Source organism: Pristiophorus japonicus, chromosome 12 (assembly GCF_044704955.1).
Source record: "Pristiophorus japonicus isolate sPriJap1 chromosome 12, sPriJap1.hap1, whole genome shotgun sequence".
Classification (NCBI taxonomy): Eukaryota; Metazoa; Chordata; class Chondrichthyes; family Pristiophoridae; genus Pristiophorus; species Pristiophorus japonicus.
The window spans coordinates 164,411,311-164,555,489 of NC_091988.1; the positions used below are offsets into that span (position 1 = coordinate 164,411,311).

At 43.0% G+C, this 144,179-nt stretch overlaps 1 protein-coding gene across 2 annotated transcripts; it reads right to left on the reverse strand.

The window, feature by feature from the left end:
• Window positions 1-17,698: 17,698 nt before the first annotated feature.
• hnf4a (hepatocyte nuclear factor 4, alpha) lies at window positions 17,699-110,527 on the reverse strand. Of its 2 annotated transcripts, XM_070895038.1 has the most exons (11): window positions 110,413-110,527; window positions 78,941-79,115; window positions 62,624-62,718; window positions 40,705-40,811; window positions 36,263-36,418; window positions 27,924-28,011; window positions 27,652-27,804; window positions 21,105-21,341; window positions 19,307-19,440; window positions 18,387-18,402; window positions 17,699-17,844 (listed from the first exon to the last, which is right to left on the reverse strand). In XM_070895038.1, the coding sequence occupies exons 1-11, from the start codon at window positions 110,525-110,527 to the stop codon at window positions 17,699-17,701; spliced, it is 1,422 nt and encodes a 473-aa protein (XP_070751139.1). The 2 variants fall into 2 exon arrangements, with proteins under 2 accessions (XP_070751139.1, XP_070751140.1); XM_070895039.1 differs by lacking the exon at window positions 18,387-18,402 and having other exon boundaries at window positions 17,699-17,841; window positions 19,318-19,440.
• Between the last annotated feature and the right edge of the window lie 33,652 nt (window positions 110,528-144,179).

Below are 144,179 nucleotides of genomic sequence, written 5' to 3' on the forward strand. Positions count from 1 at the left end.
AATTCTACCAGTTTAGTCCCTTCTATTAAATTCATAAAATAAGACAAATATTTGGTCTGGATTTTCAGCTTTTTGCATTTTCGCCCATTTCTGAGCGCAATTCGCGGCAGATTCAAAAATTTACTACCGGGATAACGTTAGCGCCAGAGCGAGCAACTTTCACCAAAAGATCATTAAACTTCTTTCGGCACTGTTTCAATGATCACAATGTCCGAAGCAGGGACCTCCTCAGCGATTTCCCTCCAAATCCGCTTAAAAATCGATGGCAGTGGTCCAGATCCACCCTGAAGATGAAACTCCTGCCATCTTCTCTCCACAGCCCCCACTCGGGCTTCATTAGCTTCGTGGAGCATTAGCATTAACTCCGGCGTTGCATCATAGAATTTGTGCGCCGGAGCCGAAAGTTCCAGCGTTAAAAAAATCGTCCGTTCTGTGCATGCGCAAATTTTTTTTCTTCCCGCTCTTCTGGTCTGCTGTCCGGTCACAAACGTTAATGCAGAACGCGGGCGCACAAATGTGCAGTACACCCGGGGCTGAATCAGCCATTTTACATTAGGATTTTCATGATGGAAGATGACAAACCTAGACAGCATGCCAGGCGATTCAGCCACGAGGCTAATGAAGCTCTAGTGGGGGCAGTGGAGAGAAGATGGCAGGAGTTTCATCTTCAGGGTGGATCTAGACCACTGCCATCGATTTTTAAGCGGATTTGGAGGGAAATCGATGAGGAGGTCTCTGTCTCGGACACTGTGAGCAGGACTGGCACACAGTGTCGAAAGAAGTTTAATGATCTTTCAAGGGTCGTTAGAGTGAGTACAATTTTAATTCATGCACTCCTTCATTACTTCAATTATAAATCTGACACACGTGTTTTTGGTGCCTCTCAGTACTCTGTGGGTGTTCTCATGCTGTTGGTGTCTCTCAGCACTCTGTGGTTGCCTCCTAAAATGCATGACATATAGGTAGGCTTAGTTTGGCACCCTGTTTGCCATGAATGATCTTTACACATTATTAAGACTGCTTTCTGAGATCTCGTAAGATGGCTCTGCACTTCGATGTCCTCCTGATGTGCCAGGTGCAGCTTCCAAGGCCATTAAACAGAGGGCTGTATTACATTCAGACAGTATGGTATAAGTGCTTTGGTGGCTATCTGTGCCACAAGAGCGGATGGATCCTCTTGTAACCATTCCCATTTTCATCTTTGCAGGCCAGGAAGTCACACAATCGTCAGGAGCAGATGCGGACAGGTGACGATTTGCCTCAGACACTGCCACTCATCGACATTGGCATCTCAGGTCGGGAAGCTGCCAGTGGGGGCACTGACCCCCGCTCGGATACTGAGGGTATGTCCTGCACACTCCCTGGGCTGGGTTGGGGCAATGTCATGCAGTGTCTGTGGACTAGGATTGGGCCAATGTCCTGCACACTCCCTGGGCTGAGTTGGAGCAATGCCCTGCAGTGTCTCTGAACTATATATAATGGAGTAACGGCGGTCCTTCAAATGAGCCTGTGATATACGACCTTCCTCATGTCACTCTGCCCCCACCCCTGCTGCTAACCACTCGTCTGTTGCTTTCTACTTCCAGATGACCAGATGACCAGTCACAGGCATCACATCTCTCGAGGGAACACTCCATGTCAGGCCATCGTCTGGAGGAGGAGGAAGAGGAGGATACCGATGAGCCGACTCTGGTGCAGCATGAATCCACCCGTTTTATCACCAGCACTTACCTTGTCTGAGGACGATGTGACGTTCTCGGGGTTTGATGACTCCGCAGCTCCTGGGACCAGTGGCGTACAGCAATGCAGTTCTGGGGTCGAGTCGTGTATGCCATCTCTCCAGAGGGTGAGTCGGCAAAGTCGGTCTGCTGACAGACAGGCAGACATGGAACTGGACATGGTGGGAATATCCAGGGAGAGCATCCAGGTCAGCTGTCAGCTCCTTGATGTCTTGGGTAGGATTCCCGTGAGCATCGACAGTCCCAAAGCGACCATTACGGAGCTAGGGTCGCAGATTGTCGGTGCAAGCCGTGATACCTGCGAGGCCATACTTGCCCACACGAGGCTGGTGGCCTCCAGCAGTGACAGTGGAGTCCCGGAGAGTGTGGCGTGAACCCTTGCAGAATATGGCGCATCACAGGCACAAACTCTGCTTCAGCTTGGGCAGGTGATGCAGTTCATAAATACTCCCGCCATACTCTCTGCATTCCCCACTGTCACAGACAAACCAAAACCACCTGTGACTGGCGATGCTGATGAAGAGGTTCACCAATCAGAAGCCGGGCCTTCCATGTCACAAGCTGCTCCAATGCATCCCGATGCGCTGTCTCCATTGTCTTTCCCACCAACACAGCAGCACTCTGACAACCTTGCTGCACCCCATCTTGGTGCCACTTTGGTTAGGAGCAGCAAGTAAGGGAGGGTTGTAAGGGGAAGGGGGTGGTAAAAGCCGATGGTAAAAAATAGTGGTGCAGGGGTTGCTGCATTTTGTTGTTGATGCTGGATGCATCGTATGTTTAATGTCACACTGTTACTATGTTCTGGATTTTGTTGTTGATAATGTTGTTGAATGATCACACTGCTCGATACAGCTAATTATTTTATGTTATTTTATTAAAGTTTCACAATGAAGGTTACATTACAAAGTTTACAATGTTACAATGCTTAATAAATTCTTTTGTTCACCTTAACCATTCCTGTATTGTGTCTCATTTGCAGAATAAAAGGGAATAGTCAACATGATGTTCACTTTTCAAGCAAAGCGTTCAATTATGAGCTGCCGACATAAGGCTTTAGCAGCGGCAAAATCTACAAGATACCTCCCATGTGGTTGTGGTGGTGGTGGTGGCATGGGTTACTCGCCAGGCTCCTCTTCCTTGTCTTCCTCCTCCTCCCCCGCCCCCTCTCTCCTGAGTTGGTCCTGCAATCCCCATTGGTAGTTCCTGTCCCCTCATGATGGCTAAGTTGTAACACACCACAGTGAACTCAGAGACCTGCTGAGGAGAGTATTGTCGGCAGCCTCCAGAGTGGTCCAGGCATCGGAAGCGCTGCTTGAGCACTCCAATTGTCTGTTCGACGATGTTGCGTGTGGCTGCATGGCTCTCATTATAGCGATCTTCTCTTCTTAGGCAGTCCCTCGGAGTTGAGGATGACTTGCTTCCTCACTAAAAATGAGTTCTCAGGTGACTGATGAGTCCAATGCGGGACCTACAGTCTCTGTCACAGGTGGGGCAGACAGTGGTTGAAGGAACGGGTGGTTGGGGTGCTTGGGATGCCGTGCACTCCTTCCGATGTTTACGCTTGGCTTCAGCTTGTTCCCGGCGTAGAGACTCAAGGTGTTCAACGCCTTCCCGGATGCTTCTCCTCCACTTTGCGCGGTTCTCGGCCAGGGAATCCCAGGTGTCGGTGGGGATGTTGCACTTTTTCAAGGAGGCTTTGAGGGTGTCCTTGAAGCATTTCCTCTGCCCATCTGGGGCTCGCTTGCTGTGTTGGAGTTCCGAGTAGAACGCGTGTTTTGGGAGTCTAGTATCGGGCATGCGGACGATGTGGCCCGTCCATCGGAGCTGATCAAGCGTGGTCAACGCTTCTATGCTGGGGATGTTGGCCTGAGCGAGAACGCTGACGTTGGTGCGCCTAGTCTGCCAATGGATTTGCAGGATCTTGCGGAGGCAGTATTGGTGGTACTTCTCAAGTGCTTTGAGGTGCTGCTGTACATTGTCCATGTCTCTGAAGCATATAGGAGAGCGGGTATCACTACTGCTCTATAGATCATGAGCTTTGTGCCGGGTTTGAGGCCCTGGTCTTCAAACACTTTCTTCCTCAGGCGACCGAAGGCTGCACTGGCACACTGAAGGTGGTGTTGGACTTCATCCTTGACGTCTGCCCTTGTTGACAGTAGGCTTGTGAAGTATGGAAAATGGTCTATGTTGTCCAAGACCTCCCCTTGGCAAGATGCCTCCCCTGTGGTGGATTTTGATAATTGGGGAGCAGTGCTGCATGGTGGGGCAGGTTGGTAGAGGACCTTTGTCTTATGGATGTTTAGTGTAAGGCCCAGGCTCGGTAAAGATGTTGATGATGGCTTGGAGTTCGGCCTCCAAGTGTGTGCAGATGCAAGCATCGTCTGCGTACTGTAATTCAATGACAGTACGCAGAGGATGGGACGAACTTGGATCTGGTCTGGAGGTGGCGGAGGTTGACCAGTTTCCCATTTGTTCTGTAGATTAGCTCCACTCCAGAGGGGAGCTTTCTGAGGGTTAGATGGAGCATTGCAGCAAGGAAGATGCTCGACTTCTGTCTGAGTGTTCTGGAGGGGGTCATGAGTCAGGTGGCAAGGCTCGGGGACCTTTGTCCCCCAGCATCCAGTTCTGGCCTTGTGGTTGACTCCGTGAAAGCATCACGGATGCTCCCTGGATATTGGGCATTGACTGCCATGATGCACTGAGTATGGTCACAGATGATCTGTACATTCATGGAGTGGAATCCCTTTCAGTTTTGGTAAACCTCTGGATTCTGTAAAGGTGCTCGCAGGGCAGGGTGCGTACAGTCAAGGGCACCCTGAACCTTGGGGAAGCCAGCAAGTCATCCAAAACCTACAGCCCTCTCATTTTGGGTCTCCTTGGTCATTGGGAAGATAATGAAGTCCATTCTGTGCGCGTAAAGTGCATTAGTCACCTGGCAAATGCAGCAATGTGTAGCATGCTGCGAGATGGAGCATATGTCCCTGCTGATGCCTGAAAGGAGCCAGAGGTTCAGAAAGTAAGTGCCGCAGTCACCTTCACCTCAACGGGCAGTGCAGTCCTGTTGTCGCTGGTAGGCTGTAGGTCTGCCTGTATGAGCTGTCATATCTCTGTGACCACCTCTTTTCAGAAGCGCAGCCTTCTAACACACTGTGCCTCAGAGAGCTGCAGTTATGAGCGATGTTCCCTGTAACCTCGTGGGGGGGTAAGGCCTCCTCCCCATATGTCTGCGACCTCTTCGATTATGTTGCAAATGATGATCAATAAGCCTTCTTCCAGCTCGAAGCCATATGAATATAGCAGCCAGGATTACCGACTCCCGACCTAGCATGGCCCCCATCTTTTAAAATGTCCTTAAATGTCCTTTAAAACAAACTAGAAACTCACATAAACTTCACAATGAAAAGTACACAGTAACGCTGCGTTCTTCTCCTAATCCTTTAATCACTCACAACTGCAACTTTCTCTTCCATTTTCAAGATGGCGCCGTTAGTGTCTGGTGCATCCTGGGTCCGACTGGTTTTTCTTGGCAGGTTCTCGGGCGGACACTAAATCGGGCAAAATGCTTGAAAATTCTGCCTGGGGTGCTAGTGCAGTGATGCACATGATTTCCAAACAATCAGAACACTGGCTGGGCACTAAATTTTAGTGCCGCTGCAAAACCATTGGCGAAAATTCCGCCTGGGCACAAAATCTTGTGCACCTTGTTTCACACCCAAAAAATCATTTTTGCGCCCCGTCGAGGTGCTAAATGTGGCGCAAATTAACCGAAAATCTAGCCCAAAGTCTAGTTATACAAAAATAAAACAGCATTTCTTTTTTCTCAGAGAATAAAAAAAGTTTCCTACTTATGGAAAAAGTAATGAATCTTCTGCAGGTTAATCATTAATTTAATGTGGCAACTGATGAGTATTTTAGCACTACAATGCTTTTTACTGGTTGGAATACATTGTCAGAATAGGTTAAACTGTGGCGGGCTTTCACTGCATAGACCCCAAGTTGAAACTGATTCTTAAAAACAGCTGCTAACTCTATTTTAAATACGATTATCCTTTTTATTCAAATGAATGGGGCATAAACCGTTTGTAAGATGGTGAACTGATGATATCAGCAACTCACGGCAGTTACTTTTTAGGGTATTCCAGATAGCCACAGTTACTGACAGCATTGTGAAAACAAACTTAATTGGCTAATCATGTCATAAACAGGAACTCCATCAACTCTGCCCATGTGGCATTTATTATAAAAGTTATGCAGTGTAAGCATAGGTCATTGCCTTTTTCTGCAAGTAGAATAGATAAGGCATTTGGACTTGTTATCCATGTAGGTCATTTCAAAGCATAGTCTGGAGATATGCCAAAAATGAGAATGATTCTGTATGGAGCAAAATAAAATATTATGTCGAAACAATGGGTCTTAATGTCCTGGCTTCAAATTACCGATCAGAGTTAAAATCTTCATATTAGGTAGCTGATTTTTGCAGCCGTTTCTTAAAGTTTTTTCTTTCCCTCTTTTGTCACTTCCTTTATTGAAGGTAGTAAATTAGGCAGTGGTTCAGTCCTGCGGACATTGAGATCCCTTTGGTACCCCATCCTTCATCCGTAAGCCTGGAAAATGAACGCCAGCACTTTATTCATCCATAGGGACATCACAAGTGCACTATATCCTGGCCTCACCTGATGCCCATTCACACAACTGTCGGCTCACTGTACAGCATCATGATGAGACACATTGGCAGACTCCCAACTTCTCCCTGTTGATCAAACTCCTGAGGTAAATTGCAAAACCACCCTGGCTAAGATTAGCTTATTCAGTGTAGATCAGGAATTGATTGTGGGATCTTACTGGCATGGCATCACACTGCACAGAACATGTATCCACTGAACTATCAGCATTTTTTCTCGGAGAAGAATATGGTAGCCTGAAATTGCACAATGCAGAAACAAAGATCACGAGAAAAATAACAGCTACAAAAAAAATCACAAAAACAGATTTCAACCAAATGAAAAATAACATAAGATCATAAAAACATAAGAAATAGGAGCAGGAGTAAGCTATTCAGCCCCTCAAGCCTGCTCTGCCATTCAATAAGATCATGGCTGATCTTCAACCTCAACTCCACTCTCTTGCTTGATTCCCTTAGAGTCCATAGAGACTAATCTTCAGATACTATGGGCTCAAAATTGGCCAGTTTTTATTGGAGCAACTTGATTTTTCTGGAGTATCTTAAAAATCCCCATTTTGCACATTCAATTTGTGCCAGTGTAAGTGAGTTAGTTAGAATTGTTTTAGTTTTGTTTAGTTTTTTTCAAAAGGGGGCATTACTACCCACCTACACCCATTTTGGCCTTTTAGGCCACTTTGGACAGCTAATAGTTACTCCAAACTAACTTAGGCCAGTGTATGTGGCCACTTGTGGCCACACAGAAAACCATTGTGGAGTTAAGAAATCAGCGCAGGTAGGTACATCGGAGGCCAGCAGAACTTAATGACTTGACTAAAGAATGTGAATAGGATCAAACAGCTATACAGGCCATCATATAACAATTAATTTACTATACAACAGAAGCATTCATGGAAGCTTAAACTACAAAAATAAAAGAAGTAAATAGACAAAACATATTTACATAATTTTTTCAAAATATCCAAATAAAAAATAGAAGTACTCCCTGCTCGTAATTCTTATGTTCTTATGTTCTCCCAGCCGCCTAAACTCACCCATCATCAGCCTGCCCCTTACAAATAACCCTACCTCCCGGGATCGGGGATCAGACTCTCCAGGATCAGAACAGCACCTGGGGTCAGAGACTGGACACGTCTGGGGATCAGATCTTCCCTAGAGGTCGGGGATTGGACCGCCCACAGGATCAGAACTCCCTACCCCGGATCAAATCTCCCCCCCCCTCCCACCCCATCCCCGCCGCCCTGGCTTGAGCCCCGCACCAACCTGCTTGTTGTGGCCTTCTAGTCCGGGAAGGCAGCGGCCGGCCTGTGCAGGAGACCACTTGGCCTGGGATAGGGACAGGACGCATCGGGTCCCACGCTTCAGTACGCACACAGAGACTGAGGGCAGGAGCTACTGCACATGCGCGCACACTCCAACGCGCAAGTGGAGAGCTGCCGGCACTGTTTCTGGTGCAGGGCTCTAGCTCCGCCCCCCAATCGACTGGCCACGCCGTGTCAAGCCCCAGGAAAGGCAACACAGTGGCCAGAATCGGGGGACATTTTATTGGCACCCTTTTCAGCCCACAAAGTCGGCGCCTCTCTGATGAGTGCGCCGAAAAAAGGGGTGAGCCAATTTTGAGCCACTAACATATTTACTATTCTCAAATTTCTCTTAGGAACGTTATCTAAAATGTACAAATGATTGTTTGACTTTGAGAGTTGAACAATTTGGCAGGAAATTGTTTCCACTTCCGGACAACAGCTTAATTGAAGAAAAGAACATGTTTGGTAGAATGCACAATCCCAGAATATTAGTAAAACCCACAATGAATGATGCTCTTGTTTGACTTATATTTGAAATCGAGAAACTAGACTATATTGAGCTAAATGTGATATCCATAGAATAGTTACTGAATTAAAATTATAAAATTGTAGAGTGGTGAATTTCCTTAGAATTACATTGACTACAGCACAGCAACAAACCATTTGGCTCAACTATGGTGGTATTTAGACTCCACACACACCTCTTCCCACTCTGTCCCCATTCCTCTCTATTGAAAGAAAAGAAAGAAAGACTTGCATTTATATGGCGCCTTTCACGACCACCAAATATCTCAAAGCACTTTACAGCCAATTAAGTACATTTGGAGCGTAGTCATTATTGTTATGTGGGAAACACAGCCAATTTGCACACAGTAAGCTCACAAATAGCAATGTGATATTGACCACATAATCTGTTTTTGTTATGTTAATTGAGGGAAAAATATTGCTAGGACACTGCGGATAACTTCCCTGCTCTTCTTCAAAATAGTGCCATGGGATCCTTTACGTTCAACCGAGAGGGCAGTCGGGGCCTCAGCTTAACGTCTCATCCCTCAGCACTGCACTGGAGTGCCAGCCTAGATTTTTGTGCTCAGGTCCCTGGAGTGGGACTTGAACCCACAATTTCTGACTCAGAGGTGAAGAATGCTACCCACTGAGCCACAGCTGACACTATGATACTATATTGCCTTTTCCCTCATGTATGCATCAAGTTGCCCTCAATGCTATCTCCTTCAACCACTCCATGTGACAGTGAGTTCCACATTCTCACCATTCTGTAAAGAAATTCCTTCTAAATTCTTCATTTGACCTGTTAGTGGCTATCTTCTATTTATGCCCCTGAGTTCTGGACTCATCCGCAAGTGGAAACATTTTCTCCATGTCTACCCTATCGAAATCTAAAGGCCTCAATCAAATTTCCTCTTGTCTTCTCTTTTACAGAACAGTAAGCTCCATTTGTTCAATCTTTCCTGTTGCATCCTCTCAATTCCGATTCCTTGTAAATCTTTTCTGCACTTTCTCCTGAGTTTTAATATCCTTTTTGTAGTAAGGAGAGCGCAACTGCACACAGTACTCAGGTGTGTTCTTACCAAGGGTCTATATAAATTTAACATTATATCTCTGCTTTTTAAAAATTCTATTCCTCTAGAAATGAACCCCAATACTTTGTTCGAACACTTTATAGCCTTATCAGCTTGCGTTGCCAATTTAAGCGATTTATATATTTGCATTCCCAGATCACTTTGCTTTTCTTCCCCAATCCATTCTGCTATCTGGCCCCTTACTCCATACACCCTTACTCCACATACCCTGACCTTGGTCACAAATGTCTTATATGGTACCTTATTGAAGGCTTTCTGAAAACCCATGTATACCATATCCACTGCATTGCCCTTGTCCACTCTTTCTGTTGCTTTTTTATAGAATTCAATAATGTTGGTTAAACATAACTTTCACGTTCAAAATCCATGTGGACTATTTTTATTAGATTGTCCATCTCTAGATCCTTTAGCAAAGATTCTAGTATATTTCCTACCAGTATAGTATTAGGCAGTCCCTCGTGTTTCGGATGACCTGCTTCCACACCAAAAAGGATGAGACCACAGGTGTTTCAATGAGCTACATCGTGAAGGGTGGAAGATGCCTGAGAACTGACAGACAACACATTTAGTTCCTATCTTCAAAATGAGAGACGAATTAATCCAATGAACTATAAACCCGTTATCTTAACTGCAGAGGTAGGAAATATGGTGGTGTTCGCCGACCTGCGAGGGAACACCATCGCAGCAGGTTGGGGATAAAAGGCAGAGCTAGCCACTGCAAGAAGTGGTGCGAGCTGGTCCAGGAGTGCGACGGACACTACGGGGGACGACTGGAATGGCCGTTGCACACCTTGGTCCAGGAAAGCAAGGCCTTGGTCCAGTGGCAAGGGTTAACCAAGATGACTGGAGACCAAGCTCTGCTGCGCCATCCCTGGGCCCCGACCCCGCTGCTGTTATATGCTGCGCCACTCCTGAGCCATGATGACCCCTTCGCTCCTCTACTCTGACACCACCGCTCCCGGGCCACGAACCTGCCGCTCCTGGCCCACGATCCCACCACTCATTGGCCACGACCCCGCTGATCCCGGGCCATGACTCCATCGATCCTCCACTGCTCACTGCCTCCGATCGCCGCTCCCCGCTCGGCTCGATATCCGGTCCTCGCTGGACTCGAACGCCGCTCCCTACTGGGCTCGACTGCCGCTCACCCCTGGTCCCGATCTCCGGGCCTCGCTGCTCCTCCTCCACCTGGGTCCCAACCCCGCCGCTGGTCTCGTTCCTCTCCAATGGGCTGCCTGGACTCCGATGACGTCAATCCAGTCGTCCTCCTAGTATCCATCGCATTCATGGACCAGCTCGCGCCACTCCCTGCCGCGGCTAGCTCTGCCTTTTATCCCCGACATGCCACAATGGTGTTCCCTCGCAGGTTGGGGGAGGGGGGTGGGTGGGGGGCGCCATGCTGGGTCCTGGGGCTGCTCTGCCTTTTATCCCCAACGTGCTGCGATGGTGTTCCCTAGCAGGTCAGGTGACGCCGCCGTATTTCCTACCTCTGCAGTTAAGATAACGGGTTTATAGTTTATTGGAGTAGTTCTGTCTCTCGTTTTGAAGATAAGAACTAAATGTGTTGTCTGCTGTCAGTTCTCTGCCACTATTCCTTTATTGAATTTTTATATATGGATACTAGTGCCTCTGCTTTCGTCTCTCTTGTTTCTTCCGTGAGGGTTTTCCCACTTGTCTGCTGCAACTTCAGTGGACAAGCCATGGAAACCCTGGGAAAATGTAAATGGTGTTTACATCATTTTTATGGGATTTCCATTTCTCTTCTGTTGAAGTGTTCCTGGAGAAGCGAAAATGTACCCATGGAATTTTACAGCACATGCCCTCTTTGTCAGAATGTTAAGACATGGTCAATATGACTGTAGTGCTCTTGAACAAAGTGGAAAGCAACCTTACCATGACCAATTGTTTTCTCTTCCCTTCGGATGACCCGTTTGAAATTGGCTTTTGCTTTTCCACAGGGAGTCCAAGTGTAAAAGTGCTCAAGACTAGGATTCAGACTCATGGGTTAGGGTTTCATCTTCACCACCTGAGCAGTAATCTGACCGAGTAGATCACCCATCATTTATAGAACTCGCCCCATTTTCATTGCTTTGATTTCAATGGAATTAAAATTAGGCAGGTTCCATAAAGGGCGGGGGATCCATTCTGCCAGATTACTGCCTAGGATGTGCAGATTAAAATCTACCCCAAGTCTCCTAGTCTTCTCTTCTTCTTAGGCAGTCCCTCGAATCGAGGATGACGCTTCCACGCCAAAAACGGATGAGTTCACAGGTGTTTCAATGAGGGGCCTAATATTCCAGCTCCCGAACTGCATATTGAAGGGTGGAAGGTGCCTGTGCTTGGATTTTTTTAACGTGTGGTGGCTGTTGCACACCAGCCACCACACGGGCTTGACAGAGTTAGGTCTTGGTCCAGTGGCAAGGATTAACCAAGATGACTGGAGACCAGCTCTGCTGCACGGACCTAGTGCACACACATGTTGCAGTGTGGGCTGGCCCGTGCTGCCCCTGGGCCCACACCTCTTTTGGGCCCCGAACTCACGCCTCTCCTGGGCTCCAATCACATCACTTGCAATCTCTCGCCGCTCCTTCGCCCCGACCTCGCCGCTCCTACTGTATCTGCCCACGCTTCAATCACCGACTTGGGTTATGGTGACGTCCAATCCAGTCACCTTCTTCACAGCCATCGCAGTTGTACCTTGCAGTGGCACCCGACCTGTGAGAAGCCACCAGCCGCAGATTGGAGCCATAAAAGGAGCTGCCACTGCAAGTCTCCTAGTAGGGAATTGGGTGCAACACTTTGCCAACCATAAGACATTCAGAAAAGCAGAAAAATAATTCGCCACTAAACTTCAAAATAAATATTAGGCTTATGATTTTGTATAACATAATGGGAATTGGTGCTTTATACTTGTAAAATATTGCATCGTTTAGCTTTGTAAAAGAGAATTTTTATTGAATATTATGATTGAAATACTACAGGTAGTTAAATTACAAAACATTACCAAGTTCACTAAGTTCAAATTGTCTTAATTACTCTTATTAGGAATGTGTCCTTCACTATATTGAAATGGTATAAAGTAGAAAGCCCACATATCTGAGCCATGTTGATTTTTTCAGCTAGGAATCTACGCAGATTCAGTAATATTAATAATGATATTGTGTCTCCAAAGTTCTCTATTAAAAGAGTATTTGAGCCTTGTGTATGAAGGGTAATTACAACAATTGATTCATTCAGTAACAAGAACCAAGTCTCCAGTATTGTGCAATAAAAGTAATAAAATTACTGAGGAAGGGCCTTAAACTTGGAAGTTATTCCATCTTTTTTCTTTATAGATGGTGATTGCCCAGCCTTGCATTTCCATCATTTTCTATATTTAGTTTTGTGCAATTGCTGAACTGTGTTTTAAGGCAAATGGTACAAATAGACAGAAGCAGCGAAAAACATAGAAAAGACCTTATTTATTATTTCTGTTTTTACATGGGTTAAAGGAATGGCAACAATACATTAATAATTACAATATTCAGCAATGAGGCAGTATTCATCAGAGACTTACAGGCACTGTTTTCATTTGCAATGAAATATCAATAAAGAAATACATTACACACAGTGAAAACTGCAAGGACAAAAACTATAAAATGTAAAATGTACGGCTGTGCTAAAGAACTATCTTATTGTCTTAATTGTCATTAATCACCGACATGATTTATAAAAATAATGACATAGTTTCATGAAAAATTACACCCATATTACAATAAATTAATTAGAACTATTGTCTTTATTCATTATATGTACAAATAAATGCTACCTGGCTGCAGGTAGCTGAAGAACTATTTTCTTTTCGACTTTCTTATTTCAAAGCTTTTGGCAGTTGCAGAGAGTAGAACCACACCCAGATGCTGTAAGCACTAAAATAGTTCAATATATGAAGTGCAAAATCTGTAGTTACAAATCTATTAATGAGTTATCATAGGCACTTTTGCTACAAGCAGATAAAAACCAAACTGTCTGTCAATGTGTGCTGTGTCACTATGCTTGGTGGGACATTAACCCTTTGACAACTGAGCTGTGGTTTGCAAAACATGCATGTCATTGTCATCAGAGATTATGATTGAAAAGAAACATTTTACCAAATTTAAAATACAAAAAACACATCAGAAGACAAAGAAGCTGTATTTTGTAAATAAACATACATATTCAAACCGTATATTTTTGCTGTGCTGCCAACCAGAAAGATTATTTTGAGATTTGAGAAATCCAAATTGAACCTGAGATAACTAAAACTGGCAGTAATTGTGCAGAAAATTAGATTGAAATGTTAACCGTAGCATGAATTCTTCATCCTGATTGACTGAACTATCATGTGTTCACCAATTGGCATTCTCACGACTTCAGTGAGCGACTATTTCTCCTCAATGCACAGTAAGTTGAAAGATTTCTCAAGATTTTGTTGAGTGGCACGTGGTTATGCAAAGCCAGCTACTCTGTGAAGATCGGCACAAATTAGTTTTGAAGCAGAATACTGCTATTGATTGCCACGGAGGATTCAGGATAAAAGGCACCTGCTAGCTTTTTGGTCTGAGGTACCATCAGCCTTTTATTTTGCTATGGTTTTAGAATAAAAAAGGTCAGAGGCATGACGATGTAAATATTGTTTGTAGATTTTCAGACTCTGTTTACACAATTGACCTCAAGTGTGCAATATTGCCTTTAGCCATCAGTTTCAGGACACTCCTGTAACCAATCAATATTTAGAGAGTTGGCACTATGACTGTGCCGCACCAAGTATAAAATCAGGCCATTATCTTTTAGGCTGTTACAGGGGTGGAATAATAATATTTCACAGACTACATGCTCAGTCCACACTAGAACATCTATGGGCAGTTTGCATTGTACTGAGATTTCTTGAAAAACATTCTTGATGGAAAAACTAATTGGAATACTTCATAAACATTCAGCCTATACATTGTTTGAGACATAGGTCTTAAAGTAATTAAAGAATCAATATATTGTAACATGGTCGATCAAACACTGTATTCATTATTACATTATAAGCTGTGCCTTTTAAATGTGCTCTTTAAAATGCAATAAGGGTTTTGCTACAGTGCTACAAGTCCCCTGATAATTAACTAGGACAAACATTACCCCAGAAGTAGTTTACATTAAGGAAGGTATTTCATGTGCATTGGATACATTTTTTATACAAAAGAATCACCTTTGTTTAAATAAAATGGCATGTAATAAATATGCTGGGACACAAATATTCTGTTTGTCGACTGCAAGGAATTAACAGCGCAATATAACTGTAATGTCATGTCAAAAGTAAGTTCTGCTGTTTAAGTTTCAGCAAGTAGAATATTAATATTTGGGCACATTTATAATTCTGATAACTGATAAAGCAAAGAATTAAACAAAAGTTACATTTTGGCCACATTTTCATTAGCTCATTATTAATATTTTGAAAGAAAGGTTTCTCACTTAAAAAGGAGAAAATCTGCTTACATTAAAAAAAACCTGAATTATAATTTTATCAGAGGGTCTCTCTTTTAAATAAAATATTCCTGAGATAATGCTCCCTGAATTTAATGGATTTTGTAATCCTCTGAAGTCATGTTGGAGCAGATAGACAGGCAGAGCAGTGCCACTCTTTCGCACAGAGTAATGCAGGGTAGCAGGAAGGATAAAAGGGACAAATGTTCAGCGATTGTTTCCTCAAGCTGGTGTGGATCCAAAATATCAAGCCTGGTGGAGGAGGGTCTATAACAAGATAGCTCTTTTCATGTTTTTCAAAAGGTGTATTATTGTCCTTGCATTTATCATTGTTTGTAAATAGATGTGTGCATTAATGCAATTAGTGACATGATGATAGATACGTGAAACCCACATATTACTAGTTTACACTGCAGCAGATAGTGTAGCTACAGCAACACAAACTTCCTCTGTGCTCTGAAACAGATTTTGGAACAGCCTGCCCCAGGAAGTAATCCTGCCCAAAATACTGTTTATTCTGTTTTTCCAGGGTTTCCATAATTCTCTGCCAAACTATGGTGGTTGAGTGGAAGAACCTCCAAAGAATCCACCACCTTAAACATTCACTCCCTCCGCCACCAGCGCACCATGGCTGCAGTGTGTACCATCTATAAGATGCACTGCAGCAACTTGCCATGGCTTCTTCAGCAGCACCTCCCAAACCCACGACTTCTACCACCTAGAAGGGCAGGGGGCAACAGGCGCATGGGAACACAACCACCTCCACGTTCCCATCCAAGTCACACACCATCCTGACTTGGAAATATATCAGCGGTCCTTCATCGTTGCTGGGTCAAAATCCTCGAACTCCCTCCCAACCGGCACTGTGGGAGTACCTTAACCACACAGACTGCAGCGGTTCAAGAAGACGGCTCACCACCACCTTCTCAAGGGCAATTGGGAACGGGCAATAAATTCTGCCCTTGCCAGCGACGCCTACATCCCACAAATGAATTAAAAAAATAAATAAATTCACTTCAAAAGTACGGAAAAAAGAAAAAAGGCTTGCAGTTATATAGTGCCTTTCATGACCTCAGGACGTCCCAAACCGCTTTACAGTCTAAAAGTACTTTTGAAGAGTAGCCACTGTTGTAATGCAGAGACATAGCATGATGGTCCAGTAGGCCTGGCTCTATATGGATCATATGTGATTTCTGTACCTCTCTACTCTAAATGAGGTGATACATTGTGGTCGCAATGTGGGTGAAGCTGGTGTTTGAAAGCAGGACATGGCATCTTGGTGTAGGATCCACTTATGTGGCAGTTCAAGTAAGTACAGCTGGTATAAAAGAGATGTGAGGCTCCCCTATGACACACAAGGCATTGTACATATACTTGTATCTGTTTGTACAGATGTGTACTGTACACTGAAGAACAACTGAAGTTTACTTTTAGATCTTTTTGATGGAATTACTAGATCAGCAAATGTTACCACCACTGTATTTGCAGCAATGAAATATTCCTCTTCACATTTTTAAGTACATTAAACATGTGTACAAAATTTCTTATCTCTGATATATACATCTACTTAAATTTTAACTATTGAAATTGTACAAAAGAGAATCTAAAAATATGGAACAGGAACATACACTAATAACAAATGAAGGGAAAGGAGAAAGAAACTGAATTAATAGAAAAATCCCAAATACTACAAAATCATAAATATTAAACTTGCTAAAAGTTAAGGTGGTGAGCAGTTCTCCACTGAAGATAAGAAGCAGTACTCAGAGTCAAAACATTACAAATTCACCCTGAGCTCATGTTGAAATCTAGTTCATATCTAGTTGCGCTGTCTGACTACACGCCAGATACTCAGAATGTTTTAAACATGACAAGAACAGATACTTTATTCACTTCAAACACTAAAGGGTCAATTTTAACACGGCGCGTTCGGGGTGGACGCAATGCGGGGCAGAACAGAGGCCCCCACGGTGAGTTCAGCATGATACTCAAGCCATTTTAACATTCGAATGCTGCAGCACTGGCTCGTGCCCGAGACCGGCGGGAGTGACATCAGGGTCGGCGGTCAGGAGCAGAAATGGGGATGGGACCCGAGGATACCAGGGACCCAAGGGAATGATCCCTGGCATGAAGTTAGTGTTGGGGGGGGGGAAGTTTTTACAGGAGATCCTGATGCTGGGTGGGAGAGGTAAGGCTGGTAGGGGAAGGCACAGGAACTGCTTTTATGCCTTGGAGGCCCAAAAGGAATCCTCAGAAAAGTAAATTTAAAAACTTAACCAGGCCATCCGCTGACTCCACCCTGCTGTTGGGTTTGGCCCCAGGTAGCCCTCTTGAATTTTTAAATTAAATTGGTGTTGCAATGCTGATGGCATCATCGGGCCGCGACCTTTGAATGTGAAGTAGGCCCCTGACTGCCTGTGGCGGGCTGCTCTCCAGTGTCTGTTCTCAGGTGAGTTAAGATATGGGCGGGGAGGATCCAGAACTTGGCGTGACCCCTCCACCATCTTAAATTCCACCATCATAACCCCCCACTCATGCTTTACCCGTCGCGCAGGCAGCGTTAAAATCAACCCTTAAGATGCAGGAACTGATTTCTGTTATATTTACTAAATCCCACTCATTAAATGAATTGAGCCAACTTTTTCACACTGAACAGCAATCTCTTGGATACTTATGGAGACAGTATAACTATGACAGTCGGTTAAACACATATCTTAACATTAACCTTTTGCTTAACTTTGGATTCATCTGCGTCGTCTATTAAAATGGAACATTGTTCTTCTTATTAAAACAGTGTTCTCATAATGTAGTCCTTTACATGTGGAAAATCTATTTAGTTATTACGTTTCCTCTTAGATGCTTCCCGTATGTGAGGGTAAGATGCTAAATAGCCTCTTGTTTTGGAATGGTTTGTTGAGGAACGGATGTTGGTGGTTTTGATGCTGTAACTACAGAGCCTGCTACCAGTTTGTATGGCTCTGACGCAGAACCCCCAGGCGGAGAAGGTAATGGAGTTTCAGGCGTGGCTGTGGTATATATATATATAAAGGAAGCAAAAGAAATTGTTAATTCTTCAAAAAAAAACACGCAATAAAAGATACATACTGAAAACTTTTGGGAAATTTCCCCTCTCCTTAAGGTCTGTTACCACTGCAAATCGGCGGCTACGCTGCGGAGTGGAGTGGCCGCTGACTTTTCGTGGAATGGCCGCTGATAGCCCAATTGCCCTTCCGAGGTTTTCCGGTGGCGCCCCGATCCACTACCGCTCCGCTGCTGCCGATCCGTGTTAAGTGCGTCAGCACCATGCACGCCATCGATCTAAACCCCTCCCCCCACGACGGTGACATTCTCCTCTGAAAATCTTCAGCCTGTCCGGCGGTGCTAAAACCTGTTTTTTCCTGATGGACTAGTGAGGCTGTGGGCTTCTGCAATGGCGGTGTGGCTTCCCTTAAAGGGGAGGACCTATAGCTGCTTCCGCCATGCTTTTTTTTGTCAGCCGTCTGCCATGTCGGGCCCGACAATTATGCCCCCGGGTTTGGCCGGGTCACCAACAGGCAGCCTGGCACCCCATCTTGGGTGCCAGGCCGCTGGCCCGGCCAAAACCCTCCCTGGTGACCCAGTGGGCTGAAGTTTTAAAATCGCGGAGGCTCTCCCCTTTAAGTGAAGGGGAGAGCCTTGGTGACGCGGCGTCGTGATGACATCATCGCAGCGGTCACTCTGCACAGCCCCAACTTCATCCCTCAGGTGTTGCCACTGCCGCATATCCGCCCATCTCGTGTAGTTACTGCATTAAGAGCGACTTCCGGATCTGAATTTTAAAAAACAACAAAGAGCGGAATTTCGCTCAAGAGGCGACCTCAGCTACGGTGAAAACCATTTAAACAGGATGTGTGTGCCTTATTTCAGGCAGGGGGAAATTTCACCTCCTTAAACTCACAGTAATTATAAATAAAACAATACTATGAATCCTGTTAAACACATAGGACCTGAAAATCAATGGCCCTTTATGGCACACTCCCACTATACTTCCAGTGCAAGTGTGCAGTAAGGGCCTGAAATTAGGCCTCTGTAGCTCTTACAAGGTCAGCAAGGTAAGGGTCCTATGCCAGGAGTCCCATGTCCTTGGTCTAGCCGCAGATCAAGCCATAATTCGCGGTATAGTGGCAATTACAGTCTTAGCTGGGCTATTATTCAAAGTTTTAGGCAGAGGTTGGGTGCTTTTCATCATTGTGAGAGGGAACATTTAGAAGTCTGATCAATCTAGGCTGCTCTTATGCATCTTGTAGTGGTTACTGATAGAGCAATATTAACAGAGGCATAGGTACAAGTTGTCAATCTACCCTTTCTGTTGGAAAATGGTTTATGACAAAATCAAAAACAAAGTCGACAAAATCTGACATTAAAACATACAATGAAAGTTCTTGTACTGTATGAAAGAAAAGCTATTCTACAGTGACACCAGCAGTAATTTCTACTTTTGGTTGACATTACTGAATACTTACAGATCTGCCCATTGTGTACTGGAGCAGGCATTGTGCTGGCCACTATCACATTACTTGCCAAGTGCTCTTGGACCAGATGAGGATGTAGTGAATGGTGTGTATGTGGCGTCTCATTTGCAGTACCTGAAACACAAAGGATACTTGAGATTCTGAAAAAAAAGGCTAAGAAGGGGAACTTTTGTGGGACTTTTCCCGATTATCTGCAGAATTTCAACGAAGGAGCTGCAGAAATTCCAAAAAAATGGCATAAGCAGTGTTTACGCTGATTTTCTGAGGATGCGATGGTTCTTTCACCGATGTTATGGTGGGTGATCAGGAAACCCCCCGTGGAAATTCATCCCCTTGGATTCTATCATTGTATTAAATATTGAACTGGAAGACATCAGTTCCATAATTGTGCGTGTATTGGAGAAAAAAAGCATAAATTGTAAACACAATAAAGGGCCCTTGTTACCAGTTTAGGATCTGCCATAAATATTTGCTCAGTTACAGCAGTGCTAATCGCCCCTGTTAGTTATCTGAGGCTCGAGTTTAGGGGGATGCCTGTACTACCCAATATCTAACTGTATTATATCATAATCCAGAGGTATAACAGTGAGATTCCCATGTGATCTAAACTGGATATCATTTCTTTCATATCTACCCTCATGAACACCTCTCCAATTTTTCTTGAAGTCGGACCACAAACCACTTGGCAAGATGATGCAATTGAATATATAGAGCAACAGTCCCTTCTCTCCTCCAAAAAAACAGGAAAATAATAAATAAATCATGGGCTCTGTCCCCATCATGGTCTGACATTACTTTTTAGTATTATCTTTCTTTGACTATTTTTAATTGCAAAAACTGACCTGCAATCTTTAGCTTCCAGTTTCGGGCTAATTGTTGTGCTACATAGATCTCTGTTCAAAATCTCACTGCACCTTGTGTCCCTTCGATCCTTTTTTTCTGTTAATTCTGGCCCAGGAAAACATTCTTCCTGTGCAGGGATTTGCCAGAAGGTCTGTTAACCAAACAAACTACCACTTTTCCCAGGAGTAGATGCTGGGCTCACATGAATAGAATCCTCCTTTTGTGGAAATCGACCATTGGAAACGGTGTTTTAAAAAAAAATTGTAATATGTTCAGAAATGGCTGCAATTTTACGTTTTCACATTTGTTTGTCTCTTTCATTTTAAACATTCTTTTTAAATTTTACAACATGTACTGAATTCCACCGATTGAGAGCAAGATCTGAAACAGCCCATTGATGCTTACAGGTAGGTCTATGTTGCTGCTAAGCTTCAGTTATCGAAGCAATGCTTTCACACTGGCCATGGATAATTTAATAATATAATGAAAGTTCCCGCTACTGCACTACATGACACTTCAAGTACATTAGAAGCTGCACAGGCTACAGAGCACCCCTGACTTAGCATAACATTTAGCATGATACAAAATTTAGGAAAGCCTTTCATTGTTGGAACAAATTTGGTGAGTAGCTGGATGGTTCATTATGCCAGAATACGACACTTTCAAATAGGAGTTGAGAGGGGCAATCTGACAAAAGTGTGATACGATAAGCAACCCTACTGCTATCTGATAATGGACTGGCACTGAAAGAGGCTGTGGTGTGGTCTATGGCCTCCAGCTGAAGGAGGGACTAGGGCAGTGAGCAGCTCCTGCTGAAACCACCATTTAAAGAGGTGTGTCAAATTCAAATCTTGTCCTCATCTTTAACATGGGTTTTATATTACACTGTACTGGGTCAATCTCAATGATATATTTTCTTTAAAATTGTTCCTCACCTCCTAGAAGCATCTCTTGAAGCAGGTTGTCAATTTTAGCCATTCCAAAGAGTTTGACGAACTGGATTTGCTCTATCATTTGCCATGTGATACTCTGTAGAGTGGGTAGTAGTAGCAGCAGCTCTCCAAATCGACCCCGAGAGTCATACTGTCGGTCATTAATATAGTCCTCCAAACTGACCTGTACCTGGAACCGCATGCGTTTGATTTTGGCTGGGTTACTGAGTCCTTTGGCATCTACGGATACAAATTAGTTCATCATTTTAAAGCTGCATTATCCCACACTATTTCCTTGCCTTGAATTCGCTAATACAAAGGAGAGAGAAGTTTGATTTATAAACTTAATTTATCCTCCTCAATGTTGACATTTATTAAAATACATTTTATTTGTTTCAAGATAATTGCATGAGCACAATGTGATTATAGAAACATAGAAACATAGAAATTTACAGCGCAGAAGGAGGCCATTTCGGCCCATCGTGTCCGCGGCAGCTGATAAAGAGCCACACGGCCCTCCGTCAGCAGCCCTAAAGGTTACATACAAACCCATGAACAATAACGGAAAGGCAAAGAGCACCCAGCCCAACTAGTCCGCCCCACACCACTGCAACACCCCTTATACTAAAAACATCTATACTCCACCCCAACTGGAGCCATGTGATCTCCTGGGAGAGGTAAAAACCAGATAAAAACCCAGGCCAAATTTGGGAGAAAAAATCTGGGAAAATTCCTCTCCGACCCATCCTGGTGATCGCACCTAGTCCAGGAGATCACCCTGGCCGTATTCTATTCCCTGCAGTACTTACCATTATATCTGCGCCGACCAACAAAAGGTTGTCTAGTCTAATCCCAATTACCAGCTCTAGGTCCATAACCCTGCAGGTTACGGCATTTTAAGTGCCTATCGAACCATCTCTTAAAAGCAATGGGGATTTCTGCATCCACCACTCTTCCAGGCAGCGAGTTCCAGATCCCCACAATTCTCTGCGTAAAGAAGCCCCCCCCCACACCCCCAAATCCATCTAAACCTTCCACCAACCACCTTAAAACTATGCCCCCTCGTAATAGCCCCCTCCACCAATTGAAATGTCCAGGCCCTTCAATATTTTGTACACCTCAATGAGGTCTCCTCTCAACCTCCTCTGTTCCAATGAGAACAAATCCCAGCTATCCAATCTGTCCTCATAACTAAGATTCTCCATTTCAGGCAGCATCCTAGTAAATCTCCTCTGCACCCTCTCTAGTGCAATCACGTTCTTCCTACAACACGGCGACCGGAACTGCACGCAATACTCCAGCTGTGGCCTAACCAAAGTACTATACAATTTAAGCATAACCTCCCTGCTCTTATATTCTATGCCTTGGCCAATAAAGGCAAGAATTCCGTATGCCTTCTTAACCACCTTATTTTCAGGGATCTGTGGACAAGCACTCCAAGGTCCCTTTGTTCATCTACACTATTAAGTGGCCTACCACTTAATGTGTATACCCTTTCCTTATTAGCACTCCCAAAGTGCATCACCTCACACTTCTCTGAATTAAATTCCATTTGCCACTGCTCTGCCCACCTGACCAGTAGATTGATATCCACCTGTGCCCATGACTTTCCTCTTCATTATCAACCACACAGCCAATTTTAGTGTCGTCTGCAAACTTCTTAATCATACTTCCTATATTCAAATCTAAATCGTTGATATATACCACAAAAAGCAAGGGACCCAGTATTGAGCCCTGCAGAACTCCACTGGAAACATCCTTCCAGTCACAAAAACATCCATCCATCATTACCCTTTGCTTCCTACCTCCAAGCCAATTTTGGATCCAACTTGCCACTTTGCCCTGAATCCCTTGGGCTTTAACCTTCATGACCAGTCTACCATGCCTTGCTAAAGCCCATATATACTACATCGTATGCACTACCCTCATCGACCCTCTTGGTTACCTCCTCAAAAAATTCAATCAGGTTAGTCAAACACGATCTTCCCTTAACAAATCCTTGCTGACTGTCCCTAATTAATTCTTACCTATCCAAATGCAGATTTATCCTGTCTTTCAGGATTTTATCCAATAATTTTCCCACCACTGACATTAGGCGGACAGGCCTGTAATTACTCGGTCTGTCCCTTTTTCCCTTCTTAAATAAGGGTACTACATTAGCAGTCCTCCAATCCTCCGGCACCATGCCCATATCCAAAGAGGACTGGAAAATGATGGTCAAGGCCTCTGCTATTTCCTCTTTTACTTCGCCCAACAACCTGGGATGCATTTCATCTGGGCCTGGGGACTTTCATGGCTGCTAAACCCCTTAATACTTCCTCTCTCACTATATTTATTTCATCCAGAATATCACACTCCTCCTCTATAGCAGTATCTGCATTACCTCTTTCCTTTGTGAAAACAGATGCAAAGTATTCGTTAAGAACCCTACCAACATCTTCCGCTTCCTCACAAAGATTACCCTCATGGTCTCTAATAGCCCCTACCCTTTCCTTAGTTACTCTCTTACTCTTAATATATTTATCGAACATTCTTAGGGTTTTCCTTAATTTTACTGGCCAAGAATTTCTCGTGCTCTCTCTTAGCATTCCTCTTATTTTACCTCTTATCTTTCTATATTCCTCTAAAGATTCTAAAGTATTTAGCCGTTAATGTGTGACATAAGCATCCCTTTTTTTCTTAATCCTCCCCTGTAAGTCCCTAGACATACAGGGGGCTCTCGAATTATTTTTCCAGCTTTTTCTTTAAGGGCACATGTTTGGCCTGAACCTTTCGGATCTCCTCCTTGAATGCCTTCCACTGTTCCACACCGATTTACCCAGAAGTAGCTGTTTCCAGTCCACTATGGCCAAATCACTCGTTAACTTAGCAAAATTAGTTTTTTCCCAATTCGGAACTTTTATTCCAGGCCTATTCTTGTCCTTACCCATAACCAACTTGAATCTGACTGAATTATGGTCACTGGCACCCAAATGCTCCCCCACTAATACCCCTTCAACTTGCCCAGCTTCATTCCCCAAAACTAAATGCAAGACTGCCCCCTCTCGTGTTGGGCTTGCTACATACTGACTAAAAAAGTTCTCTTGAATGCATTTCAAGAATTCCGCACCCTCTATACCCTTCACACTAAATTTGTCCCAATCAATATTTGGATAGTTAAAATCCCCTACTATTACTACCCTATGGTTTTTAGACTTCACAACAATTTGCTTACATATTTGCTCCTCTATCTCCCTCCCACTGTTTTGGGGTCTATAATACACTCCCAGCAGTGTGATCGCCCCTTTTTTATTTTTCAATTTGACCCATATGGCCTCAGTTAATGATCCCTGTAACATATCATCCCTTCTCACTGCTGTAATAGTTTCTTTAATTAGTACCGCAACCTCCCCACCCCCACTTTTACCCCCCTCTCTATCTTGTCTAAAAATCCTGTCGCTAGGAATATTAATCTGCCAAACCTGCCCCGCTTTCAGCCATGTTTCTGTAACGGCTATAATGTCATACTCCCAAGTGTCTACCTGTGCTCTTAGCTCATCCGCTTTATTCGCTATATTCCTTGCATTAAAGTATATACCATTCAGCACAGGAAGATTTCCTTGCTTATTACATACTAAGCCCTGTTTCCTCTGTCTTACAGATTCACTTTCTAGATTCTTGCTGTCCAACTTCTGCTGTACTTCCTTCCCTTTTGAATTCGTTCTCAGGTTCCCATCCCCCTGCCAAGCTAATTTAAACTCTCCCCAACAGCAGTAGCAAAACTCCCCGCGAGGATATTGGTCGCGGCGCTGTTGAGGTGCAACCCGTCTGATTTGTACAGGTCCCATCTCCCCCAGATGCGGTCCCAATGCCTCAAGAATTTAAAGCCCTCCCTCCTACACCAATTTTCCAGCCACATGTTCATGAGTCTATTGTCTCTGCATTATGTGCTGTCTGTGGAACCTGGGTCAGACTGCAGGTGGCCGGGAATGCATAAACAAAGCTAAAGTAAAGCACATCACTGCAGGCAAACAGTATGAACACTGATACTTAAAGAATCCCGAAAAAGGTCAAAAATGATTGGAAGAGATCTTTTGCAGCTTGTTGTATTTAATTTCCCTGGCTGATGTTTTCCCATCAAGATCTTAAATCTAAAGTAAGTTGCTATGTGTTTAGAACATAGACAAATATCACAATTGGCTAAAAGCATATATTCTAAATTAAGTTCAGAAACTTTAATTTCTAAAAAAAAACCATGAAGAACCTAAGGCTGGAAATTTCCTCAGAGCTGCTCCTGCTTCACCACTGTAACTTGGCCAGTTTATACACATAAACATGGTTTCCACTGCACTTGCGGCGAAGTCACGGTGGCAGAGTGAGAGCAGCTCTGAGGAAATTTCTAGCCTCGAGCTTGATTTAGTTGGAGATTTGTGCTGCATTTCTGTGGCATTAGAGTGACGTGACTTATATCAGTGCACACAGCAATGTTTTTTTCCATTTTCTTCCCAGTTTTCTTTCCTGCCTTCTTCTCGAGGCCCTGAGTCTATGCTGGGGTATGGTTCCATAGATGCCAGTCGCCCTCTGGTACCTCACTTAATGTCCATTCATCATGTATCAACCATTGAGTGTTGGCTGGCTATTCAGCTATGGGCAGTTATCAAAGCCAAACCCAAGTCTTCCTCAATCGAAGTCCACACAAGTCACTCCAGCCAAGGTCACTGGATAATGATCAGGAACATAATCTGACTGAGGGAAATTATAGCATCCCTACACTGTCCCAACTGAGATCAACTAACCAGCAAAGACCAGGGATGGAACTTGTAATCATCGTGCTGTGTATGGCTCAATTATTCACTGGATATACTTGCTGAGCCATCTAGAAAGTTCAAGAAGTAAAGATTAAATGGAAATTGGAGAACTTGTCAACAAATGCTCCTCTTATGCACTTCCTGCCTTCCCATTCAGTTGGGAATGGTTTGTGGTCCAGATGGAAAGAGGGGAAGATAGTTTTATAGCATTAAAGTTTTTCTAATATTATCTTTTAGAGCAAAATGTGTTTGGCACTATTTGCAATTAATACATTGGCCATAAACACTGACCTGTGAAAATGTTACATTAAACAGCTGATGACTGTGACCATCTTGTATGAAAAAGTCAGCTTCAGGATGCTATGGCAAATTATCATTGGTACAAACATTCTTAGTTTTACTGTGATGAGGAACAGTTCTTTGAGGTGTTTAGCTTGGCATTTATGCTTCTATATTCAGCATTGTAAATACTGATCTGTTAATTGTTCAGCTATGAACTAGAATCTAGCCAATGTAAATATGTTGTCACATCTAATCTCTCCAAGGAATCCCAAAGGAATCCCATTATTTTAAATGTTAAACATTTGTCTGGATTCTTCTGTTGCGTTATAATATATCTTACAATATGTGAAATGTTTCCTGGGAAATTCTTTCACAAACAGAACCTATTATTGTTATATATCACATGCGTCATCAGGATCTCAGCCATTATTGTTCTGGGTTATCCTTTCATTGTCTTCTATAGTCAGCATCACCAACAAATATTAGGAAGAACACTCAATAATTATTTTTTAAATAAATGATTGATTATGACCTGAAAATCTGTGGCCAGTCTCTGACAGAATCCCGCTGTACCTGTGGTGGGAACAGCCTCACGCTCAACTGACACCCCCATATACCATTTCCCAGCCGGTGGGTTGAAAGTTTCAGTTCTGGTCTGTATATGTCAGTATTATATTGGGCACTGCCTTTACCCATTAGGCCACATGGAAAGGTTTAGGATTTTTTGGATTCTGTTTTAGGGGAATTGCCAAGTTCATAGTAAACATTTCATTGTTTTATATTTGCTGATTACATGAATATAATATTTACTGACCCAATAATCAGCTATGGATTATCATTTTATAACATTGCATCCATCGACTGTCTTATAATCATTAACGCTTCAGTGTAAACGTCACTGTGCATCCATAGCATGGAACACACTGACCATCAGCACATGCCATCATACCACACTGACAAAAGACCCAAAATGGGGAAAAAAACACTATGAACTACACAGCACACATAGAAAGCGAGTGGCTACATGGGAGTACTTTCAAGGCTCTAATGTTACCCTGGGGAGCACTCAGCTGTCACTCTCTCAGTTTATGAAATCAGCTGAATATCATTTTCAAATGTCCATTATTGTATATGCAGAGTTTTTAAAAACTCTGTTATTGCCATTCTATATAATCATAGGCAGTCCCTCGAATCGAGGATGACTTGCTTCCACGTCAAGAAGTTCACAGGCATTTCAATGAAGGACCTAAAATTCCAGGTCCCGAACTAAATCTTGAGGGGTGGAAGATGCCTGTGTGTGGATTTTTTTTAATGTGCCGTTGCACACCAGCCACCACACGGGCTTGACAGAACTAGGTCTTGGTCCAGTGGCAAGGATTAACCAAGACGACTGGAGACCAGCTCTGCTTTATATCTATATATCTATACAAAAGACTGTAATGTTGTCACAATTAATTTTGTTTCATGTGTCTGTTGCCTACCTGGATCAAAGAAAACAATTGCTTTTAAGCAGGCATATTCATTGTCATCTATCTGAAGCTCCTGAAATGTCTGAACCAGTTCATCTAGAATTCTAGTTGCTACACGGTTTATTTCCAGCTCCGGACAATTGCGTGGAATGATATAGTCATTTCCTTTAGAGAAAAAAAGGGTTATTTCACTAACATTTTGATCAAACATTTTTTTTAGTTTAATAAAGGAATTTTAAAAAAATGAACAATTGGAGCAAAGTCAATAAAAATAATGATTTTACCCAAGAGCAGAGCATCTTTGTACATCATGGAACGCTTTGCAACTCCAAGCAGTAGGTGCTCCCCAGCATGGGCTCGCAATAAAGCAACCTACTCAAAGAACACACATGACTATTAATCACCCTGTATCCCTAATAAACAGCATTGCTGATTATTATAAAAATAAGTGAACCTTGCTACTGAATATCTCATTAGCCCCCTTGAGTACATGTAACATCTGGGACTATTTTATAGTCTTTGACTCACAAGGTACTTAAGCTAGGCATCTTAAAATTAGAGCGAGGCCATTTAGGAGTGAAATCAAAAAGTACTTTTTTGCACAAATAGTAGTGGAAATCGAGAACTTTCTCCCCAAAAGGCTGTGAATGTGGGGTTAATCGAGATTTTCAAGGCTGAGATTGACAAATATTTGCCAGGTAAATGAATCAAGAAATATAGAGAAAAGGCGGGTAAATGGAGCTGAGGTATGGATCAGTCATGATCTAATTGAATGCAGAACAGATTCAAGGGGCTCAATGGCCTAACCTTGCTCCTATGTTTCTATGACAGTGGGCTCAAATTTGGGCCACCCCTTTTTTCGGCACACTCACCAGAAATGCGCCAACTTTATGGGCTGAAAATGGCGCCGAAAAAATCTCTCCTGATTCTGGCCGCTGTGTTGCCTCTCCCTGGTACAGTCGACTAGGGGTGCAGGTAGGACCCTGTGTCAGAAACAGTGCCGGCAACTCTCCACATACGTGTTGGAGTGTGCGCGCATGCGGAGTAGCTCCTGCCCCCAGCCTCTGTGTGCATGCTGCAGCATGGGACCCGATGCATCCCGCCCCTATCCCAGGCTGAGTAGCCTGGTTGAGTGGGGTAGAACACTGTCTTTTAGGTCTCACATTATGTTCAAAACAAGCTCAGATGGATGGGAGGAAAGTCCAAGGTTCCTAAGTGAAATAATTTTGGATAGTTTCAATCCAGTTCTTGTTTACTGTTAGCCCATAGTACAAAATTACCAAATAATTCCAGAATTTGAGCATATAATCAAGGCTAATGCTCATGAGCTGAACGGCTATACACCATAGCTGACCAGAAACTGCTGCTGGAATATCTATCTCTATAGTGAAATACCCAGTGGAAGTAGAGGCCTCTATCTCTGGCCGAATGGTCTCAGATGTACCTACCTGCGCTGCTTTCTTAATTCTCCACATGGGTTTTCTGTGCGGCCACAAGTGGCCACATAGGCTGGCCTAAGTTCGTTTGGAGTAACTATTAGTTGTCCAAAGTGGCCTAAATGGCCAAAACAGGTGTAACGCCCCCTTTTGAAAAAAAAAATGAATCTAAAAAATCCTAACTAACTCACTTACACTGGCGCAAATTGAATGTGCAAAACGGGGATTTTTAAGATACTCCAGAAAAATTAAGTTGCTCCAAAAAAAACGGAGCAACTCCTGGGCAAATTTGAGCCAGTGAAACTTGTTGCTAAAAAGATCTATTCCAATGAAAGAATGGTGGGGTGGCATGGTACGGATTCACAGACTAATACACAAATGCCAGTCTACACTAAATCTAACTTTCTGTTAAAAGTGCACAAATTAAAAAGTCTTTATCGCTGCAGGATTAGCTCTTAGAACAGCCTGTGCTGAAACTCCGCCACTTTGGCTCCTTGGGAACAGATAGAGCATCTGTTGCAGCACAATCTGTTCCGATTTGAGCTTCTTCCCAGTGTTCTCTCCACCCAAAAGACTTTCAATTTGATCTATGGTTTAAATGGTTCTGCTGAGTGGTGCATGAGCTGATGCAGGATTATGCTTAAGCAGTGACAAAATCATTGTGTTCACTCAACATGGCTTTTCATTTTGCAAGTTTTTTTCAGCACCTGTTTTAATATACTCCTTTCACACAGCATCAGTTAGGATGTTTAACAGTGCAGTAATGGCATCCCATTTAGAAACTGGGCATAATATAAGCTGCGCATTCAAGTGCACCTAACATGGTTGCAATTATGCCTTAATCATCTCTATTCAGATGTTTTTGTAAAAGACTGATTTCCCCTTTCACTGAATAATTCAAACCCTTCCTTTGAAGTTGCATCAGCTTCAGTTTTGGCGAAGCACGGTCATTGGTTTAGATGTGGCACTGGGGTTTGGTGGTGTCGGGCCTGCTGGGTTGATATGAATTACAGCACAACATATTTGACCAAATTTGCTGAGTAGGAGAAACAAAATAAATCTGTCTGTTCATTGTTGTGGGAATGGAGCTACCTATCAGCTAAACATTGAAGTAGGAAGTTACAGGGAAGTCCATGGTCCTTTGACTGTGTTTTAGCTTATTGTAGATATGAGCACCAATAAGACAGAGAGAAATTTTAAAAAGACAGACATCTGGAAAATCCTGTGTCATGGCCTAACTTCAGGTATTTCTAGAGTACAGCCCTGAAAGTACAGGACAAAGTCTAACTTATTACTGAAACTGTTGGAAGTGAGGCTTCTGGCCAGGTGCTCTTTCTGAAAAGGTAAAATAAATTTCATAAAACTGGCGTTAGCTAGTTCCTTGGAACGGAAATGCTGAGGTGTTCAACAAATCATATGCTTAACAATGAGTGACTTACTACTTTATTTGTCCAGTGTTAATGTTTCTCACAATTGTATAAAATGTAATGTTAAATTGGTAACAATGTTGTGTACAACAATCAAATGCTTAAATATTTACTCTAAGGCAGAATGCCAATGAGGCTAGTTTTGCTTTCGCAGTGAGTTTTATATTAATAGCACAATTGACAGATTTAGTATTACCTGAGGCTGCATTTTAATTTTTTTAAACTTTCCTTTTGGTTATTTCATCCATCTTCAGCTTGCTTCACACTACACATGCCATTTCTTGGTCTGGAAAGCTCGTGGGGAAACTTCCCTGCCTAGGCCTCTACCAATGCTACTCTGCAACCACTAGCTTGTAGGTGTGAGATAATAGTCCAGGGTTCAATTAGCATTTCCTCACAAAAAATGTGAATGAATTTGGGAACTCAGCACTGAGAGGGAGAGAGAGGAAAGGAAGGAAAGGGATCAAATTTTTAGTCCATCAGATCATGTCAGCTCTAATTTATTAGACCACACAGTTAATAAACATCAGGCATACACTGTAGCTTTATCATAATTTTCAATCTATTTTAAGTCCATATTCAAATGCAGTAACTTCTGGTGATATTCAAGACAAGATTGTAGTTGAGACAAGGTAGGGATTTTACAGTGATAAATTTTCAGGTAGAAATTTGCTTTGGTAGGACGATGAATCTATAGTGGCTCTGAAAATCCATGTTCCTGTGAACTTGGTCATGGTGCTTGGCTGGAACCTCCTTTTCTGACACCGGTGGACTTTGCGGGGTATGGGGAGGTTCCCTATTTTACATTCTAATAGAAGCCAGCTGCACCTCTTTGGACATATCTCAGGTGGCCATATACTTCTGGAGGCTACAATATGTGGTGCACTGTGCCCGGTCTGCAGGGGAAGGGCACCAACAACCACTCCTGCCCAACTCCCTCCTGCTAAAAAGAGGATAAATGTGCCCCTGTAGCTTCCTTTGTAAGGGGTCTGCTTTGCAATTAAGAAAATTCCACACCTTAAATCTCAGGACCCTGGCCTTGATCTGCAGGTGATGCTCTATTCTGCCCTTTGGTGCTTTGGTATCCCTGCGAGTGCACTGGAGGGCCAAGGAGTCCAGTGGTTCAAAGTTATTGGGATTCCTAAGCAGGTAATTTGAATCTAATTTGCCTGGTGGGAAACTGATCAGATCGGATCATCTGCCAACTTTACACCTTGCTCGATTTTTACTTTCCATTAATTAAAATAAATATTGCCCTCATCTTTTTAATATAATTATAAATTTCTCCCCCTCGCTAGGTTGTACTATAGCATGCATCAATTCCCCATCCATGAGGTATCCCAAAGCCTCTGCAAATCCTCGTCTTTTAAGGTCCGCGATAAAACCTGAGAGAGCGATGTGGATTCAGTTGGCCTCAGATTTTTCTTTCCTCACTACAATAATGCATTCCACCCCAGCTTCTCCTGTGCCTACTTTTATTTGTGGTGCCGTGGAAACTCCAGAAACACCATTTTTCCAGGGTTTCCAAGGCTCTTCTGTTGAAGTTACAATAGACCAGAGGGAGAACCCGTGTGGAAATTCATCTCCTCCTGCAGTTTTGGGAAATCAGATTAGTGAATCAGCAGCTTGCTGTGCCATTGTTCAGGTAATTGTTACATCAATGAACCACATTACTGGACCAAATAATGAATTTTATAGTTTAAAACATATATTATTGGGGTTGAAAAATACCTCTCAGTTCTGTTTTCCATATAAGTCTGGCCTGGACTGAACCCAGCTCAAAGTCTGGGATAAAACTTCACTCCACGCCATTTATTTTGTCAGTTCAACTTTGCATTTGTCACAGAAAAGGGAGTTCTGCCACTTTTCATAAATTAAACCTAATCAGCCAATCTGGATTTGGTGGGCATGGCTTTTAAGTGAAGTTATGTATTGATGCTGCTTTGCCTAATATGAGCCTTTGGATGATGAAAGTTAGGTTTCTACTAACATAGAAACATAGAAAATAGGTGCAGGAGTAGGCCAAACTGCCCTTCAAGCCTGCACCACATTCAATAAGATCATGGCTGATCATTCACCTCTGTACCTCTTTCCTGCTTTCTCTCCATACCACTTGATGCCTTTAGCCATAAGGGTCATATCTAACTCCCTCTTGAAAATATCCAATGAACTGGCATCAACAACTCTCTGCGATAGGGAATTCCACAGGTTAACAACTCTCTGAGTGAAGAAGTTTCTCCTCATCTCAGTCCTAAATGGCTTACCCCTTATCCTTAGACTGTGTCCTCTGGTTCTGGACTTTCCCAACATCGGGAAATTCTTCCTGCATCTAACCTGTCCAGTCCATCAGAATTTTATATGTGTGTATGAGATCCCCTCTCATCCTTCAAAACTCAAGTGAATACAGGCCCAGTCGATCCAGTCTCTCCTCACATGTCAGTCCTGCCATCCCGGGAATCAGTCTGGTGAACCTTCGCTGCACTCCCTCAATAGCAAAAATGTCCTTCCTCAGATTAGGAGACCAAAACTGAACACAATATTCCAGGTGAGGCCTCACCAAGGCCATGCACAACTGAAGTAAGAACTCCCTGCTCCTATACTCAAATCCCCTAGCTATGTAGGCCAGCATACCATTTGCCTTCTTCACCGCCTGCTGTACCTGCTTGCCAACTTTCAATGACTGATGTACCATGACACCCAGGTCTAGTTGCACCTCCCCTTTTCCTAATTTGCCACCATTCGGATAATATTTTTGCCCTCAAAAGGGATAACCTCACATTTATCCACATTATACTGCATCTGCCATGCATTTGCCCATTCACCTAACCTGTCCAAGTCACCCTGCAGCCTCTTAGTGTCCTCCTCACAGCTCACACTGCCACCCAGCTAGTGTCATCTGCAAACTTGGAGATATTACACTCAATTCCTTCATCTAAATCATTAATATATATTGTAAATAGCTGGGGTCCCAGCACTGAGTCTTGCAGCACCCAACTAGTCACTGCCTACCATTCTGAAAAGGACCCATTTATCCCGACTCTCTGCTTCCTGTCTGCCAACCAGTTCTCTATCCATGCCAGTACATTACTCCCAATGCCATGTGCTTTAATTTTGCACACCAATCTCTTGTGTGGGACCTAGTCAAGAGCCTTTTGAAAGTCCAAATACACCACATCCACTGGTTCTCCCTTGTCCACTTTACTAGCTACATCCTCAAAAAATTCCAGAAGATTTGTCAAGCATGATTTCCCTTTCATAAATCCATGCTGACTTGGACCGATCCTGTCACTGCTTTCCAAATGCGCTGCTATTTCATCTTTAATAATTGATTCAAACATTTTCCCCACTACTTATGTCAGGCTAACTGGTCTATAATTACCCGTTTTCTCTTTCCCTCCTTTTTTAAAAAGTGGTGTTACATTAGCTACCCTCCAGTCCAAAGGAACTGATGCAGAGTCGATAGACTGTTGGAAAATGATCACCAATGCATCCACTATTCCTAGGGGCACTTCCTTAAGTACTCTGGGATGCAATCTATCAGGCCCTGGGGATTTATTGGCCTTCAATCCCATTAATTTCCCTAACACAATTTCCCGCCTAATAAGGATTTCCTGCTTTTTCTGGCCAATTTATATGCCTCTTCCTTGGATTTAACACTATCCTTAATTTCCCTTGTTAGCCACGATTAAGCCACCTTCCCCGTTTTATTTTTACTCCAGACAGGGATGTATAATTGTTGAAGTTCATCCATGTAATCTTTAAATGTTTGCCATTGCCTATCCACCGTCAACCCTTTAAGTAACATTTGCCAGTCTACTCTAGCCAATTCACGTCTCATACCATCGAAGTTACCTTTCCTTAAGTTCAGGACCCTAGTCACTCTCCATCTTAATAAAGAATTCTATCATATTATGGTCACTCTTCCCCAAGGGGTCTCGCACAACAAGATTGCTAATTAGTCCTTTCTCATTATACATCCCCCAATCTAGGATGGCCAGCCCTCTAGTTGGTTCCTCGACATATTGGTCTAGAAAACCATCCCTAATACACTCCAGGAAATCCTCCCCCAACGTATTGCTACCAGTTTTGGTTAGCCCAATCTATATGTAGATTCAAGTCGCCCATGATAACTGTTGTACCTTTATTGTATGCATCCCTAATTTCTTGTTTAGTGGTCTGTACACAGCTCCCACTAGCGTTTTCTGCCCTTTGGTATTCCGCAGCTGCACCATACCGATTCCACATCATCCAAGCTAATGTCCTTCCTTACTATTGCGTTAATTTCCTCTTTAACCAGCAACGCTACCCCACCTCCTTTTCCATTCTGTCTATCCTTCCTGAATGTTGTATACCCCTGGATGTCAAGTTCCCAGCCTTGGTCACCCTGGAGCCATGTCTCCGTGATGCCAATTATATCATATTCATTAATTGCTACCTGTGCAGTTAATTTGTCCACCTTATTACGAATACTCCTCGCATTGAGGCACAGAGCCTTCAGGCTTGTCTTTTTAACACACTTTGCTCCTTTACAATTTTGCTGTAATGTGGCCCTTTTTGATTTTTGCCTTGGGTTTCTCTGCCCTCCACTTTTACTTTTCTTCTTTCTATCTTTTGCTTCTGCCCCCATTCTACTTCCCTCTGTCTCCCTGAATAGGTTCCCATCCCCCTGCCATATTAGTTTAACTCCTCCCCAACAGCACTAGCAAACACTCCCCCTAGGACATTGGTTCCAGTCCTGCCCAGGTGCAGACCATCCGGTTTGTACTGGTCCCACCTCCCCCAGGACCGCTTCCAATGTCCCAGAAATTTGAATCCCTCCCTTCTGCACCACTCCTCAAGCCATGCATTCATCTGAGTTATCCTGCGATTCCTACTCTGACTAGTACGTGGCACTGGTAGCAATCTTGAGCTCCCTAAATTCACCTGGTAGGACCTCATCCCATTTTTTACCTATATTGTTGGTAACTATATGCACCACAACAACTATATGCACCCTTCCCCTCCAAAATGTCCTGCAACCGCTCTGAGACATCCTTGACTCTTGCACCAGGGAGGCAACATACCATCCTGGAGACTCGATTGCGGCCGCAGAAACGTCTATCTATTCCCCTTACAATAGAATCCCCTACCACTGTAGCTCTCCCACTCTTTTTCCTGCTCTCCTGTGCAGCAGAGCCACCCATGGTGCCATGAACTTGGCTGCTGCTGCCCTCCCCTGATGAGTCATCCCCCCCAGCAGTACCCAAAATGGTGTATCTGTTTTGGAGGGGGATGACCGCAGGGGAACTCTGCACTACTTTCCTTCCACTGCTCTTCCTGTTGGTCACCCATCCCCTATCTGTCTGTGTAACCTTTACCTGCGGTATGACCAACTCACTAAACGTGCTATTCACGGCATCCTCAGCATCGTGGATGGTCCAGACTGAATCCACCCGCAGCTCCGGTGCCGCAATGCGATCTGTCAGGAGCTGCAGCAGGACACACTTCCCACACATGTAGTCGTCAGGGACACTGGAAGCATCCCTGAGTTCCCCCGTAACACAGGAGGCGCATGACATGTGTTCGCGCTCTCCTGTCATGACTTAACCCCTAGATTAACTTAATTTAGCAACAACAATGATAACGGTTACCTACTGATAACCTTCTATAAAGTAGTGCAGAAATCTATTACCACCAGCGTAACATTGTTCAGCTGTGGCATTTTTTAAATTTTACTAAAAGGTCTCCATACAACTGAATGAAAACAAAATTGTTACAAACCTGGTCATCTAGTGGTAGCTCACAGAAAGCTGGGATATACTTGGCCCACTCTACCAGGACCAGAAGCTGCTGTTTCATGGACTCACATACGTCACTTATCACTGCAATCTTTTTAGACCTGATGTCACCGTTTATAACTGAAACAGGAGAGGTGATCTGCAATAAAACCACAGACAGTAAATGGTCATTTGAAATTCGGAACGCAATTTATTCATTTTCTTTTGGATGAACAAAATTTATCCCTAATACATTGAAATTAATTTGCGTTATTTCCTGTAAAAAAACTCTCTGGTTACCTTGTCAATAGTCAACCCCAAGCAACAGCCATCATCCCTTACTTCAGGTTGCTTAAATGGGAAGTTTTAAATGGAATTAATAGAAATATCCAAATGATTGTCAGAAGACAACTTAGTCCAAATTATGGAATATCCAGATTCCAAGGTTTTAAAGTAATACAGGGGGTGAAAATCATTTAATGGAAAAAAAGAGAATGTCTGTTTTCTCTATCAGAATCTGCAAATACAATCACATTCTCAGAAATAATATATTTGCAAGTTGTGTGTTCTTGCAATTTCATTATTGGTTGTTAATTACAAGCAGGCATTCTCCCAATCTTTGGTCCCGGAGGAGGGAGCGTGGAAAAACTACTTGTGCACCAGCTGGTGCCACTGGTTAAGACACTTCTTTAAATTCAGCTCAATTCATTCCCTTTTAAGGGGTTGATAAAATTATGCAGCTGGAATTTTGATGGGAGTCCAGACCAGGATCCAAGACAGGACCCCCAGGTGGGTTTCACTTTCGCTGTTGAGCCAGGTTCAACCAAGCGTCCAGATCGCTCAACAAATTCCTGTCATTGGCCCCACTCTGCAATCAGGGACCGCGTTTTGGACAGACAATAATTCCACCTATCATCGGCTTCTGCGCACATTGTTAGACAGGATTCTGAGCGGAGACTTAACATTTTCAGATTCCACCAGAATTCCTGCCTCCATTGTACCTCCAGCACTGGACTTGTGCCCCAGGATGGTTGTTGAGACTAAAGATTTATTTGTCTCCACTGTTCCTGAAATGTTATTGATCTTGGTGGGAGCAGTGTTTGGGGCCAAAAACAGAGAGGCCACAGTGGAAATAGGAGGGGATCAGTCACCTTGTCTGCTTTTGGTCTCCCCAATGTAGAGGACACTACAAAGTGAACAGCGAATACAGTACACTAGATTTTTAATTATACTGCTTTTGTTTGTATTTTTTTCTTTTTATTGTTCTGTTGAAGTTCAGTTAAAGTTCAGCATTCCTTTGATTGACTAATACCAGTTGGAAGGATTGTCATTTTCATCCCATCCTCCATTATGGCAGAGCCCAGCACAAGAAACAAAACTGACGTGTTTGTAAGCGCCTTCAGCTTAAAATGGCAAGTGGACAATCCCACTCGGCCCCTCCCAAGGTCTTCTCCATCATAGACGCCAGTGTCCAGCCAATTTGGTTCACTCCACGTGACATTAGGAATTGGCTGAAAGCACTGTGAAGGTTATGACTGGAGTGCTGAACACCTGTACACCAGACTAGCCAGTCCCCTAGCCAAGCAATTCCAGAGCAGCTATGACACTGACAGTTGCCCAATGTGGAAAATTGCCCGGATAAATCCTATCCACAAAGCAGGACAAATCTGACCTGGCTAATTATTGCCCTATCAACCTCCTCCCATTCATCAACCAAGTGATGGAAGGCATTGTCCAAAGTACTATTAAGAAACAGCTACTCATCAACAGCCTACTTACTAATGTTCAGTTTCCACTCCTGCCAGAACCAATTGGCTCCATAACTCATCACAATCTTGATCCAGAACACAAGAATTGAATATCAGAGGACTAGTGACAATAGCTACCCTCAACATTAAGGCAGCAAAGAGCAAGAAAGGTCGCACATGTGAGAAACAAAAGCATTTCTCCCAGTGCTGTTAGACCTCCAACCATAGGTCTCTAGGAAAATCTTGATGAGACATGGTGGCACAGGTCCATATCTGCAGCGATATAGACGGTCAAAACAGCAACAAGTTACTGAAACAGAACCTACTGTATACAGCTCTGGAGATGATGATGCATATTTGTTCACCATATCAGAACAGCACACCGTCAGTCTGGTGATCAAAAACAAGCCAACAACAATGGTACAATTTTAAGGTCTATCAATTGAAATCATCGCTCGTTTCGATTGTCTACAGAAAATTGTCAGAAAATTCAGTCAGCAACCTATTGCTGCTGGTTCTCAATGTCAAGTGAAGCTCTGCCATGTGATTACTATTTCCAGTGCCCGTAAATGTTTTTTTCATACCGAGCCTGGCAAAAGAGCAGTGTCAGCTAATGTGCTGTTTTGAAGGGAAGACATCCATTTTTATAAATGTTACTCATTTATACAATACTGTTGGTGAATGCAGAGCTACTGTCAATCATAGTGGCAGTCAGATAGTATGACTGAAAGTATCAAGTCAATCATTTTCTTATAGTAACTAGCACACTGAGAACACTCCTATTATGTTAAAATTGGTTTGCTCATTTTTCCTGGCACGTATCAGGAAATCTTTTTGGCTTAAAATATTGTAACTGATGCAAGTAAAAACAGGGTCAGTGTAGTACATTAAAACCAATAAATTAAAACTGTGTGGCACAATTCGAGGCTACAACATTTGGGACTGAGAGGTCAGTTCTTTTCTTATTTTTCAGTTTCTAACTTGACATGACTGTTACAAGTTATCTATTCTTTGAAAAACACATGTCTGTTGCAGGAAATTTTACAAGTATTCAAACTACTCAGGCAGAACTTCATTTCAGAAGATAATGTGGTGGCTGAACAATCAATTATCTAAGGCTAACACAAATATGTTACATGCAAAAAGTCTTAAAATGAATCACATGCCAGTGACCTCAGGAAATTGTTTAAAGTATTAATTATCTGCATGACTGATCGGATGCCAATAGCTATCTTGGATGGATACGGGTACACTAATGCACTGGAAGATAATCCATGGTAGATTCTGCTAAAATCGTCAATTCATATTCACCATTACTATTTGTTACTGGATCAACATGGCCTGCTTTGTATTTGCAGTCAACCTACTCAATTCCAAGTATGTTAAAAGTATAAATTATTATACAATAAAGATGTGTCACTCATATGGCAAGCAACTCCAGTCACTTTGAGCATTACGAGGTAGAGCCTATTAAGTACTATGAGAGCCACTGTTTCTGAATGTAACTAAAACTGTGGATGGTGCAGACCAGCTATTGGGTGTTGGTTATAATAAACTTGAGTAATGGAACAACCATGATTAAGAAAATTATAGTGACGTTTGACTAATGGAAGAATGAGCACTGGTGCAGTGTGTCAAGCCCACCATTCCACGTTTATGCTTCCATCAAGATTCAATCAGCTTTTGGCTCTGGTCTGAATAGTTTTAAAGAGGTAGATTCCTCTTCTCCGCAGAGATGTGTAGATAAACTTGTTGAATATTTGGAAAACTTGCATTCATCTGCTTTAATGCTGGCTGCAGCACAAGTTACTAGATGGCTAATTCAACTGCAGGATCTATAATAACTACATTTAGGTAGTTACTATAATAAATATTATTACAGAGGTTTCTAAAATATTGTTTTCTTTGATACAATTTATTTTTCAGAAATTCATTTATTCTGGTCTTAATTAAATCAGAGGCCACATTGAATGTTTTTTTATATATATGTAAAGAAAATTACAAATTACAACCTGAAGATACAGATGGAACTTGAAGAATACAAATAGAAAAGTATACTGGCAGAAAAGAGAATAGTAAAAACAGAATCAAAACACAGAAAAAGGCAAGAAATGAAAATACACAAAAAGTAGAAATTGAGAGGGTAATTATCAGTTTTGTTGATGGTATAAAACGGACGGTATTGGATCGGCCGCCTGTGATACACCTTTCCCAATTTTCTTTTCCATTACGTCATATTGACTTGCCATTATCCCGGAGAAAGAAAGAGAGACAAGCAAACAAAGACATCAATGTTAAAATAGAAAAATTTAAAGAATAAACTGGTGAACTAAATAAGCGGAGCAGAAAACAACAGATTAATTCATATCTTACTCACAGAGTGAGCGGAATGTATCAAAAGCTATTACCATTGGGTTTGATTAGAATCAACAACAACTGATTTTTTGAGATTATGAGATCAACCATTCAGTATGACTCTTACTCAAATCACTGTTCTGTTAAGGGGTTGGCTTTACTTGTTAAAAATTATGCTTGTGACACCATGTGATTGAAGCAATGAAACAGCAAGGAAAAAGTAGGCTTCAGTTTACTCATTAGTTCGTAAATAGAAGCTTTGGTCATGGGTACCATCAAACTTTCATTCTACATGATAGTTTATTTGTTAAAAGCATGGTAACGTAAGTTAAAATGACTGTACCTGACGAGAAAGGACCTCTGCTTGTATGAGTGCATTAATTGAAGGCACACTGCTGTCCTCATAGCTTGATCGCCTCGTACTTATTCTGTCTCTTTCATTCTGCACAGCTGGAATTAAGATGATATGTTTTAAACACTTGTGTTTTATAGAAATACATTCTAAATAGCATGATCTTAGAGCTCTTAAACAGACAAAATCTCAATGTATTCAAATCTAATAATCACACCATTTGGTATTTGAAATCATGAGTGTATTATTGAATCATAGTGGGCATCAAACAAATATTTTAACACAGTTAAATATTCTTAAAATACTTTTAACACACTACAACAAAACACGTGCAATGACCATCTCTAGAGATTCCATAAAAATTTTTCTAGAAACAGATTCCCCGTCCTCGGTGAGGATGGAGTGTTGAGTATGCCTCATTTGGCCAGCTTGGGGCCTATAAAGTACATTGAAAAGCCTGAGTGTGAAAGTCATTTAATCACAAATATTAGTACAGATGAAGGAAACCTATGGTCCTCCATGTAAATGCTTCTTGTATGATCCCAGAGTTTATGAGGTAATTTTCACTTTGGGCGCGGGTGGAAAACTGGTGGCTGTGGATCGGCTACCCATTATATAACCGGACCAATTTTCATTGCTGATATTTGAGGCTGAATATTCCTTAATCTGTCCCAACAGGGTAATGGTGAGACTTCCACCGGCCACCCTAACCCTACCATGACCCCGGCCAAGTTTTTTAGGTCAGGGGTTATTAAATATTCATGATGGGCTCCTGGCGGAATCCATGCCAGCAAGTAATGGCCTGCCGGTGGCCCTGAGGAAAATTTGAGCGGAGCCACAACGGTACTATCGCTACAGAGGAGACAGGAGGTTACTTAGAGCGTCCTGAAGACTACCGCAAATCTTCCATGGAAGGCCTTGGTTGCAGCAGAGACTTTCAGAAGGTAAGCCGGAAGAGAAACCTCCCAAAAACCTTCCCAGTGATTACCAACAGGAACATAGGAACAGGCTTCACGTGGCAGGTTCTGGGAGTAGTGGTAAGAAATGCAGACAGGAGGTAAATGGGTTGTGAACCTGGATCCGACTGCCATTTGAATGGGGTGGACAGACAAGGTGCAGTCATGGCAGTTCTGGCAGGAGCTAGGGGAGAGTAGCTAAGATCAGGGCAGGGAGGTGGCAGTCGGCCTCGATGCCTGATTGTCCTATTGTTTCTGCTGTTATCCTGCTCAATTTGGGGTGGTCTGTTGGAGGAAAATCCAGGCCTTCCTGTTTGTTCTCATTTGGGGTACGGAAATTGGAGCTGCCAGTGCTCTTTGACTCATAACCCAGCCTAAGTCATTGCCTCGAAGGGGAGTATAGGCAGAATACTGGGTTGAATGTAAAGTTTACATTTTGTAACAAGATACACAATGGAAATCTTTCAGGAATGTATGCTTTGAATGTGATTCAAACCTACTGCTATTGTTTAGCTAATTAGCGAATATTTGACATTAGTTAGGCTCACAGTAATTAACTGCTTCATCAGAGGGACATTTCTTCAAACAAGAGCTATCGCTGGGCTTTAAACCTGGGATGTGGAAAGTCCATGATATCATATTCTTATGAATGAAACAGATGAGAAAACACTTCAAAGACATAATACAAATGCAAAGTACTGCGGATGCTGGAATCTGGAATAAAAACAGAAAATGCTGGAAATCTCAGCAGGTCAGGCAGCATCTGTGGCAAGGAAGCAGAGTTAACGTTTCGGGTCGATGACCCTTCATCAGAACTGGAGAGTGTTCGGAAAGAACAGATTCTTAACGAGCACTGAAAGGGGGAGGGGAAGAAAGAACAAAAGGGAAGGTCTGTGATAGGTTGGAGGACAAGAGAGATTAGAGAGACAAAAGGGATGAATGGCCAAATTCAAATGGTCATGCCAGGAGTTAGAAAAACATTAGTCAAGATAGGGTGTGAATGGTGGGACAAGGAGAAAAAAAGAAAGAAAGAAACAGGCTCTGGGGAGGAGGAGTTACGCTCTGAAATTTTTGAACTCGATGTTGAGTCCAGACAGCTGTAAAGTGCCGAAACAAAAGAGGAGGTGCTGTTCCTCAAGCTTGTGTTGAGCTTTGTTGGAACAGTGTAGAGACTGAGGACAGAGAGGTCAGAGTGGGAATGGAGTGGAGAATTGAATAGACAGGCCACACTTGTGGACTGAACGGAGGTGCTCCACAAAGCGGTCACCCAATCTACGCTTGGTCTTCCCAATGTAGAGGAGACCATATTGTGAGCAGCGGACACAGTATAGTAAATTGAAAGAAGTACAAATACATCGCTGTTTCACCTGGAAGGAGTATTTGGGGCGTTGGATAGTGAGAAGGGAGGAAGTAAAAAGGGCAAATGTTGCATATCCTGCACTTGCACAGAAAGGTGCCATGGGAAGGGGAGGGATGCTGGGGGTGACTGCGGAATTGACCAGGGTATCGCGGAGATAATGGTCCCTTCAGAATGCTGAGAGGGGAGGGAAGGGGAAGATGTAATTGGTGGTGCGATTACGCTGGAGATAGTGGAAATAGAAACATAGAAACATCAAAACATAGAAAATAGGTGCAGGAGCCGGCCATTCGGCCCTTCGAGCCTGCACCACCATTCAATATGATCATGGCTGATCATGCAACTTCAGTACCCCATTCCTATTTTCTCTCCATACCCCTTGATCCCTTTAGCCGTAAGGGCCACATCTAACTCCCTTTTGAATATATCTAACGAACTGGCCTCAACAACTTTCTGTGGTAGAGAATTCCACAGGTTCACAATTCTCTGAGTGAAGAAATTTCTCGTCATCTCCGTCCTAAATGGCTTACCCCTTATCCTTAGACTGTGACCCCTGGTTCTGGACTTCTCCAACATCGGGAACATTCTTCCTGCATCTAATCTGTCCAGTCCCGTCAGAATTTTATGTTTCTATGAGATCCCCTCTCATTCTTCTCAATTCCAGTGAATACAAGCCTAGTCGATCCAGTCGTTCTTCATATGTCAGTCCTGCTATCCCGGAAATCAGTCTGGTGAACCTTGGCTACACTCCCTCAATAGCAAGAATGTCCTTCCTCAGATTAGGAGACCAAAACTGTACAAAATATTCAAGGTGTGGTCTCACCAAGGCCCTGTACAACTGCAGTAAGACCTCCCTGCTCCTATACACAAATCTTCTCGCTATGAAGGCCAACATGCCATTTGCCTTCTTCACCGCCTGCTGTACCTGCATGATAACTTTCAATGACTGATATACCATGACACCCAGGTCTCGTTGCACCTCCCCTTTTCCTAATCTGTCACCATTCAGAAAATATTCTACCTTCCTGTTTTTGCCACCAAAGTGGATAACCTCACATTTATCTACATTATACTGCATCTGCCATGCATTTACGCACTCATCTAACCTGTCCAAGTCACCCTGCAGCCTCTTAGCATCCTCCTCACAGCTCACACTGCCATCTAGCTTAGTGTCATCTGCAAACTTGGAGATATTACATTCAATTCCTTCATCTAAATCATTAGTGTATATTGTAAATAGCTAGGGGCCAGCACTGAACCTTGCGTTACCCAACTAGTCATTGTCTGCCATTCTAAAAAGGACCCATTGATTCCTACTCTTTGCTTCCTGTCTGCCAACCGGTTCCCTATCCACATCAATACATTACCCCCTAATACCATGTGCTTTCATTTTTCACACTAATCTCTTGTGTGGGACCTTATCAAAAGCCTTTTGAAAGTCCAAATATACCACATCCCTTGTCCACTCTACTAGTTACATCCTCAAAAAGTCTAGAAGATTTGTCAAGCATGATTTCCCTTTCATATATGCATGCTGACTTGGAGCGATCCTGTCACTGCTTTCCAAATGCACTGCTATTACATCTTTAATAATTGATTCCAACATTTTCACCACTACCGATATCAGGCTAACTGGTCTATAATTCCCTGTTTTCTCTCTCCCTCCTTTTTTAAAAAGTGGGGTTACATTAGCTACCCTCCAATCCATAGGAACTGATCCAGAGTCTATAGAATGTTGGAAAATGACCACAAATGCATCCACTATTTCCAGGGCCACTTCCTTAAGTACTCTGGGATGCAGACAATCAGGCCCTGGCGATTCACCGGCCTTCATTCCCATCAATTTCCCTAACACAATTTCCTGACTAATAAGGATTTCTTTCAGTTCCTCCTTCTTGCTAGACCCTCGGTCCCCTACTATTTCCAGACGGTTATTTGTGTCTTCCTTAGTGAAGACAGAACCAAAGTATTTGTTCATTGGTTTGCCATTTCTTTGTTCCCCATTATAAATTCACCTGATTCTGACTGCAAGGGACCTACATTTGTGTTCACTAATCTTTTTCTCTTCTCATAGCTATAGAAGCTTTTGCAGTCAGTTTTTATGTTCCCTGCAAGCTTACTCTCATACTCTATTTTCCCCCTCCTAATTAAACCCTTATTCCTCCTCTGCTGAATTCTAAATTTCTCCCAGTCCTCAGGTTTGCTGCTTTTTCTGGCCAATTTATATGTTTCTTCCTTGGATTTAGCACTATCCCTAATTTCCTTTGTTAGCCACGGTTGGAGCATGATTGGACCTTGAACCAGCGTACTAAGCTTAATAAAGGAGACCATGAAGGTTTGAGGGCAGAGTTGGCTAAAGTGGACTGGGAAAATTGATTAAAGTGTCGGACGGTTGATGAACAGTGGTGTACATAATAAAGAGATATTTCACAACTCTCACGAAAAATATATTCCAGTGAGGAGGAAAGGGTGTAAGAGAAAAGATAGCCATCCGTGGCTAACTAAAGAAATAAAGGATGGTATCCAATTAAAAACAAGGGCATACAAAGTGGCCAAAACTAGTGGGAGGACAGAAGACTGGGACGCTTTTAAAAGCCAGCAAAGAATGACTAAAAAAATGATTAAGAAAGGGAAGATAGACTATGAAATTAAATTAGCACAAAATATAAAAACAGATAGCAAGAGTTTCTATAGGGAAATAAAAAGGAAAAGAGTGGCTAAAGTAAATGTTGGTCCCTTAGAGGACGAGACCAGGGAATTAGTAGTGGGGAACATGGAGATGGCAGAAACTCTGAACAAATATTTTGTATCAGTCTTTACGGTAGAGGACAATATTCCAACAGTGGATAGTCAACGGGTTATAGGGGGGTGGAACTTAACACAATCACAATCACTAAGGAGATGGTACTCAGTAAGATAATGGGACTAAAGGTAGATAAATCCCCTTGACCTGTTGGCTTGCATCCTAGGGTCTTAAGAGAAGTAACGGCAGGGGTTGTGGATGCATTGGTAATTTACCAAAATTCCTTGGATTCTGGGGAGGTCCCAGCAGATTGGAAAACTGCAAATGTAACGCCACTATTTAAAAAAGGCGGCAGACAAAAAGCAGGAAGCTATAGACCAGTTAGCCTAACATCTGTGGTTGGGAAAATGTTGGAGTCCATTATTAAAGAAGCAGTAACAGGACATTTGGAAAAGCAAAATTCGGTCAAGCAGAGTCAGCATGGCTTTATGAAGGGGAAGTCATGTTTGATAAATTTGCTGGAATTCTTTGGGAATGTAGCGAACAGGGTGGATAAAGGGGAACCAGTGGATGTGGTGTATTTGGACTTGCAGAAGACATTTGACAAGATACCACATAAAAGGTTAATGCACAAGATAAAAGTTCACGGGGTTGGGGGTAATATATTAGTATGGATAGAGGATTGGCTAACTATCAGAAAACAGAGAGTAGGGTTAAATTATTGATTCTCTGGTTGGCAACCAGTAACTAGTGGGGTGCTGCAGGGATCAGTGCTGGGACCCCAACTATTTACAATCTACACTAACGACTTGGAAGAAAGGACTGAGTGTAATGTGGCCAAGTTTGCTGACGATACAAAGATGGGAGGAAAAGCAATATGTAAGGAGGACACAAAAATCTGCAAAAGGACATAGACAGGCTAAGTGAGTGGGCAAAAATTTGGCAGATGGAGTATAATGTTGGAAAGTGTGAGGTCATGCACTTTGGCAGAAAAAAATCAAAGAGCAAGTTATTATTTAAATGGAGAAAAATTGCAAAGTGCTGCAGTACAGCGGGACCTGGGGTTACTTGTGCATGAAACACAAAAGGATAGTATGTAGGTACAGCAAGTGATCATGAAAGCCAATGGAATCTTGGCCTTTATTGCAAAGTGGATGGAGTATAAAAGCAGGAAAGTCTTGCTATAGCTATACAGGGTATTGGTGAGGCCACACATGGAATACTGCGTGTAGTTTTGGTTTCCATATATACAAAAGGATATCCTTGTTTTGGAGGCAGTTCAGAGAAGGTTCACTAGGTTGATTCCGGAGATGAGGGGGTTGACTTATGAGGAAAGGTTGAGTAGGTTGGGCCTGTACTCATTGGAATTCAGAAGAATGAGAGGTGATCTTATTGAAACATATAAAAATATGAAAGGGCTTGAGAAGGTGGATGCAGAAAGGATGTTTCCATTGCTGGGGAGACTAAAACTAGAGGGCATGATCTTAGAATAAGGGGTCACCCATTTAAAACTGAGATGAGGAGAAATTTCTACTCTCAGAGAGTTGTAAATCTATGGAATTTGCTGCCTCAGAGAGCTGTGGAAGCTGGGATATTAAATAAATTTAAGACAGAAATAAACAGTTTCTTAAACGATAAGGGGTTATTGGGAATGGGCAGGGAAGTGAAGCTGAGTCCATAATTGGATCAGCCATGATCTTATTGAATGTCGGAGCAGGCTCGAGGGGCCATATGGCCTACTCCTATTCTTATTTCTTATGTTCGCATGTTCCGTTGAACATGGAGGCTTGAGGGGTGAAAGGTGAGGACAAGGGGACCCCTTTCATGGTTCTGAGAGGGAGGGGAAGGGGTGAGAGTAGAGGTGCGGGAAATAAAACAGTCACGGTCAAGGGCCATGTTATCCACAGCGGAGGGGAATCCTTTTTTGAGGAAAAGGGAAGACATGTCAGAGGCATTATTGTGAAAGGTGGCGTCGTCAGAGGAGATGCGACAGAGACGGGGAAACTGGGAGAATGGAATGGAATCTTTACAGGATGTGAGGTGGGAGGAAGTGTAGTCCAGGTAGCTATGGGTGTCACTGGGCTTATAGTGGATACTGGTCAAAAACCTATCCCCAGAGATGGAGACGGAAAAGTCGAGGAAGGGAAGGGAAGAGTTGGAGATGGACCATGTCAAAGTGAGAGAAGGGTGGAAATTGGATGCAAAGTGAATGACATTTTCAAGTTCAGGGTGAGAGCAGGAAACGGCACTGATACAGTCATCAATGTACCGGAAAAAGAGGTGAGGGAGGGGACCCGAGTAGGACTGGAACAAAGAATATTCCACATATCCCATGAGAAGGCAGGCATAGCGAAACCTTTAATTTGGAGGAAGTGAGTGCCGTTAAAGGAGTAGTTGTTCAATGTGAGAACAAGTTCAGCCAGGTGGATGAGGGTGGTGTTGGATGGGGACTGGTTGGACCTCTGCTCGAGGAAGAAGTGGAGTGCCCTCATGCCATCCTGATGGGGGATGGAGATGTAGAGGGATTGGACATCCATGGTGAAAAGTAGACATTTGAGGCCAGTAACCTGGAAACTGTTAAAGTGACGGAGGGCATCGAAGGAGTCACGGATATAGTTGGGAAGAGAGTGGACAACAGGAGAAAAAATAGAGTCGAGATAGGAAGAATTAACTTCTGTGGGGCAGGAACAAGCTGAAACGATGGGTCTACTGGGGCAGTCCTGTTTGTGGATCTTGGGAAGGAGGTAGATGCGGGCTGTGCAGGGTTGGGGAACTATGAGGTTGGTGGCTGTGGAGGGAAGATCTCGAGGTCAGTGACGGTCTGGGAAATTATGGCTTGATGTTCAGCAGTGGGGTCATGGTCCAGGGGGAGGTAAGAGGAGATGTCAGAGAGTTGGCAATCAGCCTCTGCAAGGTAGAGGTCGGTTCACCAAACAACAACAGCGCCACCCTTGTCAGCAGGTTTGATGACAAGGTTGGGGTTGGATTTGAGTGAGCGGCGTGCTGCAAGTTCAGAGGGAGGTAGGTTGGAGCGAGTGAGAGGAGCAGAGAAATTGAGATGGCCGATGTCCCGTCGGCAGTTTGCAATGAAGAGGTCTAGAGAGGGTAAGAGGCCAGAGGGAGGGCCAGGTAAAGCGAGAATGCTGAAAATGGGAGAAAGTGTCAGCTGTGCAGGGGGAAGACTCCTGGCCGAAGAAGTGGGCACGGAGGCGAAGGTGCCGGAAAAAGAGCTTATCATCGTGCCGAGCTTGAAATTCTTTGAGGTGGGGATGTAAGCAAATGAAGCTCAGGCCTTTGCTGAGGACTGATCATTCGGGGTCAAAGAGGTGTAGGTCAGAGGGGATAGTGAAAACAAAGCAGGGGGTGAGATTAGAAGGGAAGTGTGGGGGAAAGACATAACATATGCACTGGCCATAGAATTTTGCAATAATTGAACTGTAAATGATTGTTGGAATATCTGCAGCATTGGTGTGTTAACTCTACAGTGTGAACACCTTCATGTAGCAGGAGTAATTGGCTTCATCAACGAGAACTGCTTTCAGGAGAAATAAAATCAAAATGACCATAAATAGCCGATTAAAATCAAAGTAGAAAATCTACTTACAATAGTGACTAATACTGGGGCTCAGATGAAAGTTATGAATCATTGAAAATGTCCTTGTGTATAATTTGAACCATTTGTTTAGGTTACTGCTAGATCATTGATTCAGGAATATATTATTCAATATAAAATGCCTTGATTATTTACAAATAGTACGAGTTAATTGCCAAACCTAAAGTTGTTATACATCTGTATAATGTGTATAAAATGTAATCAGTTGGATATAATGAATAACTTTTATGAGAGAAAAAGCAGGAGTGCAGTCAACTGTCATAAAAGAAGTTCTCAAGGTTATGCATTGGTTTATCAGTGGAGACACTGTGTTCAGTCACAGAATGCTGCTTTCTGAATGTTTACTCAGCACTAACTGGTCATGGACCTCAAGTAAAATCTATTTAATATTAACAGATTTGGGAGAAGATTCCAATAGACACTGGGAATGCCTTACTTTCGTTTTTCCAGTTTCTGCTGGACAATGACATCTGGCCATGCAACTTTAAAACTAAGAGGTAGAAATGGTTTGTGCCGGCAGGTTGGCACAAACAGGACACAGGTAAAGACCCAGCGCTGGAACATATTAGCCTGAGGCCCAATCGATTTTAGGCCTTGGCCCTCATTTTAACCAGACCTCTGAGCTGGGGATGCCTATTTCATATCTCCAGGCAGCTCGGCGGTGAAGTGAGGATGAGTGTTGTGCCAGGGATGTGTGTGTGTGGAGGGGCGGGGGGGTGGGGAGAGGGGAGATGGGTGGAGGCATTTGGCTCGGAGGCTGAGCGAGGTATAGTAGGGGCCGGCAGTAGTGCTAAGGAGCCAGATGGAATATTGTTGTTCATGACTCCAAATTAAGTTACATATTTTTTTTAACAACATACTTTTTTGGTGGTGCCCTCAACAGTCCCTTTGAGGATCGTTAGAGATGGCGTGTAGACCAGGTAAGCCTGAGTGGGGCAGGCCTGACACATGCTGCACTTGAGGTAAATGAATTTCTGGAATGGATTCAAAAACAGGCTGAGGCCCTTATTAGCATATTTGCTAGTGCTGTTGGGGAGGAGTTAAACTAATATGGCAGGGGGATGGGAATCAATGCAGGGAGACATAGGGAAACAAAAAGGAGACAAAAGCAAATGACAGAAAGGAGATGAGGAAAAGTGGAGGGCAGAGAAACCCAAGACAAAAAACAAAAAGGGCCACTGCACAGCAAAATTCTAAAAGGAGAAAGGGTGTTAAAAAAACAAGCCTAAAGGCTTTGTGCCTTAATGCAAGGAGTATCCGTAATAAGGTGGATGAATTAACTGTGCAAATAGATGTTAACAAATATGATGTGATTGGGATTACGGAGACATGGCTCCAGGATGATCAGGGCTGGGAACTCAACATCCAGGGGTATTCAACATTCAGGAAGGATAGAATAAAAGGAAAAGGAGGTGGGGTAGCATTGCTGGTTAAAGAGGAGATTAATGCAATAGTTAGAATGGACATTAGCTTGGATGATGTGGAATCTATATGGGTAGAACTGCAGAACACCAAAGGGCAAAAAACATTAGTGGGAGTTGTGTACAGACCTCCAAACAGTAGTAGTAATGTTGGGGAGGGCATCAAACAGGAAATTAGGGGTGCATGCAATAAGGGTGCAGCAGTTATAATGGGTGACTTTAATATGCACATAGATTGGGCTAACCAAACTGGAAGCAATATGATGGAGGAGGATTTCCTGGAGTGCATAAGGGATGCTTTTCTAGACCAATATGTCGAGGAACCAACTAGGGGGGAGGCCATCTTAGACTGGGTGTTATGTAATGAAAGAGGATTAATTAGCAATACCGTTGTGCGAGGTCCCTTGGGGAAGAGTGACCATAATATGGTGGAATTCTGCATTAGGATGGAGAATGAAACAGTTAATTCAGAGACCATGGTCCAGAACTTAAAGAAGGGTAACTTTGAAAGTATGAGGCGTGAATTAGCTAGGATTGATTGGCGAATGATACTTAAGGGGTTGACTGTGGATGGGCAATGGCAGACATTTAGAGACCGCATGGATGAACTACAACAATTGTACATTCCTGTCTGTCGTAAAAATAAAAAAGGGAAGGTGGATCAACCGTGGCTATCAAGGGAAATCAGGGATAGTATTAAAGCCAAGGAAGTGGCATACAAATTGGCCAGAAATAGCAGTGAACCCGGGGACTGGGAGAAATTTAGAACTCAGCAGAGGAGGACAAAGGGTTTGATTAGGGCAGGGAAAATGGAGTACGAGAAGAAGCTTGCAGGGAACATTAAAACGGATTGCAAAAGTTTCTATAGATATGTAAAGAGAAAAAGGTTAGTAAAGACAAACGGAGGTCCCCTGCAGTCAGAATCAGGGGAAGTCATAACGGGGAACAAAGAAATGGCGGACCAATTGAACAAGTACTTTGGTTCGGTATTCACTAAGGAGGACACAAACAACCTTCCGGATATAAGAGGGGTCAGAGGGTCTAGTAAGGAGGAGGAACTGAGGGAATTCCTTATTAGTCGGGAAATTGTGTTGGGGAAATTAATGGGATTGAAGGCCGATAAATCCCCAGGGCCTGATGGACTGCATCCCAGAGTACTTAAGGAGGTGGCCTTGGAAATAGCGGATGCATTGATAGTCATTTTCCAACATTCCATTGACTCTGGATCAGTTCCTATCGAGCGGAGGGTAGCCAATGTAACCCCACTTTTTTAAAAAGGAGGGAGAGAGAAAACAGGGAATTATAGACCGGTAAGCCTGACATCAGTAGTGGGTAAGATGATGGAATCAATTATTAAGGATGTCATAGCAGTGCATTTGGAAAGAGGCGACATGATAGGTCCAAGTCAGCATGGATTTGTGAAAGGGAAATCATGCTTGACAAATCTTCTAGAATTCTTTGAGGATGTTTCCAGTAGAGTGGACAAGGGAGAACCAGTTGATGTGGTATATTTGGACTTTCAGAAGGCTTTCGACAAGGTCCTACACAACAGATTAATGTGTAAAGTTAAAGCACATGGGATTGGGGGTAGTGTGCTGACATGGATTGAGAACTGGTTGTCAGACAGGAAGCAAAGAGTAGGAGTAAATGGATACTTTTCAGAATGGCAGGCGGTGACTAGTGGGGCACCGCAAGGTTCTGTGCTGGGGCCCCAGCTGTTTACACTGTACATTAATGATTTAGACGAGGGGATTAAATGTAGTATCTCCAAATTTGCGGATGACACTAAGTTAGGTGGCAATGTGAGCTGCGAGGAGGATGCTATGAGGCTGCAGAGTGACTTGGATAGGTTAGGTGAATGGGCAAATGCATGGCAGATGAAGTATAATGTGGATAAATGTGAGGTTATCCACTTTGGTGGTAAAAACAGAGAGACAGACTATTATCTGAATGGTGACAGATTAGGAAAAGGGGAGGTGCAACGAGACCTGGGTGTCATGGTACATCAGTCATTGAAGGTTGGCATGCAGGTACAGTAGGCGGTTAAGAAAGCAAATGGCATGTTGGCCTTCATAGCGAGGGGATTTGAGTACAGGGGCAGGGAGGTGTTGCTACAGTTGTACAGGGCATTGGTGAGGCCTCACTTGGAGTATTGTGTACAGTTTTGGTCTCCTAACCTGAGGAAGGACATTCTTGCTATTGAGGGAGTGCAGCAAAGATTCACCAGACTGATTCCCGGGATGGCGGGACTGACCTATCAAGAAAGACTGGATCAACTAGGCTTGTATTCACTGGAGTTCAGAAGAATGAGAGGGGACCTCATAGAAACGTTTAAAATTCTGATGGGTTTCGACAGATTAGATGCAGGAAGAATGTTCCCAATGTTGGGGAAGTCCAGAACCAGGGGTCACAGTCTAAGGATAAGGGGTAAGCCATTTAGAACCGAGATGAGGAGGAACTTCTTCACCCAGAGAGTGGTGAACCTGTGGAATTCTTTACCACAGAAAGTTGTTGAGGTCAATTCACTAAATATATTCAAAAAAGAGTTAGATGTAGTCCTTACTACTAAAGGGATCAAGGGGTATGGTGAGAAAGCAGGAATGGGGTACTGAAGTTGCTTGTTCAGCCATGAACTCATTGAATGGCGGTGCAGGCTAGAAGGGCCGAATGGCCTACTCCTGCACCTATTTTCTATGTTTCTATGTTTCGAAGGGGCCTGTTTCGGCTGGCGGCAAGGATGCCTCTGCAGCAACTAAAACAATATGGTGTTGGGCATGTTCCTGATGCTGTTCAGGTGTATGCCCAGTTTTCCACCTAGAAACGGACACATTGAGGTCCAATTCCAACCCTTGTTGTGTATTTTTTTTAATTGGCACAGATCCAGTTTTCTGTCTGTATCTATGAATCATTTCCTGCTTTGTTAATCACAAACAAAATAGTACAGTGTTCATATCATTGACAGGAATTGGAAAATTTCCTTTCATCGAAGTTTTATTTGAAGGCCAGACAATTCTATAGCATCGTGTTAGATCAACTGGATGATGACAACAACAACTTACATTTCTGCAGTGCAGCTCACACACAGAAAGATGTCTCCAGGAAGAAGAAGAAAATGGACATTGACCAGGAGGGAGAAGGGAAACTGAAAGTTTGGTAAGGGGTTCAAAACACAATGGAGAAAAGGGTTTTTTAGGAGGCTTTTGTAAACAGTGAGGGAAGTGGCAAGGCAGAAAGATTTAGGGAGGGAGTTCTTGAAAGCTGGGCATAATGACTGAAAGACCGGCTGCGGATGTTGAAGCAAAGGGAATGGAAGAGAAGTAATAAGCCAATGTCAGAGGAATAGAGGATGTGATGGCTGGTGGGCTGGGAGTGAGGCCATGGAAGGATTGCAAGGTGAAGATGAGGGTCTTGAAAATAATTCATTGGGGAACAGGGAGCTGGTGGAGTTTTCCAAGGATGAGGTGATGAACGTGTAGGACACAAGCTGTTACATCTTGAATAAATTATAGTTTATAGATGGAGAAGATGAGGAGCCTAATGAGGAGAGAATTTGAAACTTAGAGCGACGAGGTGATAACGTGTGGATTAGGGTGTCAGCAGTTGGGGAAGATTTAGAGTCTGAGGCGGGCAATGTTTCAGAGCTAAAATAAAGAGGGCTTGGTAACAGCAGCTATGTCGAAGGAAGCTGGATTCTGGCTGAGCCGTACACCAAAGTTCAATACCTCTGGGCTTAGCTTAACGTGGCAGATGGAGAGTGATGGAATCAAAGGTGATGATATGTAAAAGACTGATGGGAGTGAAGATTTTTCTTACCTTTTTTATTTTTACTTGGAGGAAATTTCAACTCATCCAGATGTTGGGCAGGCAGGAGAGAGTGTAGCAATAGCCTTGAGACTGATGGAGAATGCAGAGAAGTAGAGTTGGGTGTTGTCAGAGTACATGTCGAAGGTAACCTCACATTTCTGGATGACATTATCAAGGGGTAGCATGTAAATAAAGAAGGGGAGGGGACCAAGAATGGAGCTCGAGTGTATACAGGAGAATATCGAAGAAGATATGATGGTATAAGTGGAACAATAAAAGAACAGTGCCTTAGAGTTAGACTATAACGGACAGAGAGCGGAAGAGAAAGGATTGGTCAATAGTGTTAAAGGCAATGGAGAGGCCCATGGGGTTGGGGAAAGACAATGCACCATGATCACAGTGTATCGATTTGTGACTGACTATTGAAATCTCAGTGGTATGGTTCAGTTTGGAAGGTGCCAAACAAGGAATGGTGGGAGAGGTAGCAGTGCAGTTGTATTGCAATGATGCACTGCAGGACTTTGATAAGAACGTGATGGTTGAATTTAAGTTAATACTTGCAGAGAATAGAGTGAATGTAATTGAGTTTTTCAAAGAGGGTTTTGATAATGGTGATATTCAAGAAATAAGTACCGTGCCAGAGATTACAGGCAGTTGATGTTGGCCCAGATATGGTTGGGGTTGGGGGGGAAGTTGGATAGTCAGAAGCTGGAGGAGACTGAAGGAGCAAATGCTGAGCAGTAATTTGCAGTACCTACAGGTGTGTACCAGATGCACACGCACCCGTAGGGGCTGCGCAAATTCCGGATTTAGGCACGCGCTGCATATGGGCTAAAACCCGAAATTTGCGAACTGTCAAGAATTTTCCTGACAGATCGCACGCATCCCTGGGAAAAGGGCCTTCGCGGGCAGAGAGTTGGGCTATTTGTCCAACTCCTGCCCAGCGAATGACCGTGAAATTCTTAAGCCTGATAAAAGCAGGTATAAGGCCTGCTTTTATGAGTGTAAGAGTTTAAAAAATCATAAAAATATCATTATACATTAAAAACCCTGTGCAATTTTTAGTCCCGTTAAAACATGTAAAAAAACATTTTTAATTACATTTTTGTTTTAAATATTTAATTAAATGCCATTTTAATTCATTTTCAATATGTAATGTATTTATTTTATTTGTTTGATGTCTAGAGGTATTTTTGGGGGTATTCTCATTCATACTTATGGGAATTCTGTACATACGGAATCCCTACAAACATGAATGGAGATTTCCCTCTTTGATTGGTTGTGCCAGTCCACATGATCTTGGGCCGCATGCGCCCCTGGGATACGTGGGTCTCCACTCAGGCCTACATATCGAGGCCCAGGAGCGCAAGTCTCCGTGGATTCTGAGGCAGAAGGTGTGTGCGTAAATTTCTTGCTGGTCAGAGGCATTCGCCTGTGGGAAGCCTCCGACTGCAAATTCAGCCGCGATGGATTTTTTTCATGGAAGTATGAGTCCACAGAGGGCTGGGGGACATAGAAAAGAAATTACAAAGTATAGGGAGAGGCTAAAGCAGAGGACTGGAAATTTAGGTGGTGGGAAAGAGATTGGTCAGAGGAGGCAGAGGCAGCTGAGCAAATGGTTTTGATTTTGGACACAGAGATCCATGAGCTCTTTGCATTTGGTGTCTATTTTGAGCATGTAAGGTGCAGTGGAGGGAGATTGGAGGGAAAACTATGTGAAGAGGAGTTTGGAGTTTTTCGTGCTTATCAGTATAAAGAATTTGCTGTGGAAATATATTTTGAAGGAATTAAACTATATTTAATTATGGGGAACCACCCCAGTTGCTTGCCAAGTCTGTTCAAGCTCAAAACCCACTGATTTGAGGCCATAGAGGTGGCTGTTGAACCAGGGAACAATGGGAGACTTTTCAGGATGTAATAGGGATGATGACATCAAAGGTGGAGAATAGATCCACAGAGGAATCAACATCTTTGTGGGTAGAAGGCCAGAGAAAGGGAAGGTTACAGTGTATAAAGGAATCTGTGATGGAGTTCAGGGTAGATCTTTCTGATGGGAGAAGGAGGTCATGGAAGGTTTTCAGGTGGGCTGGGAATATGTAAGATAAAGGAGAGAAGGAAGTACTTGGAAAGAGCCTTGTTAGTGATAGGGACTTCAGAGGCCTCAAGACCATGGGTGATGATGAGGACCAAGAGGTGGAGGAAAGTATGGGTGAGCGAAGCATTGTGGGACTGGAGATTGAAGGTGACGAGGAGGGCAAGGAAGTTGATGGTAGAGGTGAAGTAAGGTAGAGTGTGAAATCACTGAGGATGAGGAATTGCTCAGTGCAGTGAGGCAGGAAAGGAAAGTTTTCAGTCAAGAAGACACCTTGGGAGTTATAGACAAGCAAGGCCTTGAAGAAGAAGTGGGAGGAGTGATTGAGACTGCGTTATTTGAATGTGGGGAAAGAGTTGAAAGAATTAGGGGATATAACCATCGCTGCAGGGTTTGGGGTATGGTATAAACTGGGGGCAGCCATAGTGAGAGATAAGCAATTGCCATTGATGAGCTAGATATCAGTCAAGCTGAGGATGTTGATGTATTCCTCCAAAATAAAGTTATGGTTGGAGAAGGATGTGTTCATAAAGGATAGTTGATGCAGAGTGGGAGGAGAGCCTGGGGTGATGATGGGAAATAAATTCAATGGGGGAGTAATGATGGTGGTGCCAGGGAACAAAGTGAACAGAGAAAGTTTGTAGGAGTGGAATGGGGGATAATGAGAGGCAGAGACAATGAGAAAAGGGGCACAAGGTGGAGAAAGGGATGCGATGAGACAGGAAAAAATGTGGGTAGGAGGTGGAGGAGCTTGGAACTGGGGCGAAAGTCATTGGGGCCCTTATGGGTGCATACGAGCCCGTAGGGGCCCGGCAAGTTCTGGGTGTAGGCACTCACTGCGCATGTGCTGAAACCCAGAACTTGCGATCTGTCAAGAATCCTCTTGGCAGATCGTACGAAATCTGAAAGAAAGGAGCATTCACTGGAGGAGAGTTGGATATTTGCCCAGCTTCTGCCCAGCAAATGCCCTTGAAATTCTTACGCCTGGTAAAAGCAGGCATAAGGCCAGCTTTCACCAGCATAAGTGTTTAAAAAAATTTAAAAATAAAATGTAATCACGCATTTATACATTAAAAGCCCTGTCCAATAAGGTAAGTTTATTTTTAGCTCCGTTAAAACATATTAAAAAATTCAAAAAATAAAGTTTTTGTTTAAAATATTTAATTAAATGCCATTTTAATTAATTTAAAATATGTAATAAAAAATGTTTCATGTGTTCGTGTATTTTTTAAGTGATTTCCATTCATACTTAGGGTGATTCCGTACAACGGAGGGAATCACCATAATTATGAATGGGAATCCCCTTTTATTGGTTGGGCCGGTCCACAAGATCCCAGGGGCGCTTGCGAATCACATGCGCCCCAGAGAGACGTGGACTTCTACCCGCGGGTACCCGGAGAGGCCCAGGCGTGCAAATCTACGAACTTCCCAGACCACCAGGTAAATGCGTAGATTTTTTGCAGGTTGGAAGCCTCCAACCGCAAATTCTACCCCATTATGTGTATTCAGTTACACAAAAGCAAGAGATGTGATAACATTAACAGCAACAATAAGATTCAGGTAAGTGGGAGGTCAGAGATATGATGAGTACAGCAATAAACTTTGGGCCAGACAAGAGTTGTCTAAGCCTTCTGGGAAGAACAAAGATTGAGTCCTGTGTGAAGGTCAGGGAAAGTTCAAGGAGCAGACAAGGGCAAGCGCACAGTTGGAAAGGCTGATGTATTCTAAGTGTGTGCATGTCTGTGTATAGCATTTACATAGATACATTCATAATGAAATATGTTCATTTGGTGTCCTTGATTAAAAGTGGCATTAATAATATATTTAAATTTAAGGGAAGGATACAACTGCTATGTTATATAATTTTTTATATGTCAATATATTTCCATAATTAATTTGTGATAGTCTGTATTTATGTTAGATTGAGATTAAACAAAGATTGGCAGAAGAATAGAAGCTCAGTTTGTTTAAAAGGTGGGACCGGATGCTGTTGTTAAGAGTAGCACCTGTGTACGCAAATGACTTTTTTTGAGCGTGGAAGCAGGAGCAGGGAAGGGAATGACTCTGGTAACAACGTAAATGAGTCTCACATTTTACCAATAACCATCATTGTGATGGCATGCAAATAAAATTCTAATCTTTTTAATCTAGCTAACTCTACTTAATTGAAGATTTCTATTGAGTGATTAGAATTGAAGGTCCCAACTCAATGATCCAGCTCTTTAAATTACTGAGAGGTAAATGTAAACAGACTATTTGATTTGGGTGTGTGTGTGCTTCTATATGATGCAGGTTTTAAATTACTTGCCGTAAGTGAGATTAGAAGCCTTTTTCCCCCTCCCACAGAATAATCGAAATGTGGGACAAGCTCCAGGTAAAATCAGTTAATGCTTCAAAACAGGAGCTGACATGGCTTGGCATAGGCTGAGCTGATCAAATAATCCAAGAGTTTGAGAGTTGTACATGAAGGGATTCAAGCCAGGAATGAAAAGAAGGATTGAGTAAATAGTTGTTGGGTTATCACTGGGGGTCAGAGAACATTTACTCCGAATTTCCCTTGAAGCGATTAAATAGGTGGGATAGAAGTAATGATGGGGTATATTGCATGTGGTTTGTGGAAGGATCTAGCCTCCGGCTAAACAGTCTTTACTCCTCTGGACTTAAATTATATTCCCTTTCTGTCTTTGTAAGTGTTAACTCCTTGTTGAGCTATAGTTCCATGGACACAAGTTACCTGCTGGTACTTTGCACAAATGCCCATTCTTCATGTTTCAGCATAGATGACAAGTAATGGTAGGTGTTTTTCACCATGGAGGTTATTATAGCTGAGCCCTATTCTGCTGTTGTTGTCTGCAGATGTCCACTTTCATCAGGCTTTGCTGCATTGTGTTCAGGAGTGGGGGCCTTTACTAATTTTCTCTTTGTAACCCTGGATACTAAAGCTAATTCTAATGTCTGTACTGAAGTCAATGGAAATAAAAATTGGGAGAGATGTAAAATGGACTGTCGATTTTCTATTGTCCATTTTACACTATTGCATAATGTCAAAATTACCCCCAAGATGTCTTCTGTAGGTAAGTGCAGTGAGAAAGATAACTTCTGACAGGAACATAAGAACATAAGTATATGGGAGCAGGAGTCAGTCACTCGGCCCCTCGAGCCTGCTCTGCCATTCAATGAGATCATAGTTGATCTTCTACCTTAACTCCACTTGCCTGCATTGTCCTCATATCCCTTGATTCCCTTAATATCCAAAAATCTATCGATATCTGTCTTGAATATACTCAACATGCTTTAAAAAAAATGATTTTTGAACTTTTGCTCCAGTTTAAAAATGTTTCCAATATGCTCCAACCTACTCATGTGTCAGTTCCTCCTCTCTGTACCATGACTTCTCAAACCCTAGACTGCTTCTCCAGCCTCTGAAAATTCAAGATATCTTTTGCATCATTCCTGTGAATAGCTTGAACTCCAGCTGTGTAAAATAGAAGATACTAACAAAAACTGTTCAATTGCATATGTATCTTACTGTTATTAAAAATAATCACCTGAATACACATTTGCCCCAATTTTTGTGTGTAGATTACATCGGATGTCCAGTGGGCAGGGCAATAATACCGCCCATCTGATGATGCCATTAAGAACATAACATGGAGCAGGAGTAGGCTATAAAGCCCTTCGAGCCTGCTCCGCTATTCAATCTCAACTCCACTTTTCCGCCTGATCCCCATAGACTTTGATTTCCCATAAAGTCCAAAACTCTATCGATCTATCTCAGCCTTGAATATACTCAACGACTCAGCATCCACATCAATTTGGGGTAGAGAATTCCAAAGATGCGCAAACGTGAAGAAATTCCTCCTCATCTCAGTTTTAAAAGGCTGACCCCTTATCCTGAGACAATGCCCTCTAGTTCTAGACTCTCCAGCCCGAGAAACACTCTCTCAGTATCTACCCTGTCAATCCCCCTCAGAATCCTATATGTTTCAACGAGATCACCTCTCATTCTTCTAAACTCCAGAGAGTACAGGCTCAATCTACTCAATCTCTCCTTATAGGACAACCCTTTCATCCCAGAGATCAATCTAGTGAACCTTTGTTGCACCACCTTTAAGGCATATATATTCTTTCTCAGATAAGGAGTTCAAAACTGTACACAATACTCCAGGTGTGGTCTCACCAAAGTCCTGTACAATTGTAATAAGACTTCCTTACTCTTTAACTCCAATCCCCTTGCAATAAAAGCTAAGATACCATTTGCTTTCCTAATTGCTTGCTGTACCTGCTTGCTAACTTTCTGTGTTTCCTGTACGGGGACAGCTAAATCTCTCTGAACACCAACATTTAATAGTTTCTCACCATTTAAAAAATATTCAGTTTTTCTATTCTTCCTAGCAAAGTGAATAACCTCATATTTCCTCACATTATACTCCCATCTTATTGCCCACTCACTTAACATGTCTATATCCCTTTGCAGGCTCTTTGTGTCCTCCTCACAGCTTACTTTCCCACCTAGCTTTATATCATCAGCAAACTTGGATATATTGCACTCGGTCCCTTCATCTAAAACATTAAAATGGATTGTAAATAGCGGAAGCCCCAGCACTGATCCTTGTGGCACCCCACTAGTTACAGCCTGCCAACTGGAAAATGATCCGTTTATCCCTGCTCTCTGTTTTTGACCCATTTATCTCTACTCATTGTTTTGGAAAGCCCGAACCATTTTCGTGTCCAGGCCTTATATGAACGTGAGTGATGAACCGCTGGTGTGAATCATGTTGCTTATAGGTAGCTTGCTATTTGGGAGGGTGGTAAATCTGGCAGCGGAGACACTGATATTAGGCCTGCAGGAGCACTTTAATGGGGAATGTTGTAAAGATAGGGAAGTCAATGGACTAACTTACTTTACCATTGGAAAATTTAAACAGCACACCCAGGAGCAAGGAGTTCAAGTTAAGGAAGCCTTAAACTCAAAACCTCCAAACTAATCAAGAAAGAATGCATGCTGTACCTGCTTTCAACTTTCCCTAACTGTTTCCCTTTAAGTAGCGCGTGACTGAACATTGCAAGCCCTGTACTGCTCATGCTTTTGAAAGCGCGTCCGATTGTTTCTGGCCAGAGTGTTGGCCACCTAAATCGAGACGCACTTGAAAATTGCCGTGGCAGGGCCTCGGCAGTAAGTTGGCAATTGTTTTTTTTTCCTTCTAGCTTTTGTCCTGTTACTGTCTTGCTCAAGTTGAAAAATGGGCTGGAAGGTAGATAAAAATTGCTCCCATTATATCTACGTATAATTGCATCTCTACTGTCTCACGGGGTCAGACTCTTGCAGATAGGTAGTTATAGGCAGTTTGCATAGAAATATAGAATGATGCAGCACTAGGAGGCTATTTGACCCATCGTGCCTGTGCCGGCTCTTTGGTAGTACTATCCAATTAGTCCTACTCTCCTGCTCTTTTCCCCGTCGCACTAATTCCCATTCTTAAACATTGTTAGCTTTGTTAGACAGCAGCTGATATAATACTACTCATCCACTGAACTATATAATTGCATGGTCTTGATGGAGGCAACGCAGCAAATTGGACTGAAATTTTCTGACTCTGTAAATTCAGCATGAATCCTTTCATGTACATTCAAGCACTAGCACAACGCACAAATCAGTATCTGATCAGCTCTTATTGTTGACAGGCAATACTGTGCGTGGTGAAGGAGCATCCCTCCATTGTTGTTCTTCTGAATGCTATGTGGCTGGAACCTAACCTCTGTGGCATGTAAATGCTGCAGATTCTAGACTTTATTTATAAGTGATTTAAGAATATTGGCTGAACATGAAGCACTGTGGCTACCTTCTTCCAACATGCCTGAAAATTCTTGTGCCATGTCTCATTGCCAATGTATTCTGTTTCACATACACACAACTTTCTTACCTTCCTTTTTCATCCCTGCTCGAAAGCACTTTTTTAATCTGCAGTATCTACATTGGTTTCGTTTGTCTTTATCCACAATGCATTGTCTGTTAAACCTTGAAAACAACACAAACAAAAACTTTGTTAGCATCTATAGATCAAATGAGACATTTATACACTCCATACAGTTAAATCTATCCAAAGGAATGTGAACACTTTCAGTTTTTTATGTGTCACCATTCCAGCATGCTGTAAATGTGGGAATCTAACATTGAAACAAGTCACTAATGACATAGACTCATAGAATGATTACAGCACAAAAGGAGGACATTTGGCCATCTCTCTGCAAGAGCACTTCAGCTAGTCCTACTCAACTGCCCTTTCCCAGTAGCCCTGCAATTTTTTTTCCTTCTGGTACTTATCCTATTCCCTTATGAAAGCCATGATTGAGTCTGCCACCACTACCCTTTCAGGCAGTGCATTCTGGATCCTAAACGCTCGCTGCGTAAACAAAAGTTTTTCCTCATGTCGCCTTTGGTTCTTTTGCCAATCGTTTTAAATCTGTGTCTTCTGGTTCTCGAGCCTTCCGCCAATGGGAACAGTTTCTCTCTATCTACTCTGTCTCAACCCCTCATGATCTTGAACAACTCTATCAAATCTCCTCTCAATCTTCTCTGCTCTAAGGAGAACAACCCCAGCTACTCCAGTCTATCCACATAACTGAAGTCCCTGGAACCATTCTCGTAAATCATTTCTTCACCTGCACCTTCACATCCTTTCTAAAGTGCGGTGCCCAGAATTGGACACAATACTCTAGTTGAGGCCGAACCAGTGTTTTGTAAAGGTTCATCATAACCTCCTTGCTTTTGTACTGTCTTTACCTCTATTTATGAAGCCCAGTATCCTGTGTGCTTTATTAACCACTTTCTCAACCTGCCCTGCCATCTTCAATGATTTGTGCACATATACCCCAAGGTCTCTCTGTTCATGCACCCCCTTTAGAATTGTACATTTTAATTTATGTTGCCTCTTCTCGTTCTTCCTACCAAAATGTATCACTTCACACTTTTCTGCATTAAATTTCATCTGCCACGTGTTCGCCTTTTTCACTAGCCTGTCTATGTCTTCTTGGTCTATCCTGCTCACTGTTCACTCTACTTCCAAGTTTTATTTCATCTGCAAATTTTGAAATTATGCCCTGTACTCCCAAGTCCAACTCGTTAATATATATCAAGAAAAGCGGTGATCTTAGTACTGACCCCTGGGGAACACCACTGTATACCTTCCTCAAGTCTGAAAAACAACCAATCACCACTACTCTCTGTTTCCTGTCACTTAGCCAATTTTGTATCCATGCTTATTTATTCATGACATTTTTATAAGCACAAATAAACTCTCCCCAATCAACAGAAAGAAAGCGGGAAAGTGGCGTCATTTTACTCTCATTTATTTTCTCACTAAAATTAACAAAGATAGGCAATTTAGCTCCATAAGTGCCTGTCTTTGAAATATTTGTGCCATGGGAGCCACACGGTGGAATTCTCAGGTCTTTGGTGGAGCTACAGAACTAGGTGGAACTGAGAAATTAAACACACCCTGCTCATTTAAAAGGATCTGTTGCCCGTTACAAATAAAAGGCTTCATTCTTTCCAATACAAACTACATTTAGAGTGGAGTCCAACTAAAATCTTTCAGCTAAAACATTTCCTATTTTCTATTTTAATGGTTCCCATAAATTTGAAGACACATTTTCTGGTTGAGAGCATTTCTATCTATATAGTTATTTTCTTGAGAGAAAATTGATTTTAAACATGATTATTCTTTGGAAGGAAGACATAGCTCATTGGCTGCAACCACAGTTTATACTTAAGATTCTACAAGAGCTATTCATGCTTCAAATCAAATATTTTGGACCCCAATTTATAGTCCTTTACCTCATCCTCCATCACCATACCACAAGCTACTGTGAAGAAGCAGCATTAACAAACAGTTAATTTCTCTTTCCTTACTTTATTTCAAATCATTCAGCTTTTGTGAGGCCCACTTGGAACCCAGCTACAGTTGCCTTTTATATATGTTTGTTAATGATGCTATTTTTAATTAAGCAGGATTGTTGTTCACACAGTGATTTGACAAATCTATGATTGTGACAGAGCTGTAACCCAGCTTGCAGGTAACACTTGCATGAGCGGAGGATAGTATGGCAGGAAAAGAAAACCTGGATAAACAAAGATAATTCAGGCCCTTAGATCTATTCCTTCCACAGACAAAGTACAATTTACTCTTTTATGTTCAATCTACCCATGGATTCTACCCAGCTCTGTCAGGCAAGGAGCTCAGCTGTGATGTTCGCCAGTGAATGGCCTGATATTGTTGAGGTCTAAACATGATCACTAGCCAACTGGATGAGGTACTATTTGCAAGAGGAAAAATACAAACATGAAAACATTCACCAAACTACAAGAAGATATAAATTCTTCTCCAGGACTACTCCAGGAATGTGATGTTAATGTAACCCCCACCCTGCCTCATCCCCTGGTTTTACATCCGGCCTGATTCTACTTTCCATCGCAGCCAGGAAGAAAAACCACAACTGCACATCATGTGATATCATTTGATGGAATTTCTACTGTCATATTGTTTTACTCAATAATAAGTGTCAGCTGTGGGTCAGTGGATAGCACTCTCGTCTCTGAATCAGAAGGTTGTGGGTTCAAGTCCCACTCCAGAGACTTGAGCACAAAAATCTAGGCTGATACTCGAGTGGAGTGCTGCACTGTTTGGAGCTGCTGTCTTTTGGATGAGATGTTAAACCGAGCTCTCTCAGGTGGACATAAATGATAAAAATGGCATTATTTCGAAGAAGAGCAGGGGAGTTATCCACGGTGTCCTGGCAAGTATTTATCCCTCAATCAACATCACTTTAAAAAAAAACAGATTATCTGGTCATTATTATATTGCTGTTCATGTGAGCTTGCTCTGCGTAAATTGCCTGCTGCAATTCCTACTTTAAAACAGTGGCAACACTTCAAAAGTACTTAATTGGCTGTAAAACACTTTGGGACGTCCTGTGGTTGTGAAAAGCGCGATATAAATGCAAGTCTTTCTTTTCTTTTAACACTTCTGCATGAAAACAGTAACCCTTAAACTCAACTACCTTGGTTGCTGTGGCTCTAACTGTTTGCAATTACTTGACTGTCACCCACCAACGATTGATAAACCATGATGGGATATGGAAAATTACCACACGTATCTACAGTGGAGCTTTGTACCACAAATTGTACATGATGCCTTGCAAACCTGACCTGTTACTCATTCTCAATTACAATAGTGAACGCTAACAGCAGTCAGCTCAGATTGAACCTGGAAAAGATTGAATCTCCCAATGTAAATAAGAATTGCTGTTCAGGCCTACAAAAAGATCTTGTATCCTTAACAGAAAACCAGTCCTGGGACTGTTGAATCAGACTAGATGTCACTGTATTTGAATAGACATGTTTAACAATGATAAACAGTAACATCTGCAAGAAAAAAACATGGAATCACATCATAATTGCCGAAGTACAAACTTGCAACAGAGTCTCCTTTGTCTTGCTGTACGCAAGTTGAATGTTAATCCAGCTTAATGGGCTCAATTTTCCCCAGTTATCTACGCCGTTTTTTTGGCGCACACCACTTTATTTGGACTAAATTAAAATATCCCAGTTTCCCCAAAGTTTCTGCACCAGCGTAACTCAGTTAGTTATGATTTTTTTTAGGTTAGTTATTTTTTGCGTCATAGGGGGCGTAACCTGATGTCTGTGCCAGTTTTTCCACATTTATGCAAGTTAAGCCAACATACATTTTTACTAGGCCGGCATATGTGATCACTTCCAAAAAACCTTCTGGGTTAGGAAAACTATACGCTTAAGAGAAAAACCAGCGCACATTAAAAATCGGCGCAGAAGGACACCATTGATTTTAGCTAAGTTTTGAAGGGAGTCAAGAACATGTTAAATATGCATCATGAAGCTTAATTTTTGCAAACTTAAAATGCAGAAGATGGAAGTCTAATGCAATTTTTTAATTTTGGAATTTTTTCAAAGTGCCACGCCACCATCAAACATCTCCAAACCGGGCTCAAGGGTCAGAGCGTCAGACGGCAAAATCGGTCCTTGACGCAGGGGTTCAGGGCTCAGCTTGAAAAGAAGCCCGGGGGGGTAGCGGGGGTGTGGAAGCTGAACTGAAGGGATGAGAACCCTTACACTATGCAGCAGCATCAAAAGAAGCCCGGGGCGGGGCAGAGGGCGAGGTATTCGCTGAGCCCCTGTGTCCAGGCGAGGGAGCGATTTTGTTGGCTGACCCTCAAGCCCGGTGAAGGGACGTTTGTTCGGTGGTGCGGTGGTACTGCGAAAAAAAACTAAAATTAAAGAATTGTTTTAGACTTCATTGCCCCAAATGTCTTCATTTGAATGCCTAGCTTCCCGTTCTAAGCAAGCCTATTGCGCATGCGCAGACCTGGGTGTGGTTCATACTAGGGCGTCTACCTTGGGGAGAGAGAGAACAAAAAAGCTTATCCTGCTGTTTTGAGCTTCTTGCAAAAGTACAATTTAATCATGGAGGCAATACTGACAACGCCATACCTCATGCAAGCCTTCTGTAGGATGGTGCTGTGGAGGAGACGATTGGTTCAACGTCATCGTATGAGGAACCTCAGAGCACATAGGATGATGGGCAGAAGACCTTACCCATGTTGGGTATATCGAGACAGGCATTCATACCTGCACCTGAGTGATGCAGACTGTGTGAGAAGGCTGTGTTTCCGCAAAGAAGTTATAATCGAGATCTGTGAGTTAGTGAAAGCAGACCTGCAACCTAGAAGGATTAGGAGGACTGCTTTATCAGTTGAAGTGAAGGTTACAGCTGCACTTTCATTCTATGTACCATTCCAGGCCACAACTGGGGATGTGTGTGCCATTTCTCAACATGCAACACATATCTGCATTTGGCAGGTGACTGCTGCACTATATGCCCGGAGGAATGACTACATAAAGTTCCCCAGGCAATGTGTGACAGGACTGTGGGCTTATCCAGGATTGCTGGCTTCCCAAAGGTACAGGGCTGCACTGATTGTACCCACATCACCTTGTGAGCATCTTTGGAGGATTCTGAGATGTACAGGAATAGAAAAGGCTTCCACTCCGTAAATGTGCAGCTCATGTGTGACGTTATTCACTGCATCATGTCAGTTGATGCAAGATACCCTGGGAGCACCCACGATGCCTTCATCCTATGTGAGAGCGCTATATTGCCATATTTCAGCAGCAGCCAGAAGGGCAGAGCCGACTGCTGGGAGACAAAGGGTACGGCCTCGCCACCTGGCTCACGACGCCCCTATGCATAACCCGGACAGAAGCTGACCATCAATGCAACATGTCGCACATTGCGACCCACAGCCTAATAGAGAGGACCATTAGCATATTGAAACAGCATTTCCAGTACCTGGACCATTCCGGACACTACTTGCAATACTCCCCTGAGATTGTCGGTCAATTCACTGTTGTGTGTTGCATTGCATAACTTAGCTGTCAGGAGGCAGCAGCAGCTGGTAGTAGAATACCCATCTGAGGTAAGAGTGGCTGATGATGAGAAGGACCTGAACCCAGAACACGACGGCGAAGGAGGACGGGCCGTCATGCCCCTTTAATGATTGTTCGAGCCTTGCGCCAGCAGCTCACCTGTGAACGCTTTGCTGCCTGAAGGCTTAGTGGCAACTGTTCCAAATGGACCATGTTTACTGTTTAGACCAGTTCCGTAATGTTGTGTTGTGTTAATGGAATGAATAATGGAAATGATTCAGTTGTAATTTAAAATATATTTTGTTCCAAAGTTTAACAAACATTTGTTTGTACTTAACTTTAATAAAAATATTCTGGTATCAAACTTTAAAGTTTTCAGTTAAGATCACTTACAAACTTTAAGATCACTTACAAACTGTAAGATCACTTAAAAACTTTAAAACTTGTAAATATACATAACTTACAAAAAACTTTTAATTTGAGAACAGTTACAACAGCAACAGCAATAATAACAACAACAGCAGAAAGAAAGGCTGCACCCATTTCTCCTCCATCTTATTCTAAGGCTGCCCGCTGTGTTTGGTCTTGTTGACTGCATCCCTGCCCACAGGCGGTGGCACAGCGTTTCTCGGGTTGGTACCAAGCTTATTCTTACGAACATCTCAGGTAATGTGCACTTCTTGATGGGGGTGGGGGCTGGTAGGGGAGGGGGGGGCAGGCGGTAATGTGGACGGCATGGCTTGAGTTTCTTCACAGGCTGGTCTGGGGATTGGAGTGGGAGTGGCAGTTGATTCTGTCAATGGGCGCAGCGTTTGGGCATGTTCCCTTATTGCAGCAGCTAACACAAACATTCCCTCCTTCATGTGCCCTGACAGCGTATCAGCTACCTGCGACATTCCATCCCTCATGTTCACCGAGAGTGTATCAGCAACCTGCGACACTCCCTCCCTCATGTTCCCATTTCTCATGAGAGTGTTGTTGTAGTATCCTTACACACTACGATGAATTCACACGAGGCACATTCTGCAGACAAGGTCACTCTGTAACCTTCACCTTTATTCACAGAACCAAGAAGTGATGACCCTGCGTGGACCTCCCTTTATATATCTGGATGACCAGGTGACGAGTGTCTCCCACAAGTTCACCCCCTGTGGTCAAGGTGTGCATTTCTTAGGTGTATACAGTGTACAGTGTTGTTACATGCAGGTTACAGTTACAGGAAGGTTACAAACTTGACATCACCTCCCCCCCAATGTCTTATGGGATCAAAGATTAAGTCTTTCGGGCGGTCGACGCTCTCTCGTGGAGCGCCACAGTTGGGTCTCTGGTTGTTGAGCCTTGGCATGCGTCTCTGTCACCTGTGGTGATTCCGGCTCGTCCGGACTGACCGCAGGGACTATGCATGCTGCTGAAAGTTCTTGTTGCTTGTTCACTGGTGGTGGTGTGGGCAGCATCTCATGATCTTCCTCAGGTTCCTCAGTGTCCATGCTGAACCATTTTTTTACTTGGTGCTTGCGGATGCTTGCGGCATATCTGTCCATTGTTAAGTCTGACCACTATGACTCTATTCCCCTCTTTGCCAATTACAGTACCCTCAAGCCACTTGGGCCCCAAAGTGTGATTAAGAACAAATACAGGGTCATCGATTTATATACATCTCCCCTTTGAGTTACGGTCATGGCACTCATTTTGGGACTGGTGCTTGCCTTCAACAATGTCTGACAGGACAGGATGAATGAGGAACAGCCGAGTTTTAAGTGTACGTTTCATAAGTAGTTCCGCGGGCGGGACTCCCGTGAGTGAATGCGGTCGAGACCTATAGGCCAGCAGGAGGCGCGATAGGCGGCATTAAAGGGAGGGTCCTTGAATCCGGAGCATGCCTTGTTTTATGATTTGGAACGCACGTTCCGCCTGGCCATTGGAAGCCGGCTTGAACGGTGCTGTCCTGACATGTTTGATGCCATTACCCGACATGAACTCCCGGAATTCATAGCTCGTGAAGCACGGGCCGTTGTCGCTAACTAGGATGTCCGGCAAGTCGTGGGTCACAAAGACCTCACGCAGACTCTCCACAGTGGTGGATGTCATGCACGAATTCAATATGATGTACTCGATCCATTTCGAGTACGCATCAACAACAATAAGGAACATTTTTCCCATGAATGGGCCTGCGTAGTCTACGTTAATACGTGACCATGGTTTGGTGGGCCAGGGCCACGTGCTGAGTGAGGCCTCCCTGGGGGCATTGCCCAGCTGGGCACACGTCGTGCACCTGCGAACACAGTGTTCCAGGTCTGAGTCAATTCCTGGCCACCATACATGTGACCAGGCAATGGCCTTCATTAACACGATGCCTGGGTGCTCGCTGTGGAGTTCCCTGATGAATGCTTCCCTTCCCTTCTGGGGCATGACTACCCGGCTGCCCCATAGGAGGCCTTCGGCTTGGATGGAGAGCTCATCCATTCGTCTGTGAAACGGTCTGACCTCTTCAGGGCATGCTCCGTGTGCAGGCGCCCAATCCCCAACCAGGACACATTTCTTAATCAAGGATAGGAGGGGATCTCTGTTGGTACAGATTTTGATCTGGCGGGCTGTGATGGGGGAGCCTGTGCTGTCAAAGGCTTCAACGGCCATGACCATCTCAGCGCTTTGCTCCGCTGCCCCCTCAGTGGTGGCCAGTGGAAGCCTGCTGAGCACGTCAGCGCAGTTTTCAGTGCCTGGCTGGTGCCGTATGGTGTAGTCATACGCAGCCAGTGTGAGAGCCAATGCATTGGCATTGACAGCTTTGCTGTCTGACAACAGGGATGTTAACGGCTTGTGGTCCGTTTCTAACTTGAACCTTCTGCCAAAAAGGTACAGGTGCATCTTTTTCACCCCGTCGACACGTGCTTCCTTTTCAAACATCCCTTATCCCCTTTCTGCTTGGGAGAGCGACCTGGAGGCAAAAGCCACAGGTTGGAGTCGGCCCTCATCATTACCCTGCTGCAACACACACCCGACCCCATAGGATGATGCATCACATGTCAAAACCAATTTCTTACAGAGCTTGTACAGAGTCAACAGCTTATTAGAACAAAGCAGGTTCCGCGCCCGATTGAAAGCCCGTTCCTGACAGTACCCCCAAAACCAATCGCAACCCTTACACAGGAGCACGTGTAGCAGCTCCAACAATGTGCTTAAGTTTGGCAGAAAGTTCCCGAAATAGTTCAAGAGTCCCAGAAATGAACGCAACTCCGACGTGTTGCCGGGCCTGGGCGCACGACGAATCGCCTCCGTTTTGGATTCGGTAGGCCGGATCCTGTCTGCGGCAACCCTCCTGCCCAAAAACCCGATCTCTAGGGCCAGAAACACACACTTGGACTTCTTTAGTCGCAGGCCTACCCGGTCCAGTCAGCGTAGCGCCTCCTCCAGGTTGTGGAGGTGTTCCTCGGTGTCTCGACCCGTGATAAGGATGTCATCCTGAAATACTATTGTTCCAGGGATGGATTTGAGCAGGCTTTCCATGTTCCTCTGAAACATAGCGGCTGCTAAACGAATGTCAAACGGACACCTGTTGTAGACAAACAGCCCCTTGTGCGTGGTGATGGTGGTCAGTAGCTTGGATTCTTCGGCCAGTTCCTGGGTCATGTAGGCTGAAGTGAGGTCCAACTTGGTGAACAGCTTGCCGCCTGCCAGCGTGGCAAAAAGATCCTCCGCTCTCGGAAGCGGGTATTGGTCTTGTAGTGACACTCGGTTGATAGTGGCCTTGTAGTCGCCACAGATCCTGACCGAGCCATCCGTTTTTAGGACAGGGACGATGGGGCTTGCCCAGTCGCTGAATTCAACGGGCGAAATTATGCCCTCTCTTAGCAACCTGTCCAACTCACTCTCAATTTTCTCCCGCATCACATACGGCACAGCTCTGGCTTTGTGGTGCACTGGTCTGGCATCCGGGGTGATGCATATCACTATTTTGGTACCTTTGAAAGTCCCGACACCAGGTTGAAATAGTGACTCAAATTTCTGTTGGATCTGTGATCATGAACTTCGCTCCACAGATGAAATGGCGTGCACATCCCCCCATTTCCAGTTCCTATCGGCTAGCCAGCTCCTCCCCAAAAGTGCGGGACCATTTCCTGGGACAATCCAGAGTGGCAGCCGGTTCTCTGATCCATTATGTGTGACCACCAACATTGCACTGCCTAGTTCTGGAATGATCTCTTTGGTGTATGTCTGTAATTGCTTGTCAATGCGTTCTAGTTTAGGTCTGCTAGCTCTGAGTGGCTATAGTTTCTCGAATTGTTGAACACTCATAAGTGACTGGCTGGCCCCTGTGTCCATTTAATAATACTTTCATCATCATCGGTGGCGTTTTTGTAAATGAGCTGTGGATGTTTGCCACCTGAACCCGCTGAACTTCAGCATCCATTGCTGTGTTCCAAGCATAAACCTGCCTTGCAGACCCCTCTTCTGGTTCATCTGCCTCGTAAATTAGCCTCGCTGCGGGCTTCCTGCACATTCTGGTTAAATGTCCACTGAAGTTACAATTTCTACAGATGAATTGTTGAAATGTGCAGGTTTTTGCAGCATGTCTGCCCCCGCATCTCCAGCATGAGCTGAGATTGTTGTGAACAAAAGGGCTGTTACCAGGCATTCCTCTCTGATTGTCTCTTTGCTTACTCTTGAGCACTCTGTTAGTGGGTGTCAATGGCCCCATCCCGGGACGTATTGTCCCTTGTCATGGTGTAAATGTCCTTTCAACCTGCCATTGTCTCTGTTGAGGGCCCACTCTAGAGTCTGTTACTGCCTGAGTGGTGTTGAATTGCCCTTGCCTGCCTGCGGGATTCTGAGTCGTGTTTACAATGTTAACTCCCTGCTCCATCGCCACGTTGGAAGCAGAGTTGCGCGCATATATTATCTTGGTTTCCTCCTCCCCCGCCATGAAGGTTTGAGCCATCAACGCCGGTGCTTCCAAGGTCAAGTCCTTGGTCTCAATTAGCTTTCTGAAAATCCCAGCATGACCAATGCCCTCAATGAAGAAATCCCATAACATCTCCCCCCTGCGTCTGTGAACTTACAGAGGCTGGCCAAGCGCCGAAGGTCCGCAACGAAGTCTGGTATGCTCTGTCCTTCCCGACGTTGGTGCGTATAGAATTGGTGTCGGGCCATGTGTATACTGCTTGCCAGTTTGAGGTATTCACCGATCAGTTTGCTGAGCTGCTCAAAGGTTTTGTCTGCTGGCTTCTCGGGTGTGAGCAGGTCTTTCATCAACGTGTACGTCTTAGGTCCACAGCTGGTCAGTAGATGCACCCTTTGCTTGTCAGCCGATGCCTCTCCCAACCAGTCCTTCGCGACAAAGCTCTGCTGGAGCCTCTCAACGAAATCGTACCAGTCCTCACCAACACAGTACCATTCCTCTGTGCTACCGGTGGCCATGCTCGTGAGTCGTTAATTCCCGTTTCTCGTCGCCAAGTGTTGTAACCTCACACACTACTATGAATTCGCACGAGGCACATTCTGCAGACAAGTTCACTCTGTGACCTTAACCTTTATTCACAGGACCAAGAAGTGTCTTTATATACCTGAATGACCAGGTGAGAAGTGTCTCCCACAAGTTCACCCCCTGTGGTCAAGGTGTGCATTTCTTAGGTGTATACAGTGTACAGTGTTGTTACATGAAGGTTACAGTTACATGAAGGTTACAAACATGACAGTTGTTACTTCTCCCGACAGTCCTGATACCTCATCACCCACCCCACTGATGATATCCAGGAGTGATCATGTAAGGACAATGCTCTCCGCACTCATTGCCATCATCTGAACCACATCGGTTAGATCCTGCACCTCAGGAGAACACTGTTGAGCTCTCCTTCCCCCCTTCACCCTGAGTCTGGCTCGCTGCATCCCACAGGGACCCGCAGCCTCAGATAGTGGGGCCCTGGCTGTGCCTTGCTGCATCCCAGTGGGACCCGCAGGCTCGGACGGTGGGGCTCTGGGTGTGCCTTGCTGCCTCGGATTGCGCAAAACCATGGAATGTCCTAACACTCGTACCACTCAGGAAAGAGCCTGTCACCTCAGTGGGCGGCACCTTCACCTCCTCCAGAGTGAGTAGAACACTGTGGGCTTCATCCATCACCTCCCCCTCCCCCTCACCCCCAAACTCTTGGTCTGGAAGGTGGGATTGGAAGATATTCTCCTCTTCAGGCTCGTCCGTGTCTGAATCTTCTTCTGCATCGGCGTCAGCTTCGTCAAGATTGGCCTCAAGTTCTGCAAAATATAACAGAACAGACGAATGGTTAGCAGCAGAGGAGGGGGCAGGGTGGGTGGCATGAGTAGGCTCACATAGCGCAGACAGCAGGCTCATTTGAAGGATTACGATGAATGATAGGACATTGCATCAACCGAAGCGTAGCTGACGGAGACATTCCCATGAACCGAAGCATGGCTAGCCCGCGCAGTACTTAACATTTAGGAATTTGCAGGACTTACCATCTTCCTCGAGTGTGGGCCCAGCTTGTGCAGTGATGGTTGCTTTTCTCCAGGCAGGACCCATCAAAGCAGCGACCCTCTCTTCCAAGGGTGTCAGTGGGTGCAGATTTGCCGGGCCTCCTCCTGTTCAAGTTCTTTCCCTTTTGTTGTGTGCTACCTTGCTTTGCAAAGATGAAAATATAACTTTTTAGAGAGGGTGTCTTTCTGCTGGGTAGGACATATACAGATGGTCACATTTACAATTGCAATTCCAGTGAAAAATGGAAATATTACTTACACTAACTACTTGACCAAGGTCCTGCCACTTCTTTTTGCACGGGCCTCCAGACCTCGGGGTGGTCACCATTGCACAGTAATCTTCTGCAAGTTGGTTCCAGCGTTTCTTCATTTCTTTTGGTGAAACTTTTATGTAACCTCTGCTGGTGTCCAGCTCGTGCCATCTAGCCTCAATTACATTAACCAGTGCCTCCACTTCATCCTAAAGGAAATTCTTGGTCCTTGAGCCATGTTATATGTTGTATTGCAGCTCCGATTTTTCCAATGAGAATTAAAGTTCTCACACACAACTGGCTCTTTAAAAATGGCCGAATGCAGACCAGGAGCTGGACCGGGCATGTGAGCCCATAGCAGTAGGAGCGGGGGGGGGCATTGTTTTTTCGGTGCAGACATTGGACTCCACCCCCCAAAGCTAAAGGATGTGGCGCCAATTTTAAAAAATTGAACGGGGAAACTTGCTAGTTATTTATTTGGAGTAGTCGGGGCAAAAAAAACATTTGTAACTCTAGCAATATGCCAAAAACGGCATTGGGGAAAATTGAGCCCAACGTTTTTGTATATTTTAATATGTGTGATCATTTTTACTACATTTTTGTGGCAAAAATTCTGAATGAAATTTTATATTTGCGACTACATTCCGGACTTGCTCTGTAGATGGAATTCTACCCTTGTTTCACTAACATGAAACCATAATTGTTATGGAATAATAATTTGTGCTAATCATTAACAGACTGGCTATGAAGGAACGACAATTGTAGACTTAATTCTTTTGAAACTAAAACTAATGTCTGTAGAAAAAAAATCCTGATTGCTATGGCAGAGTCTATTTAGTTGTTGAAATAAACCACTATTCTTTTTCATAGACATATCATAAAGATGTTATCACTGGACACTCTTAACAAAAGTGTCCATCTTTGGCTGGAACCAAATGCTAATTGTACAGTATAAAATGCACACGAGGCCCATGCTTGAGAGAAGATCAGTCTGTGACCTGTCCTTTATTCCTTAGCACTCAAGTGATGAAGGTGGGTGGGGCTTCCCCTTCTATACCTGAAGGTCCAGGTTAGGAGTGTCTCCCACCTAGTGGTCATTGTTCTCACAGTGTACAACTTAGGTCAGATTATATATGGATTACAATGCTGGTTGAATACATGACAACTTCCATCTTCATACATTGGAGTTTTCTAAAGATCATTTCTTATTTGGCAGAGAAATATAGTGACCCCAGTGGGTAATAGATGTCTTACAGAGATAATCTTAACCAAGAAAATTTACATTTGTTCAGGTGAACATTTTTATAGGTGTGTAATTTCTTCTCTGTTTCAGACCCATTTGCTACCTTTTCACGTATGCACTCTTTGCCTTCAGTTACTATTATAAGTTAGTCAAACTAATGCCCTTCATAAGATCAGTCATGATTTTATTGAATGGCAGAGCAGGCTCAAGCGGCCGAATGGCTTACTCCTGTTCCTAATTCTCATGTTGTTATGTTCTTATAACTGCTATAAGTGCTGCTTTGTTTTGGATGAAAGAAGTCATGGAATAAAATAGGTTTCTCTGACTTTTTAAGAAACATCTCCGATGGAGCACTCCACTATGACGAGACATCCTACTTGGCAGCTGAACAAGAACATGGCATTACTTTTTCCACAGAGTACATAAAAAATCTTGGACCTGTAGCAGGATTTGTTCTTTTCAGAGTTAATCTTGCGTGGGCTTTGCTGTGCTTTGTTTTTACACATAGATCAGAAGCGATGTTGAAATAAGAACATAAGAAATAGGAGCAGGAGTAGGCCATATGGTCCATCGAGCCTGCTCCGCCATTTAATAAGTTCATGGCTGAATTTTTATATCAACTCCACTTTACTGCCCTATCCCCATATCCCTTAATTCACTTAGTACCTAAAAATCTATCAACCTCAATCTTGAATATACTCAACAACTGAGCATCCACAGCCCTCTGGGATAAAGAATTCCAAAGATTCACAACCATTTGAGTGAAGAAATTTCTCCTCATTTTAGTCCTAAATGGCCTATCCCTTATCCTGAGATTATGCCCTTAGTTCTAGACCCTCTTGCAGTGGGATACAGCCTCTCGGCATCTACCCTGTCAAGCCCTCTAAGAATTTTATACCTTTCAATGAGATCACCTCTCATTCTTCTAAACTCCAGAGAATATAGGCCCATTCTATGGACTCTCTCCTCATAGAATAGCCCTCTCATCCCAGGTATCAATCTAGTGAACCTTCGTTGCACCCCCTCTAAGGCAAGTATATCCTTCCTTAGGTAAGTAGATCAAAACTGTACACAGTACTCCAGGTGTGACCAAAGTCCTAAATAATTTCAGCAAGACTTCCTTACTCTTAGTCTTGGCTAACATACCATTTGCCTTCCTAATTGTTTGCAGTACCTGCATGTTAACTTTGTGATTTGTGTACAAGGACCCCAAATCCTTTTGAATCGCAGCATTTACTAGTCTCTCACCTTTTAAAAAATATTCTGCTTTTCCATTCTGCCTACCAAAATGGATCATTTCATACTTCCCCACATTATACTCCATCTGCCACCTTCTTGGCCAACTACTTAACTGGTCTATATCCCTTTGCAGCCACTTTGCGTCCTCCTCATAGCTTACTTTCCCAATGTGCAAATCCAGAACTAAACTGAACTGAGTCAACTTGCTGTAATGTGTATCATAAGTTCTTCTGGGGATGTTGATGTACACAATCTATTTTCTAGAATTTATTTGACTTTAATATACAAAATAGACCTTTTATAAGAGTCTCCCAAGGCTTGAAATGCATGTAACTGTTTCTTTCAATTGCATGCCATGTTTACACCTCTGAACTGTCATTTTCTAGAATGTATTGGTATATATATATATATTTTTAATTCATTCACGGGATGTGGATGTCGCTGGCAAGGCCAGCATTTATCGCCCATCCCTAATTGTCATTGACATGATGGTGATGAGTCTCTTTCTTGAACCGGTGCAATTCTTATGGTGAAGGTGCTCCCACAGTGTGGTTAGGTAGGGAATTCCACAATTTTGAACTAGCGACGATAAAGAATGTCGCTATATGTCCAAGTCAGGATGGTGTGTGACTTGGAGGGGAACTTGGTGATGGTGGTATTGCCATGCATTTGCTGCCCTTGTCCTCCTTGGTGGTAAATGCCATGGATTTGGGAGATGCTATTGCAGAAGCCTTAGCGTGTTCCTTCAATACATCTTGTAACTATGCATGTTATGCCATGAACCGCCTCTCTCCAAACTTGCAATTATTTTGGCACTCATGCTTGATGCACAAGACTTCCAGAATCATTGTTGTAGAAACCATGGTCCCAATGTTTACTCGGAGCCAAGGGACGGGAGAGGTTTTTCAGACTGCAAACCCAGAAATAGGAGTGCCTTCCCACCCATCCACAATCCATCCATCCTTGGGTGTTAAAATTTTCCCCCATATAAGAGGGACTTCTACGCGGCTTTTTTCATCCCTTGTCTAAGTTGATCAGTAAACTATTTCTCACAACGATGTATGAGCCCTTCTCCCATACACAGTAACCAATCAATCATTTTGTGATAACTTATCATTGAGTAACTGAATATTATTATTCTTTAATAATTTAATGTGAGTGTGAAAATCTCTTTAACTGATTTGTTAATTTTAGAAATGCAATCTAATCAAATAGCCCAAATGTTTGATTGAATTTATTAACTTCAAAATGTCATGTTAAATTATATCTATGCAGAATATTGCCTTCATGTATGTGTATCTATGTATGTACAGGGTTAATCAAGGAACTATAACATGAAACAGTCTGCAATAGTCTACAGTAGACAAAGCCCTTCCTCGTTTTTTGTCAAGGTACAATCTTTCCCTATTTCATGGTAAAGAACACCAGGGAAGCATGCAATATTCTTATAGTAAAGTCAGAATGGAGAGTAACCTAAATGCTGACCAATGTGGTGCATGACTTTTGTGAATGTATAAGGAATAAACTGTACAACCTACTAAATTAGTTTGAGGAATTTTACCTGCAGGAATACATGTGATTTTTTCTGACACTTCGTCTAAAGAAACCTTTGCAGCCATCGCAGCTGCTTGCACCGTAATGTTTTCCTGTCGCTCGATCACCACAGATTGCACAAAGAGCGCTGACCCCAATGCTGTTCGATGCATTCATGTTGGTGGCTTCAGTTGGAGATGTATCTGAGAACAAGAGAAATAGATCATTTTGAAGGGAGTCCAGATGCAGTTAAAAATGAAAAAAGAAAAACAATGAATACAGTTGTAAGTTGGATCTTGTTCAGCTTGGAGGGGAAGATGGCCTGCTGCTTGGAAGTTTTCATGGACACCATCAGTATCAACTAGTTCTGGCCAATAGGATTGATGCTAAGTGAAACAGGACAGTTCTCTGGCAAACTCAGCAGGCAACCCAGTCAAGAGCTTGGAAAATCATTCATTTTATAAGTTGCAGCCAACTTTGAAGATAAGAACATTAGAACATAAGAAATAGGAGCAGAAGTAGGCCATATAGCCCCTCGAGCCTGTTCCACCATTTAATACGATCATGGCTGATCTGATCATGGACTTAGGCCCACTTCCTTGCCCGCTCCCCATAACCCCTTATTTTACTTATCAGTTAAGAAACTGTATATCTCTGTCTTAAATGTATTCAATGACCCAGCTTCCACAGCTCTCTAAGGCAACGAATTCCACAGATTTACAACCCTCTGAGAGAAGAAATTCCTCTTCATCCCAGTTTTAAATGGGCGGCCCCTTATTCTAAGATTATGCCCTCTAGTTCTAGTCTCCCTATCAGTGGAAACATCCTCTCTGCATCCACCTTGTCAAGCCCCCTCATAATCTTATACGTTTCAATACGATCACCTCTCATTCTTCTGTATTCCACTGAGTAGAGGCCCAACCTACTCAACCTTTCCTCATAAATCAACCTCCTCATCTCCGGAATCAACCTAGTGAACCTTCTCTGAACTGCCTCCAAAGCTAGTATATACTTTCTTAAATATGGAAACCAAAACTTCCAGGTGTGGCCTCACCAATACCCTGTATAACTGTAGCAAGACTTCCTTGCTTTTCCATTCCATCCCCTTTGCAATAAAGGCCAAGATTCCATTGGCCTTCCTGATCACTTGCTGTACCTGCATACTAACCTTTTTTGTTCCATGCACCAGGATCCCCAGGTCCCACTGCACTGCAGCACTTTGCAATTGTTCTCCATTTAAAGATTTTTTCTGCCAAAGTGCATAACCTCACATTTTCCAACATTATACTCCATCTGCCAATTTTTTGCCCACTCACTTAGCCTGCCTATGTCCTTTTGCAGATTTGTTGTGTCCTCACACCTTGCTTTTCCTCCCATCTTTATGTCATCAGCAAACTTGCTATGTAACAAAGTCATTAATATAGGTTGTAAATAGTTGGGGTCCCAGCACTGATCCCTGCGGCACCCCACTAGTTACTGATTGTCAACCCGAGAATGAACCACTTATCCTGACTTTCTGTTAGTTAGCCAATCCTCTATCCTTGCTAATATATCACCCCCAACCCCGTGAACTTTTATCTTGTGCAGTAATCTTTTATGTGACACCTTGTCAAATGCCTTCTGGAAGTCCAAATACACCACATTCACTGTTTACCCTTTATCCACCCTATCCGTTACATCCTCAAAGAATTCCAGCAAATTTGTCAAACATGACTTCCCTTTCATAAATCCATGCTGACTCTGCCTGACTGAATTATGTTTTTCCAAATGTCCTGCTACTGCTTCTTTAATAATGGACTCCAATATTTTCCCAACTACAGATGTTAGGTTAACTGGTCTATAGTTTCTTGCTTTTGTCTGCCTCCTTTTTTAAATAGGGGCATTACATTTGCAGTTTTCCAATCTGCTGGGACCTCCCCAGAATCCAGTTTGTTTTTTAGTAAATTACAGCCAATGCATCCACAATCCCTCCCGCTACTTCTCTTAAGACCCTAGGATGCAAGCCATCAGGTCGAGGGGATTTATCCACCTTTAGTCCCAATATCTTACTGAGTGCCACCTCCTTAGTGATTGTGATTGTGTTAAGTTCCTCTCCCGATAATAGCCCCTTGACTATCCACTGTTGGGATATTGTCCTCTACCATAAAGACATACAAAATATTTGTTCAGAGTTTCTGCCATCTTCATGTTCTCTATTACTAATTCCCCGGTTTCATTCTCTAAGGGACCGACATTTACTTTTGCCACTCTTTTCCTTTTTATATACCTATAGAAACTCTTGCTATCTGTTTTTATATTTTGTGCTAGTTTACTTTTACAGTCTATCTTCCCTTTCTTGATCATTTTTTTAGTCATCCTTTGCTGGCTTTTAAAAGCTTCCCAATCTTCTGTGCTCCCATTAGTTTTGGCCACTTTGTATGCCCTTGTTTTTAATTGGATACCATCCTTTATTTCTTTAGTTAGTCTAGGGGCTATCTTTTCTTTTACACCCTTTCCTCCTCACTGGACTATATTTTTCTTGAGAGTTGTGAAATATCTCCTTAAATGTATGCCACTGTTCATCACACATCCTGCACTTTAAGCTATTTTCCCAGTCCACTTTAGCCAACTCTGCCCAAACTTTGTAGTTTCCTTTATTTAAGCTGAGTACGTTGGTTTGAGATCCAACATTCTCACCCTCCATCTGAATTTGAAATTCAACCATGCTATGATCACTTATTCCAAGGGGACACTTTACTAGAAGATTGTTAATTAAACCTGTCTCATTACACAGGACCAGATCTAAGGTGCCCTGCCTCCTGGTTGGTTTCGTCACATACTGCTCAAAGAACCCATCCCTTATGCACTCTATGAACTCTTCCTCAAGGCTACCCAGACCAATTTGATTTGTCCAATCAATGTGAAGGCTAAAATTACCCATAGTTATTGCTGTTCCCTTTTTACAAGCACCCACTATTTTCTGGTTCCGACCAAAAGAGTTGCTACTGTTAGGGGGCCTATAGACTACACCCACTAGTGACTTTTTCCCCTTATTATTCCTTATCTCCACCCAAATTGATTCAACATCCTGGTCATTTGAGCCAATAGCATTTCTCACTATGGCAGTGATTCCATCCTTTATCAACAGTGTTACCCACCTCCTTTTCCTTTCTGTCTGTACTTCCAGATTGTCAAGTACCCCTGAATATTTAGTTCCCAGTCCTGGTCACCTTGCAACCACGTCTCTGTAATGGCTATCAGATCATACCCATTTGTATTTATTTGTGCCATCAACTGATTTATTTTGATACGAATGCTATGTACATTTAGACAAATAGCCTTTAAATTTGTTTTTTTTACCCTTTTTTCCTGCTGGTTTCCTCTCTCCTTCAAACTCACTTTCTTTATTTTTATTTTCTAATTCCAGCTTTACTACCCTCCCTACTGAATCTATTTCCAGGTTCCCATCCCCCTGCCAAGCTAGTTTACACCCTCCCCAATAGCACTAGCAAACCCCCCTGCGAGGATATTGGTCCCGGCTCTGTTGAGGTGCAACCTATCTGGCTTGTACAGGTCCCAACTCTCCCAGAAGTGATCCCAATGCCTCAGGAAACTAAAGCCTTCCTGCCTGCACCATTTCTCCAACCACACATTCTTCTGCTCTATCCTCCTGTTTCTGTACTCACTAGCTCGTGGCACTGGGAGTCCTGCTTTTTAATTTTTCTCCTAGCTCCCCAAACTCTGCCTGCAGGACCTCATCCCTCTTTCTACCTATGTCATTGGTCCCAATATGAACCATGACCTCTGGCTGTTCATCCTCTGCCCCCAGAATGCCCTGCAGCCGCTCGGTGACATCCTTGATCCTGGCACTAGGGAGGCAACATACCATCCTGGAGTCACGTCTGCGACCGCAGAAACGCCTGTCTTCTCCCCTGACTAGCGAATCGCCTCCCACTATAGCTCTTCCATTCTTCTTCCTCCCCCCAGTGCAGCTGAACCACCCGTGGTGCCGTGGATTTGGCTATGGCTGCACTCCCCAGAGCCACCATTGCCCTCACCGGTACTCAGAGTACCGGTTGGAGAGTGAGATGGACTCAGGGGACTCCTGCACTACCTGCCTAGTCCCCCTCTTCTGTCCGGCGGTCACCCACTCCCTTTCTGCCTGCACACTCTTAAGCTGCGGGGTGACCACCTCTAGAAACGTGCTATCCACGTAGCCCCCAGTCTCGCGGATCAGTTTGGGTTGGGATTTGGGGTTTGGGAAACTCAATGCTCTAATGCAAAAACTATTGTGTTGCAATATAAAATAAGCATAATTTAAGGTTGAGATTGTATTAAGATTAACTCCAGTTTAATTGCCTTCAGTTAAATAAAACTTTGTTATCAGTTATGAAAGGATGGAAGGTATTATGAAAAGTAATGAAAGTAAAACTACCACGTCAGAAAAGAAGCAGCAAAGAAAGCAAGATGCAAGAGAAAAGAAAATCTCTTTATACCCAATTCTAATTAGTCTCAGAGGTATAAAGCCAACACCTGCACTAGATTCTCAATGACTTACCTCTCACGTTAACCACATTAAAAGGTTAACATATTCAATGACTTTCTTTCTGAGTCACTGCCTATTCATTGCAACAAATTACATACTTCAGTGAAAAGCATCCTCCCCTACTACATTTGAAGAGTTGAAAGTTAGTTTATAATTGGTCTTCGAGAGGGGTCAGCACTGCAACTGTCTCAATTTCATGTTAGCCAATTCTTTGCTGAGGAGAGTAGTTGTCTTTAGAATTAAGTCACACTTTCTCATAAACTTTCCTTCGAATATGAGGATTGTTTGAGCTAAATTGGTGGAGTAACAACCAAGGAATAATCTAAAGTTAAATATTTCACAAAGGGACAAATTGCTTCAACACAAAATGTAGTTTTTAATTAAAAATTTCTGCTCAATCAAATTTAACTTTTTTTGCTGTTCTTCCCTTTTTCTGATTCCTATTACCTCCTGACAAGGAGTACTTTTGTGTCTTTTATATTACTAGTTTACACCAAAAGGTTTATGCTTCTGGAATTTATTTCCTCTATTCTCTGATCCACAATTACTGACTTCCAACACAAACCAGTTTGCATTGATATGTTTTATTTACAAACAGCAACCATAACCCAACATGTAGTAAACTGTTACAGAATTCATGGTAATTGTCAAAAGAATGTTTTTAAATTAAAAATAATGGTGATTTTGTTGGTGCTCATTAAGGTGAGGGATGTTAGTGTTGTTAAATGGAACTTTGCTTTACTTTGGGGAATCTGTGCTATAATCAATGAATCAATGGATACGCACAATAGGAAATGCTGCAGAGTACAGATCCCTCTGCACTGACCAACAATGTGCCTTAGTTCCGTCCTCAGAAGAATACATTTTTCTATACCAACAACAGCTTGTCTTTATATGGTGGGGGAAATTTTATAGACAATAATTCGGGGCAAAATTAATTGTCACCTGGGGAAAATATGGGTTAATAAATGACAGCCAGCACTGATTTGTTCAAGGCAAATTGTGCCTGACTAACCTGATTGAGTTCTTTGATGAAATAACTGAGAGGGTTGATGAAGGTTGATGTTGTGTATATGGACTTTCAGAAGGCGTTTGATAAAGTACAATCTAATAGATGTATTTGCATAATTGAAACCCTTGGGATTAAAGGGGCAGTAACAGCATGGATACGAAATTGGCTGAGGGACAAAAAGCAGAGAGTAGTGGGGAACAGTTAGTTTTCAGACTGGAGGGAAGTATTGAGTGGTGTTCCCCAGGGGTCTGTATTAAGACCACTGCTCTTTTTGATATATATTAATGATCTGGACTTGGCTACGAAGGGCATCATTTTAAAGTTTGTAGATGACACAAAACTCGGAAATGTAGTGAACAGCGAGGAGGATAGTAACAGATTTCAGGAGGGCATAGACAGTCTGGTGAAATTGGCAGACACATGACAGATGAAATTTAACACTGAGAAATGTGAAGTGATACATTTTTGTATGAAGAATTAGGAGAGGCAATATTAAATAAATGGTACAATTCTAAAGAGGGGACAGAAACAGAGAGGACTGGGGGTGTACATAAACAAATCTTTGAAGGTGGGAAGGCTGTTAAAAAAACATATGGGATCCTTGGCTTTATAAACAGTGACATAAAGCACAAAAGCAAGGAAGTTATTCTAAACCTTTATAAGTCACTGGTTAGGCCCCAGCTAGAGTATTGTATTGAATTCTGGGCACCACACTTTAGGAAAAATGTCAAGGTATTGGAGAGGATGCAGAAGAAATTTACTAGAATGGTACCTGGGATGGGAGATTTCAGTTACAAGGAGAGATGAGAAAAACTGGGGTTTTCTCCTTGGAGCAGAGAAGGTTAAGGGGAAATTTAATAGGACTGTTCGAAATCATAAAGGTTTTTGTTAGAGTAAATAAGGATACATTATTTGAAATGGCAGAAGGGTTGATAACCAGAGGAAACAGATTTAAGGTCATTGGCAAAAGAACCAGAGGTGAGATGGAGAATTTTTTTATGAAGCGAGTTGTTATGATCTGGAATGGACTACCTGAAAGGGTGTTGGAAGCAGATTCAATAATAATTTTGAAAGGGGAATTGGATAAACACTTGAAAAGGAGAAATTTGCAGGCTATGGGGAAAGGACATGGGAGTAGGACTAATTGGAAAGCTCTTTCAAAGAGTAGGCACATTCGAGGGGCCAAATGGATACCTCGCATACTGTATCATTCTATGATTCTATCTATGATTTAGAGAGGTGACCTCAAGCTTAGTCACAGAGGTGGGTTTTAAAGAGGGCCTTAAAGAAGTAGGGGGAAGTAGGGGGGCTTAGGGAGGGAATTCCAAAGCATGGGGCCTAGGCAGCTGAAGGAATGGATGCCAATGGTGGGGTGAAGAGCAGGAGGGATATATACAAGAGGCCAGAGTCAGAGGAACAAAGAATTCTGGGGAGGACAATTGTTGGACTGGAGGAGGTTATGGAGGTAAGGAGGATTTAAACTTGAAGATGACGATTTAAAAATGTAGGCATTTCAGGACTGGGAACCAATGTAGGTCAGCAAGGACAAGGGTAATATATGAGATTGATGGTGTAGGATAGGGGCTGCATAATTTTGGATGTGCTGAAATTTACAGTGGCTGCGGGATGAGAGCCTAGCTAGCAGAGCATTGGCGTAGTTGAGTCTGGAGGTGACAAAGGTATATCCTACACCAGCTAAACCAAACTATGGTCTCTGAGTGAAAGTGGGTAGTTTTTATTGTGGACCCATGTCTACTAGGAACTGGTTTGAAACACTCAAATTCATTTTATATAGAATCCTTACAAATGGCAGATGAGGATATTTTCATTTCATCAATCTAGGCTGAATTGGAATTTAGGTCTTGGAGGCGAACAAATATGTGTTAGCTCACTGCACCACCCAGGCATACTGTCTGGAATGTTTCTGCCCTTTTAATCATTGTGTTTACTTATTCACAAGACAACAAGATAATTATAGATAAGGTAGGTCATTCGATCCATCTTAATTCATAAATCCCGAGAGATCCTAACTTTCCCCACTGGTGGCCCCAATTGTTTCTTAAATTATTCTGGAGGTTTTAATTCTACTACTCTACCTGAAAGTTAATTTCACATATTCATCACTTTGTATGAAGAAGAATTTCCTGATATCAGTTCTAAAATGACCCTTTACCAGTTTGAACCTGTGTCCCTATTTCGACTCACACAGTTTAATTTAAAGTAATATTCCAGGTTAACAATTTCTATACTCGTCACAATAATAATGTCACCTCTCAGATGCCCCCTTTTCAGCTAAAAAACCCAAGTGTATCTGATATTTTCTTACAGCTCAGCCTCCTGACATTGGTGATCAACCTTGTGGTTCTTCTCTGCACTGCCTCCAGCGTTTGAATGTCTCTGTCGTTGCTTGGCGACTAGAACTGGGTGTAGTATTCAAGGTGTGGTCTGATACTCACTATACTGTTTGATCATTACCTTCTCTGACTGTTTTGGCTATGTAGTTAAACATACTTTTGTTGACTACTGTTTTTGCATTGGTTGGATATGGTTAGTGTGGTTAGTGTTAAGTGCACAATAACTCCGAGATATCTTTCTGCTACATGTTTAGCTATCACAACACTATTCATGGTGAATGCAAGTCATCTATTTTTTCTTCGTATGTGTAGCGTTTTTAATCTGTTGAAATGGATGATGAAGTTCTGTTCAAAATTTCTAAATATAGTTTAAGTTCTGCTTTACCAGCTGCCTCTCTTGCATCAGAATATATGCAAATCAATGCTAATAAATAATACTGCAATAAAGCACTAACTGCATTTTATAATTTGATTGGAAAGATTCAAACTCGCAATTAATATTTCCGCAGTCAATATTACACAAGAAATTATAGCCTGGAGTGATTTTGGGCTCTCTGCAAAGAGGTAACCAACAGCGGTAACTAGTGTTCTTAGCTGGTGTCTTTATAGGAACAGCCCTTACAGCTAGGAACAGTTTCTGCTTTGTTGGCTAGAGTTTAAAGACATCAATACATCTATGACTATTGGATTTTGTTGATGCATTACATTATTTGTATGGATTACTCAAGTTCTGAGTGTGAAGACTCCCAGCAGTAAGTCTCAACACCAATAAAGACTGGTTGTTTGTCTAGGGAAAGACTACCTGAGCTAGTATTTCATTAATTGAAAGAGTTAATAAGGTGAGGTAAAGAATTTGATTCCCAACCAAAATGCTGTAAAACTGAACTTCAGCCTTGAATTTACTGGCACTCAAGTATAGTATAATGGTTTTCTTTTGATAGGGAAAAGGGAGGGGGTGGAAAAAAATCTGGCAGAGCCAATGTGACTCCACAGAAACTTGCCTTCTCTCTTCATGTATTTCTTGTTATCCTGTTTTGGCATCCCAGCTGGAAGTGAAATTGGAAAAGCAGGTAGTAAATGTGGGAAATGAAGAGCTGGTGCAGTGGGTTAGACACTGTTTTTTCACCGTTAAGACCATAATTCAGATTCGGGCCAGACTGATGGGATGAATGTCTCCTTTGTTTTCTGGGCTATAAGGCATTCGGTGATATGAATTTGGGTAGCTTTAATCCAACTCATAGTGGGCATGGGCCAACACCATAAAGCTGCTCATGCATTAAACTGGCAATCTCCTGAAGAGAGGCCACAGGGTGCCTGGCGTGGGAAATGGAAAGATGGTGCACTGGTGCATTAGGAATGCCATTCTGGAGCTGAGGCATATTTCTATGGCGGAGTTACAGAGCTTTACTCTATGGAGCTACTAATTCAACAATGGGTGTCTGACATACAGAACCTAGTGGGTACCCACTATCCTTATTATTTAGTATGGAGTCCTAAAACATGCACAAGGTGTCTAGCGCAGTTCAATGAGGCCAGCCACTGAAAAGGGAATTAGTACCCTGTGCACAAGTTGAGAAGATGCGACCACTGACATATAGGTGTGTAGGACCTGCAGAAATGGTTGGTGGCATCTTGTCACTTATACCAATTACACATTACTGAACCTTGATTATCTTAGCATGCCTTCTTTCCTATAAATACCATATGAAACATTGCATGCATAATGATTAGTCAGGCATTCACATCTCTTAAAGATGCACTGGGAGTCTGCTGGTGCAGCTCCCCTTAGGAAGAGCAGCCTCCGTCAGCACATTTGTCAAAGTGAGGTAATTCATTTCTCCCTGTAGATGTGGAGGTGTGGGTGTCAGCGGAAGGATACGGAGCTGCTCTTGGGCAGCCTACCCTGCCCTCCATCCCTCCATAGATTCTTCTCTTCTTCTGACATTGTCAACTCAGAGAATCTTCACTGGCAAACCAATTGGTCCTAGTAAAGGCAGCCGGGGCAAAAAAATAAAAACAGTTGACACCTGATACAAAGGTTCATGAAAACCTAAGTGCCAGCCAAAACAAATGGAAAAAAATTAACAAGAAGGATCGGAAGAGACTTCTCCCTTATAAGCTGTGAGCCCTTAAAGATTTTCTACCTAGAGGTCTTCTCCAAGACTTGATACCACCAAGTTTGCTGGCTGTGCTGGGATTTGGGGGTCAAAATCGTTGTTGAGCAGCAGTGTAAAATAAGCGATAGCAAATCTGAAGCTTGATTTACACGGCTTTGGAGCAAGCTGCTGATTCGCTATTGCTCGTTTATGCTACCCCAAGATCAATTTCAACCCCTTAGAGTCCAGCACATCCGTGGGCTGAGAAATAATGCAGCACCTTTTTCCGTGTCTCTTTGGAATATCTTAAATTACACAGAAACAGGCCATTCGGCCCAACTAGTCCATGCCGTTGTGTATGCTCCACTCAAGCCTCCCCCTGTCTTTCCTCATCTAATTCTATCAGCATAACCCACTATTCCCTTCTCCCTCATATGCTTGTCTAGCCTCCTCTTAAATGCATCTATACTATTTGCCTCAACCAGTCCCTGTGGTAACGAGTTCCACATTCACACAACTCTGGGTAAAGAAGTTTCTTCTGAAATCCCTTTGATTTCTTGGTGACTATCTTATATTGATGGCCTCTAGTTATGCTCTTCCCCACAAGTGAAAACATTCTCTCTGTATCTACTCTATCAAAACCTTTCAGAATTTTAAAGACCTCAATTAGGTCACCCCTCAGACTTTTTTCAAGAGAAAAGAGACCCAGCCTGTTCACCCTTTCCTGATAGGTATACCCTCGCATTTCTGGTATCATCAAAATCTTCTCTGCACCCTCTCCAGTACCTCTATATCCTTTCTATAATATGGCGACCAGAACTATACGCTGTACTCCAAGTACGGTCTAACCAAGGTTCGATACTCCTCTGATTTTAAACATAAACAAAAGCTGCAAAGTCTGCAATCAGTACAGTCCAACATATTTCAAGATGGATCTCTGTTATATTATCTTTTCTACAGATACAGGCAGCCTTTCAGTTTAAAAAAAACTCCATATAAACTTTTATCTCAATCAAGCTTTTGAAATTTGTCCTCTAGCTTTTCCTCAAATAATTTTGAAAAGCACCCAAGCAGGTACTGCTGGAGGCTGATCATTTCAGCAGTTCGACTAGCAGTTGCTACTGATGCTTCCTCGGAAATAACTCACACTCTACATGCTCAGAGAATCTGTCTTCAACTAATACAGTAAAGACTGGAAAATGCACAGATCCAAGTTCAGGCATTTGGGAAAGGCTGAAACCTTCAACTAAAATATTAATGGAGATACTAAAAGACATGTTTGAGAATTAAGTAGGTAAATTTAATCACATTATTGTGAAATTTATAACTGTGTTATGTTTTTCATTTAGCTAAAACCTTACTTTGGACTAAATAATTTCAATTACTGAAAAAAATATTAGCTTTTTTAAAAAAAATCAAAAGCATTTTGAGTGATTCATTTTCTTCATCTTTGATCTGTATATTCTCTAGCCGAAATTCAGTCTTCCAAAAATGTCTCTTACCGCCGGAAAGCAGCGGCCACACGGCGGAGTTGAACGGCCGCCGATTTGGAGTCGAATGGCCGGCACTCGCAAAATTCTTCTCGATGTTTTTTCCAGCGGTCCCCACTTCCGCCCACTGCTACTGACCCGTCCTAAGTACGTCATCAAAGCGCGCACCACCGATCTCCCGCACCTCAATCTAAATTCAGGGGAAAAAATCTTCAGGCCGCTGAGCGGTGCTCGCGACAGTTTTTTCTGTTGGTGCATTGTGTTCGCTGTGTGTGCGACATGGCTGTGCGGTGGCCATTCAAGGGGAGGGCGCACTGCCGTGGCCGCCATTTGATTTTATTTGTCCCCCGACTGCCAGGTCGGCCTGACAATTATGCCGCCGGGTTCGGACAGGCCGCGAACAGGCAGCCTGGCAGCCCCTCTTGGGCTCGGCCGAGACCCTTCCTGGTGGCCCAGTGGACCTAACTAAAATAATCGCAGAGCTCGCAGCGGCTCTCCCCTTTAAGTGAAGGGGAGAAATGTGGTGATGCACAGGCGTCATGGCATCATCAGCGCTATGCCGATGACTGACAGCGGCGGAGACTCTTTCCCGCCTCCACTTCCGCCCCTTTAGTGTGCGCACCACCGCACTACCACCCCTATTATGACTGACTTCCGGTCCGCTCGAAAAAAAATGACAAAGAGCTGAATTTCACGCAAGAGGCCACCTGATCCACCGCTGCACTGAAAACACATCACCAGCGGTATGTGCGAGCCATTTCGCGCGGCTGTGAATCTCTACCCCCCATCTCTTCAGTTATGATTTGCTGCTGTTTCACTTTGATCAACAAAGTCTGACAGTGAAAGTGAGCTAGGAAAAGTATTACGTGAGGTAAGTGTGACAATTATAAAATGTGCAAAGTATATACAAGACTTTTAATATAAATAATATTTTAAAACACATCACACACTTTTCCTATTTATTCACCACTGATTAGGAATGAATACTTATAGTTGCCCATCGCTATGGCTTCATTCACCATAGGACAAAGCCAGAGTTTAAATGGACATCATTTACAGATCTGGCCAGTTGTGCTGTCTTGTTTGGCCTAAATGTAACTAATAATCTCTTCAGTTTTTATAACAATAATTCAAAGTAATTTTTTGACTGCTTCCTATGGCAGAGTGTTCAAAGGAGAGAATCAATGTGAGTTTGTTAGGAAAGGGTTAAGTCATTCTGTTTGTATTACATTATGAACCCTCAGACTCAAATAATGTACAGGGCAATGACACATTGCTTAAATACTGTACAAATAAATGGACACAAGTATCAATACTGAATATTGCGCAAAAAACTGTACATTACAAGTAAAAAAAAGATTGTAGCAACCAAGTAGGCTAGCCATGAGTTTCCAACAGTTCATGTCAAATTAAGTTTGCAATTTAATCAGAAAAACTCCACTTCATTTTAAGAAACAATGAAAAGTGTAGAATGATCAATCCTTAAAAATGCAATTCAGTAGAGGTATAGCCAAAACAAATAGAAGATTTTAAAAGGGTACTTAAACCTTTTTATAGATGTTTCTATAAATAAAATATAAGTGCCACAATCCACAAAATTATTCATGTCACAGTCATATTTCAAAATGTTTTTAAATGTATATTAAAATAATTAGCACAATCCCACAAAACTATATTATGAAAGGTCATTGAGGAGCAAACATCACACTAGCTATAGTCAACATAGTGGCTAAAAAACAAGAACCCTATAATCATTTCCCCAGTGGAAGTGCCAGGGTATGCCTGCTGGGAACCTCTGCTCCTGACCCTGCCAGACTATCCAAGTAGATGGAGGTTTCCTAATTTGAACATGGTTGGTGGGCATCCATGCCCATATGGGCACATCTTGGATTCCTGCCAGAACAGAAGGGGTGAAGGGTAGATGGGAGCGAATGCAGCACTGTACAGTTGCTCACTCTTCAGCCGGTAGCCCCGACCCGATAGAGATTTTTCAAAAGGCTTATCACCATCTTGTAAAGAGGACTGATCTCTCCCCTGCTTTCTATAGGGTTCAGGCCAGATCCAGCCCTGGACCCCTAGGTGAGCTCCATTTACACCAGAACAAATGCTGCTATGCCTTATTCAGTCCAGTGTATCATCCACCCAATGTGACCCATGCCTGGAATGAGGTAGTTCCTAGCCTGGGAATTCTCTCACCTTGGCCCTAACATAAGGGTTAATGTTTAGAGTGGACGGAGATTCTGCACAAATAGGTCTGTCTGGAAACATATAGATGAGGTTGGTCTCAGCATATATTGAACTCAGACAAATTCCTAGGCCTTCTGCCACAATTAGGGACATCCTGGAAAGGTCCATGGATTTTTGGAGCCCAGAGCTTCTGGGGTAGGTTCATCCAGTTGTTCCAAAACTGAGTCTGCCTAAATGCTCTTCGAAAGAGAGTTGAGAAAACATTGCTTTTGAAAGATGAAATCATATTAACTAAAAAATGAATAAAAATGATGAATATAGTGAGATGATGTGGAATAGATGATTAAGAAAGAAATAGCTGAATTCCTTCAAGCGAACGCTGGATTTGTCTCTGGCTGAGACGGAGATCACCTTTTACAGACATAGGTACTGCAGGGAATTCAAGGCCAGAGTGATCTCCTGGAACATTTTCGATTGCCTAGATGGGTTGGAGAGGAATTTCCCTGACTTTTTTTCTCCCAAATTGGCCTGGGTTTTTTAGCTGTATTTTTGCCTCTTCCAGGAGATCACATGGTTTCAGGTGCGGTGATACACAAGGTATCGCAATTGTGTGGGACAGGCTCGATGGACCAGATGGTCTTTACCTGTCCATTATTGCTCGTATGTTCATATGTTGGTATAACTTCCTTCGTTTTGGTGCTAAAAGTGAATTTGTACAGGTATTCATACAGTTATTATCACTTAATTTTGGTCGGGGAAACAGGGACATAAGAAAGCATGGAATGGGGAAATGCCATTTATTCAATCAATCTCATTTTTTTGACAGACCATAAATAATCTGATCTATCATGGATTCTACCCATCTATTTAACCTCCAGAAGAAAAGTTCTGGAAAATGTTTCTCTATCCCAAAATGTTTCTTTCATCAATCATTTCTTGCCTGACACTCCTGAATACTAATATGTACATGTATGCATGTATGTATATATATATATATATGCTAATTGTCCATTACTTATTGTACAATGTTACAAATTGCCTTCTGTCAATATGTGATAATGAATAGTGCAGAAGATTTTTTTAATCTATAAAAATCCCATGATTTTATCTGCATTTGGAATAAAGTGTACAATATGCCCGAAAATGCATGTTTCAAAATGATATCTAGGCAATCTCCTCGGCTCCCTTGGTGATACGTTTTTGAAGTAACATGAAATAAAACATGCCAGGTAAGTCAGATTTTTTTTTACATAAACTGAATGCATTCAATTCCTTTTGGTGTACGAGGATTTGCCAAGATATCCTGGCATTTAACATATTGGCTAATAAACAGAAAACAGAGAGTTAGGATAAATGGTTCATTCTCTGGTTGACTGGTTACATAGAAACATAGAAAATAGGTGCAGGAGTAGGCCATTCAGCCCTTCGAGCCTGCACCGCCATTCAATGAGTTCATGGCTGAACATGCAACTTCAGTACCCCATTCCTGCTTTCTCGCCATACCCCTTGATTCCCCCTAGTAGTAAGGACCACATCGAACTCCTTTTTGAATATTTTTAGTGAATTGGCTTCAACAACTTTCTGCAGTAGAGAATTCCACAGGTTCACCACTCTCTGGGTGAAGAAGTTTCTCCTCATTTCGGTCCTAAATGGCTTACCCCTTATCCTTAGACTGTGACCCCTGGTTCTGGACTTCCCCAACATTAATAAGAGCATAAGAACATAAGAATTAGGAACAGGAGTAGGCCATCTAGTCCCTCGAGCCTGCTCCGCCACCCAACAAGATCACAGCTGATCTGGCCGTGGACTCAGTTCCACTTATCCGCCCGTTCCCCGTAACCCTTAATTCCCTTACTGGTTAAAAATCTATCTATCTGTGATTTGAATATATTCAATGAGCTAGCCTCAACTGCTTCCTTGGGCAAAGAATTCCACAGATTCACAACCCTCTGGGAGAAGAAATTCCTTCTCAACTCGGTTTTAAATTGGCTCGCCCTGTATTTTGAGGCTGTGCCCCCTAGTTCTAGTCTCCCCGACCAGTGGAAACAACCTCTCTGCCTCTATCCTGTCTATACCCTTCATTATTTTAAATGGTTGACAGTAACTAATGGGGTGCCGCAGGGATCAGTGCTGGGACCCCAACTATTAACAATTTATATTAACGACTTGGAAGAAGGGACTGAGTGTAAAGTAGCCAAGTTTGCCGATGACACAAAGATGGGAGGAAAAGCAATGCGTGAGGAGGACACACAAAATCTGTAAAAGGACATAGACAGGCTAAGTGAGTGGGCAAAAATTTGGCAGATGGAGTATAGTGTTACATAAGAATATAAGAACATAAGAACATAAGAATTAGTAACAGGAGTAGGCCATCTAGCCCCTCGAGCCTGCTCCGCCATGCAACAAGATCATGGCTGATCTGGCCGTGGACTCAGCTCCACTTACTCGCCCACTCCCCGTAACCCTTAATTCCCTTATTGATTAAAAATCTATCTATCTGTGATTTGAATACATTCAATGAGCTAGCCTCAACTGCTTCCTTGGGCAGAGAATTCCACAGATTCACAACCCTCTGGGAGAAGAAGTTCCTTCTCAATTTGGTTTTAAATTGGCTCTCCCGTATTTTGAGGCTGTGCCCCCTAGTTCTAGTCTCCCCGACCAGTGGAAACAACCTCTCTACCTCTATCTTGTCTATCCCTTTCATTATTTTAAATGTTTCTATAAGATCACCCCTCATCCTTCTGAACTCCAATGAGTAAAGACCCAGTCTACTCAATCTATCATCATAAGGTAACCCCCTCATCTCCGGAATCAGCCTAGTGAATCGCCTCTGTACCCCCTCCAAAGCTAGTATATCCTTCCTTAAGTAAGGTGACCAAAACTGCACACAATACTCCAGGTGCGGCCTCACTAATACCCTATACAGTTGGAAAGTGTGAGGTCATGCACTTTAGCAGAAAAAAATCAAAGAACAAGTTATTATTTAAATGGAGAAAGATTGCAAAGTACTGCTGTACAGCGGGACCTGGGGGTACTTGTGCCTGAAACACAAAAGGATAGTATGCAGGTACAGCAAGTGATCAGGAAGGCCAATGGTATCTTGGCCTTTATTGCAAAGGGAATGGAGTATAAAAGCAGGGAAGTCTTGCTACAGCTATACAGGGTATTGGTGAGGCCATACGTGGAATACTGTGTTCAATTTCGGTTTGCATATTTACGAAAGGATATACATGCATTGGAGGCAGTTCAGAGAAGATTCACTAGGTTGATTCCAGAGATGAGGAGGTTGACTTATGAGAAAAGGTTGAGTAGGTTGGGCCTCTACTCATTGGAATTCAGAAGAATGAGAGGTGATCGTATCACAACCTATAAGATTATGAGAAGGCTTGACAAGGTGGATGCAGAGAGGATGTTTCCACTGACGGGGGACATTAGAACTAGGGGGCATGATCTTAGAATAAGAGGCTGCCCATTTAAAACTGAGATGAGGAGAAATTTCTTCTCTCAGAGGGTTGTAAATCTGTGGAATTCACTGCCTCAGAGAGCTGTAGAAGCTCGAACATTGAATAAATATGACAGAAATAGACAGTTTCTTAAATGATAAGGTGATAAAGGGTTATGGGGAGTGGACAGGGAAGTGGAGCTGAGTCCATGATCAGATCAGCCATGATCTTATTGAATGGCCTATTCTTGTTCCTATTCCTTATGTTCTTATGTTCTTATATGTTAAATGCCAGGGTATTTAACATTACCAGTTTGATTTTTTTGCATTGTTATCTAATTTCTACCATCTTTTAACTTTCCCCTCATTTGTTCCTGAGCCTCTGCTCCCGAAGTTAACTTCCTTATATCCATGCTTTTCTCCTTAATTAGTCATGTGGCACTGTTAAGCCCACAGTCATATCAGTACCATTCCTTGGTTCGGTTTCCCTCCCACTTAGGGAAGCCCTCGTGCAAATGTCAGTAAAGATTCAACTCGGGTCTTTAGATCAAGAATGCAACACTCTAGCTTTTGTAACAGTGGGTTGATTCTGCTTTTGCAATTTGATCCTGATATTTGCTGCATATGTATGGTTAACCTTCACTGAAGGCAGAAATGATCGATTAAGTAGTTTCCAATATGTTGGCCGAAATTTGCGGTCAGTGGTGTAGCAAAGGCATTCGCTGCTGGCCCTGAAGAAAGCTGCCCAGAGATCTCGCGATCTCTGTGGCAAGAAGTTTGCCTTTATCGATGCGTAATTGATTTCAGCGCAGTGTAGTGAGAATTCCCGAGTACGACTTGCTGTGACGTCAACAAGGTGTTTAAGCAGCCAATCACATTGCAGAATTACCTCAGACAGGGAACCAGGAAATGGGAATCTGTTTTTATCCCATCTTTTTAAAAATGTTAGAGAGCAAAACAAAGATTGGAACTCTCACATGGCGATAAGGTAGAACCTGAAGTATCATGAAGAAACTTAGGGTTTCTTAAAAATTGTAATTTTTATCACAATAGAGAAATTTGACACCACAAAATCAAAATTAATTTTTTAGGGCCATAACGTTTGTTTAGCAGTCAATATGCTGTTTAGACCCCAGTTACACCTAATCCAACAAGGCTTAACATTTAATGGGGTATTTAACAGCAATAGTACCACAGAAAAGCCCAGGTTTTTGTCAGTGTCATTGATTTCACTGATTACACTAATTGCTAGCTGGGGCTGGCACAATGCAGTTGTTATTTTTCTCTGAAGTGAATGAAGAAAAGGAAATTAAGAATATACTTTTGCACATTTTGTTTCAAAATCCAAATTTTCTGGGACTTCAGCTCATTTAATGAAAATTTAAAAACACATCAATGTTTCATTATCTGGTTGTAGTTTTTGTAATTACGTTTTGTGATTACGTTTTTACAGAAATCATGGTTAATTATTTAAACCTGTACAAAAATGATCTATATACATTATATAATACAATAATCAAAAGAAAAGATTTTCAGGTAAGTAGTAACTTACTATGGAAATGTCACCTGTATGATTGATACACTACCGTAAAGAAAGACTTGCATCCTCAGGATGTCCCAAAGTGCTTTACAGCCAATTAAGTACTTTTGATGTATAGTCACTGTTGTAATGTAGGAAATGTGGCAGCCAACTTACACACAGCAAGTTCCCACAAACAGCAATGAAATTGGCCCAGAATTTGCGGTCAGTGTCGAATCGACGATGATTGCTGATGACCTCAAGGAAAGATGTCTACAAAGATCTTGCGATCTCTGTGGTGAAAATTTTAACTGCCATGACCTTAATTTGATTTTTGTGTTGTCTGAAATGCATCAAGCTGTCTAAGCAGCCAATGACACTGAATAATTCTTAGACAGCAAACCAGGAAATAAAAAGCACGGATTATCAATTCACTTAAAAAAATTTTTTTTACATAAGCAAAATAAAGATTGGGATATACACATGAGATCCAGGTAAAAGCTGAAATATTATAAACTTAATTTTTTTAAAAATATTTAACAAATGTAGTCATTTATATCATATTGGAGAAATTTGACATTTTACAAATATAAAATTAGTTTTTCAGGGTCAGAATGGTTGTTCAGCAGTCAATATGTCATTAAAACCCCAGTTACACCTTTTCCAATAAGGCTTAACATTTTATGGCGTGTTTCACAGCGATATTAGAAAAGAAAAACATATGTTTTCATCAGTTCAATTGATTTCCCTGATTGCTGGCTATGGTGAGTTTCATAGCACAGACTGTGGCGGAGCAGGGAATGACTGACCGCAACTTCATGGTTTCTGCATTTATCAGTGCACACACTAAATCCTGAAGTTACGGTCATGTTCAGAAGGGTAATGACGGTAAATGCTGACAGTTTTACCGTCATTATCACCACAATATGCGGGCCAATGACTAGATGATCTGCTTTTATTTTTAGGTGTTGGTTGAGGAAAAAATATTGGCCAGGATACTGGGGAGAACTCCACTGCTCTTCTTTGAAATAGTGCCATGGGATCTTTTACTTCCACCTGCGAGGGCAGACAGGGCCTTGGTTTAACATCTGAAAGGCGACACCTCCGACGGTGCACTGCACTGAAGTATCAGCCTGGATTATGTGCTCAAGTCTCTGGAATGGGACTTCAGTCCACAACCTTCTGTCTCAGAGGTGAGAGGACTACCATTGAGCTATGGCTGACACGTAGAAATATATACAAATGCTGTGATTGGGTTAAAATTAGAATTGGTGGCCTAAGCTTTCTGCCCCACATCCCCAGTTGATTGAGACACATCTCTGGGGAGAGTAATGGTCGTACTTTATCCTGTTACAGAGATGTGCTTTAATCCCAGCTGACTATCTAGCCTGGGGACATTTAAATACTAGAGGTGGTCTCGCCAGACTCCGCCAGGGAGATCTACTCAAATAGTGCTGGAGTTTAGCTGGAACAGCCTTCATGCTCTCTGGTAAAAGTGATTAAAAAAAATTATGGAGCATCCCCTTTGGCCTACCCAAGGTCACACGCTCAGTACTTTACATACACAGGATTCAAATTCAAAAAAGAAATTTGGGCTCTTGCCGAAACCAGGAGAACCTTGGGGAAAGTAATTCTCCAATTTGCATATCATTGGCATATGCCCATCCACATATGGTTGTGTGTTACATTTACTGCCAGCGTTAGGCACTGGGAAGTGGGAGGGTCGGGCACGGATGTGCGAATATACGGGGAGGGTTCGGAAAGTTAATGTGAAGTTTTCAAAATTAATCCCGTTAACACATTAATAGCCACATATATACTTGAAGTCCTAATCATCATAATCCTGTCCTTCAAAATGTTTTGAAATTTATTTTTAATCCATCCATGCTCAAAATCCAATACTTAAGACTAGATGAAATAAAACATAATTGATACAGCAAGAGATTGGAAAGCTTCTCGAGTTTTAAATGGTTGCAGAAACGTTCCATAATATGTATAGCCTAACAATATTATCCCTCATGAAATCCTGGTTAAAATCTTTTTAAAAACTGTCTGATTAGAATCCAATCTTATATTGTTGTTATAGGCAGTTCTCAATACTGACAATAGGCACAGATAGCAAGTAAATAACAAGACCATCATTCATCAAAGTAAATAAACATTCTGAAGGTTAATTTATTACCATGGATAATGCACATAGATTCATCCAGTTAACCATTGCCTGATGGAGATATTTAGATGCAGAGATCGTATCACAAACATTTAAACTAAGCATTTACCATCTTTCCAAAGTTGTACAATGATATTACAACAAAATTGTGTGAGAAAAGGGACAAAGGCTGGAATGCTGTAACACACTTAATCTGACATACAAGTCTACCAGAGTATTGCACAGATGCTGAAATTCAACATGAAAGTAATTTCTGCACTCAAAACCTTCATATTCACAGTGCCATGTTTTCCTTTCTTTTAAAAGAAAACTGGATTGGGAAGAGGGCAATTTCCAAACTGTGTCTCATTATCAGAATTAGGCATCCCCAGGATAGCTGCAGCATTGTTCAGGTACAGGCTCACTGCCATCTTCTCCAGGGCAATTAGGGTTTGGGCAATAAATGCTGGCCTTGCCTGCGACACCCACATCCCATGAACGAATTAAAAAAAAGGATACAGCAACTTTTACTCTGCTTCAATAATGAGCTGAAAATTCTGGCATTGCCGGGTGCGTACGAAGTGCGCACAATCCCGGCGATGCCTCGCAAAAGCCAGTTTTCGGGGCATGATGCGCATGCGTCGAAAACCAGCTTTTCCGATTTGTCAAGATCCTCCGCATCCCCGGGAAAAGGACATCCCCGCGGGAGAGATTGGGCTATTTTTCCAACGCGTGCCCAGGAAATGTCCTTGAAACTATTACGCCTGGTAAAAGCAGGCGCATAGCTTAAAACATATAAAAATTAAATTTAAATACTCATTTTTATATTAAAAACCCATCCATTAAGGTAAGTTTTTTTTAACACTATTAAAACCCATTTAAAAAATTTCAAAAATTATTTATTTTTTCTAAAACATTTAATTACATTTAATTTCAATTCATTTTAAATATGTGAGGTGTTTTATTTATTTATTATGTTGTGTTTCAGTGTTTTAGGGGGTTATTCTCATTGATAGTAATGGGAGTCCGTACAAACAGAGCTCCCATTTTTATCAATGAGAATACTGCATAGTGATTGGTGGTCCAGGCCCACGTGACTCCAGCTTGTACGTACTTACCTGAAAGGCATCTTCCCATGCGCTGCGCAGCTATTATAGGCCTCCGACGTTCCTCTACCTTCCTCTGGGACCACCAGGTACTTTCGTAGATTTTTTTCGGGTCGGAGGCGTTCGTACGAAGGAAGCCTCTGATCGCAATTTTCCCTCCAATATACTTTAACCCAGTCTCAAAGTCACCAATAATACAAACAATCTTCATGACCTCTGTGAGTGAGCCAATTTATGCCAAATTATGGGAACGTTTGTGTAAAGGTTCGTAACCATTCGGCAAGGGGATGAAATCACTCGGATTGGTCATGGTCAGACTTTTTCTCTATACATGCATATTTTTCTTGTATTAACCTGATAATTTCTCTGTATGAATACGTGAGAACATTTTAATAACAGCATGGAAACAAACATGTTTCAGTACTTTTCTTGATATATTTACACTGTGTAGGGAATTTTGGATCCAAAGTTATAGTATAACATTTATTTTCCTCTCTTGACCAAAAAACGATTGGTGGCTGAGTCAGTAGCTAGGCTTAGCAATGTTATGGGACAGCACAGAAATGGAAATGCAAAAATAATTGTGATTCTCAGAGAGAATGGGTTGAATTTTGCAAGGCTATGCTAGTTGGGAACCAGCATCATGAGACCAAGAATGGGGGTTTGCAAGCTCAATTTGCTGCATCCCAGATTACACAGGAATTAAAAAAAAATAGCTTTCTGAGGCTTGGCTCCTGTTGAGGGCCATCCTCATTACATGTTTAACTATGACAGAAATGGTTCCAGACTGAATCTCACAGATTTGGCTCCTCTCCTGCAGCACTGCTTGTCCATATAAAATGGTTGCAGTCCTCTGTAGAAGGCCTAGCCTTTAGGGCTTGGTTTGCTCTTCACCTTAACATCAATATTACATCTGCATTTCCCTTTGTTTAGCAGTTTATTTCAAAAATGAATTGATGAGAAAAAAAAGCATATTTTTATCAATACTATTTAGAAAAATAAAATGTAAAAGGGAGCTAGTTATTTGGATGCTTCACCAACAACTAAAATTTTTAACATGATAATACTGTGTTCAAATATTAACTCTGAAATGTGGAAAAGGTAATTGGTGCAATGGTTTTATTTCACTTTAAGAGACAGCCCGATATTTGTACCAATTCATATAATCCTATTGCGGCAATAGGATAAGAATAATAGACATAAAGATGGGTGTATGCAATATATTTTCATTTAGATTTTGATAAGATTTATGATTTCAAGATTACCAGTATAAGAGATAGACCAAAGGTATTCCTCTTCTGCTTAGAATCCACCTCGGTGAAGATTTTGACAATGGAGTTCGGCCTCTGAATGTGTGCAGAAGTAAGCGTCATCCGCATACTGTAGTTCGATGACAGAGGATGGGACAACCTTGGATCTAGCCTGGAGGTGACGAAGGTTGAACAGGTTCCCATTGGTTCTATAGTTTAGTTCCACTCCAGCGGGGAGCTTGTTGAGAGTGAGATGGAGTATTGCAGCAAGGATGATTGAGAAGAGTGTTGGCGCGATGACACAGCCCTGCTTGACCCCGGTCCAGATGTGGATTGGGTCTGTGGTGGATCCATTGGTCAGGGTCACGGCTTGCATGTCGTCGTGGAGCAGGCGGAGGTTGGTGATAAACTTTTGGGGGAAGCCGAAACGGAGGAGGACACTCCATAGCCTCTCATGGTTGACAGTGTCAAAGGCCTTTGTGAGGTCAAAGAAGGCCATGTACAAGGGTTGGTGCTGTTCCCTGCATTTCTCTTGTAGTTGTCGTGCGGTGAAGATCATGCCCGTTGTACCCCATAGCGGATGGAATCTGCATTGTGACTCTGGGAGGAGCTCTTCAGCCACAGGGAGAAGATTGAGCAGGATTCTTGCGATTACTTTCCCAGTGGCCGACAGCAGGGAGATTCCTCAGTAGCCGCAGTAGTTATACAGGCATACAAAAGCATGGGCCTTAACTAAACATCCGTAAGACAAAGGTCCTCCACCAACCTGACCCCACCATACAGTACTGCCTCCCGGTCATCAAAATCTACGCGTGGCCTTGGACAACGACGACCACTTTCCATACCTCGGGAGCTTACTATCAGCAAGGGCAGACATTGATGACGAGGTCCAACACCGCCTCCAGTGTGCAAGCGCAGACCGGTTGCCTGAGGAAGAGAGTGTTTGAAGACTAGGACATCAAATCTAGCACCAAGCTTATGGTCTACAGGGAAGTAGTGATACCCACCTTCCTATTTGGCACAGTGACATGGACTATATACAGTAGACACCTCAAAGCGCTGGAGAAGTACCACCAGCACTGAGAGGATAGACGCACCAACATCAGTGTTCTCGCCCAGGCCAACATCCCCAGCATCGAAATACTGACCACACTTGTGTGAGTCTTGCGTTGGGTGGGCCACATCGTCCGCATGCCCAACACAAGACTCCCTAAGCAAGCGCTCTACTCAGAACTCCTACACGGCAGGTGGGCAGAGGAAACATTTTAAGGACACCCTCAAAGCCTCATTGATAACGTGCAACATCCCCACCGGCACCTGGGAATCCCTGGCCCAAGACCAGGAAGAGCATCCGGGAAGGCGCTGAGCACCTTGAGTCTCGTCGCCAAGAGCATGTAGAAATCAAGTGCAGATGGCGGAAGGAGCGTGTGGCAAACCAGACTCCCCACCCACACTTTCCTTCAACCACTGTCTACCCCACCTGTGACAGAGACTGTAATTCCCACATTGGACTGTACAGTCACCTGAGAACTCACTTTTATAGTGGAAGCAAGTCTTCCTCGATTTCGAGGGACTGCCCATGATGATGAGAATCCATCATTCACAGAAATGTTTTTATATTGTTATGACCACATGTTTGTTGTGTTTCAGAATTTTTTGACCATTTTCCACAGAAAGGACTTGGAAATGGAAACTAATTTTGAGTGTTGGGTTCGAAAATAGAGTGGCGTCAGTTTGAAAAGGAAGGCCATGTGTTGCAGGGATTTGCTAAATGTGTACTAAAGCCAGACATTGATGCTGTTAACTAGGATGTGTAGGAGCAATAGTGGTGCAGTTACCTCATCCCAGGGGACCCGGTTAATACTTGGTGAGGTGAGGTATGACGCAAATCTTTAAACTACTCTATTCGATAATGGAATGAATATACAAAGCAACAATTATAATCAGATTCACTTATTTCAATCAGTATATTTCCCTAATGTTCATGCCTGCAGCCTGTGGCTTTCCTTTTTAAACCTGTGTGATTCTACTCTGCTTCAAAAACCAACACACAAACTTTCCAAATCCTTTTATGTGGGGAAAATGGTCAAGAAATCTCAAAATTTGACAATACCATTGTTGAAATTTGGGGCAAAATGTTATTCATATGTTTTCAGCAAGGTGTGGCGACAGTATGAGTGATACAAAGAAACATAGAAAATAGGTGCAGGAGTACGCCTTTCGGCCCTTCGAGCCTGCACCACCATTCAATAAGATCATTCCCTCAGTCCCCATTTCCTGCTTTCTCTCCATACTCTTTGATCCCCTTAGCCGTAAGGGCCATATCTAACTTCCTCGTGAATATACCCAATGAACTGGCATCAGCAACTCTCTGCGGCAGGGAGTTCCACAGGTTAACAACTCTCTGAGTGAATAAGTTTCTCCTCATCTCAGTCCTAAATAGCCTACCCCTTATCCTAAGACTGTGTCCCCTGGTTCTGGACTTCCCCAACATCGGGAATATTCTATCCGCATCTAACCTATTCCATCCCGTCAGAATCTCATATGTTTCTATGAGATCCCCTCTCATCCTTCTAAACTCCAATGTATAAAGGCCCAGTTGATCCAGTCTCTCCTCATATGTCAGTCCTGCCATCCCGGGAATCAGTCTGGTGAACCTTCGCTGCACTCCCTCAATAGCAAGAACGTCCTTTCTCAGAATAGGAGACCAAAACTGAACACAATATTCCAGGTGAGGCCTCACCAAGGCCCTGTACAACTGTATTAAGACCTTCCTGCTCCTATACTCAAATCCCCTAGCTATGAAGGCCAACATACCATTTGCCTTCTTCATCGCCTGCTGTACCTGTATGCAAACTTTCAATGACTGATGAACCATGACACCCAGGTCTCGTTGCACCTCCCTTTTTCTTAACCTGCCGCCATTCAGATAATATTCTGTTTTCACATTTTTGCCCCCAAAGTGGATAACCTCACATTTATCCACATTATACTGCATCTGCCATGCATTTGCCCACTCACCTAACCTGTCCAAGTCACCCTGCAGCCTCTTAGCGTCCTCCTCACAGCTCACACCATCACCCAGTTTAGTGTCACCTGCAAACCTGGAGATATTACACTCAATTCCTTCATCCAAATCATTGATGTATATTGTAAAGAGCTGGGCCCTGAGGCACTCCACTAGTCACTGCCTGCCATTCTGAAAAGGACCAGTTTATCCCGACTCTTTGCTTCCTGTCTGCCAACCAGTTCTCTATCCACATCAGTATATTACCCCCAATACCATGTGCTTTGATTTTGCACACCAATCTCTTATGTGGGACTTTGTCAAAAGCCTTTTGAAAGTCCAAATTCACCACATCCACTGGTTCTCCCTTGTCCACTCTACTAGTTACATCCTCAAAAAATTCCAGAAGATTTGTTAAGCATGATTTCGCCTTCATAAATCCATGCTGACTTGGACCGATCCTGTCACTGCTTTCCAAATGTGCTGCAATTTCATCCTTAATAATTGATTCCAACACTTTCCCCACTACTGATGTCAGGCTATAATTATCCGCTTTCTCTCTCCCTCCCTTTTTTAAAAGTGCTGTTACATTAGCTACCCTCCAGTTCATAGGAACTGATCCAGAGTCGATAGACTGTTGGAAAATGATCACCAATGCATCCACTATTTCTAGGGCCACTTCCTTAATTACTCTGGGATGCAGACTATCAGGCCCTGGGGATTTATCGGCCTTCAATCCCATTAATTTCTCTAACACAATCTCCCGCCTAATAAGGATATCCTTCAGTTCCTCCTTCTCACTAGACCCTCGGTCCCCAAGTACTTCCGGAAGGTTATTTGTGTCTTCCTTCGTGAAGCAGAACCAAAGTATTTTTTCAATTGGTCTGCCATTTCTTTGTTCCCCATTATAAATTAACCTGAGTCCGACTGCAAGGGACCTACATTTGTCTTCACTAATCTTTTTCTCTTCACATATCAATAGAAGCTTTTGCAGTCAGTTTTTATGTTTCTGGCAAGCTTCTTCTCCTACTCTATTTTCCCCCTCTTAATTAAACCCTTTGTCCTCCTCTGCTGAATTCTAAATTTCTCCCAGTCCTCAGGTTTGTTGCTTTTCTGGCCAATTTATATGCCTCTTCCTTGGATTTAACACTATCCTTAATTTCTCTTGTTAGCCACGGTTGAGCCACCTTCCCCTTTTTATTTTTACTCCAGACAGGGATGTACAATTGCTGAAGTTCATCCATGTGATCTTTAAATGTTTGCCATTGTCTATCCACCGTCAACCCTTTAAGTATCATTTGCCAGTCTATTCTAGCCAACTCACACCTCAAACCATCGAAGTTACCTTTCCTTAAGTTCAGGACCCTAGTTTCTGAATTAACTGTGTCACTCTCCATCTTAATAAAGAATTCTACCATGTTATGGTCACTCTTCCCCAAGGGGCCTCGCACAACAAGATTGCTAATTAGTCCTTTCTCATTACATAACACCCAGTCTAGGATGGCCAGCTCCCTAGTTGGTTCCTCGACATATTGGTCTAGAAAACCATCCCTAATACACTCCAGGAAATCCTCCTCCACCGCATTACTACCAGTTTGGTTCGCCCAATCAATATGTAGATTAAAGTCACCCATGATAACTGCTGTACCTTTATTGCATGCATCCCTAATTTCTTGTTTGATGCTGTCCCCAACCTTACTAATACTGTTTGGTGGTCTGTACACTACTCCCACTAGCGTTTTCTGCCCTTTGGTATTCCGTAGCTCCACCCATACCGATTCCACATCATCCAAGCTAATGTCCTTTCTTACTATTGCATTAATTTCTTCTTTAACCAGCAATGCCACCCCGCCTCCTTTTCCTTTCTGTCTATCCTTCCTAAATGTTGAATACCCTGGATGTTGAGTTCCCAGCCTTGGCACCCTGGAGCCATGTCTTAGTATGATGCACTGACAGACTGTATCTGAGCAGAAAAGTATAAGCCCTACATTTCCTCAGAAGGAGGTGGAATATGGATAAAGAGCTTTCTCCAGCCAGTAAATTTTCCATTCATAGTGGAGGAGGCAGCATAATACCCCATATGATAAGACAAATTATAGCAATCTTGCTTCTCAGTCAAAGGTTATGGGTTCATGTCCCACTCCAGGAATTTGCGCATGAAAAATCTATGCTGACACTCCAGTGCAGTGCTGAGGGAATGCTGCAGTCAGAGATGCTGTCTTTCAGATGAGATGTTAAACCGAGGTCCTGTTTGCCCTTTCAAGTGGACGTAAAAGATCTCACGGCACTATTTCGAAGAAGAGCAGTGGAGTTATTTCTGGTGTCCTGGCCAATACATGTGATATATAACCCGCCATTAGCACTTTAACGAGTACCCATCCCAATGTCCGGTGATGCTAAGGACCTCAAGTTATTTAAATTTTAAAAGGCTGGATTCCTTATTGCAATCTAGAGTGATTGCAGTACAAAAACTCTCCTATTTAGAAAGATAGCTTGCCCATTTTATTTTTTTTATGTCTGTGGCTCAGTGGGTAGCACTCTCGCCTCTCAGTCAAAGGTTATGAGTTCAAGTCCCACTCCAGGGATTTGAGCATGAAAAATCTACACTGACACTCCAGTGCAGTGCTGATGGAGTGTTGCACTGTCGGAGGTGCCATCTTTCAGATGAGTTGTTAAACCGAGGTCCCGTCTGGTCACTCAAGTGGACGTAAAAGATCCCATGGCACTATTTCGAAAAAGAGCAGGGGAGTTATTTCCAGTGTCCAGGCCAATATTTATCTCTCAATCAATATAACAAAAACAGATTATCTGGTCATTATCACAGTGCTGTTTATGGGAGCTTGCTTATGCGTAAATTGGCTGCCGCGTTTCCTACATTACAACAGTGACTACACTCCAAAAGTACTTAATGGCTGTAAAGCGCTTTGAGACGTCTAGTGGTTGTGAAAGGAGCTATATAAATCCAAGTCTTCCTTTCTTTCTTTCAGGCTGACCATCAGAAAGCATGTTAGTGAGTCTTCTCCCTCCCCATTGGAGGCAGGTACACCCAGCTGCGTTTTAAACATCATGGCCATGCACCCAAAATATTTAAATACCTCAGATCCTAGAAGTGGGAGGGGTTTAGGAAACACATTTTGCATAGGAGTCCTTCAGTGGGCATTAGGCCCCTGATTAACATATTTAAGGAGCCTAACGCCTGCTTTAGGCGGCCACCTGCTATGCCTGAAAAATGGGCCTGACAGATTTAGCAGTGGGCCCAATGCCAGATTGGGCGCTGGCTGTTTCACTGCACGATTGGTATGCTTTACACTTGTTCCATGCCCAAAAAAAGAGTGCAACACATACCAATTTCTATCCTAAAGAATCTGAATCTGAAGTTGGTGAGAGAGAGAGAGATGGAGATGAGAAGGAGGGCTGTCTCTTTTCACATGTTAGCTGTCAATATGGCAAGATACTACTGTAGAATGAATAAATGACAGAATAGCTTTATGCTTGTGTCACGGGATATTTTTCGTAAAGGGACAGCCCCCTAAACCCGATGATTAGAAACAGACTAAAAACTTTCCGAAATAAAATTCTGAATTGGACCAATTCACCAGTTGAGTTTGTAACATACTTATCCAGTTTGTAAAATACCTACCTAGCTGGCTACCGATTCAACTGATATAAGCAAATATCAGCCCCAGGATTCAAACCTACATAGCAGTTGATTATCTTTTAAATACATCCAGAATTTTGAATGTTGTTGGAGTGCTGCAGATATAAGTTTTTTTTAAATGAACTTATACATACCTTTAAGCCACTCTATTGTACAACAGCAAGTACTGCTGTCTGAGTAAAGCTATTTACCTTACCGACAAGCTTTCAATTAGACTGAGCTACCTCGTGCAAAGATTTAAGCTAAGCATCCGGTGCTCAGTGAGAAGTTAAACGCATACTTGGCTACATCCTAACATCCAAATTGTAAAGTAAAATCCACAATTTAACCTTATACCAATAACATAGAAATGTCTAAATAATACAAATCATAGTTATTACAATCTATTGTCAATTTTAACCTCAAAAGATGTCATTTTTCCTGGATTCAGACCCTGGAACTAATTTTTGTATGAAAGTGCAATCCATGTCAAACTGATTAGTCGTGGGCTATTGATCAGTGATAAATAACAATCTTGTGGTTGATTACTGGCATATTTTAAGCCCATTAGAGGAATTTGAATTTCATAATTAAAAAAAAATATGAGATTGTACATCAACAAAAATGGTCTGCAAATGACACACGGTACAGATTTGATTATTTTTATCAGTGAGGTTATTGTGCAGTTTGTGACAGTTTCTAATGGATTGCATTATGTTAGTGGTCATTCATTACATAGATACAATAAGTATGTGACATTTTCCAGCTCAGATGATCCTATAAGCATTTGTATATGCAGCGGGGTGGGGGTTCTGAAACTTATATTCCAGCCTGAACAATCCTTCTGAACATTTTGATGTCTGTTTCATTTGGAGCTTTTAAATGACCTAATCAGCAGGGTAACTGTAAGATACCCCATAACATGGATTATTCCAAATGATTTAAAAAACATTTTACACAGAGGTTTGTTTTTCTCTTTTAAGCAAAGTTGTAGTCAAAATGGAGGATGGAATTTAGGTAGATTTTGAGACCAGAATTAACTAGCTTGTCACCATTAAATTATTTTTACTGATTTTTACACACAGCAGAACTAATAACTATTGTGGTTACTCTTATTCTGAGGGGATAATAAATTAGCCATCAACCAAATGAAAGTAATTTCAAAGTATAAAGATTCCTACCGATCCTGATACTAAAGACAACCCTTAAGGAGCAATCTCATTTTTATATAAGACTTGACTATGCAATGCAACTTTCAGATAAATGTCTTAATCAGAGATGGGAATAATGTCAGAGATTAAAAATAAAACCTATTATATAAGTGTTTTGCTTACAAAATCTTTTTCTCTAGGTGTTAATTAAAATGCATCAGCAGACAAGTTATCGTATGTGATTCTTTATAAAGATTAACAGTCTCATTCATGTGCAAATATTGTAATTTGTTTTCTTGACATTCTCAGTTTCAAAAAAGACAAAAACAAATTAACTTCCAAACAGTCCTTACGAAAATATTAAACCACATTTACCATATATATTGCAGTAGATCACCATAGTTTCAAACCGACTATCTAGAACATGAGGTACACCACAATCAGTACAACTTCTGTTATAACAATTCTCAAGATTTTATATTTATTTTCAACCTTTGCTGGTTAAGCAGGAGCAAACAGAAAATGCAACTTCTTTAGAGAATCACACACCTGACAGTAAAATGTTTGGAACTCACCATTACCCATGGCTAACACTTGCATATTCTCAAACTCCAGAGTTGTGTAAGCAGGGTCTAAGGCTGCAGTATAATCTGGCAAGTCCATTTCTATCAGAGCTTTCGACAAGCGCATTGTTACCAAAAACTCTAACAATCTCCCTTTCAGTGAACTTCTCTGAAGGTTGACGACCACTCTGCCAGACTTACATTGAATGTCTCTCTATCAGCTATGATGTTTAACAAGCATCTTACTGAAATGAAGCACTAGCTAGTAGAGCTATATGCTGATGAGGGGTGGAGGGGTTTTCGTGTTAATATTTAATCTCTTCTCCTATCGATACATTTAAAAAAAATGAAAGCACTGATTTCTGAAGCAGCTTATTATTTAATGTCATGCAGTTTGCTGATCTCAGCTACTGTTTGTTTAATAATTGTCAGCAAAAGGTGATTGGGCCGAGCATACATTATATACACTACTTTCTTTCCACAGCCAATCCTTAATGTCATCTGCCATTGTTAAACAGCAGACCAGGGAAGAAGAAGAAGAAGAAGAAGAAGAAGAAGAAGAAGAAGAAGAAGAAGAAGAAGAAGAAGAAGAAGAAGAAGAAGAAGAAGAAGAAGAAGAAGAAGAAGAAAGAAAGATAGTGTAGTTTCCATGAGAAATATAACATAAAACTCTGGTGTATTATATATTTTACAGATAAATGGCTGACAACCACAAAACCTGTTTGCCCCATATTATTAATGCACAATGATATGATTTTAAAATACTCACAGTCCAAATTCAGTAATGAACTTGTGCTGCACTCAGTATCAAAATGGTGCAGGTGAAATAAAACTGACAACATAGTTGTTTATTGTTTTTTCAGAACATAAGCTGCTCCTCACAAACTGCAATTAGTTGAATGAGTCGTCAGTGTTCTCCTGAAATGGCTTTCAGTGTTACAACTCTTTGTGAACTTTTCTACGATAGAAAGACATCCTGTGAAATGTTCCTAACTATATGTTCGGTTTTGTAATGGTTAAGTCAGTGTAAGATATGATATGGAACAATGCCTTTAACTGCACATTTCTCTCTTCTACAGTAATCATTAATGGCTCGATTTTAACTGGCATTCTACTGGCTGTTTGCTTCTGTTAACTATCTAAACAGTCCCACCCACATTCCCACCCACTGCACATTCATTTATGAACTGTTTCCTTTATCTGCTTACAGTGGCTGCTTTCCACTTCCATCATCTGTCTGACTAGATATTGTGTTCCCGCCATGTATATTGCTGCAAATATTTTTTCAGCCTGTTGCAAATTAGATTGCAAAATTCCTGTCGAATTACCTGAACGGCCCTGGAACAAATCAGATCCTGATAACTGAAGAGAAACAATATTCTAGAAATTATTGTTGTTCTGTTGCTAAAACTTTGTGTTTGGACAAGGTGAAGAATTTATGATTTCTAAAAGCTGGTGTAGGTTCCTGTTACTCCTCTACCGATGAGTGCATTTGCCAGCAGTGCTTTGTAGGCTGCAGTTTTCATGGTACGCTCACTGTCAAACATCAACAGATTTGTAAGAATATAAAAAATAGGAGGAGCAGGAGTAGGCCATTTGGCCCCTCGAGCTTGCTCCGCCCTTAAGTGAAATGATCTCCATTTAAAGATTTTTTGTTAACCAGCTGTGACAAGAGTTTGCAAATCCATTTTGGGCATTTCTTAAATTTCATATTCTTTGTTTTATTATTTAAAATCATAAATTTACATAATTACAAATATTCGCTGCTAACATCAGAAGGAAACTTTCACCTTCACCTCTTGGGCAGTAAACTGGGAGAATGGATCATTCACCCGTTATAGAACGCGCCTGGTTTTCATTTTCATTGATCTGCTCGGCCAATTTACCGCCCATGTGGTGAAAGTCTAAATTATCCCCATCAGAAGTAATGAGAGCAAAACTGTGGCAGATGGATTTCAATGCAGGTAAGTTTGAGGTCATCCATTTTGGACCAGAAAAGGATAGATCCGAGTATTTTTAAATGGTGAAAAGCTAGGAACAGTTGAGGTCCAAAGAGATTTAACAATCCATGTACACATATCACTAAAATGTCATGGTCAGGTACAAAAAATAATCAAAAAGCCTAATGGAATGTTAGCCTTCATAACTAGAGGGCTAGGATATAAAGAGAAGGAAGTTTTGCTACAGCTATACAAACCCCTGGTTGCACCACATCTGGAGTACTGTGTACAGTACTGTGCACTGCACCTTAGAAAGGATATATTGGATTTGGAAGCAGTGCAGCACAGATTCACCAGAATGTTACCAAGGCTCTAAGGGTTAAATTATGAGGAGCGATTGCATAAACTAGGCTTATATTCCTGGAATATAGAAGCCAAGGGGTGATTTGATTGAGGTTTTTAGGATTTTGAACTGAATTGATAGGGTCGATAGAGAAACTTTTTGTGCTGGTAGTTGAGTCTATGACAATGGGACATAACCTTAAAATCAGAGCCAGGCAATTCATGAAAGATGTTAGGAAGCGCTTCTTCATGCAAAAGGTGGTAGAAATATGAAACTCTCTCTTGCAAAAAGCAGTAGATGCTAGCTCAATTCATCATTTTAAATCCGAGATCGATAGATTTTTGCTAGCCAAGGGCTTAAGGGATACGGAGCCAAAGCGGTTAAATGGCTGCAGATCAGCCATGATCTCATTAAATGGTGAAACAGGCTCGAGGGGCTGAATGGCCAAACTCCAGTTCCTATGGTCCTAATGGGAATAATTGAGTCAGTGTGACTGGATAAAAGGATTGACATCTGGTATTGTACTGTGTTGTAGAGTATTGTCTTAATGACGACTCCTACATGTATGCTGCAAACATGATAGAATGGAACCTCATTGTAGCAGAGTAGCCTACATGTGAGAACAAAAAACAATTAACCATTATTTATTCTATAACCAGCCAGCAGGAGGTGTTGAAGTGAAACCTGAGTTGCTGACTCGACCAATTTTTCCCTCCCCGACTAGAAGGTTGACATTTCCTCTCTGTTCAGTCTCTGCTTCACAGTGTAACTCAAAATATGGTCAACATATGTATTTCCAGCAAGTGCTTCTTTTTACTAACGTGCTTACCCCTGATGCATTTCTGTACTGTTCTTAAATCTATCCTGGTACTGCGCTGAGGTGCAACTTGATGGTCAGGGATGCTAATGGTTCTTCGCTCCACTGTGATATCATGAGCCTCATGGGACTGAGGTTACCCCTATCTCAGGGCTTCTGAGTGCCAGGTAGACTTTTCAGCAGGCTGCGTTGCCGAGCCTCCAGTCTCCACTGCCAAATCCTATTTTCACCTCTGACTTCTCAGGCACTCCGTGTTCTGTGTCTCACCCAGTGGAAAACCCTCCTCAGAACTATCTACATCCTCGGGGGATTTCTCTGGACACATAATCAAGGCTATTACTTCAGTGCAGATACTGAGGGAGCGCTGCACTCTCAGTATTGTGTTCCGAACACAGATGGGGCTGCACACAGGGAGGTTAAAGTAACAGTGACCTCAGTCTTTAATAAGACACTCCAGAATGAGAAACAGACTTTAGGGGCCGGCTTATACACAGTGCTCCCAAGGGATGCTGGGAGTGCATGCTTTACAGATACACAACATCACTCCCCTGCCCAAAGTCAAAGTGAAAACTATTTACAAGGTGAGGCGGTCGGGAGTCTTTCTTTCCCTGGTGGACCGCCTCGGTACAAATGTCTGTTCTGGTGTGTTGGCTGTGCCCTCGCTGGGCTGGCGTGTTGTTGGCCCTGCAGGGCTGCTGGGTGAGCCTGGCCTTACTGGGTTGTTGGGCATGATGGGTTTGATTTCCTGGTCCGGCGTGGTGTCGTTGATCCTTTGGGTCTGTGTTGTGGGCTCGAAAAATGTGGTGTCTGCTGTGGGTTGTTCAGGGCAGTCTGTGAACCGCAGCCTCGTTTGGTCCAGGTGCTTTCTGCAAATTTTTCCATTGTCTAGTTTGACTACAAACACCCTACTCCCTTCTTTAGCTATCAGCATGCCCGCAATCCATTAGGGACCATGTCCATAGTTTAACACATACACAGGGTCATTCAGATCAATTTCCCGTGACACAGTGGCGCGACCATCGTTTACATTTTGTTGCTGCCGTCTGCTCTCTACCTGATCATGCAGGTTGGGGTGAACCAGCGAGAGTCTGGTTTTAAGTGTCCTTTTCATGAGTAGCTCAGCCGGGGGCACCCCTGTGAGTGGGGTCTCGTGCAGTAGCTGAGCAGTACTCGGGACAGGCGGGTTCGGAGTGAGGCTTCTGTGACTGCTTTAAGGCTCTGTTTGATGGTTTGTACTGCCCACTCTGCCTGCCCATTGGAGTCTGGTTTAAATGGGGCCGAGATGACATGTTTGATCCCATTGCAGGTCATGAATTCTTTAAATTCGGCACTGGTGAAACATGGCCTGTTGTCACTGACCAGTATGTCAGGCAGGCCGTGGGTGGCAAACATGGCCCTCAGGCTTTCAATGGTGGTGGTGGCGGTGCTTCCTGACATTATTTCACATTCAATCCATTTTGAAAAAGCATCCACCACCACCAGGAACATTTTACCGAGAAACGGGGCTGCATAGTCGACATGGATCCTCGACCATGGTCTGGAGGGCCAGGACCACAAACTTAGTGGTGCCTCTCTGGGCGCGTTGCTCAACTGAGCACATACGCTGCATTGCCGTACACAGGACTCTAAGTCAGAGTCGATACCGGGCCACCACATGTGGGATCTGGCTATCGCTTTCATCATTACTATACCCGGGTGTCTGCGGTGGAGATCCGAGATGAATGACTCCCTGATCTTTTTTGGTAGCACTACGCAATTACCCCACAACAGGCAGTCTGCCTGAATAGACAGCTCATCCTTTCGCCGTTGGAACGGCTTGATTGGCTCTTGCATTTCAATGGGTATGCTGGCTCAGCTCCCATGCAGTACACAGTTATTTACAAGGGACAGCAGAGGATCTTGGCTGGTCAAGTCCTAGTGACAGGTGATTTATCATTTTCAAATGCTTCCATGACCATCAACAAGTCTGCGGGCTATGCCACCATCAACAAGTTTGCAGGCTGCGCCATTTCCACGCCCGTGGTGGGCAATGGTAGCCGACTGAGTGCATCCACACAGTTCTCGGTGCCTGGCCTGTGGCGGATGGTATAGTTATACGTGAGTGCCTACCTTTGTATGCGGGCTGAGGCGTTAGTATTTAACCCTTGTTTTCAGCCAACAGGGATGTGAGGGGCTTGTGATCGGTTTCCAGCTCAAATTTGAGGCCAAACAGGTACTGATGCATTTTCTTTACCCCGAACACACATGCTAATGTCTCTTTCTCAATCATGCTGTAGGCACTCTCGGCCTTAGACAAGCTCCTGGAAGCATAGGCGACAGGTTGCAACTTCCCCGCAACATTAGCTTGTTGTAATCCACACCCGACTCCGTACGACGACGCGTCACATGCTAGCACAAGTCTTTTACATGGGTTATAAAAAAACAATCAGCTTGTTGGAGCATAAAATGTTTCTGGCTTTCTCAAAAGCAATTACTTGTTTTTTTCCCCATACCCAGTTCTCACCTTTGTGCAATAACACATGTAAGGGCTCTAATAGGGTGCTTAACCCCGGTAGGAAGTTACCAAAATAGTTGAGGAGTCCCAGGAACGACCACAGCTCCGTGACGTTTTGTGGCCTGGGAGCGTTCCTGATAGCCTCTGTCTTGGTGTCTGTGGGCCGAATGCCGTCCGCCGCGATCTTTCTCCCCAAAAACTCCATTTCTGTTGCCATGAAGACACATTTCGACCTCTTCAGCTGCAGCCCTACGCGATCCAGTCGCTGGAGGACCTCCTCCAGGTTTTGTAGGTGCTCGGCGGTGTCCCGACCCATGACCAATATGTAAAGAGCACCGTGTGTGGTACCGACTTGAGTAGGCTCTCCATGTTTCTCTGGAAGATCGATGCAGCCGACTGAATTCCAAACGGGCATCTATTGTAGATGAACAGTCCCTTGTGCGTGTTGATGCAGGTGAGGCCCTTCGAAGACTCCTCCAGCTCCTGCATCATGTTGGCCGAAGTTAGGTCGAGCTTGGTGAACGTCTTGCCTCCTGCCAGCATCGCAAATAGGTCGTCTGCCTTAGGTAACGGGTATTGGTCCTGTAGCGAGAAACGATTAATAGTTACTTTATAATCGCCGCAAATCCTGACGGTGCCATCACTTTTGAGTACTGGAACAATCGGGCTGGCCCACTCGCTGCATTTCACTGGGGAGATGATGCCCTCATGTTGCAGCCTGTCCAGCTCGATTTCCACTCTCTCCCTGGGCCAAGCTGTGCTACCGCGTTGAAAGGATCCTTCCCTCTCTTAAAGGGGAGGGCCATCGCTGCAGGCTCTGCAAATGAATAAAAACTTACCTTCTCCATGAGGGCAGCCGCAAACCCACAGAATCAGTCCGACACTGAAGCAGAGTGCCGGGCTGATCGAAAACCTGCAGGAGAGAAGGTAAGTTTTTTTTTACTTACCACGGCCACCTCGCCTTTAAGCATCGCCCCTGAAGCAGCCAGCCGCCCGATGCACACCTTCTGCTGCGGTGGTTTTTTTTCACTTGGCGATGCTGCAGGGGGTGGAACACAATTTTGGGTCTGAGGCAATGCGCTCGGCGAGGATCTCCAGGCGAAGGAAATCGGGGCACATTGCTGCCGCAAAACTCCTGCCAAATTTAGCAGGAGTCGCTGATCTCGCCATACCTTGTAGCAAAATGATTTCTGCCCCATTAGCACCCCCTGGAGACACTAACAGGAGGTGCAAAGGAACCCAATTTTGCCCCCAATATTTGGTTATTATCTCATTGCTGTTTGTGGGAGCTTGCTGTTTGAAAATTGGCTGCCTCCTTTCCTACATTACAACAGTGACTGCACTTCAAATGTACTTATTTGGTTGTAAAATGTCCTGCGGTCATGATTGGTGCTATATAAATGCAAGTTTGTTCTTTCTTTTCTTTAGTGATTGGGAGAGAAAGGAGGAATGACAGCATGGGATGAGGTTGTGAGGTGGAATCCTGCTTTCTTCCTCCTTCTCCTCGGTCAGATCGTGCTGTGGACTATCTAGAATAAAATAAAATAAAGAGGGAATGTTTCCTCTTTGCTTTTTGAAGGTGTCCAATCATATTTCTTGTTAGTGTGTTTGCATTCCAAAACGATTCAACGTTATCTGTTATTGTGGGGCCCATCACCCATGGCCAGAGATTACCTAATATGATGGGCCACTTTCTCCCATGAGAGAGAAAAAACGAGAAAAAGAGATGAGTAAAACAGTGAACACTTGGCAGACTCTTTTATTGGAACAACTTGACACAATGGTTTAAACAGAGGCAGAAATCAAGAAAGGGTGGGTGCTGTGAGTTAAGGAGACTTGCCCATGCATGGCACCTTGTGAGGAAAGGTGCATTCATAGGTAGAAGATGAAGTATGATAGGCGATGGGATCAGTGGTTCAGAATACGGCCTTCGAGCACAGAGGGTGTGAAATTGGTTTTGGCCGGTAGCACAAAATGGCCGATAGCAAATCAGCAGCTCATTCTACACATGCCACCTGATTTCCTTTTCCATGAAAAAGAAAATCAAGTGGTTGTAAAACGGGCTGCCGGTTTAGCTCTTTTGTGCTACAACCCAGAACCATTTTCACCCCTGGGGAGAGTAATGAATAAATATAAAGAGGTTACAAGAAAACTTGGGTGAGCAAGGTTTACTTTGGCTGCTCTGGTGAGGTCTTTAAACTTATTTCTATATTGCAAATGAGTCCTGGGTTCAAGGACGTGGTACTGCCACAGCCACATCCTTCCACAAAATGTGCACCACATGCTTGGCCAACCACAAATGGCCTATCCCAAGGCAAAGTGATCAGACACACTTTGGGTAATGTCTGATTATATGATAGCTATACAACATATGTACTAACTAGGATGTTTCATATAATTTAAACCTATAAGCCTTCAGCACACTCCATTCATCGCTAAAAGCAGAAGTGCCATGAGGGTCAAAATCGGCAAACATCTTTTCCCATTCCAATGCAACTTTGTCTGACAAAACAGTAATAAACATCATCAATATATTACAATCAGCAACAAGCATTTAAGGTTTCACCGCTATTTATTCCCCTTTTCCCAATTTTAGTTTTCATTTTTCATGTTAAAGCCATATCTTCACCAGCCCGAATTCTGCTTTAAGAGCAGTCCAGCTTTAAGTCCTGCAGTTGTGCCTTCAGAAAAACCTACTCCCACCCACTCCACAAATATTCTGGGCTTCCCAGGTGCAGCTCAGAAATTGCTGGCAGGATTCATATCTATGTCTTGCCCAGCAATATTATAATGAGCTTACCATGAGACTTCCGGTAAGTCAGCATTGGGGCCATAGGTCAGGTGGAAGTCTCATTCTGCTGCACTTACGGCAGCGGACGGTGGGACTTGGAATTTCAGGGCCTTGATTTATAACAAACTACAGAGAAATGTCATAGAAAGCATCCCCATAGCAACATAAAAGCCAGATTATAGGAGGGAGAAGCTGATGTTTTGTCTGGGGAGAACTACAAGCAAGTATTTACATACTGTTACATACTGATAAAGAACATGCAATAGACATAAGTCAACAACAACAACGTGCATTTGTATAACGTCTTTATTATAGGAAAATATCTTAAGGTACTTCACTGAGGTGTAAGGAAAAAATGGACAATGAACCAAAGGAGAAAAGTTTGAGAGGTGAGCAATAGCTTGGTTAGGAGGTTGGGCTAGTAATTCGTTATAGCCAAGGAATGGGCAGTGTTAGGACAAAAGATGGTGAATTAGCAGCGGGTGAAGATGCTCTAGACTACACGCAAAATTTGTCCTCACAGCTCAATGAAATGATTGGAGTCTTAAATCAAGTTTAAATACCCAAGCTCATTGGCATTACAGTTAAAGGCTGGACCAATATCGGGTGCAGTCTAATTGCAACTCATGATTGCCACAGGCTTTTTTCACTATTTGATGCGAAGGTTCATTGATGCTGCAGCACCTCATTCTCAACATTATTGGGTGCGCAGCTGCCTCAACAACCATAAGAAGAAGGACAAGTAGAAGGAGCACTTATTCACAAATCCTCATGGCAGATTGCTGTGAGGGAGAGAGCCTGCAAGTTTTCCCATGAAGATTTGGAGGCATTGGTATTAGCGCTGGAAAGAAGGCGGGCAGTCCTGTACCCATCAACTGGAAGGAAGCCCTCACCACAAGTCTGCCGCACAATGTGGTGGGAGGTGGCACACCACATTATGGACTACCCATCTGGAAACCCAATTGCCTGGCTGCAGTTTGAATCTTTGAAAAATAAATGTAGCTACTTGCCACAAGACTCCTGATAAAAAAGAACCTTGAAATTACTCAATGAAACTGTTGCAGTAACAAAAAGCCACAGAAACTGCACTAACCTAACAGATGCGAGTGATTACTGATGATCCCTTTATATAACATCCCTGCAGCTGGTTTCCTGGTGCTGCATGCCAGCTCTTCTTATCGCTATTTACTCCAGGCGGTGAGGTAATTATCTAAATGCAATTTGGGAAATCAGGCGTTCAGTGAGTGTTGCACACTCACTGATGTCACGATCTCCCTGGCGTTGATGTCCCTGACGATAGCTGTTACCAGCAGCGCTACAATGGTCCCGATTTGGCATGCGGTGCTGGATTCCCACCGTCCTGTTGGTACTGGTCTCAATGCCGCATTAGCACCATCTACTGGTGCTAATGGGTGGCGCTAAGGGGACAAATCTTTCCCTCATAGATTTTAAGGAAGTTGTTAAAAGAGGAGAGGGAGGTGTAGGCATCACCCCTGTGCTCACTGATCTACATTGACTCTCAGTCCAGCAACAACTCGATTTTAAAATTCTCATCCTAGGTTTTCAAATCCTCCGATCTCTGTAACCTCCTCCAGCCCTACAACTCTCCGAGATCTCTGCACTCCTAATTCTGGACTGTACGCATCCCCGATTATAATCGCTCCACCATTGGCCTTCAGCTACCTAGGCCTTTACTCTGGAATTCCCTCCCCAACCTCTCCGCCTCTTTACTGCTCTCTCCTCCTTTTAAAATGCTCCTTCAAACCTACCTCTCACCTGTCCTAATATCTCCTCATGGGCTCAGTATTTGATAATGTTCCTGTGAAGCGCCTTGAAATGTGTTACTATGCTAAAGGCGCTATATAAATGCAAGTTGGTGTTGCATGGGGCCAAGGTGGCTGAAGGCATGGCTACCAATGAAGTGAGGTCATATTTGGAGGAACAGAGAGTTGGGAGGGGTTGTAGATCTGAATGAAGTTATAGAGAGTGGGAGGAGTGAGGCCAAGCATGAAGGGATTTAAACACATGAATGAGAATTTTAAATTTGAGGGGATTGGGAGGTAATGATATTCACAAAGTGCAAAGGAAAACAGCCATTGTTGGTTTAACCTAGTTGCTAGGAAAATAACTTACAAAGAGATTGAATAAATAAATGAAGAAAAATCCCAAACTTGTGGAAAAAGGGCTGCCATTCACTTTTCAGCCTGAAAGAACATAATAACATAAGAAATAGGAGCAGGAGTAGACCACCTGGCCCCTCGAGCCTGCTCCACCATTTAATAAGATCATAGCTGATCTGATCATGGACTCAGCTTCACTTCTCTGCCTGCTCCCCATAACCCTATATTCAATGGCCCAGCCTCCATAGCTCTCTGGGGCCGAGAATTCCTTAGATTTACAATCCTCTGAGAGAAGAAATTCCTCCTCATCTCAGTTTTAAATGGGCGGCCCCTTATTCTGAGATTATACCCCCTAGTTTTAGTTTCCCCTATGAGTGGAAATATCCTCTCTGCATCCACCTTGTCGAGCCCCTTCATTATCTTATATGTTTCGATAAGATCGCCTCTCATTCTTCTGAACTTCAATGAGTATAGGCCCAACCTACTCAACCTATCTTCATAAGTCAACTCCCTCATCACTGGAATCAACCTAGTGAATTTCCAAAACTCACTGAAAATCTGTTTTGGATGAAAAATAATTCCTCCTATGCAGTTGCAGAGTTGCAGCACTTTTGAAGACTCACCCCCTACTTGTTTGACTAAGAAAAACTGCAGAATTTGCTAGCTATACTTCTGTTTGTTGACTAGAGATTGTTCTCTTTTGATGTGTTCAGTGTGATAAGCTATGAAGTGACTGTGGTGGGGACTGAGTGGAGGTTATCTTTCCATTAATCTGCAGATAAAAACTTGGATATTTGACAAACAAAGTAATTTTTCATTTCTTATAGTTTATGCTCCTCCTAAACCTCTTAAACCTCAGCAAAAAACTTCTCTGTGGAGATTTTTATTCATTTAAACAATACTTAGAAGTTTTGAACTATGTTAATGATTTATCTATGTGCTCATCTCAGTCATTCAGCAAATAAACAACATTGTATGAACATACCCAGATTCAAAACAGTTTGTGGACATTTTAATCTGCATTGGTACAGTGTTCCTAGCAAGCAAGATAAGCATTTCTGTTTGAAATAGCATGTGTTTTCTTTTATGACTTAATAAGTGATAGGTTTAACATGATAGCATCCTCATAGACAATGATCAACTTTGTACAAGCCGATATATCCTTCTCCCAAAGAGACAGATATATTGGTATCTGTTATTTAACATCCACCTACAGTAATATACAGTGCAACCTCCTTATTACAAATCTGTAATACACATTAGGCACAATATTGGTCCTGGAAGCTACTCAATGAGAGCTGTTAAAGCAGCTTTAGCCTCCATGAGATCAACCGCTAATAAGTACTTTGTCAGTTCTCAGAGCTTTGTAAAGCATACATATTCACCCCTGTGTACTATACATCTTTCTCTCCTTTCTGGTAACTTTCTTGTGTATCTCCCTTTTATCCACATGTGTTGATTCACCAAGAAGTACAGAAACAATTTAGGTATTAGACTATTTTACTAAACACTAATACAATAGTGCACTAACCTACAAAGGCCACATCCGCAACAGATATTGTGCATTGCAAAATGCTGGTTTTGTAACTCTTAGTGAAATGCCCTTGGAAAGTGTACATAGTCTACCTCTGCAATGCTCTAGTTTACAAAACTAAGTGGAGTCGATTTTCACTCCCTTCACCTGGAGTTAGCAGCTTCAAAATGGGGTCAATGGCCTTATTGCCTTGTTAATTGGGTGCAGGGGCTACAGCATCTAAGATACTCTGCCTGATTTTCCAATCAAAGCTTTTATGACACTTGAGGAACTGTTTTTAGTTCCATATCTTCCACCTCTATCTGCAAGAAAAGTATGCCATGCAGCTTGGGCATATTTTCTTTCACAACGAACTTAGCCCAAGGATGCAATGAAACAATACATTGTAGGCGCCAAATACATTTGGACATTAGTATTATCATTTTTAGTGGAATCTCAAAAAGATGCCCACCTTGGACTACAGGATGTTAATGTATTTGAAATATCTGTCCTTAAGACTCATTTTCTTAACGGTTAAACATTTTGCTTTGGAAACTATTTAATTGAATATTTTACATTTATGTCAATTTACTAGAAAAAGCTTATAATACTGCAAGAATGTGCACAGATTAATAAAGGATAATACTTGACCAAAGGGAAGAAGAAATGTCATAATTTACAAGCACTGCGCTCTGTTAATCTATATAGTCCATTGGATTGACTGGTTAGATTCTCACTTTGGTTTTGTAATGTCAGGTTCTATTGTGATTAGAATGAATAGATCTGCTGTACTTAAGCCAAAGAGAATGCATGAGAAAAGATTAGCAGGTAACATAAAAGAGCACACGGAAGTCTTTTAGAACATATAAATAGTAAAAGGATAGTCAAAGGAAGGGTGGGGCCAATTAGGGACCAAAAATGAAATTTTCTTGTGGAGGCAGAGGACATGGCTGAGGTATTAAATAAATACTTTGCATCTGTCTTCACAAAAGAAGAGGATGCTGTATATGGCTCCATGAGGTGCTGTGGGCCATCAGCAGCAGTAGAATTGTATTCTACCACAATATGTAACCTCATGGACCAGCATATCCTTCACTCTACTGTTATCACCAAGCCAGGGGACCAACCCTGGTTCAATGAGGAGTGTAGAAGAGCATGTCAGGAGCAACACCAGGCGTACCTAAAAATGAGGTGCCAACCTGGGGAAGCTGAAATGCAGGACTACATGCATGATAAAAAGCAGAAGCAGGTTTGCTGTAGACATGGCTAATCGATCCCACAATCAATGGATCAAATCAAAGCTCCGCAGTCCTGCCACATCCAGTCGTGAATGGTGGTGGACCATTAAACAATTAACGAGAGGGGAAGGCTTCATGAATATCCCCATCCTCAAAGATGGCGGAACCGAGCATGTGAGTGCAAAAGACAAGGCTGAAGCATTTGTAACCATCTTCAGCCAGAAGTGTCGAGTGGATGATCCATATTGGCCTCCTCCTGAGGTCACCACCATCACAGAAGCCAGTTTTCAGCCAATTGGATTTACTCCATATGATATCAAGAAACGGCTGAGCGCACTAGATATAGCAAAGGCTATGGGCCCCAAAAACATCCCGGATGTCGTGCTGAAGATGTGTGCTTCAGAACTAGCCGCGCTTCTAGCAAAGCTGTTCCAATACAACTACAACACTGGCATGTACCCAACAATGTGGAAAACTACCCAGGTATGTCCTGTCCACAAAATGCAGGGCAAATCCAATCCAGCCAATTACTGCCCCACCAGTCTACTCTCAATAATCAGCAAAGTGATGGAAGGTGTCGTTGACAGTGCTATCAAGTGGCACTTGCTCATTAATAACCTGCTCACCAATGCCCAGTTTGGGTTCTGACAGGACCACTCAGCAGCAGACCTCATGGCAGCCTTGGTCTAAACAAGGACAAAAGAACAGTATTCCAGAGACAGCATTTGAGCGAGTGCGGCATCAAGGAGCCCAAGTCAAATGGAGATCAATGGAAATCAGGGGGAAAAACACTCCATTGGCTGGAGTCATAACGAGCACAAAGGAAGATGGTTGTGGTGGTTGGAGGTCAATCATCACAGCCTCAGGACATCGCTGCAGGAGTTCATTAGGGCTCTGGGCCCAACCATCTTCAACTGTTTCATTAATGACTACCTCTCCATCATAAGGTCAGAAGTGGGGATGTTCACTGATGATTGCACAGTGTTCAGTGCCATTTGCAACTCCTCAGATAATGAAGCAATCCATGCCTACATGCAGCAAAACCTGGATGACATTCCGGCTTGGGCTGATAAATGGCAAGTAGCATTCACGCCACTCAAGAGCCAGGCAATGACTATCTCCAACAAGTGAGTCTAACCACTGTCCCTTGACATTCACTGGCATCACCATTGCCAAATCCTCCACCATCAACATTCTGGGGGTCACCTTTGACCAGAAACTTAACTGGTCCAGCCTCATAAATACTGTGGCTATAAGAGCAGGTCAGAGTCTGGGTATCCTGCAGCACGTATGTCACCTCCTGACTCCCCACATCCTTTCCACCATCTAGAAGGCACAAGTCAGGAGTGTGATGGAATGCTCTCCACTTGCCTGGATGAATGCAGCTCCAACAACACTCAAGAAGCTTGACACCATCCAGGACAAAGCAGCCCGCTTGATCGGTACCCCATCCACCACCTTCAACATTCACTCACTCCACCACCGGCACACCATGGCTGCAGTGTTTTCCATCTACAAGATGAACTGCAGCAACTCGCCAAGGCTTCTTCAGCAGCACCTCCCAAACCCGCGACCTCTACCACCTAGCAGGACATGGGCAACAGGTGCATGGGAACATCACCACCTTCATGTTCCCCTCCAAATCACACACCATCCTGTCTTGGAAGTATATTGCCATTCCTTCATCGTCGCTGGGTCATAATCCTGGAAATCCCTCCCTAACAGCACTCTACTTCAAAAGATGATGGAAGTGGATTCAACAGTAACTTTCAAAAAGGAATTCCATTTATAGTTGAAAAGGAAATATTTGAAAGGCTATGGGGAAGGAGCAGGAGAGTAGGACTAATTAAATAGCTCTTTCAAAAAGCCGGGAAAGGCACGATAGGTTCCTTCTGTGCTGTTTGATTCTATGATTCTATAAGGCTCATACAGAAAGGGCAGCAACTCACTGATTTACACAGGTTCAATGAACACAATGGCCCGGAATTTGCAATCAGCAGTGAAGCAATGGAGCACACTGCTGTCCACAAAATCGATCGATTTCTGTGGCATCAATTTCAGCTCTCCCGTCCTTTGTTTGAAGTTGGTGCCAAATGAAGCGAATCATCAGTGTCCAGCAACAATGATGTCATCACGCTGGCTAAGCAGCCAATCACATTGAAGAATTCTCACAGAAGTAAACCAGGAAGTAAAATGCACAGATTCTAATTTGCTTTTTATAAATTTTGCAGAGAGTAAACGCTGACAATCTTGCTGTCATTACCACTGCAAAATCTGGGCCAATATTTACTGCTGAACACAAAGTTATGGATTCAAGTCCTACTTCAGGACCTGAGCACATTAGAAAGGAGGAGGACAATTGCATTGTCAGAGGAGCTGCTCTTCAGATGAGAGTTAAACTGAGGACCTGTCTCAGGTGGAAGTTAAACATCACATGTTACTATTTGAAGAAGATTAAGGAGCTTTCCTGGTGTGCTGACCAACAATGACAACAACAACATTAACTTGCATTTATACAGTACCTCTAAGATCGAAAATTGTCCCTAGGCACTTCACAGAGACATAAACAGACAAAAATGGATGCTGAGCCAAAGAAGAAGATATCAGGAGAGATGTGTAAAAGTTTGGTGAAAGAGGTGGGTTTTAAGGAGCCTCTTAAAGGAGGAGAGAGAAATGGAAGAGTTTAGGGAGGGGCCTAGGCACCTGAAGGCCATCACCAATATTCTCCTTAACAAGAAACCATCTTCTTATTACTTTTTGTGGGATATTGCTGCATACAAAATAATTGCCGTGTTAACCTGTAGTACAACAGCCACTGCACTTCAAAGTAATTCACTTTATGTGAAGCCCTTTAGGACTTGAATACTGACCTCAATTATAGTTTTCGAAACTGATTAATCCTCCAATGAAATTTGAACATTACCAGTTTCGGATGAGATATTGGCGTCTAATTTGTGGTCAGCAGTGATGCAACAGCAATCGCCACTGACCTCGAAGAAAGCTGCTCATAAAGATCTTGCGATCTCTATGGCAAAAACTTTAATTTCCTTGACATGTAATTGATTGCAGTGCTTTCAACAGGGGAGCAGCAGTAACGTCATCAAGCTGGCTAAGCAACCAATCACATTGAAGAATTCTCACAGACAGCAAACCAGGAAATGAAAAGCACTGATTATCTGCACTTTTTAAAAATGTTGGAGAGCGAAATAAAGATTGGGACCATCTTTGGACTACAATTGGTAAACGATTTCTCCCCCAGGTTACAGAAATCAATCATGAGGTGCATTATTGCCTTTATTTACGAACATAATCATGGTTACTCAGACATACTTGGGAAAATAATTTATAGGTAAAGAACTCAACTGCAGTAAAGATTTATATATGTTACAAAGTAAGGTGATCATAAAATAATCCATGATTATGTGTGACTGTGATGTCTTGGGTTTGGATGAACTTTGGGGCTTTCAATCTGACAACATTATCACTAGATTGTATGCAGAGATAAACAAAGGTGATGGCTAGCTGAGAACCAATTTAAAACTGATGGTGCACAGTATAATTAAGTCTTCAAACTTTTTAAAAGTCTTGGAATTTTTGAAGTATTTGTGGCAAATTTATTTTCTTGGTAATATTGTGGGTTTCTATGCCTCGCCCTCGAGGACAGACAGAAGATTGTAAATATGATCATCTGAGATGGATCCTCCCTTTTGTCGATTCCACAGTACCACACTGCAAAGCCCCGCCAAAGTTGGATATTTGCTATTTGAAGAGGATGCCCTATTATGAATGTGAGACAAGTCAGGGATTGAATCCTAAGCCTGTGGTGTGACAGTCTATTCTGGGTCTGTAATTGGCAGTACTGCTAGATAAAAAGCAGAAATCAGTAGTGCAACTACATAACACACACATTATTGAATCTATCTCAGCTATGAAAACTTGTATACAAAACATATGCCCCAAACTTTTCAGAGATAAACTTCTCCAGCTCCTACTTATGTGTGGAGAATTACAGGTCTTTATTTCTTTAATGTTGGGTATGAAGAGAGTTTTAAAAGATTACCAGCCTCCAAAATTGCCAATTCCTTGCTCTGACATGATGTTCTATCCAAAATTACCATCCTCAAAGCTATGATTTCATGTAGAATATTTTATAACATTTTTATCGTTGTCTCAAAACTTAGGGAGATTCAAGTTTTTTTCAGCACATTATATTGTGCTAGTTACCGAGGTGAAAACTAACAACACAAATAGGGATTTATAGTGACCATTTCTTTATATGCCTTATTCCACCTTTTGTTTATCAGGTCTCACATTGATTCTGGTTAAGTGGATTTCAATGACCCCCAAAGCTCCAGTGTTCCTAACATCAAGCATCATAGAATCCTGCCTAACGCTTACAGTGTTCTGGACCAATCTCAAAAGTTTTCTAGCAACCATGGCATTTGAGCAATTTAGATCTGTGAATCTATTCTACTGATCACACTACAGCTGTCCAGATCCTAACTAAATGTGTCATGTTTGTAACTACAAAGTAACACCACTGTATTACTGTATACACTCAACTGTATACGCACACCTTGACCACAGGGGGTGAACTTGTGGGAGACACTCCTTACCTGATCTCACAGGTATATAAAGGGAGGTCCCATGCAGAGCCATCACTTCTGGAGTCCTGTAATAAAGAGCTAAGAGTACAGAGTGGCCTTGTCCCTGGAATGTGCCTCGTGTGGTTTCATGCTGTAGAGTAAGGACTTTACATTGGCGACGAGAAATGAGAATTCATGACCCACGAGAATGGCCACCGGTAGCACAGAGGAATGGTACTGTTTTGGGGAAGACAGGGACGATTTTGGCGAGAGGCTTCAGCAAAGCTTCGTGACTAAAGACTGGCTGGGGGATGCAGCGGCCGACAAGTGACGGGTTCATCTCCTGACCAGCTGCGGGCCAAAGACTTATGCGCTCATGAAGGACTTACTGGCACCCGAAAAGCCGTCGGACAAAACCTTTGAAGAGCTCAGCAAATTAATCGGGGAGCACCTCAAATCGGCGAGCAGCATACACATGGTTCGACACAGATTCTACACCCACCGACGTCGTGAAGGATAGAGCATACCGGACTTTGTAGCGGACCTCCGGCGTTTGGCCAGCCTCTGTAAGTTCACAGATGCCTGCAGGGGGGAGATGCTAAGGGACTTCTTCATCGAGGGTATCGGTCATGCGGGAATTTTTCGCAAGTTAATTGAGACCAAGGACTTGACCTTGGAAGCGGCAGCGTTGTTAGCTCAAACTTTCATGGCGGGGGAGGAAGAGACGAAAATGATTTACGCGTGCAATTCTGCCTCTAACGCGGCGATGGATCAGGAGTCAATATCATAAATGCTACTCAGAGCCCCGCAGGCAGGCAGGGGCAGTCCGACATTTACCAGGCAGCAATAGATCCCAGAGCAGGATCTCAACAGAGACAATGGCAAGCTGAACGGACGTTCACGCCATCACAGTGGACAATGCGGCCTGGGATGGGGCCATTGACACCCACTAATAGGGTACTTAAGAGCAGTCAAAGGGACAGTCAGCGTGGAATTCCTGGCCATAGTCCCTTTGTCCCCAACAATGGAAACTTTAACTCATGCTGGAGGTGTGGGGGAAAACACTCAGCCAGATCTTGTAGATTCCAACATTTTGTCTGCAGACACTGCAATCTCAGTGGCCATTTAGCTCGAATGTGTAGAAAACCTGCAACCAGACTGATATATGAGACAGAGGGACCAGAAGAGGGCTCTTTGAGGCAGGATGACTTTTGGGGCAAATCGATGGACGGCGAGGTTCAGCGGGTCCATGTGGTGAATATTCACAGTTCATAAACCAAAACGCCACCAATGATGATGAGGGTTTTGTTGAACGGTATCCCGGTACGCATGGAGCTGGACACTGGGGCCAGCCAGTCACTCATGGGCGTTCAGCAATTCGGGAAGCTATGGCCACTCAAAGCCAGTAGACCCAAATTAGAACGTATTGAGACACAATTACGGACTTACACCAAGGAAATCATTCCGGTGCTAGGCAGTGCAATGATGGCTGTCACACACAATGGGTTAGTGAACTGGCTGCCACTCTGGATTGTCCCGGGCAATGGCCCTGCACTGTTGGGGAGAAGCTGGTTAGACGAGATGAACTGGAAATGGGGGGATATTCACGCAATGTCCTCGGTAGCGCGAAGTTCATGCTCACAAGTTCTACAACAATTCGAGTCACTATTTCAACCGGGCATCGGGACTTTCAAAGGCACTAAAGTAGTGATACACATCACCCCGGATGCCAGGCCAGTGCACCACAAAGTCAGAGCGGTGCCGTATGTGATGCGGAAAAAAATCGAGAGCGAATTGGACCGGCTGTTGCGAGAGGGCATCATCTCGCCTGTTGAATTTAGCGACTGGGCGAGCCCCATCGTTCACATTCTAAAAGCGGATGGCTCTGTCAGGATCTGTGGCGACTACAAGGCCACCATCAATCGGGTGTCCCTACAAGACCAATACACGCTCTCATGAGCGGAGGACCTCTTCGCCACGCTGGCAGGCGGCAAGCAGTTCACCAAGTTGGACCTCACTTCAGCCGATATTACCCAGGAACTGGCCGATGAATCCAAACTACTGACCACCATCACCACGCACAAGGGACTGTTTGCGTATAACAGGTGCTCGTTTGGCATTCAATCAGCGGCTGTGATTTTTTAACGTAACATAGAAAGCCTACTTAAATCCAGGGTATTAAAAGAGATGGCGGAAGTTATAGCAGATGCATTCGTTATAATCTACCAAAATTCTCTGGACTCTGGGGAGGTGCCATTGGATTGAAAAGCAGCTAATGTAACGCCTCTGTTTAAAAAAGGGGGCAGACAAAAGACAGGTAACTATAGGCCGGTTAGTTTAACATCTGTAGTGGGGAAAATGCTTGAAACTATCATTAAGGAAGAAATAGCGGGACATCTAGATCGGAATAGTGCAATCAAGCAGACGCAACATGGATTCATGAAGGGGAAATCATGTTTAACTAATTTACTGGAATTCTTTGAGGATATAACGAGCATGGTGGATAGAGGTGTACCAACGAATGTGGTGTATTTAGATTTCCAAAAGGCATTCGATAAGGTGCCACACAAAAGGTTACTGCAGAAGATAGAGGTACACGGAGTCAGAGGAAATGTATTAGCATGGATCGAGAATTGGCTGGCTAACAGAAAGCAGAGAGTCGGGATAAATGGGTCCTTTTTGGGTTGGAAATCGGTGGTTAGTGGTGTGCCACAGGGATCGGTGCTGGGACCACAACTGTTTACAATATACAGAGATGACCTGGAAGAGGGGACAGAGTGTAGTGTAACAAAATTTGCAGATGACACAAAGATTAGTGGGAAAGCGGGTTGTGTAGAGGACACAGAGAGGCTGCAAAGAGATTTAGATAGGTTAAGCGAATGGACTAAGGTTTTGCAGATGGAATACAATGTCGGAAAGTGTGAGGTCATCCACCTTGGGAAAAAAAACAGTAAAAGGAAATATTATTTGAATGGGGAGAAATTACAACATGCTGCGGTGCAGAGGGACCTGGGGGTCCTTGTGCATGAATCCCAAAAAGTTAGTTTGCAGGTGCAGCGGGTAATCAGGAAGGCGAATGGAATGTTGGCCTTCATTGCGAGAGGGATGGAGTACAAAAGCAGGGAGGTCCTGCTGCAACTGTATAGGGTATTGGTAAGGCCACACCTGAAGTACTAAGTGCAGTTTTAGTCACCTTACTTAAGGAAGGATATAGTGGCTTTGGAGGGGGTACAGAGACGATTCACTAGGCTGATTCCAGAGATGAGTGGGTTACCTTATGATGATAGATTGAGTAGACTGGGTCTTTACTCGTTGGAGTTCAGAAGGATGAGGGGTGATCTTATAGAAACATTTAAAATAATGAAAGAGATAGACAAGATAGAGGCAGAGAGGTTGTTTCCACTGGTCGGGGTGACTAGAACTAGGGGGCACAGACTCAAAATACGGGGGAGCCAATTTAAAACCGAGTTGAGAAGGAATTTCTTCTCCCAGAGGGTTGTGAATCTGTGGAATTCTCTGCCCAAGGAAACAGTTGAAGCTAGCTCATTGAATGTATTCAAGTCACAGATAGATAGATTTTTAAGCAATAAGGGAATTAAGGGTTACGGGGAGCGGGCGGGTAAGTGGAGCTGAGTCCACGGCCAGATCAGCCATGATCTTATTGAATGGCGGAGCAGGCTCGAGGAGCTAAATGGCCTACTCCTGTTCCTAATTCTTATGTTCTTATGTTCTTATGTTATGAACCATTTAATTAAATTCAATTTCAATTAATTTTAAATATGCGAAGTGTTTTTCTTATTTATTTTAAATGTTTATGTGTTTTTGGGAGTATCGCCATTCATAGAAATGGTAATCTCCGTACAAACGGAACTCACCATTACTGTGATTGGGGCTACACCATTTTTTATTGGTTGGTCCGGCCCACGTGATCCCAGGATGCACATACGCTCCTGGAATACGTGGACCTCTGCGCTGGGTTGTGCCTTGAGGCCTCGGAGCCGAAGTGTTGGGTCCTCCGGGACCACCGGGTATTAAAAATTGTTGATGCATTGTTGGTCATTTTCCAACATTCCACGGACTCTGGATCAGTTCCTATGGATTGGAGTGTAGCTAATGTAACACCACTTTTTAAAAAGGAGGGAGAGAGAAAACGGAATTATAGACCGGTTAGCCTGATATCGGTAGTGGGGAAAATGCTGGAAAAAGATGTAATAGCGCATCTGGAAAGCAGTGACAGGATTGGTCCAAGTCAGCATGCATTTATGAAAGGGAAATCATGCTTGACAAATCTTCTAGAGTTTTTTGAGGATGTAACTAGTAGAGTGGATAAGGGAGAACCAGTGGATGTGGTGTATTTGGACTTTCAAAAGGCCTTTTGACGAGGTCCCACACAAGAGATTAGTGTGCAAAATTAAGGCACATGGTATTGGGGGTAATGTATTGACGTGGATAGAGAACTGGTTGGCAGACAGGAAGTAAAGAGTGGGAAAAAACGGGACCTTTTCAGAATGGCAGGCAGTGACTAGTGGGGTGCCGCAGGGTTCAGTGCTGGGACCCCAGCTTTTACAATATACATTAATGATTTATACGAAGGAATTGAATGTAATATCTCCAAGTTTGTCGAGGACACTAAGCTGGATGGCAATGCGAGCTGCAAGGAGGATGCTAGGAGGCTGCAGGGGAATTTGGATAGGTTAGGTGAGTGGGCAAATGCATGGCAGATGCAGTATAATGTGGATAAATGTGAGGTTATCCACTTTGGTGGCAAAAAACAGAAGGCAGATTATTATTTGAATGGTGACAGATTCGTAAAAGGAGAGGTGCAACGAGACCTGGGTGTCATGGTACATCAATCATTGAAGGTAGGCATGCAGGTACAGCAGGCAGTAAAGAAACCAATGGCATGCTGGCCTTCATAGCGAGGAGATTTGAGTATAGGAGCAGGGAGGGCTTACTGCAGTTGTACGAGGCCTTGGTGAGACCACACCTTGAGTATTGTGTGCAGTTTTGTTCTCCTAATCTGAGGAAGGATGTGCTTACTATTGAGGAAGTGCAGCAAAGGTTCACCAGACTGATTCCCGGGATGGCAGGACTGACATGAGGAAAGGTTGGATCGGCTAGGCTCATACTCACTGGAATTTAGAAGAATGAGAGGGGATCTCATAGAAACTTATAAAATTCTGACGGGACTGGACAGGTTATATGCAGGTAGAATGTTCCCAATGTTGGGGAAGTCCAGAACCAGGGTTCGCAGTCTAAAGATAAGGGGTAAGCCATATAGGAATGAGGTGAGGAGAATCTTTTTCACCCAGAGAGTTGTGAACCTGTGGAATTCTCTGCCACAGAAAGTTGTTGAGTCCAGTTCGTTGGACATATACAAAAGGGAGTTAGATGTGGCCCTTACAGCTAAAGGTATCAGGGGGTATGGAGAGAAGGCTGGGGTGGGGTACTGAGGTTGCCTAATCAGTTATGATCATATTGAAATGCGGTGCAGGCTCGAAAGTCCGAATGGCCTGCTCCTGCACCTATTTTCTATGTTTCTATGCACATTCGTAAATATTTTTGTGGTCGGAGGCATCCGCCTGCGGGAAGCCTCCGACTGCAATTTCAGATACCAAGCATTTCCCAGAGGCTTACAGCATCTAACTTTTGTGGGAAAATGTAACAATTTCCTTGTTTATAAACAAGTCATGATAACCTTGACTATGTCTGGTGAAAGATCATCTGACCTGAAATGTTAACTCTGTTTCTCTCTCATCAGATGCTGCCTGACCCGCTGAGTATTTCCAGCATTTTCTGTTTTTAATGCAGATTTCCAGCATCCGCAGTATTTTGCTTTTGAATATGTCTGACTTGTGTTGAAGTTCTGTCAAGATTCTCCAGTGACATCCACCCTTACATGTGTGCATTGCAAGGAAAGCTTAACATGCAAATTTGATCCTGATGATCTACCATTTTATTTTTGAAGACAGGAGAAATGCTGGGCTAGAACTTTCTTGTAAAGAAGTTGATCCTGTTAAATTTTTAAAATCCCCATTCCCTGGCAATGTAGAGGAGAGTAACTATCGAATGTGAACACAAGTAGTTAGCTTTCTCATTACTGAATTTTTTCTTGCTACCTGCCTTTAAACTGTTTCCTGTATTGTGGCGGAGAATATTCTGAAGTGCAAACACAGCTTTCCTAAGTCTGCAGTGCTCTGTGAATTCCAACAAGTCTAAATTAAGTCTTTGAGAATCTTCTTAGGAAGACCCTTGGAGTCGAGAATACATTGTATAAAACAGTTGAGATAGAATATCATTAATTAATTCCAAGAAAAATAGTGGGGGTTACTTTCAACTTTGGCAGGAGTGGAAAACTGGCAATATTGGATCAGCTGCCTATTATTCTGTTTTACTTCAATGGAAGTCAAATCGCGCAGGGTGTACAAAGGGCGGTCGAGCCGATACCAGCAGTTTTCCACCCCAGCTAAAGTTGAAAGTTACCCCCATTATTTTATATAATACCTTGTCTTATAAGCAGTTTCTTAACACTGTGAAATGCAATATTGTTCATTATGCATTATGACTGTGACGTCTGCCATTATAGCCCATTATAATCTTTTGCAAGTGAAAACAATTTTTACAGAATGTATTTTTAAGATATGAGATAACAATACATTGCTGAGGAAAACTCCTTGGCAAGTACAGCCAATGGGAAAAGCATTTTGTAATAGAGTGACACTGGAAATGTATTTTGCTACTAAATATGTATATATTTGCTTGGATGTTATAATCTATTTATACTCACTGATTCCTTGACATATTATTGGGTCGAAAAGCTGCTACTAACACATGGGAAAGCTTGTACTAGTTGAAAAAGCTTCGGTTCTGTCTAGTATTCCCTGATTTCATAGCGCCAATGCAAATAACATTTTATTACATGGTTTTATTACTCTTCCTGCAAGTAGTAAATTTACACTTTTCACCTTGTTAAAATATATGAACACACTGCCGGGTAGGGAGGTAGTGAACTCGTAAAATATTGTTTTGTGATCAGTCAGCATGTGATCAGTTTTAAAGTTGTGGGAGTGTTGGATTTTTGCCCAGCACTCCTATATCATTGTACATATTTTTTTGGTAACAGAATTAACAATGCCCATATTAATTATATTATCTGTGATAACCTCTGCAGAATTAAAAGACACTTGGATAAGTTACATTTAAATTTTATTCTTCAACTTAAAAAAACATTAGCTTCCCAGGGAAGGCTCACGAATTGAAGGGATAAGAGAGAATTAGATAGACACTATCAGTTCTGATAAAAGGCCACACCTGAAATATGTATGTGCATAATAAAAACTGAATATACTGGAAGGTTACAGCACATCAATCATCTGAAAGGGATAGACATGGGCCCTGCTCACTACCACCTCCACTGTGCTAACTATAAAACAGAGGTAACTGGAAAGTGGTGGTGATCGTGAGCAGAGATCATGTCTTTCCTTTCAGATGATTGACATGCTGAACCTTTCCAGCATGTTCTGTTTTTATTGTACACAAAAGGATAGAATTTCCGATCAGGCTCAATCGAGCGTTAGTTGGGTGTAGCCTAATTAGCACTAGCCTAACCATTAATGCGCCAATATGTCTGATTTTATGGGGCTAATTCTATTTACACGCTATGGGAAAACTTGCAGCCCATTTTAGACCTAGAGCAGGGAGCTCGCCAAAAGGAGGTGGGAGATTGAGGGCAAGCAACCCTTAATGATTGTTTACAGGGTGATGGATACATTTAAATGGAAGCTCTCATTTGAAGATAAGTAGCTGCATTTAAGGGTAAAAATGATGGAAGTTATCAGAAAGGCTGCTAATATGGTTAATGTATATTTCAGTTTTTGAAAAGACAGTTTGGATAACAAAATTGCATGGTGTAACTCAATGGCCAGCAACATAAATGAAGCAGGAATCCGATTGTGTGACCGCATGATGGAGTGTCCCAACATTCCAAACCTCTGTTTGATAGCTAGCAAAGTGGAGGTGGTAGTGAGCAGGATCCATAGGACAGAATGCTTGGACGGTGGCAGAGGAAAAGGACTTAAACAGTGGCATTGGTTGTGTCATTCTTATGTTAGTTCTTCTTCTAGTAGATAGCACATCGATGCATTTAACTATCTGCTAACCTGGAGCCTGTGTGTCTAATTTTGCATGGTCATTGGCAAGTGAATTTGCTTCTACCTGTAAATGTAGGTGGGAGAGTACCATCAGGTGAATGTGGTCTGACTGTGGTATTTAAGGAAGGTGAGAGAAGGAAACCAGGGAATTATAGACCGGTTAGCCTAACATCTATAATCGGGAAATTACTAAAGTCTATAATTAAGGATGGAATGACTGAACACTTGAAAATTTTCAGCTGATCAGAAAGAGCCAATATGGATTTGTAAAGGGTAGGTCATACCTAACAAAGCTGATTGGATTTTTTGAAGAGGTGACTAAAGTAGTGGACAGGGGAATGTCTATTGATGTTATTTATATGGACTTCTAGAATATAAAGTTGAAGCTCATTGGATTAGAAACATAGAAACATAGAAACATAGAAAATAGGTGCAGGAGTAGGCCATTCGGCCCTTCTAGCCTGCACCGCCATTCAATGAGTTCATGGCTGAACATGCAACTTCAGTACCCCATTCCTGCTTTCTCACCATACCCCTTGATTTCCCTAGTAGTAAGGACTTCATCTAACTCCTTTTTGAATATATTAAGTGAATTGGCCTCAACAACTTTCTGTGGTAGAGAATTCCACAGGTTCACCACTCTCTGGGTGAAGAAATTCCTCCTCATCTCGGTCCTAAATGGCTTCCCCCTTATCCTTAGACTGTGTCCCCTGGTTCTGGACTTCCCCAACATTGGGAACATTCTTCCTGCATCTAACCTGTCTAACCCCGTCAGAATTTTAAACGTTTCTATGAGGTCCCCTCTCATTCTTCTGAACTCCAGTGAATACAAGCCCAGTTGATCCAGTCTTTCTTGATAGGTCAGTCCCGCCATCCCGGGAATCAGTCTGGTGAACCTTCGCTGCACTCCCTCAATAGCAAGAATGTCCTTCCTCAGGTTAGGAGCCAAAACTGTACACAATACTCCAGGTGTGGCCTCACCAAGGCCCTGTACAATTGTAGCAACACCTCCCTGCCCTTGTACTCAAATCCCCTCGCTATGAAGGCCAACATGCCATTTGCTTTCTTAACCGCCTGCTGTACCTGCATGCCAACCTTCAATGACTGATGTACCATGACACCCAGGTCTCTTTGCACCTCCCCTTTTCCTAATCTGTCACCATTCAGATAATAGTCTGTCTCTCTGTTTTTACCACTAAAGTGGATAACCTCACATTTATCCACATTATACTTCATCTGCCATGCATTTGCCCACTCACCTAACCTATCCAAGTCGCTCTGCAGCCTCATAGAATCCTCCTTGCAGCTCACACTGCCAACCAACTTAGTGTCATCCGCAAATTTGGAGATACTACATTTAATCCCCTCGTCTAAATCATTAATGTACATTAATTGAGGACACATTTTTGACCTGGTTAGGAGATTGGCTGAGCAGCAGGAGACAGAGGGGTAGAAACTCACCTACACCCAAAACGGGGCGCACCTACCATTTTTTAAGTGTTCTGGCTGCCGCAATAGATGTGGCGGCCTATCCGTCAAAATTTAGTTCTTCGTGTGTTTTTTTCAAACGGGGTGGAAGTGGGGCGGGACGGAATGTCCGCTGCGCTGATGACATCATCGTGCTAGCACATCACAACGTCTCTCCCCTTCAGTTAAAGGGGAAAGCCTCTGCAAGCACTGTGATTATTTCAGTTAAGTTCACTGGGCTACCAGGGAGGGTTTCGGCCAGGCCTGCAGCTTGACACCCAAGAGGGATGCCAGGCTGCCTGTTGGTGGCCCAGCCGAACCTGTGGCCATAATTGTTGGCCTGACCTGGCAGTCGGCTGACAAAAAAAATATGTCGTCGACGGCAGCACCACCTCCCATTTAAGGGTGGCCATGCCAACATTTCACAGAGCGTGTGCCGACAGCAAAAGCTGTCCGGCGGTACCGCTCCGGTGGGGCATTTCATGTAAGTGGCAATTTTGGTAGAGCAATTTTTCAAGGGGGTCCCCTCCAGCTGGTAAGGGGTCGGCGCATGCACGCAGCAGCGGGAAAATGGGCAGAGCGGTCCTGGACAACACCCCGCTCCAGAGGAAGGGCAACTTACAAAATAGCGGCCCCTCCATGGAGAGTTGGCGGCCATTCTGCGCCACCTTGGGGCCGCCGCTTTCAGGCAGTCAGAAGCCTTATCAGAAGGAGCAACTGCGGCCCCAGAGAGTAGGGATAATGGACATGTACTCTAATTGGCAGGATGTGACAAATGGTGTCCCATAGGGATCTGTGTTAGTGGCCTCAACTATTCATTTATTAATGACTTAGAATACTGGTTAGAGAGCCACATATCCAAGTTTACTGATGACACAAAGATAGGTGGCATTGTAAGCATTGTGGATGGAAGCATAAAATTACAAAGAGATATTAATAGATTAAGTGAATGGGCAAAATTGTGGCACATGGATTTCAATATAAGCGGGTGAAGTCATCCACTTTGGACCTAAAAAGGATAGACAATGGAGAGATATGATGAAGCAGAAAAAGAGTGCATATGACAGATGTCAAGTTGCAAATACAGCTGAGAATCAGGCTATATATAGAAGGGTCAGAGGAGAAGTGAAAAAGAAAATAAGAGGGGCAAAGAAAGGGTATGAGAATAGAATGGCAGTCAACATAAAAGGTAATCCAAAAATCTTCAAAAGCATATAAATAGTAAACAGGTAGTAAGAGGAGGGGTGGGGCCGATTAACAACCAAAAAGGAGACCTACGCATGGAGACAGAGGATATGGCTGAGGTACTTAATGAGTACTTTGCATCTGTCTTCACCAAAGAAGAAGATGCTGCATTAGACCTAGCTCTGTCAAGCCCGTGTGGTGGCTGGTGTGCAACGGCCACCCCATGTTAAAATAATCCATGCATAGGCATCTTCCACCCTTCAGTATGTAGTTTGGGACCTAGAATGTCAGGTCCCTCATTCAAACACCTGTGAACTCATCCCTTTCTGATGTGGAAGCAGGTCATCCTCGTTACGAGGGACTGCCTAATACTATACGATAGTGGAGGCGCTTGATAGAATAAAAATTGATAAAGAAGAGGTATTAGAAAGACTGGCTGTACTTAAAATAGATAACTCATCAAGAGCAGATGGGATGCATCCTCGGATGCTGAGGGAATTAAGGGCGGAAATTGCGGCCGTACTGGCCATAATATTCCAATCCTCTATAGATATGGGGGTGGTGCCTGAGAACTGGAGAATTGCAAATGTGACACCATTGTTCAAAAAAGGGTGCAAAGATAAACCCAGCAACTACAGGCCAGTCAGTTTAACCTTGGTAGTGGGGAAGCTTTTAGAAACAGTAATCAGGGAAAAAATTAAGAATTACTTGGGTAGGGGTGGTTTCATTAAAGGAAGCCAGCACAGTGGCTTGCTAGCAAATTTGAAGCCCATGGAATAAAAGGGACAGTGACAGCCTGGATACGGCTAAGTGACAAGAAACTGAGAGTAGTGGCGAACAGTTGTTTTTCAGAAAGGTATATAGTGGTGTTCTCCAGAGGCCGATTCTAGGACCATTGCTTTTGTTAATATATATTAATGACTTGCACATGGGTGTACAGGTCACAGTTTCAAAATTTGCAGATGACACAGAACTTGGAAGTATAGTGAACTGTCAGGAGGAGAGTGATAGGCTAGTGAAATGGGCGGACATGTGGCAGATGAAATTTAACGCAGAAAAATATGAAGTTATGCATTTTGGTAGAAAGAATGAGGAGAGGACATATAAGCTAAATGGTAAATTCTAAAGGGGATGCATGAACAGAGAGACCTGGGGGTATGTGGGCATAAATCATTGAAGGTGGCAGGGAAGGTTGAGAAAGCAGTTAAAAAGGCTAACGGGATCTTGGGCTTCATAAATAGAGGTATAGGGCCCAAATTTCCCCAGCCGCCAAAACGGCATAGTTAGGAGTGGCACGCTGACTTTGTGAGCCAAACAAAGTGCCGAAAACTTACCTTCCACTTTGGCCGCTCCCTCGTCATCCGGTTCCAGTGGCATGGTGCTCTAGCACCTGTGGGGAGCAAAGCTTCGGCCAAGCTTGCTCAGCGCAGCCGTCAGCGGGGTGGGGCTTGGGCCCAGCGTCTCGTGGAGTGCCAGCAGGGGGACACATGTTCGTTTGAGCGTGCGCGCATGCGCAATGCGTGTTTCAGCATGTGCGCATGTGTAGTAGAGCAGGAAGCTTGGCAATCTGCCAATTAAGGGGAGAACGTCCTCAGTGCCTCAGCCTCATTGGCAATGGACCATATATAAAGGTAAGGTGTGAATAGTGATTTTTGGGTGGCTGAGGGAGTGGAAAAGAGTGCTGGATAGGTGGAAGAAAGGTGAGAACTGTGATTTTTGAACATTACCTGAGTGTAAGTCTAATACACGAATGACGCAAGAGCACGCAACAAGAACAAAGAATTTCCTCCATGAGGAAGTGGAGAAACTAGTCACTATCATTGAAGAGAAATGGCTGGAGCTGAGTTTCACCCAAGGAAATTAGAAGATGGAACCTAGTTGCAGAAGAATACTCCGCAGGGGTGAATACTGCAAGATCTGGAAGCCAGTGCAAAAAGAAATGGCAGGACGTTGGTCAAGTAGTGAGTGTAAGTAATATCTTCATCTTTAAATGGAATTGCAATTGAAAATGTGACCATCTGTATATGTCCCACCCATCAGAAGCGCACCATGTGTGAAAAGTTATATTTTCATCTTTGCAGAAGTAATTGGCCCACAACAAAAGGGAAAGACTTAGAACAGGAGGAGGTCTGCCAAATCTACACCAACTATCACCCCGGAACAGAGGGTTGTTGCTTTGCTGAGTCACACCTGCAGAAAAAGAATCAGCTCTTCACAAGCTGGACCCACACGCGAGGGTGAGGGTGTGTCATTAAAATGCATTGTCGCCCTTCAAGTCAACCTGCTGACTGTCCTGCTACGTGTCAGACTACTCATGTCACCCATCCTGCCCCCTCTTGTGCTGCTAACCATTTGACTGTTCTGTTGTATTTTGCAGAAGAAGAAGACACTCCAAAACATCCTGAAGATCCACCAGAAGATCCAGATGCATGCGCTCCAGATCAAGGCGGGCGAGAGGAGGAGGGGTCCATGGAAATGTGTTCACGGGCGAATGCTGATCGCGATATGGATCAGTCCATAGTACAGGGCATCAAACTGCCAGAAACCTCCATGAGCACCTCGGCAACATTCCATGGTTTCACACCTTCCGAGGTCACGGGTCCCAGTGGCGGTGGTGAAATGCATGTTGGAACACCCAGTGCCCCACCGTCCCAGTCTGTGCCTCGCACTGGAGGGGTGCCACTAGGCAGACCCATGGTGAGGGGAAGGAGAAGCCGACCAGTCTCTCCTGAGATGCAGCCTTCAGCAGATGTTAATCAGGTTCTGTCATTGGGTGAGGAGACCAATGCCCTTACAAGATCACTCGTGGTGACCGTCAGTGGGGTGTGTGATGAGATAGTGACACTGTCAGGAGAAATATCAGCACTGAGACGGGAACTGAGGGCGGGCATTTCAGAGGGTGTGCAAACGATGGCAGATGCCATGAGGGAGATAGCTTCTGCAATAAGGGCACAAAGGCCAGATACTCAAATGCCATTCCCATTTCAATCCATGCACCAGCCACGGTGAGACCCAAGCCGGGCTGCCAACCCCCTCCACCACCATCACCGACCCTATGAGGAAGTGCACTTTCCCCGAGATGTGGGTGAGGGATGGGTGCAGCCTTTCTTTGCTGTTGTTGCTGCTGTTGTTGTTGTTGTTGTCGTTGAAGTGCATTGTAAAATGTCCAATAAAAGATATTTTGCATTAAGACTGAATCATCTTCCATTAGGACCACACAATATTTAGGGACAACTGTAAAAAGTAAAAATCCCTCACCCCTACAGTCATGCGTGCCTGCCGCTTGGCCCTGGCAGGAGGGTCAGTTGGTGTGTTCTGCCGTTGGCAAGGTGGGACTGCTCTATTTTCAGTAGCTGATTTATCTTTCATTTATTTTTAATGATGTTGTGCAGCTGTTGTGCTGAAGAGGTTGTGATGTTGTGATGTTGTGCTGATGTTGTGAAGGTGTTTAGTACTCTAGAATCCTCTAACTCACCTTCCCCCGCCGGCCCTCCCTGCTATCTCTGGCTGGTCACGGGAATGTGGGAAGGGAGGACCTTGAGACAATCACTATCACTAGGGAGGTAGTGCTGGACAGGCTAATGGGACTCAAGGTAGACAAGTCCCCTGGTCCTGATGAAATGCATCCCAGGGTATTAAAAGAGATGGCGGAAGTTATAGCAGATGCATTGGTTATAATCTACCAAAATTCTCTGGACTCTGGGGAGGTACCAGTGGATTGGAAAGCAGCTAATGTAACGCCTCTGTTTAAAAAAGGGGGCAGACAAAAGGCAGATAACTATAGGCCGGTTAGTTTAACATCTGTAGTGGGGAAAATGCTTGAAGCTATCATTAAGGAAGAAATAGCAGGACAGAGAGATAGGAATAGTGCAATCAAGCAGACGCAACATGGATTCATGAAGGGGAAATCATGTTTAACTCATTTACTGGAATTCTTTGAGGATATAACGAGCATGGTGGATAGAGGTGTACCGACGGATGTGGTGTATTTAGATTTCCAAAAGGCATTCGATAAGGTGCCACACAAAAGGTTACTGCAGAAGATAAAGGTACGCGGACAATCGGAAATGTATTAGCATGGATAGAGAATTGGCTGGCTAACAGAAAGCAGAAAGTTGGGATAAATGGATCCTTTTCGGGTTGGAAATTGGTGGTTAGTGGTGTGCCACAGGGATCGGTGCTGGGACCACAACTGTTTACAATATACATAGATGACCTGGAGGAGGGGACTGAGTGTACTGTAACAAAATTTGTAGATGACACAAAGATTAGTGGGGAAACGGGTTGTGTAGAGGACACAGAGAGGCTGCAAAGAGATTTAGATAGGTTAAGCGAATAGGCTAAGGTTTGGCAGGTGGAATACAATGTCGGAAAGTGTGAGGTCATCCACCTTGGGGAAAAAAAACAGTAAAAGGGAATATTATTTGAATGGGGAGAAATTACAACATGCTGCGGTGCAGAGGGACCTGGGGGTCCTTGTGCATGAATCCCAAAAAGTTAGTTTGCAGGTACAGCAGGTAATCAGGAAGGCGAATGGAATGTTGGCCTTCATTGCAAGAGGGATGGAGTACAAAAGCAGGGCGGTCCTGCTGCAACTGTACAGGGTATTGGTGAGGCCGCACCTGGAGTACTGCATGCAGTTTTGTTCACCTTACTTAAGGAAGGATATACTAGCTTTGGAGGGGGTACAGAGACGATTCACTAGGCTGATTCCGGAGATGAGGGGGTTACCTTATGATGATAGATTGAGTAGACTGGGTCTTTACTCGTTGGAGTTCAGAAGGATGAGGGGTGATCTTATAGAAACATTTAAAATAATGAAAGAGATAGACAAGATAGAGGCAGAGAGGTTGTTTCCACTGGTAGGGGAGACTAGAACTAGGGGGCACAGCCTCAAAATACGGGGTAGCCAATTTAAAACCGAGTTGAGAAGGAATTTCTTCTCCCGGAGGGTTGTGAGTCTGTGGAATTCTCTGCCCAGGGAAGCAGTTAAGGCTAGCTCACTGAATGTATTCAAATCACAGATAGATAAATTTTTAACCAATAAGGGAATTAAGGGTTACGGGGAGCGGGCGGGTAAGTGGAGCTGAGTCCACGGCCAGATCAGTCATGATCTTGTTGAATGGCAGAGCAGG

Bases quoted from the DNA above. Each gene is read 5' to 3' on its own strand.
- hnf4a (XM_070895038.1), bottom strand. From the start codon at position 110,527: ATGCGCTTGTCGAAAGCTCTGATAGAAATGGACTTGCCAGATTATACT. The intron at 62,719-78,940 runs GTAAAATTCCTC...GTTGTTTTCAAG, and splicing joins AATCACATGTATTCCTGCAG to GTTTAACAGACAATGCATTG. The intron at 40,812-62,623 runs GTAAGAAAGTTG...TCTTAATTCCAG, and splicing joins AGCAGGGATGAAAAAGGAAG to CTGTGCAGAATGAAAGAGAC.